This window comes from Oncorhynchus masou, chromosome 17 (assembly GCF_036934945.1).
Source record: "Oncorhynchus masou masou isolate Uvic2021 chromosome 17, UVic_Omas_1.1, whole genome shotgun sequence".
Classification (NCBI taxonomy): Eukaryota; Metazoa; Chordata; class Actinopteri; order Salmoniformes; family Salmonidae; genus Oncorhynchus; species Oncorhynchus masou.
Window position 1 is genome coordinate 37,173,421 of NC_088228.1, and position 143,823 is coordinate 37,317,243.

The 143,823-nt window shown below is 44.3% G+C and overlaps 7 protein-coding genes, 2 non-coding genes and 1 pseudogene across 18 annotated transcripts in view; 4 read left to right on the forward strand and 6 right to left on the reverse strand.

The window, feature by feature from the left end:
- The window catches only part of LOC135558967 (uncharacterized protein CXorf38 homolog), a 2,491-nt gene extending 1,974 nt beyond the window's left edge, over positions 1-517 (forward strand). For all 5 annotated transcript variants that reach the window (XM_064993227.1, XM_064993229.1, XM_064993228.1 and 2 more), the window contains one exon: positions 1-517. This exon is cut by the window's left edge and continues 136 nt beyond it. The gene's annotated coding sequence lies outside the window, so the exon portion shown is untranslated.
- A 5,033-nt stretch (positions 518-5,550) lies between these two features.
- LOC135558968 (uncharacterized) lies at positions 5,551-18,179 on the forward strand. The gene is made up of 11 exons (XM_064993232.1): positions 5,551-5,910; positions 14,441-14,575; positions 14,684-14,812; positions 14,882-15,034; positions 15,105-15,290; positions 15,675-15,831; positions 16,576-16,683; positions 17,031-17,240; positions 17,409-17,543; positions 17,647-17,790; positions 17,944-18,179. The coding sequence occupies exons 1-11, from the start codon at positions 5,698-5,700 to the stop codon at positions 18,177-18,179; spliced, it is 1,806 nt and encodes a 601-aa protein (XP_064849304.1). The 5' UTR covers positions 5,551-5,697.
- An 83-nt stretch (positions 18,180-18,262) lies between these two features.
- Positions 18,263-24,809, forward strand: LOC135558969 (uncharacterized). 2 transcript variants are annotated; one of them, XM_064993234.1, is made up of 11 exons: positions 18,263-18,452; positions 18,661-18,804; positions 18,905-19,042; positions 19,202-19,414; positions 19,617-19,754; positions 21,080-21,292; positions 21,539-21,685; positions 23,397-23,613; positions 23,819-23,913; positions 24,002-24,139; positions 24,303-24,809. In XM_064993234.1, the coding sequence occupies exons 1-11, from the start codon at positions 18,263-18,265 to the stop codon at positions 24,392-24,394; spliced, it is 1,725 nt and encodes a 574-aa protein (XP_064849306.1). In that variant the 3' UTR covers positions 24,395-24,809. The 2 variants fall into 2 exon arrangements, with proteins under 2 accessions (XP_064849306.1, XP_064849307.1); XM_064993235.1 differs by having other exon boundaries at positions 21,080-21,259.
- A 1,834-nt stretch (positions 24,810-26,643) lies between these two features.
- LOC135558970 (uncharacterized) lies at positions 26,644-50,102 on the reverse strand. Its single transcript, XM_064993236.1, has 10 exons — positions 50,039-50,102; positions 39,850-39,926; positions 38,419-38,603; positions 38,179-38,323; positions 38,000-38,099; positions 37,430-37,766; positions 37,068-37,206; positions 32,187-32,295; positions 30,484-30,559; positions 26,644-30,362 (listed from the first exon to the last, which is right to left on the reverse strand). Exons 2-10 carry the CDS (start codon positions 39,917-39,919, stop codon positions 30,285-30,287), a joined length of 1,239 nt encoding a protein of 412 aa, XP_064849308.1. The 5' UTR covers positions 39,920-39,926; positions 50,039-50,102; the 3' UTR covers positions 26,644-30,284.
- A 3,607-nt stretch (positions 50,103-53,709) lies between these two features.
- Positions 53,710-53,781, reverse strand: trnae-cuc (transfer RNA glutamic acid (anticodon CUC)). The gene has a single exon. It is a non-coding gene; the product is annotated as a tRNA-Glu (tRNA).
- Positions 53,782-54,409: 628 nt separating this feature from the next.
- trnae-cuc (transfer RNA glutamic acid (anticodon CUC)) lies at positions 54,410-54,481 on the reverse strand. The gene has a single exon. It is a non-coding gene; the product is annotated as a tRNA-Glu (tRNA).
- Positions 54,482-61,983: 7,502 nt separating this feature from the next.
- casp8 (caspase 8, apoptosis-related cysteine peptidase) lies at positions 61,984-80,102 on the reverse strand. 5 transcript variants are annotated; one of them, XM_064993239.1, is made up of 12 exons: positions 79,851-80,102; positions 72,644-72,720; positions 72,400-72,522; positions 71,782-71,972; positions 71,527-71,632; positions 65,013-65,142; positions 64,757-64,873; positions 64,554-64,666; positions 64,343-64,457; positions 64,103-64,230; positions 63,607-63,977; positions 61,984-62,632 (listed from the first exon to the last, which is right to left on the reverse strand). In XM_064993239.1, the coding sequence occupies exons 3-12, from the start codon at positions 72,505-72,507 to the stop codon at positions 62,485-62,487; spliced, it is 1,527 nt and encodes a 508-aa protein (XP_064849311.1). In that variant the 5' UTR covers positions 72,508-72,522; positions 72,644-72,720; positions 79,851-80,102; the 3' UTR covers positions 61,984-62,484. The 5 variants fall into 5 exon arrangements, with proteins under 5 accessions (XP_064849311.1, XP_064849309.1, XP_064849313.1 ...); XM_064993237.1 differs by lacking the exon at positions 72,644-72,720 and adding an exon at positions 78,186-78,271; XM_064993241.1 differs by lacking the exon at positions 79,851-80,102 and adding an exon at positions 78,186-78,204.
- Positions 80,103-90,415: 10,313 nt separating this feature from the next.
- Positions 90,416-96,193, reverse strand: si:ch73-71c20.5 (DUF4748 domain-containing protein). The gene is made up of 3 exons (XM_064993242.1): positions 96,138-96,193; positions 91,252-91,546; positions 90,416-91,121 (listed from the first exon to the last, which is right to left on the reverse strand). Exons 1-3 carry the CDS (start codon positions 96,181-96,183, stop codon positions 90,965-90,967), a joined length of 498 nt encoding a protein of 165 aa, XP_064849314.1. The 5' UTR covers positions 96,184-96,193; the 3' UTR covers positions 90,416-90,964.
- Positions 96,194-96,730: 537 nt separating this feature from the next.
- Positions 96,731-109,243, reverse strand: LOC135558974 (zygotic DNA replication licensing factor mcm6-B-like; annotated as a pseudogene).
- Positions 109,244-116,901: 7,658 nt separating this feature from the next.
- Positions 116,902-118,551, forward strand: LOC135558973 (C-X-C chemokine receptor type 4-like). The gene is made up of 2 exons (XM_064993244.1): positions 116,902-117,015; positions 117,199-118,551. The coding sequence occupies exons 1-2, from the start codon at positions 117,001-117,003 to the stop codon at positions 118,303-118,305; spliced, it is 1,122 nt and encodes a 373-aa protein (XP_064849316.1). The 5' UTR covers positions 116,902-117,000; the 3' UTR covers positions 118,306-118,551.
- Positions 118,552-143,823: the final 25,272 nt, after the last annotated feature.

Below are 143,823 nucleotides of genomic sequence, written 5' to 3' on the forward strand. Positions count from 1 at the left end.
ACACCTGCGTAACCAGTTAACCTACTAACTCATCAGGGGGCAAGGGAAGAGAGCAGGAGGAGAGCAGAGGTGAGGACTAAACCAGAAGAGATGGATGACTCTAGTGCCCAAATGCCAGTTTTAGCATGGGCAGCACCATTGAGGACTTTTACAATTTTTAAGTAATCAACAGGGTGGGACTTCCTATGGGTTAAGGAAGGATCACATGATTCCATTTGGGTCATCAGGAGGGATCAGCCAATGAATTATACCAGTGAGCAAACATTCCATAACTGCAGGTGGCATTAAATCGGCAACCTTGGCATTGTACCTGTTCAAAAAATTCACTGCAGTAGGGCTGGGCTATATGGCAAAAATATCATGTCACGGTATTTAATGGTTTGAGTAATAAATGTTCTGAATTTGATTTGAGTAGTGTGTGACCCTCAGGTGACAACACATACATTCTAATTGATTTCAATGGGTTCTCTGTTCTGATTGTTTTATACTGTTATATTAAACTTTCACCCAAAATAGTTTTCATAAATGTTCTGCACTCAAATGTAGGCTTTTTTTTTTTTTACCAAATGTTGCAATTGTGATTTGACTTGCGATTTAGATCAGAACACTTGGGTGGACTGATGGAATCATGGAAATATAATTATCATAATTCTATAGTTAGAATATAAGAGCGGACACTTTGAATACAGTGTTTGACATGAAAATGTCAGGGAGGAGTTATTGTGACAGGGTGTTGTTTCCTACGGGACTCTATAATCTTTGGCTACATTAAATGTTTTCTTCATGTAGCGAACATATTCATGCTTTGCCTATTCCTCTTTGATTTAGAAGATACTGTTGCACAAACAACATGCTGATTTAGGCATCCACCATCACTGGTATCAGGCTGTATTGCCAGCTACATTTGCTCTGACTCAGTACATTTATTGGCTAGCCAGCTGACTAGCGATTATAGCATTAGCGGCTAACACGACTTAGCCACAACTTGCTAAGAAAAGAAACTAGCTGTTTACAGATGTAAGAAACACACACTAATAGTGTAATTATAGAATGCTTGTGTTTTTATATTAAGTAAAGTGGAATATGAACTTCCTAAACCAGACGGGGGCAGCTGCTGCACGCGACGCTGGGATAACTTTATAGGAAATTAACACAGTGATAGCACAATTTACAAACGGCAAGGTCCCTGGGCCCGATGGATATGTCATAGACTTCTATAAGAAGTACTGCGCCAGTCTAGCTCCACCTATGTTGCGAATGTTTAAACGATCCAAAGAAAATGCCAAACTCCCGCAAACACTGTATGAGGCTACAATAGCACTGATCTTGAAAAAATATGATAGAGATGTCGTCTTACCGCCCCGTGTCGTTACTCCCTATAGGAAATAAGGTGTTGACAAAGATATTGGCAAACCGATTAAAAACATATATTACCGACATCATACACCCTGACCAGACAGGTTTTATCCCGGGCCGACATATATGCCACAATTTGAGACTCCTTTTCAACGTAATGTATCACGATCATAAGGTTGAGGCAGTGGTAATAGCTCTTGATGCAGAGAAGGCGTTTGCTCAGATTGAGTGGAAGTATATGATGTCGGTTCTGGAGCACTTCGGGTTTGGAAAGGAATTTATTAATTGGATAAGAATTATTTATGCACACGCAATGGCGTCCGTGGTAACCAATCAGGCAATGTCGCAGTCATTCCACCTGTTCAAGGGGTGCCGACAGGGTTGCCCTATTTCACCTGCTCTCTTCGCTATAGCCATGGAATCCCTTGATTCGGGCATATAGCTTCTGTTAAAATAAGACACTCACCACAAAATTTCCCTATATGCAGATGACGTTATTTTGTTTTTATCCAAGCCTAAAACTTCTATTCTGCCCTTAACTTGATAAATACATTCTGCTCCTTTTCTGGCTACAAGATAAACTGCCAAAAATGTGAATTGATGCCGCTATCACGGCCTGTGGATATGCAATTTCTGCAATCTACCCCATTTAGAACAGTGATTGACAAGTTCACAAGTCTTGGCATTGTAGTGACACGAGACCTTGATCAGCTACTGAAAGCAAATTGGGACAGTTTCAAAGAAGCATTTATGCAAGTACAAGAGAGAGGGGGCTTTGGCCTTCCTCACTTTAAACTGTATTATTGGGCCGCTAATCTGAACATTGTGCTTTCTGGAGGGAAAGTTTACCTGGGATGTGACAGAATGATATGGCTTTTAATTGAGCAGGCCTCCTGTCAACGTTCCTCACTCCCTGCACTTGTTAATAGTCCATCATATGTGAAAAAAGCCACTTGTGACTCTAAAAGCCACTTTGTCTTAGCATCTGGAAACAGATGAGGTATTTTCTTAACATACCCACTGTATACATTGACAGCCCGATTTGCCTGAATCATGCTTTCCACCCTGCATTGGATGATGTGGTGTTTTCACAGTGGAGGGAGAAGGGGCTCACAACAATTGGTCATTTATACATGGATGGTTAGTAAGCTTCATTTCAACAATTACAGGGAAAGTTCAACATGCCAACAACACATTTTTTTTCAGATGCCTCCAAATCAGGAATTTCTTAAGGACACATATGCCACAGTATGGCATTAAGCCAAATAATCCTACATTACATAGCCTGATCCTTGTAAAACCCCATTCAAAAGGGTAGGTCTCTAGACGGTGTGATGTGCTACAGGCCCACATAGAGGTATCCACAGACACTATTAAAATGGCTTGGGAACAAGAACTGTGGTTTATATTCCTGGGAGCTTCTACCCAGTCCTCATCTGAGATTTATGAACCAAGTTCTTGTTCCCAAGCCCTTTTTAATAGTGTCTGTGGATACCTCTATGTGGGCCTGTAGCACATCATACCGTCTAGAGACCGACCCTTTTGAATGGGGTTTCACACACCGTGTACAGTTTAAGGTGATACACAGGTTACATTACTCAGTAGTGAAACTGCATAAAATATTCCCGGACACCTCACCACTGTGTGAGAGGTGCAAACAGGATGAGGGGACGTTGACCCACTTATTCTGGACATGTCCTATGTTACATGCTTACTGGGCTCTCATTTTTGATTACTTATCTAAAGCCTTTGATAGAGTTCTAGCCCCAGACCCATTGATTGCTCTGTTTGGTACAGGTGATGGGAATAACCAGGAGGGGAAGGCTGTCTCTCTTTGTACTCTATTAGCCAAAAGGCTCGTATTGCAATTTTGGAGACTGGAGACTGTTACGGGATTTAGGGAATGTAATACATATGGGAAAGATACGATACAATACCTCCAATAGAAGTTCAATGTCTTCAATCCAGCCGATACTGGATAAATGGTCTAGTCCCGCTTCATAACTGGGTTAACGATCTGCTGCTACTCTGTGCTGTACTCCACTCAATTTATTTTTGGCTTAACTCCACTGCTTGTAATGACTATGCTGTCTTCTTATACATGTACCACCTAATAGGATTTTGTTTTATTTTGTGTATGTGTGAGTTAAGTTTTGTTTTTTCCTCTAAATTGGCCATCCCATTCAACAGTACAATGAATGCCAATGTTTGTATTGCTGTCTTTTTTTTTTTGGAATGTTTTCTATTTTTTTATTGGAAAATAATAAGCATATTATTATTTTTTTAAATTAGGAAGGAAAGTGGAAACAGCCTCAGTCTTTCTCATTGTTGCATGTGCTGCATTGACCAAGTGTGTCTCATGGTCGAGATACAAATGCGCTCCTTGAGTGAAGGGGTGGGACTAGGTCTGTGTGGAAAGCGGCATAGAGTGAGGGGAGAAAGATGTTTCAATTATCGGAGTAAACTATACAAATTAACATCACACAATGCCTATCACATTCAACAAGCAAAACCTTCAAAATACCGTTATAGAAGGTAAAGTAAACACCCATACTGGTCCGTGCATCAATACTGGTATAGAAGGTAAAGTAAAAACCCATACCGGTCGGTGCATCAATACTGGTATAGAAGGTAAAGTAAACACCCATACTGGTCCGTGCATCAATACTGGTATAGAAGGTAAAGTAAAAACCCATACCGGTCGGTGCATCAATACTGGTATAGAAGGTAAAGTAAAAACCCATACCGGTCCGTGCATCAATACTGGTATAGAAGGTAAAGTAAAAACCCATACCGGTCGGTGCATCAATACCGGTATAGAAGGTAAAGTAAAAACCCATACCGGTCTGTGCATCAATACCGGTATAGAAGGTAAAGTAAAAACCCATACCGGTCCGTGCATCAATACCGGTATATAGTAAAATACGGTATACCGGCCAGACTACAGGTGACCGTATGCACTCAGTTTGTTTGCCTACTCGTAGAAGAAGACAATGGAGATGGCCTCAATGGCATTGCCCATGCGCTCATAGGTCTATAATGGGACAGATACAATGATGCAATGATGATGCAATGTCTAAGTAAGGGATCATCAACTAGATTCAGACGCGGCCCATTTTTTTCTATTTTTTTATTGAGTGGATGGTTCGGGAGCCGGAACATGATTACAAATCATTTGTAGACAGCATATTGACCGCAAGAAGTCCACATGGATATAGTATTTGACTAAAACCTAATAATTTCAAACATTGCTTACATTTGTTTATGATCACGTGTCTCACTATTATGCGTGGAAATACGTGTGAACATATTTCCTAGTTTAAAATCGCTTGGAGCTGATTTCCCAATGTTAATTTTTTTATAAAAAAAAATTATGTCCAACAATGAAAATGCAACAACAAAAAAATACAATGGGGATAAAACCACCTGTGGGAAGCCAGTTGGGGAACAGACTTTTTAAAATTGAACCTTTATTTAATTTAAGTCTATGGACTGTACTGACGAATCATGCCTTTATGCCAGAAGAGGGGTTAGTAGGGGTCAAGGGTAATGGGCTGATCAGTGATCTACCAGAGGACGGGACAGTAGAACCCCGGGAACTATTCAAAGTCTTGAAAAGGTTTCAGATTTTGCTTGCGAGCATGTTTTTATCTATATGAACTTGGTGTTGTTGACCGACTAAATGAAAATGTGCATGTACAAAAAGTTTAGTTTACTCTGTAAATCCAGCCACACTTTGATTGAACAGACCCTAACTGTTCCGTTTTAAAATCATGGAGGACCAGAGGGGGAAATTGATTGTCCCCCAAAAACAACTCTCCAACATGACCATACTTTGTTTTATTTGTTAAATTCGTTATATTGAGATGTAGGTATGTCTATGCTGTAGATCACATTGAGACACTTTGATTGAATAGTGACCAGAACTGTAAGAGCAAGAACACGTACTGAAAAAAACATACATAAATGCACAATCACTAAAATGTCCTGCGTTTCTATCATTATTGGTTTGAATGTCTTGCCGTACATTGGAAGGTTTGTTTTGCTGTGGTAATACATGGAAGCAAAGTATATGGTATAAACGGGTTAAATATGTATCTTGGAGGTGAGAGAACTTTCCCCAAAAGACGTGTACAGGAATCGATCTACGTACACGCTATGACGGTGGCGAGAACGCTGCTAATTGGTTGAACCGGGACCCTGTGCGCCTGACAGTTCGGCAGCAGACAGCCTGTCAAACCCAGCGCATAGGTAATGTAGGCTCAACGGTTACGGGACTGATAGAATCGGGCGGTACCGAGGAATTATTATCCAGCACAACGATACAGCATTTGTTTCACCATGGACTCATTCAGACGGTTTCAGGATGACGACTATAAAAACTGGATTAAAACGACCATGGGTCTGAATTGTCTTAAAACGCGACTAGGAGGATTCCTGGAACACGAAACCGAAACTTACCACGATCACCTCCGAAACAAACTGAACGCAAACAAAGGCGATCTATGTACAACACAATGTAACCTGAAGAAATGGGTGCCCAGGCCAAAGCAGGTGATTAAAATATGTGAGTTAAAATGTAACTCGCATGATATCTGAGTTTCCGTCCCTAATATGTTCTGCCCATGCACGGATGTCATATGCTACAACTGTTGTTTTATGGAATTACTTTTGTGATTGTAATATAAAACAAACCGTTTGAATTCGAGAACCAAATTATTATTATTATTGCAAACTAAAATAATCATATTGAGGGCAAAACATTAACCCAAAAGTATTGAGAGGAAAAATAAATAATATTGCAAGAAAATATTTTTTTAAAGGCAAGAACAAGTGACTTGTAAATTAATGGATTTGTTTCTTCTTCAGTAAGCACATTTCCATCCACAGTTTGTATGGAGTGAAGTCATACCGTATAAAATAAATTGCACAGTTGTGATAGAAACAGGAAGTTTCGGTACAATTTTATAAATGACGACCGAAAACGTGTTTGTTCGACATGTTGGGATCTCTGTTGGTAAAATGAATTATGCGAGAAATGGCGGTGGAAACGCCTTTATGCGTAAATGTTGAAATAATAGCCATCCTACTGAAGTAAACGTGAAGTCACGTGATGATATGTCGTGTGGTCCTTCCACTACGACTCGGGGAAACTACAGTTTATTAGGCTACAGATGAAAATGTAACGATCTTCACAGGGTGGTGAAAGTGCTCGGTGATCGTGATGCGTATTTCAAATATATATCGAGGGTTCGATTCTGGTGACTTGACGATCGATTCTTGACTGCCTTTTGACAAAAACACATTCTCGGGTTTATCCATAATAATCTCATTGATCAACCCATGACCCCTGATCCCTAACCCCCTGTAGATTAATCTACCCGGGGTTGCCATGTCTGCGGCTTTCTGTAAATTGTTGTAACCTGTTGCTGCAGATTATCAAGCAGTGAGCAGACTGTTACTGAGTGAGTGGGTGTGGAAGGGTGTGTGTGTGTGTGTGTGTGTGTGTGTGTGTGTGTGTGTGTTATTTAGAGCACTGGTTGAGAGCGCTGCTGCTGAGTCATTGAGACGGCAGCACGCACACGTCGTGACAACTTTTTACCAGTTGTAGGTAGGCTATTTAGATTGTCATTATGGAGATACCCTTTTCCATAAAACCTATTAATGCGCTATAACTGATATAACCCCGACAACGACTGGAATACGACTTTAGGCTCACTAGTATGCTGTAGATAAATTCGCTCAGAGGTGGTTTAAAGTAAACTGCATTTGAAAGTCAACTTTTCTTATGGAAAACTTGATCAAGCAAAGGGTTTTGCGCATGCTTAGTTCTTGGGTCTCGAGCACTTGAAATGGAATTTATAGATGCTTCTGTTACGGGAATAAGTCCACAATAAACCTGACATTAAATTTGGACAATGATACATTTGCATTTGTTGGCCGTCATGTAGTCTATTAATTTCTATGCAATTGTAGGCTACTGTTGCTTACCGTTTGATACACTATACACAAAAGTATTTATAGTATGTGGACACCCGTTGCTGACAGGTGTATAAAATCGAGCACACAGCCATGCAATCTCCATAGACAAACATTGGCAGTATAATGGCCTTACTGAAGAGCTCAGTGACTTCCAATGTGGCACTGTCATAGGATGCCACCTTTCCAACAAGTCTGTTTGTCACATTTCAGCCCAGCTCGAGCTGCCCCGGGCAACTGTAAGTGCTGTTATTGTGAAGTGGAAACATCTAGCAGCAACAACAGTGCTGGGAGCGCGTAGCACATAAAAATTGTCAGTCCTCAGTTGCAACACTTACTACAGAGTTCCAAACTGCCTCTGGGACCAACATCAGCACAATAACTGTTAGTCGGGAGCTTCATGAAGTGGGTTTCCATGGCTGAGCAGCCTCACACAAGCCTACGATCACCATGCGCAAGCTAAGCTTTGGCTGGAGTGGTGTAAAGCTCGCTGCCGTTGGACTCTGGGGCAGTGGAAACGTGTTCTCTGGAGGGATGAATCATGCTTCACCATCTGGCAGTCCCACAAATGAATCAGGGTTTGGCGTAAGCCAGGAGAACCATACCTGTCTGACTGCATAGTTCCAACTGTAAAGTTTTGTGGAGGAGGAATAATGTTGTGGGCCTGTTTTTCATGGTTCGGGCTGGGCCTCTTAGTTCCAGTGAAGGGAAATCTTAACGCTAAAGCATAAATTGACATTATAGACGATTCTGTACTTCCAACTTTGTGGCAACAGTTTGGGGAAGGTCCTTTCCTGTTTCAGCATGACAATGCCCCCATGCACAAAGTGAGGTCCATATAGAAATGGTTCGTCGATCTGTGTGGAAGAACTTGACTGGCCTTCAGAGCTCTAACCTCAACCCCATCGAACAACTTTGTGATAAATTGGAACGCCGAATGCCAGCCAGGCCTAATCGCCCAACATCAGTGCCCGACCTCACACATGTTCTTGTGGCTGAATGGAAGCAAGTCCCTGCAGCAATGTTCCAACATCTAATGGAATGTATTTCCGGAAGAGTGGAGGCTGTTATAGCAGCAATGGGGGCACAAACTCCATATTGATGCCCATGATTTTGGAATGAGATGTTCAACGTGATATCACTGAAGTCATTGCAAATCAATTTGTGCCACTTGTGTAGTCTACCTGGAGCTGACAAACAGATTTTAATAAATGGCCTATAACTTCAATTTTTTATTGTAGCCTTGTGTTATTAGGCAATTATTAATGGCCGTGTTAGGATAATTTCTAATTGAATTATCCTATCAATTGTTATCATGGTGACAGCTCTATCGCAAATGTATCATTCTCCTCATTTAATGTCAGTTTCATTGTGGATGTTGGCCTATGAGGGACTATAGGCCACCTGCATCTAGCTCAGCAAACCATGGCAAAGTTGAATTGCAATTATAAACACAGATTTTAGTCAGTAGCCTATGCCTATTGAAATAACGAGTCAATCTCACAAACAGGCCATTTTATACATCTAACACAATGGCACAATTGCCAGAAAATAGCCTAGCATTCATTTTTGAAGTTCGTTCAAGTGTTTCTTTTTTCAGAAATTTCGAGATCCTCTGTCCAACTTTCATCCCTCTAATCCTCCTGTCGGATTTATCAAGTTAAAGTTATGTGCAAAAGGGATTAAAAAAAAAAAAAGACAATTATAAACTGAATGCTGATTGGTTGAAAGCTGTGGTATATCAGACCGTGTACCATGGTATGACAAAAAAACAATTATGCTGTTCTAAATATGTTTAACCAGTTTATAATAGCAATAAGGCACTTCAAGAGTATGTGGTAAATGGCCATTATACTACGGCTAAGGGCTGTGTCCTAAGAACAGCCCTTAGTCGTGAAATATTGGCAATGTACCTCACCTCCTCGGGCCTTATTGCTTAATCATAGCAGTCAAAACAAGTTAAATCGACATCCATTGATGGAAAATGATCTGGCAAATTTAATAAGGGCGAATTAGCCTTTTCTCTTACGACATATTCTTAAACTCACAATAGTTATTATTTTGATGGAAAACTGAAGTTTGCTTCTTAGCTCACATCGTTACAAATTCCGCAGATATTCCTTCTTAATTCGCTCTAACATTATAGAAAAAGGGTTTATTGGATAAATGTGGCAACTGTTCTTCTGCTGCGAAAAAAAATACATTTTTGGGCTAGTTTTCAGGCCTGGTAAGTGGGTTGAGGTGTCATTGGGCTAGAAATTTGAACTTGACCTGGCAACCCTGAGCCTATCCTACTCATAGCCTACTCACCCTGTATCTGCCAGCTGTTGGCTAGAGCACATGTGCTAAAACCAGACTAGGCACATTTGCTATTTAATTTTTGTGAAGAACTATGGGTAGAGTAGAAAATACAATGGAAACACACTGAACTTTATATTTTTATTCAGTACATGAAAACTTGAGGGAAAAGGTCAGCCTCACCCAGTGATCCAGTTTGTTTACATCCAAGGGTATGTTATATATAGCTACCATGCAACCCAGATAATTTGCTAGATACTTGTTTGTTACTCTATAAAGTAGCTTGATTGCTAATTCCAGAATTCAGGGGATACAATACACATCTAAATTATCTTCAGTCCCTAACTATGTTAGGTAGCTAACAGGTTAAGAAGCTAGCTAGCAAGTTGATTCACACATGACTGTGGTCATTTGTAGGTAGCTGCAGTGCAACAAGACCAAAGTCAAAATCAACTTTTTCTAAACACCTCAATCTACACGTATATGGCCAGTGACAATAGCTCCTTTATGTACTTATCAAATTTGAAGAGCCATAGTAATAAACATAATTGTCACGTATACTCCCTCTCCGGCCTCTAGGTCATCAGGCTGCTGATTATTCCGCACACCTGTCACCGTCGTCAAGCGCACCCGCGCCTCATGACACTCACCTGGACTCCATCACCTCCTTGATTAGCTTCCCTATATCTTTCTCTCCCCTTGGTTCTCTCCTCGGGTGTTATCGCCTCTCTGTTTTCACGTCGGCGTGTTTTGTGTTTCGCGGTTATTGTTTTGTTTACTTATTGAAACACACACTCCCTGTACTTGCTTCCCGACTCAGCGCACTCGTTACAATAATCTTTGAGTTAGTCCTTGGCGAGACAGTTGACAAAGCTGTTACTTGACTCAATACTGTTAAAGCTGCAAGACATAGGCATTACCACAGAGTTTTTCTTGACTAATGTCGACTGGAAAATCAGAGGCATAAAGCAGCTAAGTGTTTAATTACAGTAGTTGGTTGCGGCAGCGTGGACATGACAAATCAATCAGTCTGCACAATTAACCATCACAAATGATTTTATTAAGGTCATACCCCTTACTGTACATTTAGACCTGTGATAGACACATTGTCCTTTGAAGAATGTTCAAGCAATGTACAATTTCCACAAAGTGTTCAACTCGTTTTCCTTGATAATGGTTTCCAACATATGATTGTCAGAATTTAACTAAAGAGCAAGAACATCTCTGCATTGTAATTGTATTTGCAGGATACCTTATTGAACATGTGGCTGGTAACAAATTGGTACTGTAAACTGGACTGAACACAATTCAGCGATAAGTCTGCCCTACTCATTCTCGTCTGTACAGTTAGAAGTGTTTGTAGTATTGTTGGGAACGAAGTGATGTTCCTCTTCGGCTTCTCTCAGCTACGGAGGCAGATCATCAGCCAAACTACCTGTGGAAAAGGAACAATTTAAACACTGCTGCCCTTCAGGGCCAGGAATGAGGAACATTGAACTCGTGCACACTTTTGTAGAAAGGGTGAAGAATCAGGACACAAGCCAACCCTCTCCCCTTAAGCCGAAGTACGCATTCATACAATCTCCCTCTTGGCCGAAGCCCTTTACACTCGTACCCGTATGCGGGTTGAAAATGGCAGATATGGACATTGATAAGCACGCAAATTGGAACGCAGTGGCTGTACAGTAATATGCTACACAAGACGTCAGAGCTCAAGGGCCTCCACTTCATAGCGCTGAATTGGATGTTGTGTGTCTGAGTGAGGGAAATGCCTTAAGTTACGAGGACTCTATATATTTTGAAAGATGTGACGTTGAGGATTTATAATAAATACCACTTTGATGTCATACGAGCAAGTCAAACACCGGTGAATCCAAATGTACACTTCACATTTCCACATCATAAACCTCATGTCATATACAGTGTCAGTGTTTATCATCACTATGCTTGATGTACAGTTACAAGATGACATGACGTCATACCCTGGGGCTGTCCTGAACACAATGAGCCTATGCTTGCTGTGTTGTGAAGATAATTTACAGTGGACCACACATCTGAATGCACTCATGACTTCATTCCATGCGCACCAAAATTACCATCTGCTTCTCTGAATTGCCTAGTGAAAGTCTAACACTGTAAGGCCTTTTTTTTTTTTAAATAATTTTTTCTTTTAGCAAGTCATGTTGGCAATAGAACCCCACATTTTCCAACAATATTCTTGTCATGTCACTGAATGTATTTAGAGTATTTTCAGATTTTGATACCCCAAAAAAAGTACAGTAAGTGTAAAATGCGCGTAAAGTCTTGGATTCAGTCTTGTCAGGTGAAGCGTCATGTCCTCACCTTTAGTCTTTAGTCACATTTCCCCATGATCTCCAAACGGTTCCCTTAGAATTGCTACCATGGTAATGCTTTGCTTACCTAATTTCTCATGTAATAAACATTTAAATTTAGCCCTATCTATGTAGGCCAATTCCCACGAGTGTAAGGGGTTAAAGGAATGAACTGGCGGTGTAAGGAATATGATGGAACTCCACTCAACCATGGTTGTAGCAATCCATTGCCTTAAATCCATGAAAGGGAGTTAACAAGTAAATAGCATTTGAAGATGTGGGTTTAGGGCACCAAGTAATTTTTCAGCCACGTTGGTGCCACTACAGCCCTTGCTCCCCATGGGAGAGCATCCTGACCTTGCAGCTTAGAAGGGCAGCTTGGTCAGCAGCATCTGGAAGACAGGAGGGGGCCGTCGGCTGGAGGAACTGCTGGGTTTGCCTGCACACAGCAATGACTTTAGCCAGCTGAACCTCTCCTTTCTCATACTTTCCTAAGGGTTGGAACACAAAATTGATTAGTTTGAAAGCACTAGGGGCAACAGTGGAGCGCATCTTTACTGAGTAGTGGGCACATGTTGTGGACAGGGATAGTGGATGGGTATAATTCCATGACTCTGGATCAGAAGATTGCGTGTTTGATCCCAGTGGTGGACACTGATTTAAAAAAAATATATATATATTTTTTTACCCTATCCCATACCTTAACCATTCCGAGTCAGTACCTAAACTTAACCCTTAACTTCGACACTTGACGTTTAGATAAATGGAATGCAGCTCAGTGTTCAACACCATAGTGCCCACAAAGCTCATCACTAAGCAAAGAACCCTGGGATTAAACACCGCCCCCAGGTGGTAAGGGTGGACAACACCTCTACCACGCTGATCCTGAACACGGGGCCCCTCAGGGGTGAATGCTTAGTCCCCTTTCTGAACTCCCTGTTCACTCACGACTGCATGACCAAGCACGACTCCAACACCATCATTTAGTTTGCTGACGGTGGTAGGATTGAACCCCCTCAGGAGACTGAACAGATTTGGGGAAGGCCCAAAAAATTGTCAGACTCCAGTCACCCAAGTCATAGACTGCTGCTACTCACTGTTTATTATCTATACATAGTTACTTTACCCCTTCCCTACATGTACAAATTACCTCGACTAACCTGCACCCCCGCACATTGACTCGGTACCAGTACCCCCTGTATATAGCCCCGTTATTGTTGTTTTGTGTTACTTATTTATACAATTGTTTTACTTTAGTTTATTTAGTAAATTTTCTTAACCAACAATGCAGTTTGAGAAATAGAGTTAAGGGCTTGTAAGTAAGCATTTCAAGGTAAGGTTGTATTCGCCGCATGTTGCAAGTAAAATGTGATTTGATTTGAATGATACGGAGCAGCAGGAGCAACTCGTGGTGTAAAAACAAATGTAAATAAAATAAATATACACTTTCAAATGGGACTTTTTGAGCAACTTGGATAAATGTCTAATTCTGCACTGAGACATCGCTTATTGGGCAGACAGATAGACACACACACACACACAGCCAGTGAGCCAGGCCACACAAAAAAAGAAACAAATGCTAAACAAAATTGTCTATAGTACAATCACACTGTAGTGAAAAGCTGCCCTTGCTCTCGGGAACCCAGGGCCATACAGCACTGGGGTTCATGAGAAGGGCTTGTAGTGCCTTTGTTCTTGACTAGCCACCTACCACTAGAGTAACTTCAGAGTTACTTCAGTGCACCATATCTTGCTTGTAGGCTGTGATCGAAATGATATAACCATGCTAGCTAATTGTTTCAATACATCTTCTAAATGTGAAATTACAAGACCCAAAATACACTTACCAAAGGGTGTTTCCCTATGTCTTCCTTGTTGTAAAGCTGACGTTATCTAGTTATACTAGTCAGGCCCATTGGGCTAACTAGCTAGCTACTGGCCACTGAGCCTTTTTAAAATATTTTTTTTTTATGGAAAAGTTAAATAAATAATCAATCAACCTTTTTTCATACACTAGCTGGCTAGTTATCAGAAGACACTGTTGCCTCTCAGCATTGCCAGCATTAACATACCTCAGTGAGCTGTACAGGCCATAATTTTCTTTTAAATGAGGATGAACTGTCTCTCCAAAACCAGTTGACCAGTAGAGACGCATCTTATACCTCCTGCCTCCCAAACCCCGCCTACCCGGAATGAACATGCCAAAACTTTGCAAACCCAAAACAAGGCAGTGAAGCAGTCAGAGGTGTTTCATCGCAATTGCGTAATCATTGAAAATGTTTCCCAGATTATATATATATTTTTTATTAATTTACAATTTGTTTTTACCTTTCAAAATGATTTTCTTGCAATACTATTTATATTGCTCTCAATACTTTTGGGTTAATGTTTGCGTTCAATATTATTGATTTGTGTTTGCAATAAAAAATTGGTTTTCGAATTCAAAAGTAATTCTATGGTTGTTCCTGTGTAAGGTTCCTCAAGTGTGTGAAGTGTGCGAGCCATGGAGAGATGAGATCTGGGCCAACCATTCATGTAAAGGCGGACAGGTCTACTGGGGTAACTCCAAGCCGTACCTGTGGCCTACGAAAAAATGGGAGGTAGCCAAGGTAAAGTACCGACATCTGGAGTAATGCTCTTCCTGTATTTATCATAAGTGTGTTACATCCTGCCTTGGTAGTTGGTATTTCATTGTGTGTGTGTGTGTGTGTGTTTAGGTCTACATGCCCCGTGGAAATATGGACCACACCGCTGTGGACCAATTTGACATCTCGGCCTTCCTCAATCTCATGACCCAATGCAACTACTTTGCCAAGTTTGTGAAGTCCAAAACTCTTATCACACAGGTAAACTTTCTCACACTCACAAATACGCACATTTCCTGTGTATAAGTATGACAGTGTGTATGTGTGCAGGTGACCAACGTGAGGAACCAGGTGATGCACTCGGCTGACTTCCGGGTGGAGAAGATGGAGTTAGAAACTTACCTAGGGCGAATCAAAGACCTGGGCCAGGCTCTGAAAACACACTACCCCAAATTCAGTGAGCTGACAGAGGAGATCGAACAGGTGTGTGTGTGTGCTATTAAGTCCATACCTCACTTTTACATTGGGAACCTGACCGGTATCTTTGTCCCAGCTCCAGAATACAGACTTCAGTTTTATCATGAGCTGTGTTGGGAAGAAGATTGCACTTGCGGCAGATAAGGATGCTGAGAGCATGCTGAAACTCCAGAAGTTTCTGAGTCTGGAACAACAGATACTGAAGGAAAAGTTGGAGTGTCTGTCCCAACGCTATGAAGAGGACAGAGAGACAGCCCTTACTGTAAGACACACACACGTCATGTTATTCTATCCTCGTGGGGACCTACAATGTATTTCCATTCAAAATCCCCCCCCCCCTAACTTTAACCCGTAACCCTAAACCTAACTTATAACTCTAAACCTAACCCTAACTCTAATTGTAACCCTAATCTTAAAATAGCCTTTGTCCTCATGGGGACCTGGGAAATGTCCCCACGAGGGAGAATTGTTTTACTATCCTTGTGAGGACTTTTTGGAATTTTAGGTCCTCACAAGGATAGAAGAACCAACACACACACACACACACACACACACACACACACACACACACACACACACGCACACACACACACACATCCTCACTGTAAGGCACCTCAAATGTTTGTGTGTGTGTGTGTACCCCCAGCTGGAGGAGTTGCAGTGTGTGAGGGTGTTTCTGGAGGGGAACAATGACCTGCAGGAGAGCCTGGCGCCACAGTGGGAGAGACTGACAGAGGTGCAGGAAAGAGTGGACACACTCACCGTCAGAGTGGACACACTGGAGAGGAACACACGCACACACGGTGAGTGAGGAAGAGGAACATAGAGAGAGAGATGGATTCAACCCCACTCAGAACATTTGTTTTCCAGAGAGAGAGCAGGGCTGTATTCATTAGTCAAATTCCATTGCAAAACATTTTGTCTGTTGCAAAAAGATTTAACGTAAACCGTTTACACTTAGAAACAAACAAGCAAACAGAGTAAACGGAACCAAACGGGAAGGGACCTACCTTAATTTGTCCAATAGAAACGCTCATTTTTCATTTGGAGTAAACGGTTTCCATTGCAAAAAGTTTTGTAACAGACTAAACGTCTTGCAACAGAATACAACTAATGAATACACCCCAGGTAGAGCGAGAGACCGAGAGAGAGAGATAGTAGAGAGACAGATGATGGAGTTACTGAGGAATCCAGCCCTACTCGGAGAGAGAGACTTGAGGGTTAAAATTACTTAAAAGATTCACATTTTTATTTAACCTTTATTTAACTAGGCAGTTAACAACAAATTTTTATTTACAATGACGGCCTTCCCCGGCCAAACCCTAACCCGACGACGCTGGGCAATTGTGTGCCGCCGGTTGTGATACAGCCTGGAATTGAACCAGGGTCTGTAGTGGCGCCTCTAGCACTGAGATGCAGTGCCTTAGACGACAAATTAATCTAGTGTACAACTTTAAGTGTTCACCACATTTACATAATTTCACACAGACAGACTTTACCTTGAACAGAGGAAAAATATTGACCTATGGCAGCTGTTTGTTTTTCAGATCCTGAGTTCAGTACTGACATCCTCAAATATAAGAACCATCTGTATGAGGAGGCCAGGAGGCAAGGGTGGCCTGAGCCTGTCTTCTCAGAGATAAAGGAAGCCCTCGGTAGGTCAGAACCTTATCCCTAGCTTTGGGCCTGGAGTTCTTCCTTAACATGCCCAAAATGTCACCCATAACGGTCATCCAGACTATCCTGGCTACGTTACATGGTCAGGAAAAACTCCTGGCCCTTATCCAATTCTGTGGTGTAAAGAAGATGTCTTATGGTGGCTTATGCTGGGTTGTTTTATGATATTATATGTAATAGCTTTATAATATCAGGAAAGAGCTCTATAATAATGTGTTGATTGTAAATAAATGATTTATTATTATGTGAAAACGTTGGAGATGCATGCAGCTGTGTCTCTGTGAAGACTTGACCCTCTGGCTTCTCTCAAAATGGTTTTGTCCAGGTTACAGGGGTCGTGTGCAGGTGAGAGGTCAGACATTTGAAGGTGTTCAGGTGTGCCCAAGGTCGAAGACAGCGCACCAGGAAGTGGCTAAACTGGCCCTGAGCCAGCTAGCCAAGGACAGTGCTAGCCTAAGTGAGCTAGCCAATGACACAGAGGAGGGAGAGGCATCCAGTAGCCAGACAGACCAACCACAAAGCCTCTCATGCACAGGTGCTGTATTCCTCAGCCAATCAAATGTATGGTATGAGTAAAAAATATTGTGTCAATAGTATCTGTTAAAACATAATATCACCATGTTTTGTTTCTCAAATGACCAATAGTCCTAAATTGGTATCAGTGTCTGATTGATTAACCTCTACCATGTAACTCTGTCTTTAGGCCCCGTGTTCTTTGGTAGTGTCACTGTGGTCCTTAAAACTGACATCACCTCTGGAGAGGGACATTCTGGAATGACAGAGGCTGTTCAGTCTGCCTACAAGAAACTAGCTCTCCTGTTGGATCTACCAGAATCAGGTTAAAGACCCCTACAGTACAGTAATGTACATCTACCTTTACTGTTTTCACTTATGTCCATCAAAATGCTTGTGGTCATGGAAACTCTTCTCTTGTACCTCAGCTTCCTCCTATAAGGATGTGGTCCTGGAGCACTGTCATACGCGGGATGTCCCAACCCCAGACGAGGCTGTCCAATCTGATGCAGAGGAGAAGACCTACCAATGCACTCTTCGATTCACTGGACCAATCACCTTCTATGTCCCAGGTAACACCACATTCAGTAGGCGGTATGGATACTTTACAATGTTATGTTTCATGGTGTATTGAATGTAAATATATTGTGTGTATGTCAAATGTATATAGATATATACTGTAAGTATTATATAATGTTTAAAATATGTTTTCTGGTTCACTCCAGAGGGTTCCAGCAAAAAGAAACAGGCATGTCAGCAGGCAGCTAAAGTGGCCCTCCAGCGGCTGTCCGGTGTCCTCGGCAGTAAGGAAGTGGTGGGAGGGAACTACGTGAGCACCCTGAAAGAGCTGCTGGAGGCTCAGACCCCACAACTGGACAAGCCTGCGTATGATGTCACAGACAGAGGAAGGGGAGTGGGGGAGGTCACTGAGAGGGGGGAGTGGAGGAACGTGGAGGGGTGACAAGTGGGGGGGTGGTAGGCAAGAAGGAGAAAGGAGTGGGGTCAACTGAAGGTGAGGGCTGCCCTCACCTTCCACCAGCTCCCATGATACATAGCGTGCAGCCCCCCGAGAGTCAGGTGGACCCCATGGCTACCACAGTCACCATGGTTTCCATGCATACCACAGCCCCCATAAATACCACAATTACCATGGAGACCCAGGGGGGAGGGGCCTCAGAGTCAGACCCCCACCAAGCCACGCCCACCCTCCCAGAGGAGAACAGCGTCTCTTCAGGTACACAGAATCGCATTAAAACTCACAGCTTTATTGTCCAGTTCATATTAACAGACAACATTGTACCTAGAAGAAACAAGAACAAAAAATAAGACAACAGTCAACACTGTTAAAAGAACACACTTTAAAAGAAGTGTGAAATTGAAGTCAATGAAAACGAGAACGTATGAAAAAGGTGAGGTCCTTTTTTCTGTCCTCCATTTTTCAGATGGCCAGGGGTTCGTTATGTGTGTGGCGGTACGTGTGCAGAAGGACCTCGACCCACACGAGGCCTCCTCTCGAGAGGAGGCGCTACAGGCAGCCTACTGCAGTCTGCTCCAGGGCCTGTCCCTGGGTCCGGCGCCTACAGCAGGTACACTACACACTTTAGATATGGGGGGACAACTTCATCCTACTTAATTGGTTAGTGGGTGTTGTTGTGACTCAGCCTGAACTCAGTGCTGCCCTTGCAGGTGGTGAGAAGCAGAGTGTGTTGGAGTTCTTCAGACGGGCAAAGTGTGTTCCCCCAGTGGAGGACTGTGTAACAACAATGGAGGGAAAGCACAGATGCACTCTAAGAATCGTAGGCGAGCTCACCTTCCACAGCACAGGTAACTTTTTTTTTATACACAAATCTCATCACAATGGCACATTTGATGAGAGGTAAACATTGGTTATAAAGGGTAATTGCAGTTTTTCTAGGACATGAAATGATCGATGTCTCACAATCACCTGTAACCCCCTCACCTCTCTCTCTCTCTCTCTCTAAGAGGCGGCCCCCAGAAAGCAGCAGGCAGAGCATTGTGCAGCTAAGGAGGCCCTGAGGCGTCTGAATGGGGTCCTGAGTGGAGTTTTGGGCGGAGACATCGGCAGAGCGGGTCCAAACTACAAGGGTAAACTCCAGGAGTTGCTGGTCAAGCATGGAGGAGGAGCCAAGCCAGAGTACAAAAATACTGAGGCTAACGAGATCAGCACAGGAGCCGGTTAGTCTGGACCTCTTTTTATCTCCCCATAGCTGCAGGTCAAGTGATGGGAAACTGCTGCTGCTGGCTCTGCTCTGGTCAGAGGCTAAAAACTAACACAGCACTTATTCCATTATTAATACATTATCTTCTCTCTGTATCTTTCTCTATGTCTGTCGCTCTCTCCTGACTTCTATCTATCTCATGCTCTCTCTCCCCACAGCTGCAAGTCAGATGACCGGGGAAACTGCTGCTGTTGGCACTACTCTACAGGTTGACAAGTTGTCAATTACCACGGAGACAACACCTGACGATTCCGGCCCGCCTCCGTCTAAGAGATCTGCAGGGGGAGAGATGGAAGGTGACTGTCCTCTCTTTGTTACTCTGCTCAAAGAACCGGAAAATGTCATTTTTCAAGGAAAAGAATCAGAACCGGGAACGAAACTGGTCTATTCCGGAACAGAACCGTTATTTTAAAAGCAACCATTTAATAGCGTTCTTTTATATTCCAGACCAAAAAATGTTCAGTCCCACAAAGAAAGCAACAAAGCACCTATGCAAAGCACTCCCTCTGTCATTCAGAAACTTCTTCCAGTGTCTGCCTGCCAGCTGAACATCTGTGTGTGTGTGTAGGCTACCTGCCCTTCCCCCTCCGAAGCATGATACAGAAGATGGAGAGAGAGATTTTGAATTAGAGAAGAATGGATTAACTTCTTGGGGATACTATAGTTATCACATTTCACATTGTATTTATTAACTACAAAAATACCTTCTTTTTTAAAATTCTGGTGACGGTCTGCACACACAAGCATATCAGCTAGCTATCTCCGGTCCAACGTTAAGCCAACTCTGAAGTTAAAGGACATTCAAAGTTCCTCCATAGAAGCCACTTCTCCGTAGGTGTAATACCGCGGGCCTACAGTGACTTACAGCTGTAATCGCAGCAAAAGTTGGCGCTACAAAGTATTAACTTAAGGGGGCTGAATAATTTTGCACGCCCAATTTTTCAGTTTTTGATTTGTTAAAAAAGTTTGAAATATCCAATAAATGTCGTTCCACTTCATGATTGTGTCCCACTTGTTGTTGATTCTTCACAAATTAATACAGTTTTATATCTTTATGTTTGAAGCCTGAAATGAGGCAAAAGGTCGCAAAGTTCAAGGGGGCCGAATACTTTCGCAAGGCACTGTAATTCAGATAAGGCATGTTATATCAAGATGCCCAGCGCTTCAAGGCAAGCTTCCTCCTCCACCCTCACCCGCTCTCTCCCCACTCGGAAAATGTCAATTGCATCTCACGCCCCTAGACTTGTCTTTCCATCACACACGTAAACAACTCACTGTACTATAGCTTGCCTGCCCCATAGCAAGCTGCTTTATCCGCACTGCATGATTGGTGAAGTCATTTAATGTCGAGCTAAATGTAATAAAAAAAAATAGAGATTTAAAAAGGAACCGAAAGGAACGATATTAGCCAGTACTTTTTTGGGGTCCGAACTAGTTCAGAACTGTATTTATCTGGTCGGAAAGGTGGGACGGAACAAAAAATATGGTGGTTCAAAATTGAACGATTGGAAAATAATTTAGGTTCCTACCCTCTTTCTGAACGATTCTAAGCCTCAATATCAGTCAATTAGCAGTAACCTTTTACTCAGTACCTTTTACTTAGCGCGCGTGTGTGTTTCAGAAATCCGGCGGTGTCTGGCACTGTGGAGTTTGCAGCCCCCGTGTGTGGTGTGTGAGGATGTGTCTGTGGAGCAGTTGTGTAAGTGGATGGTGGAGGTCCGACTAGACGGCCACGCCTTCCGGAACCAGACCCTGTTCAGCTCTAAGAAAGAGGCTATCCGCTGGTCCTGCCACAGCCTGGGTACAGCAGGGGATATCTGCCAGCCTGGCACCGGTGAGCAATCAACCAGTCATTCAATCAATTAATCAGCCAGAGCTGAGCCACAGATCGTTATTTAAAAAAAAATGTTTCAAACACCACTCCTCAGTAAATGGTTACACTACATAATTACCCATCTCACCATCCTCCTTATCTTCCTCCTCTCCTGTCTTCACACCCCTTCTCTCTCGCTCTTCCTCTCCTCCCGTCTCTCGCTCTCTCTCTCCTCCCGTCTCTCGCTCTCTCTCTCCTTCTCTGTAGACGAGACTAAGTCCACAGCGGTGGTGAAGTCTTTTTTCCTGCAGCGGTCGTTCCCGTTGCCTGTGGAGGAAGTAGCAGAACCAGAGAAGGGCAGGTTCTGCTGCAATCTCAAAGACATCAACTGTGTCTTCACTTACCGTGGAGAGGGTATATAAAGACCATGATTAGTTGGAATGGATTTATTTGTCATATACGTGCATTCGGAAAGTATTCAGACCCCTTCCCCTTTTCCAACATTTTGTTACGTTACAGCCTTATTCTAAAAAATATTCAATAAAATAAAATCCTCAATCTCCACACAATACCCCATAATGACGAAGCTGAAACAGGCTTTTAGAAATGTTTGCTAATTGAATTTAAAAGTAAAAACGGAAATACCTTATTTACATAAGTATTCGGAACCTTTGCTATGAGACTCGAAATTGAGCTCAGGTGCATCCTGTTTCAATTGATCATCCTTGAGATGTTTCTACAAGTTGATTGTAGTCCACCTGTTGTAAATTCAATTGATGGGACATAATTTGGAACACCTGTCTATATAAGGTCCCACAGTTTTGCATGTCAGAGCAAAAACCAGGTCACGAGGTCGAAGGAATTGTCCCTAGAGCTCCGAGACTGTATTGTGTCGAGGCACAGATCTGGGGAAGGGTACCAAAAAATTACTGCAGCATTGAAGGTCCCCAAGACCACAGTGGCCTCCATCATTCTTAAATGGCAGAAGTTTGGAACCAACAAGACTCTTCCTAGAGCTGGCCGCCCAGCCAAACTGAGCAATCGGGGGAGAAGGGCCTTGGTCAGTGAAGTGACCAAGAACCCAATGGTCACTCTGAAAGAGTTCCAGAGTTCCTCTGTGGAGATGGGAGAACCTTCCAGAAGGACAACCATCTCTGCAGCACCACCAATCAGACCTTTATGGTAGAGTTGCCAGATGGAAGCCACTCCTCTGTAAAAGGCACATGGCAGCCCGCTTGGAGTTTGCCAAAAGGCACCTAAAAGGACACTCAGACCATGAGAAACAAGATTCTCTGGTCTGATGAAACCAAGATTGAAGACTTTGTCCTGAATGCCAAGTATCATATCTGGAGGAAACCTGGCACCATCCCTTTGGTGAAGTATGGTGGTGGCAGCACCATGCTATGGGGATGTTTTTCAGCAGCAGGGACTAGGAGACTAGTCAGGATCGAGGGAAAGATAAACGGAGTAAAGTACAGAGAGATCCTTGAAAACCTTCTCCAGAGCGCTCAGGACATCAGACTGAGGCGAAGGTTCCCCTTCCAACAGGACAATGACCCTAAGCAGACAGCCAAGACAGCACAGGAGTGGCTTCTCTACAAGTCTCTGTATGTCCTTAAGTGGCCCAGCCAGAGCCTGGACTTGAACCTGATCAAACATCTCTGGAGAAACGTGAAAATAGCAGTGACGCTCCCCATCCAATCTGACAGCACTTGAGAGGATCTGCGGAGAAGAATGGGAGAAACTCTCCAAATACAGGTGGGCCAAGCTTGTAGCGTCATACCCAAGAAGGCTCAAGGCTGTAATCTCTATAAAAGGTGCTTTAAAGTACTGAGTAAAGGTTCTGAATACTTATGTAAATGTCATATTTCCATTTTATTTTATACATATTTAAACATTTCTGTATACCAGTTTTTGCTTTGTCATTATGGGGTATTGTGGGTAGATTGATGAGGGAAAAAAACTATTCAATCCATTTTAGGATATGTGGGGAACGTGGGGAATAAATCAAGGGGTCTGAATACTTTCCGAATGCACTGTATGAGAGCGTAGTGCAGGATGATGCTAGTAAATAAATGTACTGAGTGAACTGTATCACATTGCTAAAGGCAGATTTGATTGACAGGTTCCAGTGAGGCTGCAGCATGTCAGTCGGCCTACCAGAGGGCGCTGTCTCGTCTTGCTCCTTTCATTGGCTACTGTGGTCCTGTGGCCCCACCCAGCAGCACTGAGGATGCGAAGCGAAGGCTGAGCACTCTGTTGGAGGGGACAGCCCTTACAACTGTGAACTCCGCCCTTTCAGAAACTCAGTACAGAATCTCCGCCCAGCTTAGGTTCTTGGGGTAAAGACTGATAACAATCTATATAACTTTCATTTCTAAATATCAATACATTTGAATAGTCCCTCAGTGTTATGTTTTTTTATATGTTGAAAATGTGTATTTTGAGTGAACTCTCTCTTTACCACACAATTATATAATGGACTTGTTTGTAGTGAGTAGGAGTAACTGCCTGATGGTGGTGCATGATTGTGATCGCGATTGGCAGGTACAGCATGGAGACTGAAGGACAGGACAGTAGGAAAGCTACCAGAGCCCAACTCAGCCAGCGCTTACTGGGCCTACTTGGGGAGGATGAGATGGGTCAGTACCACACACACACACACACACACACACACACACACACACACACACACACACACACACGTTGATATTGTGAACCCCTCCACAGACTCCACAGCCTCGGTGAGGAACGTTCTAGATGAGTGGTTTACGAAGAAAGGTCTGGAGAAACCTGGATTTGAGTACACTAATGACAAGTTTGGGACAAAAGTCACCTTCTCTGCCCCTCTCATCTGCTCCTACAAAGGTAGGCTTCTGACACACTCACACATTTACGTTTCAGTGATTTAGCAGATTATCCAGAGGGACTTACAGAAGTAAATGCATATATTTTCATACTGGTCCCCTGTAGGGGACACACACACTCTCAGGCTATTTTCTAATTGGCTGTTCTCTCTGTCCTTCTGAAGAGTGGCAAGCCAGCCGGGAGAAAGCTAAGAAGAAATTAATCGATGAACTGCAGAGGCGGGTCAAATACTTTTGTGACGGAAGCACCAACTGAGGGCCCACTGACCAATCATAAAAGATAGTTTTACTTACCCTTGGATCCTGCATGAAACGACAAAATGTCCTCTATTTCCCAGTCTGGATCTCTCTTCCAAGTTTTCCCTCTTTCTTTTCCTCTGTGTTTCATCAGGCAAGTGGTGTTGGTGACAGATGTCTGTCTGTAATAGTATGGCTTTAATAGTATATATAATTCACTCTTTGCATGCACTGTTTTTACCACCAGGTCCTGATATGAAATGATCCTACATTTAGCAGCTCTTTTATTTTTTACTCTGTCTAGTAACATAAAGAATGTACTTCTGTGCACCCCAGATGTATTACATTTTAATCTGTAACAATTACCGAAGTATTTTAACACTAAATGAAAAGGCTCCTCTCTGGTAATAAAAAATACCATCCACTACTTTGAATGATGTACTTGTCTCTCACCTGTCTCTGAAATGACTGGTCTTACTGGTGTGAACTGGGGTTAATGGGGAACACTGATGTAAACGCTCCCCTGTCACTGGCCAAAGTATTTTGTATGGTTGGCTGAGTGTGAGTAATGTCGGGCGAATTGTGTGGAATCCTGGAGTGGGTTGGTTGAAACATTATACACCACTATGCTGAGGTTTCAGCCCCAACAACTCTAATGTCGTTGGTCTTAACTTCTTATGAAGAGAGTCTGACGACTAGTCAATAAACATATTTTAAAAAATGGCGTCACTTCATCTTCATTACCTTTCCGTCTTAACTTTACATTGCCTAAAACATTAGTCAAAAAATGATACGTCATGATGGTCGATGCTTTCAGCAGAAACGGACACCAGAGCTCCTCTTAACCACACTACCACAAGAAACATTGGTGTGCGTGTTGAATGAGGGTATAGAGCCAGAAACCACTTCCAAACACATTGCATGGCCAAGACAGTATCTCTGTACCACATCCTGAAATAAATAACTCAACTCTTTGCAGCAAGAGTTGTTTCGGTCGCTCTCTACCTGTAGCTCTGGTACCTGTATGTTGGTGCTTGATTAGCCTCATCCCAATTTAGACACTTAGACAGGAGGCCAGTGGAGTCAGGTGTCAGGAATACCGTTCTGCTACTTATTGTTATTTCTGCACCAGCACCTAATAATGTGACTGTCTATGAGCATATTATTACACATACCATCAGATGCCAGGCCGGCGGTGTTACTGCACTCTGACCTGGGTGTGTTGACATCCTGCTCAGGCTGACAGTCCGTTTCCCATGAGATGCAGGCAGTTAAGGCACACAGAGAGTGAAACGGAGAGAGGGAAGGGTGTGTGTGTGGGGAGGAAGTGAAGTGGATATATATGTCTGGTGGTAGATGGGGAGGGAGACCATAGTACCGTGGCTATATTCTCATACCAAGGTTGAGAGAGAATTAAGTCAAATAAGAACATGGATCTTAAATATTCCTAAAAGGAAACTCCTCTCCCTTTTTTTATAAATAGATACCTGGCTGTGATGTGTGTAGTGGTCCAAGGTGTGTGTACTACTAGATAGCCACTTTAGGCTCTTGAGACCTCTGAATTTGACACATCCCCAACCCCCACCACCCCTAAACAGATGCGTGAGCTGTGGTTGGCCCATCTCTCGCATAGCATCTGAATGCGTTGGATCTGTCTCTCTTTCCAAAACCACTTGTGTGTCTCTCTTTGGTCAGCCGCTGCCATGTCCCAAGCCTATAGCGCACTGAGCACCTCGCTCCGCTGTCTGACCCGCCGCGAAGTCTGTCTTTATATACAGGGAATAATTATGCTGTTATGACAGGGGGAAAACTCAAGTGGTTTAATACAATAATTTGAAATAACCTATGTGGGGTAAGTAAATAAAGAAAACTAAGCCATATTTTTGGTCATTGTTCAGTGGCGACCCGTCATTCAGGGCAATTAATAAAGCTGCATACAAACATGGTCTCTTTTTGTTTTCTTGAGTGAGGCAGCTCCAAGATGCAGGCGTTTCAGCCTAGCTCCGTGCTTTCTGCGATGGTTGGGCAAGGCAAGCCAGCAGAAAATACGTAGCTTTGCGCCGTGATTGGCTCAGTGTTCTGTCACTCATGGGGACACTAGGTCACCGCCAAGTCTAAGGGTAGAGCTCTAAAATTCTAGCCCCTTGGGTGCTGCCATAGAATTACATTAGAAGTGCCCATCCAAGAAGGCTCAAGGTCATTGGCCACAGATAAAATGACGTCAAATCACGTTATCTCCACAGTCTCTAAAAAGCTTAGACACACCTATTCATTCAAGGGTTTTAATTTATTTGTACTCTTTTCTATATTGTAGAATAATAGTGAAGACATCAAAACTATACATAACACATATGGAATCATGTAGTAACCAAAAAAAGTGTTAAACAAATCAAAATATTTTATATCTGAGATTCTTCAAAGTAGCCACCCTTTGCCTTGATGGCAGCTTTGCACACTCTTGGCCTGGTCTATACTCATCTCACTACAATACTCTAAGAAGTATTGCAGTGAGATGAGTAGTAATACCTCATTAGAACTAAAAAGCACTTTCAGAATGAGTGGATAGTGTTTTCAACATTTGAGTGTGTTTTAATGTCCCCCAGTTTGTCTCACCTTTTGATTTACATGAACCTACTGAAACCGAGTGTAAACTCTTCCCCTCTCTGGTTCAGGAGGACACCGTACGTCCACCGCTTCAGAATGAATCTGAAGGATGGAGGCTTCAGGTGAGTCACTCTTTATTATTCTGAGAACATGAATCAATAGGATTTCAAAAGTATTAATTTAAAAACATGGAAAATAAACTCTTACTCCTCCCTACACACATGCGCCATTACCTCCCATGTTATAGCAGTCCGTGTATCCTCCCTACACACATGCGCCATTACCTCCCATGTTATAGCAGTCCGTGTATCCTCCCTACACACATGCGCCATTACCTCCCATGTTATAGCAGTCCGTGTATCCTCCCTACACACATGCGCCATTACCTCCCATGTTATAGCAGTCCGTGTATCCTCCCTACACACATGCGCCATTACCTCCCATGTTATAGCAGTCCGTGTATCCTCCCTACACACATGCGCCATTACCTCCCATGTTATAGCAGTCCGTGTATCCTCCCTACACACATGCGCCATTACCTCCCATGTTATAGCAGTCCGTGTATCCTCCCTACACACATGCGCCATTACCTCCCATGTTATAGCAGTCCGTGTATCCTCCCTACACACATGCGCCATTACCTCCCATGTTATAGCAGTCCGTGTATCCTCCCTACACACATGCGCCATTACCTCCCATGTTATAGCAGTCCGTGTATCCTCCCTACACACATGCGCCATTACCTCCCATGTTATAGCAGTCCGTGTATCCTCCCTACACACATGCGCCATTACCTCCCATGTTATAGCAGTCCGTGTATCCTCCCTACACACATGCGCCATTACCTCCCATGTTATAGCAGTCCGTGTATCCTCCCTACACACATGCGCCATTACCTCCCATGTTATAGCAGTCCGTGTATCCTCCCTACACACATGCGCCATTACCTCCCATGTTATAGCAGTCCGTGTATCCTCCCTACACACATGCGTAACTGCACTTCATTAACAAGTACACAAAGTAGCAGCCCATAATGCAACACAATACAGCAAACATAACAGCCTCCAAATCACCAAGTCCACATCTGCAGATAGTCCCTGCTGACAGCATCCCCCGACCATACACCCCCTGAACAAAACACAGCTGAGAGACGAGAGTCTGTGGAGTGGTAGGTTGTCCCACACACACAGTGCTTGTAATATAGTTAACAATTTTATGTTTTCAACAGAGATGGGACAATTTGTTTGTGTGTGTGTGTAATATATATTTGCATGCATTTAATTGAGCCTTTGAGATGCTTTTGTTGTTTACAAAAGTGCACGTTTGTGGTTCCAGGTGGAGGAACGCTTTGAAGTGTGTGTAGTAATTGGAGGGTACTAATATTTGTCCTCTTTCACATGATATTTAGAAATGTGTTTTTTTTTCATATCCCCCTCTCTGAAAGGATTGGATAGGTGTTAACTAAAGGGCAACGACTGCATCTTGCCATGTGATAGGTTAAGGGGATCCTCATTACAGATCAGCCCACAAGCTTAGGGGTTAGTGATGGTGGGGTTTAAGCAGGTAGCCTAGCGGTTTGAACGTTGGGCCAGTAACAGAGGTTGCTAGTTTGAATCCCCGAGCCGACAAGGTGAAAGATCTATGGGTGTGCAAAGCACTTTACCCTTATGGTTCCAGGGTTACCGTTCATAATGGCTGGCTGTGACCCCACTCTTCATTATGATCAGGGCACATTCATAGATTTTTCACCTTGCCACTTAGTTAAACCTAGCATGGTGGAGGCATCATGCTGTGGAGATGTTTTTCAGCGGCAGGGACTGGGAGACTAGTCAGGATTGAGGCAAAGATGAACGAAGCAAAGTACAGAGATCCTTGATGAAATCCTGCTCCAGTGCACTCAGAACCTCAGACTGGGGCAAAGGTTTACCTTCCAACAGGACAATGACCATTAGCACACAGCCAAAACAAAGCAGGATTGGCTTTGGGACAAGTCTCTGAATGTCCTTGTGTCCCAGCCAGAGCCCAGACTTGAACCCGATTGAACATCTCTGGAGAGACCTGAAAATAGCTGTGCAGCAACGCTCCCCATCCAACCTGACAGAGCTTGAGAGGATATGCAGAGAGGAATGCAAGAAACTCCCCAAATACAAGTGCGCCAAGCTTGTAGCGTCATACCCCAAAAGACTTGAGGCTGTAACCGCTGGAAAAGGTGCTTCAACAAAGTACTGAGTAAAGGTTCTAAATACTTATGTAAATGTGATCGTTTTTCTTTATACAAATGCAAAAATGTCTTATTCCTTCTCACTTCAGGACAAATTTCTCACTCCTCCCTAATCCACAGCTGTCCTACTTTACCAGTGACTGAAACCAGACTGTTGCCCTTTGCCTCCCTCCATAGGACCCACTGATTAACTTTCCATTCACCTGGTTCTTATCCGCCATTTACCCAAACACATACATTCATTATACATGTAAAGTCATCAATAATTTATAGTAGGTAATATGAATAAGTATATTTCAAGCTAGAATCCAACGTTTGACCAGGGAAACTGCTTGTGTAACAGAGTGATTCAATTGTAAAATTCTTGCATAAAAATTGGTATTATGCCACTTCCTGGTGGATTAGTGGGTTTACATTCTCTAATACACTAGGTGATAAAAGTATGGGATTCTGGGTAATCCACAGCAAATTTATGGAGAATTGCTGTGGGTGAGTTGAAAATTGAATGGTCCCGGGATAGAAATGTATAAAGTTGACATTACATTAAAAAAAAAAATCCACATTTTACATTAGCAATTTATGTTATTAGTAACTAATACTGTTGGTTTGGCGTCAGATATGTTATTTGCCAATGTGGGTTTTATGCTAGCTAATGTTCCCTCTTTGAAGTTGGTAGCTAACTGGAGAATGCATCTTCTTTCGGAGTGCTGTTATATCCCGTCTACTACTCATCATTCATCCATACTAAGTGTGTCCCATGATCGCAGCTTTGGAAATAAAATAGCTATCCATCCATTACTCCTTCCTGTGTTGACTCACAGACTTGAGGGATGGGACCAGGAATGTCACACTTGCCCTGCACACTCTCCTTGTCCTACTTGTAGATCGGAAAGGACTGTATAGGTATTAACAAATAATAACTACATATTGACCTCTGATAGGCTAAGGGGATCCTTCTTACAGATCGGCCAGAGAGCCTAGGGGCTAATGTTGACGGGGCTTTAAAACAGCCAAGCAAAGCCGTCTGATCCCGCAAGCTTCACGCTGGTATTTACGAGGCTACTTCAAAAACAGGCCATCTTGTTTAACTGGCCATATTGACAGGGGTTTCCTCAGCTTCCTCCACCACTGTGATCTCCTCAACACATTTGGACGGCAGGGCCTGAGGGACAAACGGTGGAAACCAGAAGGAGGAGAAGTTTTGTTAGCTCCACAAGAGAGAGGATATGTTAGTTTACAAAAGTAAACATGAATGTTTCTGCTCTGTGCGTGTGTTTATTCACCTGAAGTAGGTAGTCTCTCTCCAAGAGGTGTTTAATCTTCAGTGGGGGACCAGGGATGGGGGGAAACAGACGGTCCCTGAACACACACACACCACAGTCAATCAGGGAATCAGACCACTAATACCATAGCGTTATATCATTACATTTAAACCGTATACTGTTTTCATATTATTCTTGCCAGTTACTGTTCAATCACACAGGCAATTTTCTTCCCCCTTCTGTTGTTTTCTATGAATAAACGGGTGTTTTCCACCTCTTGTTGGAAGGAAGTTCTGTTTCACAGTGAAAATGTGTGCGGTCTGTAGACAGATGCTTAAATCTAACACCTCTGCCCTTATTCTATTAATACGTTGTTGTCTTCTCTCTATCTATCTCTGGGTGTCGATTTTTTGTAACTGTTTCGTTTCTCTCTGGTCCCTCCCATTCTCTCTGTTTCCCTCTCTCTTTCTCTGCTGCTCCGCTTCTCTCTGCTGCTCCGCTTCTCTCAGCTGCTCCGCTTCTCTCAGCTGCTCCGCTTCTCTCTGCTGCTCCGCTTCTCTCTGCTGCTCCGCTTCTCTCTGCTGCTCCGCTTCTCTTTCTCAGTGTCAGTTTCTCTTGGCTCTCTCTCTGCCTCCGCGGCTCTTGGCTCTCTCTCTGCCTCTGCGGCTCTTGGCTCTCTTTGCGCTCGCTGCGTCTCTTTGCGCTCGCTGCGTCTCTTTGCGCTCGCTGCGTCTCTTTGAGCTCGCTGCGTCTCTTTGCGCTCACGGCCTCTGAGCAAAGAGACTGTGCGCTCTCTGCTCTCAGTGGCTCTGCATCCCTTTTCTCTCAGGGTCCCTTTGCTCTCAATGTCCCTTTGCTCTCAATGTCCCAGGGTCCCTTTGCTCTCAGGGTCCCTTTGCTCTCAATGTCCCAGGGTCCCTTTGCTCGCTCTGCGTCTCTGCGTGCTCGCTCTGCGTCTCTGCGTGCTCGCTCTGCGTCTCTGCGTGCTCGCTCTGCGTCTCTGCGTGCCCGCTCTGCGTCTCTGCGTGCCCGCTCTGCGTCTCTGCGTGCCCGCTCTGCGTCTCTGCGTGCCCGCTCTGCGTCTCTGCGTGCCCGCTCTGCGTCTCTGCGTGCCCGCTCTGCGTCTCTGCGTGCCCGCTCTGCGTCTCTGCGTGCCCGCTCTGCGTCTCTGCGTGCCCGCTCTGCGTCTCTGCGTGCCCGCTCTGCGTCTCTGCGTGCCCGCTCTGCGTCTCTGCGTGCTCGCTCTGCGTCTCTGCGTGCCCGCTCTGCGTCTCTGCGTGCCCGCTCTGCGTCTCTGCGTGCCCGCTCTGCGTCTCTGCGTGCCCGCTCTGCGTCTCTGCGTGCCCGCTCTGCGTCTCTGCGTGCCCGCTCTGCGTCTCTGCGTGCCCGCTCTGCGTCTCTGCGTGCCCGCTCTGCGTCTCTGCGTGCCCGCTCTGCGTCTCTGCGTGCTCGCTCTGCATCTCTGCGTGCTCGCGGCCTCTTCGCAAAGAGACTGTGCTCTCAGTGGCTCTGTGTCTCTTTGCTCCCTCTCTGTGTCTCTTTGCTCCCTCTCTGTGTCTCTTTGCTCCCTCTCTGTGTCTCTTTGCTCCCTCTCTGTGTCTCTTTGCTCCCTCTCTGTGTCTCTTTGCTCCCTCTCTGTGTCTCTTTGCTCCCTCTCTGTGTGTCTGTGTCTCTTTGCTCTCTCCGTGTCTCCTCCCTCCCCATGAACCCAACAGAATAAATACCTCTGGAGTCTGATCAGCAGCAGCAGAGCCAGGAGGATCATGAATATCCCCAGAGTGATGGCAACCGCCTGCGTGTTCAGCCGATTGTGTGATTCAGACGGGGCCACCGCTACACACACACACACACACACACACACACACACACACACAGCAGTGTAAACATAAACTGACAGAAAAGACTGCTAAATCAAATGTAAAAATACATTCAAAAAAATTAATTAATTAATTAATTAGGGCCAATTTCAAGTTTTCATAATAAATCGGTAATCGGCATTTTTGGACGCCGATTATGGCAAATGACATTGCAAATCCACGAGGAGACTGCGTGGCAGGTGGTGACCACCTGTTACTCCACGAGGAGACTGTGTGGCAGGCTGTGACCACCTGTTACTCCACGAGGAGACTGCGTGGCAGGCTGTGACCACCCGTTACTCCACGAGGAGACTGTGTTTGGCAGGCTGTGACCACCCGTTACTCCACGAGGAGACTGTGTTTGGCAGGCTGTGACCACCCGTTACTCCACGAGGAGACTGCGTTTGGCAGGCTGTGACCACCCGTTACTCCACGAGGAGACTGCGTGGCAGGCTGTGACTACCCGTTACTCCACGAGGAGACTGCGTGGCAGGCTGTGACTACCTGTTACTCCACGAGGAGACTGCGTGGCAGGCTGTGACCACCTGTTACTCCACGAGGAGACTGCGTGGCAGGCTGTGACTACCCGTTACTCCACGAGGAGACTGCGTGGCAGGCTGTGACTACCCGTTACTCCACGAGGAGACTGCGTGGCAGGCTGTGACCACCCGTTACTCCACGAGGAGACTGCGTGGCAGGCTGTGACTACCCGTTACTCCACGAGGAGACTGCGTGGCAGGCTGTGACTACCCGTTACTCCACGAGGAGACTGCGTGGCAGGCTGTGACTACCCGTTACTCCACGAGGAGACTGCGTGGCAGGCTGTGACCACCCGTTACTCCACGAGGAGACTGCGTGGCAGGCTGTGACCACCCGTTACTCCACGAGGAGACTGCGTGGCAGGCTGTGACCACCCGTTACTCCACGAGGAGACTGCGTGGCAGGCTGTGACTACCCGTTACTCCACGAGGAGACTGCGTGGCAGGCTGTGACTACCCGTTACTCCACGAGGAGACTGCGTGGCAGGCTGTGACTACCCGTTACTCCACGAGGAGACTGCGTGGCAGGCTGTGATTACCCGTTACTCCACGAGGAGACTGCGTGGCAGGCTGTGACTACCCGTTACTCCACGAGGAGACTGCGTGGCAGGCTGTGACTACCCGTTACTCCACGAGGAGACTGCGTGGCAGGCTGTGACTACCCGTTACTCCACGAGGAGACTGCGTGGCAGGCTGTGACTACCCGTTACTCCACGAGGAGACTGCGTGGCAGGCTGTGACTACCCGTTACTCCACGAGGAGACTGCGTGGCAGGCTGTGACTACCCGTTACTCCACGAGGAGACTGCGTGGCAGGCTGTGACTACCCGTTACTCCACGAGGAGACTGCGTGGCAGGCTGTGACTACCCGTTACTCCACGAGGAGACTGCGTGGCAGGCTGTGACTACCCGTTACTCCACGAGGAGACTGCGTGGCAGGCTGTGACCACCCGTTACTCCACGAGGAGACTGCGTGGCAGGCTGTGACCACCCGTTACTCCACGAGGAGACTGCGTGGCAGGCTGTGACTACCCGTTACTCCACGAGGAGACTGCGTGGCAGGCTGTGACTACCCGTTACTCCACGAGGAGACTGCGTGGCAGGCTGTGACTACCCGTTACTCCACGAGGAGACTGCGTGGCAGGCTGTGACTACCCGTTACTCCACGAGGAGACTGCGTGGCAGGCTGTGACTACCCGTTACTCCACGAGGAGACTGCGTGGCAGGCTGTGACTACCCGTTACTCCACGAGGAGACTGCGTGGCAGGCTGTGACTACCCGTTACTCCACGAGGAGACTGCGTGGCAGGCTGTGACTACCCGTTACTCCACGAGGAGACTGCGTGGCAGGCTGTGACTACCCGTTACTCCACGAGGAGACTGCGTGGCAGGCTGTGACTACCCGTTACTCCACGAGGAGACTGCGTGGCAGGCTGTGACTACCCGTTACTCCACGAGGAGACTGCGTGGCAGGCTGTGACTACCCGTTACTCCACGAGGAGACTGCGTGGCAGGCTGTGACTACCCGTTACTCCACGAGGAGACTGCGTGGCAGGCTGTGACTACCCGTTACTCCACGAGGAGACTGCGTGGCAGGCTGTGACTACCCGTTACTCCACGAGGAGACTGCGTGGCAGGCTGTGACTACCCGTTACTCCACGAGGAGACTGCGTGGCAGGCTGTGACTACCCGTTACTCCACGAGGAGACTGCGTGGCAGGCTGTGACTACCCGTTACTCCACGAGGAGACTGCGTGGCAGGCTGTGACTACCCGTTACTCCACGAGGAGACTGCGTGGCAGGCTGTGACTACCCGTTACTCCACGAGGAGACTGCGTGGCAGGCTGTGACTACCCGTTACTCCACGAGGAGACTGCGTGGCAGGCTGTGACTACCCGTTACTCCACGAGGAGACTGCGTGGCAGGCTGTGACTACCCGTTACTCCACGAGGAGACTGCGTGGCAGGCTGTGACTACCCGTTACTCCACGAGGAGACTGTGTGGCAGGCTGTGACCACCTGTTACTCCACGAGGAGACTGTGTGGCAGGCTGTGACCACCTGTTACTCCACGAGGAGACTGCGTGGCAGGCTGTGACCACCTGTTACTCCACGAGGAGACTGCGTGACAGGCTGTGACTACCCGTTACTCCACGAGGAGACTGTGTGGCAGGCTGTGACCACCTGTTACTCCACGAGGAGACTGTGTGGCAGGCTGTGACCACCTGTTACTCCACGAGGAGACTGCGTGGCAGGCTGTGACCACCTGTTACTCCACGAGGAGACTGCGTGGCAGGCTGTGACCACCTGTTACTCCACGAGGAGACTGCGTGGCAGGCTGTGACCACCTGTTACTCCACGAGGAGACTGCGTGGCAGGCTGTGACCACCTGTTACTCCACGAGGAGACTGTGTGGCAGGCTGTGACCACCTGTTACTCCACGAGGAGACTGTGTGGCAGGCTGTGACCACCTGTTACTCCACGAGGAGACTGCGTGGCAGGCTGTGACTACCTGTTACTCCACGAGGAGACTGTGTGGCAGGCTGTGACCACCTGTTACTCCACGAGGAGACTGTGTGGCAGGCTGTGACCACCCGTTACTCCACGAGGAGACTGCGTGGCAGGCTGTGACCACCTGTTACTCCACGAGGAGACTGTGTGGCAGGCTGTGACCACCTGTTACTCCACGAGGAGACTGCGTGGCAGGCTGTGACCACCTGTTACTCCACGAGGAGACTGCGTGGCAGGCTGTGACCACCTGTTACTCCACGAGGAGACTGCGTGGCAGGCTGTGACCACCTGTTACTCCACGAGGAGACTGCGTGGCAGGCTGTGACCACCCGTTACGCGAGTGCAGCAAGGAGCCAGGGTAAGTTGCTGGCTAGCATTAAACTTATCTTATAAAAAAACAATCAATCTTAACATAATCACTAGTTAAATAGTTGATGATATTATTTGTTTAACGAGCTTGTCCAGCGTTGCATATAATCAATACGGTGCCTGTTTATCATCGAATCACAGCCAACTTCGCCAAAAGGGTGATGATTTAAAAGAGCCTTCGTGAAAAAAGCACACTCTTTGCACCAATGTACCTAACCATAAGAAAGGACGTTTAAAATCAATATACAAGTATTTATTTTTAAACCTGCATATTTAGTTGAAATAAATTCATGTTCGCAGGCAATATTAACGAGGGAAACTGTCACTTTTCTTGCGTTCCAGGGCAAGCAGAGTCAGGGTACATGTAACAGTTTTGGCCGCCTGGCTCATTGCGAAATGTGTGAAGACCATTTCTTCCGAACAGAGACCGTGATTAATTTGCCAGAATTTTACATAATTATGACATAACATTGAAGGTTGTGCAATGTAACAGCAATATTTAGACTTAGGGTTGCCACCCATTCAATAAAATACGGAACGGTTCCATATTTCACTGAAAGAATAAACATTTTGTTTTTCGAAATTATAGTTTCTGGATTTTAACATATTAATGACCTAAGGCTCGTATTTCTGTGTGTTATTATATTATAATTAGGTCTATGATTTGATATTTGATACTGCAGTCTGACTGAGCGGTGGTAGGCAGCAGCAGGCTCGTAAGCATTCATTCAAACAGCACTTCCTGCGTTTGCCAGCAGCTCTTTGCAATGCTTGAAGCACAGCACTGTTTATGACTTCAAGCCTATCAACTCCCGAGAATAGGCTGGCAATACTATAGTTCCTTTAAGAACATCCAATAGTCAAAGGTATATGAAATAAATGGTATAGAGAGAAATAGTCCTATAATTCCTATAATAACTACAACCTAAAACTTCTTACCAGGGAATATTGAAGATTCATGTTAAAAGGAACCACCAGCTTTCATATGTTCTCATGTTCTGAGCAAGGAACTTAAACGTTAACTTTTTTACATGGCACATATTGCACTTATACTTTCTTCCCCAAAACTGTTTTTGCATTATTTAAACCAAATTGAACATTTCATTATTTATTTGACACTAAATTGATTTTATTCATGTATTATATTAAGTTCAAATAAAAGTTAATTCAGTATTGTTGGAATTGTCATTATTACAAATATATATAAAAATGGTCCGATTTAATCGGTCTGGGCTTTTTTTTTGGTCCTCCAATAATCAGTATCGGCGTTGAAAAATCTTACTCGGTCGACCTCTAATCCAGATGTCATTATAATATTGATGACTGCGGACTCACGGACGGTGTTGCTCCAGCTGCTCCAGTGGTCAGATCCTCTGCAGTTACTATTCTTCCTCACCCTCATCTTCACGTCGTACCGTTGTGTGTGGTCCAGGTTGGTCTCAGTGAATGTCAGTCCCTCTGTGAAGCTCCTCACCTTTCAAGACACACATACAAATAGCCTCTTAATAAAAACAGGGCCACCACTGAACACAAGTTAAGACAACTCTCTGGTATACTCATCTATTTTTTATTACTTAACACTTTTCTTAAAACTCCATTGTTGGTTAAAGGGCTTGTAAAGTAAGCTTTTCACTGTAAGGTCTAAACCTTTCGCATTCGGCCCATGTGACAAATACAATTTGATTTGATAGTATTACCAGGTCATTGATCTGGAGCTGGTAGTGGAAGCATCTGGGTGTGGTGTTGGACGGAAGACCCCACTGCACCAGCAGACCCTCCTCTCTGACCCAGGCAGTGATGTTGGGGGGCGGGCGCAGTACTTCAATATCTATGGTGTCCATTTTATTAGTGTAGATGCAGCACACGCCAGGGCGTGACACTTTGAAAGTCAGACTCAAAGAGGTGACGCCGTCACCCACACTCCCTTGGCAGCCAGCAGACACGCCTCGAACCACACCGCCAGGCCATCCCTGGCCTCCCATGACCTCAGAGACACAGTCCACACTGGAGATACTCTCATTGTTCCTACACACACTGATATTCACACACACACACACACACACACACACACACACACCCCAGCACTTATAACAGACACCTTAATTAAAGGTGGGTATCATGTACTAAAATTAGATTACATTATTATACTGTAAAATGGTAATTGCACAGTAATAACCAATAAATTGGCCAGTTCCACGATCATATAAAATAATTGTTGCTAAGCCTTTCATTTTCTGTGTATCTTGGATATTGTGGGAGGGGCTTACGAGACAGAGGCAGAGGATTGGCTGTCATTAAGGAGACCATGGAATTTCCAGGAGCAGTTGAGTTGATTGGTTGGGTAGATAAGACAGCGGGCCAGTCCACCTAGAGTTACAGACAGGGTTTCAGCGAGTGTGCATGCGTGTGTGAGTGTGTGTTTGATTCTTTGTGCATTTTGTGTTACTGGGTGATAGGTTGCAGGGGTCAATGCTGGTGTCAATGCTGGTGTCAATGTCAGTGTCTTCATAGTCTTCATAGTCCTCGTGGTCTTCATCGTTGTCCCTCTGAACCAGCTGCATAACACCATGAGAATCCCTCTGGTACACTCTCTGGCGCACCGGGGACAGAAAAAGAAAGATATTGTAAATCTAAAATGGTTTGAGACAGGGCCATTAGAGACCACAGACTATCATCGTGATCTCACTTCACTGTACTCCGTCTCGTCATCCTGACAGGGGTATAAGGGAGGCAGTTCTTGCTTCTGGTCAGGTTCTAGGCTCTGGTGTGTGTGTCTAGCAGGGCTTTGGGTCACATCCAGCCTTGTAGTAACTGTCCCAGCAGTCAACCCTTCTGTGCTCTCAGAGAAACTTGTTTCAGTCATTGGAGTTACTGTCAGACAGAGACAGAAATAGAGCTCTTTAAGGTCGCACACTACAGGATAACAGTTTTGGTGAAGCTACTCTGAAATCATAGTTACTCATAGTTAATCATAGTTACAATTACTTCACACTAGAAGTTAAGCTACATTAAAGATACCTTTAGGAACTGACTGTACAAAACATAAACATGACAGACTGACCAGGTGAGTCTGGGTGAATCTGAGATCACCAGGTGAATCTGGGTGAATCTGAGATCACCAGGTGAATCTGGGTGAAAGCTATGATCCCTTTTTGATGTCACTTGTTAAATCCACCTCAAATCAGTGTAGATGAAGGAGATGAGACAGGTTAAAGAAGGATTTTAAGAAGGTGTTCTTAATGTTTTGTAGTTTAAGTAAAACTACATTGAAAAAGCAGTTCACTACATCCAAGCTACTTTGGGAGAAAAAAAATGATCATATATAAATCTGAAATGTCATAGACTACAAATTACAAAAACACATCACTCTGGGGTCAGGTGTTAAATGTTCAATGCTGCCATTTATCTTAGCTCAATACCAAATCATTTCTGGGTAACAATTAAGTACTTCAACTTAATTGAAAGCAATCACTATAGTCAAAAATAAACAAAAATAGCTTCTTAGCGAAGAGCAATTTCTCAAGCAATAATTTTACTAAGAGTGTCTGGGAGTTGTCTGAGTGGGGAGGAGAAAACTGAAAACTAGGAGAGAGGTTTGGAACTCTTTCTTATTGGTCTATCAAACTAATTTAATGCATGTTGATGTCACCAGACAGGCCAAAACTCCGTCCCACCAAAACAGGGACAAATTTTTAATTAAAAGGATATCATAATTTTCACAATTTCACAGTCTTTTTTCATCCTCATAAGTGTGGAAATATATGTCAAACACAGGAAAATCACATTTGACTGCACTCGATCTTTAACTAAATGTGTAATTTGACCGATTATTAATAAAGACAAAAGCTGTTTCAAGTGAGGAATAGGCCGTTCTGAACCTGAAAAAGAAATTAAATTCTTGCCTATATCAGACACATCTTCTCTTTTTGCAAAAAATAAATCAAAATGTGAAGTTCCAATAGTTAGCTACTTCACTACATGGATTTGAATTGATTGGAATTTAATTTCCACCATGCTACTGCAAAATGTAGTTTAATTACTAGTTGACCTAAGTGTAGTTCGCTACTCCCCAACACTGCAGGGTAAACGCATGTAAGGATGATACATTCACACTCACCTTCCTCTGCTCTCCCAAGGGAATGCAGCACCACAGCACAGACCCAGAGGACCACCAGATATAGCCCCATTGCAAACCTGGGGGGCAAACACACAGATCACACCATGATAAAAACCTGACTACTTCAGCAGGGATGAAAATAGCCCATATTAATATATGTAGCCTTAGAGATTATGTTAATGTAAATCAATCATTTGCTAACATCAGATAACATTTATATTAGACTTATGAGAGTTAATTTGATAATTCATTTGATGATACAGCAGTAGCAATACAAGGATGTAACATCTACAGAAGAGACAGAAATGCTTGAGGGAGGTGTTGCTGTATATATATATATATATATATATATATATTTCAGAGCCATATCCCTGTAATGCTTTACTAAGATCGTATGTCAAGTGTTACTGAAGTGTTCTGGTTGCTGGTTCATTTGGCACATCTCAAGCCTTTTCTTTCAGGGTGTTGCTATAGTCCACCAAGTGCTAACAGTCACTATCTAAATAATGTGTGATATGCTTTATAAGTGTATGTGATGTGAACAGAGAGGGCTACTTTCTTGGGGCCCTGAATATTGACTGGTTTTCATCAAGCTGTCCGAGGAAGCTTCTTACTGTAACCAGTGTCTGTAATCTGGTTCAGGTTATTAATCAACCTACCAGGGTGTTTAGAAACACTACAGGAACAAGATCATCCACATGTATTGATCACATTTTTACTAATGCTGTAGAGCTTTGTTCTAAAGCTGTATCCGTACCCATTGGATGCAGTGATCACAATATAGTGGCTATATTCAGGAAAGCCAAAGTTCAAACAGCTGGGCCTAAAATGGTGTATAAGAGATCATACAAAAGATTCTGCTGTGATTTATGTGGATGACGTTAATATTTTTTGGTCTGATCCACTTGATGAATTTATGAAATTGCTTCTTCCAGTTATTGATAAACATGTGCCTGTTAAACTGACTGTTAGAACAGTTATGGCTCCATGGATTGATGAGGAATTGAAAAACTGTATGGTTGAAAGAGATGGGGCAACAGGAGTGGCTAATAAGTCTGGCTGCACATCTGACTGGCACACTTACTGCAAATTGTGACTAAACTCAAAAAGAAGAAACTGTATTATGAAGCCAAGATCAATGATACAAAGAATAATGGAAAAACTTGAGTACTTTAAATGAAATTATGGGCAAAAAGACAAATTCAACCCCATCTTTCATCAAATCAGATGGCTTATTCGTCACAAAACCATGAGGTTGCCAATTATTTGAATGATTGTTTAATTGGCAAACTTAGGCAGGAAATGCCAACAACGAACAGTGAGCAATTGTATTCATGCATAAAAAAAATACAAAGAAAAGCATTGCAAGTTTGAATTTTGTCAAGGTAAATGTGGGAGAGGTGGAAAAATTATTGTTATCGATGACAAACCTCCTGGCATTGACAACTTAGATGGAAAGCTACTGAGGATGGTAGCTGACGACAGCCACTCCTATCATATTTTTAATCTGAGTTTAGAGGAAAGGCTTTGTCCTCAGGCCTGGAGGGAAGCCAAAGTAATTCCGCTACCCAATAGCGGTAAAGCGGCCCTTACTGGTTCTAACAGCAGACCTATAAGCTTGCTGCCAGCTCTTAGCAAACTGTTGACCAAATACAATGCTATTTCTCTGTAAACAAACAGACTTTCAGCATGCTAATAGAGAAGGGCCCTCAACATGCACTGCACGTTACGCCCCTGAAAAAGGGGAGAAATAATCACGAGAGTGACACGGTGTTCTCACTTAAACTTTTAGTGTAATCATTTTACAAAAGTAACACATTACAAAACAGAAAAACCATTATACAAATAACACAGCAAAATATCAGAGCAATCGATCTCAGGCTCATAGAGTAAGAGAGGACTGTGTGTAAACACATGCTCTGGACTAGAGCAGGGTCATACTTAAGCCCTGATTCGGACTCCTGGGATGCAAACAGTACTTTCTGCCTCAAATCTAAGACGCGCATCAGGAAGCTTTGAGGGGTCTCCTTGCTCCCCTGAAGATTGGCATGGGGTCGGGGCTGACGCAGAGAATCACTGGCTTTGGCTGCAGTAATCTGCTCAGTTCCCACCCCTTGTTGTGGGGTTACAGTTCTCAGTTCCTCTATTCTGTGATGTGTTCCGGCTAGTTCAATATCATGGTCAATTTGCCCTGTTTTGTTATCTATGCCACTGATCATCTCTGTCATTTCATCTTTAAGTAGCAACAATTCCAACATACCGCCATCTTCTAACTCTGCAACTTCCTCTCTTTCAAGGAACATCATAATGTGAGTCATCAATGATATGCAGGATTTGTTTTGAACATCTCTTCTCTGTTTGCCTGATATGTCAAGGAAATTACATATCTCTACATTTACATTTACATTTAAGTCATTTAGCAGACGCTCTTATCCAGAGCGACTTACAAATTGGTGAATTCACCTTCTGACATCCAGTGGAACAGCCACTTTACAATAGTGCATCTAAATCATTAAGGGGGGGGGTGGTGAGAAGGATTACTTATCCTATCCTAGGTATTCCTTGAAGAGGTGGGGTTTCAGGTGTCTCCGGAAGGTGGTAATTAGTAATTTGTCTAGTAATTTGTCTTTAGTCAGGGTGTGCAATTCTCCTGCTACCTCTTCCTGTAGTTCTTCCAAGGCGCTTGTCATGTTGACAGAACAGGAGGAACTTTTACTGTGCAGGTGTTGACTCTGAATTAGATGGTCCTTACTGTCTCTGATGGTCGATCAATGGCCTCAGTTGACACGTACTTAACTACTAACTTCCAGCTCCCCTCGAACAGCAACACTTTCCTCACTGCAGCCTGCCTGAGTTGTTATGTGGGGATTTAGCTGGCTCGGAATTCAGCGACCAGGATGTGGAAACTGGATATCTGAGCAGCAATCTCAGCGGAGCCTCCAAAAAATGTTACGCCCCTAAAAAGGGGGAGAAATAACCACGAGTGATACGGTGTTGTTTTCTCACTTAAACTTTTAGTGTAATCATTTTACAAAAGTCACACATTACAAAACAACAGAAAAACCATTATACAAATAACACAGCAAAATATCTTATTAACAACGCACATGTTCATTCACAATCGACCTAAAACGGCAGCTACTCTCAGTACGATGCTATTCTTCGCTACAACCGAGTAGGGCTCATATTACTCTCTGCAAACTTAACTCTAACTTCCTCAAGATGTTACTAAAACACACCTTATACACTCTTGACATGCTAGCGAATTATTACATTTAAATTACTATTTTTTATCATCAATAACGTACCTGAAAAAGGGGAGAAATAATCACGAGAGTGATACGGTGTCGTTTTTTCAATTAAACTTTTATTGTAATGAGAAAAGACTGCGATTCCCCCCGGAATATGGGTGGAGACCAGAGCAATCGATCTCAGGCTCATAGATTAAGAGCATTTAGTAGATCACAGATTAACACTTTTAGGCACCACAAAATAAAGTAATCACTATAACGTTTGCACATTACTCTCACAATTCGTACCCTTTGTACGCTTAACGGATTTGAACTTTAACACAATTAGATGAATGTTATCAATCTCTATCAACTAATATTGAATGTATCTTTTTAACCTTAGATGTTTTAAGATCCTCACATCCTATGAATTTACTTTTTAATGTATAACAGGCTATGAATATTTCCTTTAACTTGTCACACTCTCCCCGACAAAATAAATGTTGTCCCAACATTACCAACATTGTCTTCTTCAACAGTCCGTATGCACTGGACCTAGAAAATCCTCTTCTGTAAGGTAGTACTTGAGCAGAGGTCAAGGGTCACAGTTCAAATATAACTAACAAGTTATATTCACAGTCCATATCTGTTGACCAGCTATATAACATAAGCAGTCTTTTGTCATACAGTCCATCAATTTTAATGATCTATATGCATAGTCTGCAAATGGTCTCTTTTGACAGTCTGTGAAATCAGACAGTAGTCCATGGTCAAACATGTCAACTCTATAGCCTCATGTTTGCTGAAGCCCATACATGTAAGGTGGCTGAAAGTAACATTGCTGTAGTGATGGCAGACATGGAACCAGTCCTGGTGCAGAGTAGACAGGGAACAACTGTGGCTGTGGCTGGATACTGTAGCAGGAAGGGATACCAAGCTGATCATAGGTAATATATCTTGGAGGGTGTCTCTCTCTTTGTGGCAGCTGGTAGGCTGGTTCCTCAGGTTCAGCAGCATCAGTTAATGAAGGAAAGGCACTTGGTGGACGATCATCAGGCAAATTTTCAGCAGGCAAGTTCATCTCCTCAGCAGGCAGGTCTTTAACTGTTGTTGTCTCCTCCAGCCGCTTTTCAACAAGAGGCTGTGCTGGTAGCGTATCAGGGACTGGCACTGCAACTGTCTGTTTCACTGTTGGGGGTCTGTGTTCCCACTCTCTCGCTGGTTCAGCATTCCTCTCCTCAGGTACTGTAGGAGATGTGGGAACCTGTAGCGGCTCATGATGAAGGTCATATTCATCCCCGCTGTCTTCATCAGAATCTAGAGGCTGTGATGCAGGCTGGTGTCTCCTCGTTTTCTAACTTTTTTCCACTTTGGTCCTTTCTGGTTGTGTCTCAAAAGGTAAGTGGTCACAGGACATGAGCAGGTTTCTGTGCAGGACCCTGGAGCGCCCCCTACTCTTTTCTGGTCTCAATTCATAAATCGGCAGGTCTGAACCCATTTGTCTCACCACTGTGTGAATTGTATCTTCCCAATAGTTACAGAGTTTTCCTGGTCCTCCTCTTGGTGTCAGGTTGTTAATAATCAGAACTCGCTCGCCAGGCTGTAACACTGAACTCCTAACTTTAGTATCATAGTACTTCTTACTTCTTTCAGCGGCTTTCTGAGCATTTTCATTTGCAATGGCGTATGCTTCTTCCATCCCTCGTTTCCAGTTCTCCTCGTATTCTCGCTGGTTACTGGAACCTGCCTCTGTGCACAATCCAAAGAGCATATCAACTGGAAGCCTGGGTGATCTCCCAAACAGAAGATAAAATGGTGAATAGCCAGTCACTTCGCAACGGGTGCAGTTATAGGCATAAACCAGTTTGTTCAGAGACTCCTTAAAATTGGACTTTTGTGTCTCAGTTAGTGTCTTTAACATTTGCAACAATGTTCTGTTCATGCGTTCCGCTTGACCGTTTCCCATCGGGTGATAGGGTGTTGTCCTGGACCCAGCCATGCCACTGAGTTTCTTTAACTGATGGAACAACTGATTTTCAAATTCTCCCCCTTGGTCATGGTGGATGCGGGACGGGAACCCAAACTTCAGGGCAAAGTCATTGAAGATGAGATTTGCAGCAGTTTTACCTGACTTTGATGTGGTGGCGTAGGCTTGAGTGAAACGTGTAAAATGATCAACAATCACAAGGATGTACTCATATCCCCCTTTGCATCTGTCGAGATGAAGGAAGTCTATACATACCCGTTCAAATGGCTGTGTTGTCACAATGTTTGTCAGAGGAGCTTTTGTTTCATGGTCTGGCTTGACACAGCTACACAGCTACGCAGCTACAAGTTTTAGTCACATAGTGCTCGATGTCAGATTGCATATATGGCCAGAAGAAGCGGTCACGTACTAGTGATACAGTGCAGTCAGTACCTTGATGTCCCATGTTATTGTGCAACTCTTCCATCACTTTACCTTTGTACTGCTCTGGGAGAACTAACTGCTTGCGGGCTGTAGTGATTCTGTACAGAATGCCATCACTGTCTATTGTCAATTTGTCCCATTCTCTGAATAGGCATTTTGTCTTTGGACTGAATTTCTTTTGCCCTTTAACTGGCGGTTTGGAACCAGACAGTTTGAAATTGAGCACAGGACGGATGACCGGCTCAGATTCTTGTGCTTCTCTTATCCCATCTTTTGGGATCGAGCTGGTTGTTGCAGTGGTTGTCTCACCTTCAGCTGATACTGACATTGATGCAGCTGAAAGTGACCAAGGTACAACAGCCTCTTTCTGTACCTCAACTGCTTGTATCGTGGCGGCAATGGTGCCTGGTGGAAGCTCCTCAGAACATTCTCTCATCAGTGACTCTACATCCAGTGGCATCCTTGACAAAGCATCTGCATCACCGTTCTCTCTGCCTGGCCTGTACTTTATTGTAAAGTGGAAATCAGCCAAGTCTGCAACCCACCTGGAAGTGGTTGCGTTCAGTTTTGCAGTAGACAGAATGCAGCAGAGCGGGTTGTTATCACTGTATACAGTAAAGGTCGGAGCATAGTACAAATAATCATGGAACTTTTCAGTGATTGCCCATTTTAGAGTTGGAAATTCTAGCTTGCTCGAGTGGTAGTGATAGTTCTTCTCAGCTGCTGTTAAGGTTCAAGAGCCATAAACAATGACCCTAAGCTTCCCATCTTGCTTTTTATAAAGAACTGCTCCCAAGCCTTGGTGTGACACATTAGTGTGTACAACAAATGGCTGAGTGAAATCAGGGAAACCTAAAACTGTTGGGTGAAGCAAACACTCAATCAGATGTTCAAGTGCCTGTTGATGCTGGTCAGTCAACAGGATTGGCTTGTTTGAGGGCACCACATGACTTACTTTCTTTGTTTTTGTTTTCCGTGGGTGGTCAGGTAATTTCTCTGAATCTGCTTTCAGGATGTCATACAGGCAGCTGGCACTCCTAGAAAAGTCTTTGATGTACTGTCTGTAGTAAGTGAGTAAACCAAGCATTTTTCTGAGCTGGCCCTGATTTTTTTCAATGCTCTTACTGCTCCAAAATCGCCTGGTCAACTCGGCTGCCCTCTGCAGACACTATTCTGCCCAAATAACGGACCTGGGGTTTAAAGAGATCACACTTACTTGGTTTGAGTTTAATGCTGCAAAACGTTTCGCACATCATTCACATGGTTGTAAAAAACTGGAAAAACACCTTTCCTGACTCTGACTAGTGTGTCAAAGAACTCAAGGTCGTCTGGCCACTGCGGGTTCAGGTCTGGCTGGAAAAGCATTGTCATGTCATCTTTGAAAGGCTGGGAAGCTACACGGCACTCAATCTGAATGCTACTGTGTTTTGGTACAGCAACCTTCTCTTTCTTGGTTTTCACTGCGTATTCATCTGTCTGTTCTGCGCTAACAGCCTATATAAAAGCCCTCACCTTGTTTCTTTTGAGGCTTGGGAAAGCTGTTTTTACTGTACTGTATCGTTTAGTCTTTTCGTCATTGTCAGGATGTGCTCGATAACATTGAAACCTATGATGGGATGGGATAGGTGACAGCCTTTCATTACCAGCACCAGGATGATCATTTCCTTTGTTTGGTCAGTTTCAGAGGCTAGCCGAGAAGTTGTTTCAATCCATCCCAGCTACGGCATTTCAGTTCCATTTGCTGCAGTCAACCTTAGATCATCAGGTGAGTCCAGGATTTCTGAAACATCTCTCAGCCTTGCGTTCGGGAGAGATTCCTCTTTCCATTGTTCATCAATGACCGATACCTGAGAGCCTGTGTCCCATAGAGCTTGGAGGTGGTGGCGATTCAGGTGACACTCAATAAGTCACTGTCTGCCGACTAGCGAGGTGACCTTACGGGGGTGGCAACCTTGAGCTAGGGATGGTAAGGAGTGGGCATTTTCCTCTGTGCAGGAAAACCTTTCACTGGTAGAGTCAAATTTCAGGTGAGTGCATTTTTCCTTATGTTTAGTCCAATGTTGGTTTTGACATACTTTGGAACAGTACAGTGTCTCTTTACATGATGAACGTTGCCTCCAACTGCTTTTAAATGCAAGTAAAACTAAGTGGTTGCTCTTCAACCGATTGCTGCCCGCACCCTCCCACCTGACTAGCATCGCTACTCTGGACGGTTCTGACCTAGAATATGTGGACAACTACAAATACCCAAGTGTCTGGTTAGACTGTAAACTCTCCTTCCAGACTCACATTAAGCTTCTCCAATCCAAAATTAAATCTAGAATCGGCCTCCTATTTCGCAACAAAGCCTCCTTCACTCATGCCGCCAAACATACCCTCGTAAAACTGACTATCCTACCGATCCTTGACTTCGGCGATGTCATTTACAAAATAGCCCCCAACACTCTACTCAGCAAACTGGATGTAGTCTATCACAGTGCCATCTGTTTTATCACCAAAGCCCCATATACTACCCACCACTGCGACCTGTATGCTCTCGTTGGCTGGCCCTCACTACATATCTGTCGCCAAACCCACTCAAACAAACTAACTCAGCTCACTGGTCACCATAGCATCACCCACCTGTTGCACGCGCTCCAGCAGGTATAATGCACTGGTCATCCCCAAAGCCAACACTTCCCTTGGCCGCCTTTCCTTCCAGTTCTCTGCTGCCAATGACTGGAACGAATTGCAAAAATTTCTGAAGCTGTCTTCTTATATCTCCCTCTCTAACTTTAAGCATCAGCTGTCTGAGAAGCTTACCGATCAATGTACCTGTACACAGCCAATCTGTAAATAGCACACCCAACTACCTCATCCCCATATTATTATTGCACATCATCAATTGCACATTCTATCACTCCAGTATTAATGCTAAATTGTTATTATTTCCGCCTCTAGGGCCTATGTATTGCCTACCTCCCTACTCTTTTTTGTCGCACTGCTTTGCTTTATCTTGACCAGGTCCCAGTTGTAAATGAGAACTTCTTCTCAACTGGCCTACCTGGTTAAATAATGGTGAAATAAAAAACACATTTAAAAAATTGTATTTGGTACAAATGATTCGTTAAATTCAAGACCTCAGCTAAATCTGGTAATGAATGGTGTGGCTGTTGAACAAGTTGAGACTAAATTACTTGCCGCTACCTTAGATTGTAAACTGTCATGGTCAAAACATATAGATTCAATGGTTGTAAAGATGGCGAGAGGTCTGTCTGTAATAAAGAGACGCTCTGCTTTTTTGACACCACACTCCAAAAAGCAAGATCTGCAGGCTTTAGTTTTGTGTAATCTTGATTATTGTCCAGTCGTGTGGTCCTTTGCTGCAAGGAAAGACCTAGTTAAGCTGCAACTGGCCCAGAACAGAGCGGCACGTTTTGCTCTTAATTGTAATCACAGGGCTGATATAAATACTACGCATGCCAGTCTCTTGGCTCAGAGACTGACTGTCTCACTTATTTTTTATAAGAAACAATGTGTTGAAAATCCCAAATTGTTTGCATAAGTCAACTTACACACAGCTCTGACACACTTATCCCACCAGGGGTCTTTTCACAGTTCCCAAATCCAGAACAAATTCAAGAAAGCATACAGTATTATATAGAGCCCTTATTGCATGAAACTTCCTTCCATCCATCCATCCATCTCATATTGCTCAAATAAACAGCAAACCTGGTTTCAAAAAACAGATAAAGCAACAGCTCGCGGCACAACGACTCTCAACGACTCTCCCCCATTTTACCAAGATAGTTTGTGTATATGCACAAAAAGGCTACGTGTGCCTTTTTAAAAATGTATGTAGTTACAGTCCTTGAGCAGTTCTTGTCTGTTGATGTTCTGTATCATGTAATTCTGTATTTTGTTTCATGTGGACCCCAGGAAGAGTAGCTGCTGCTTTTGCAACAGCTAATGGGGATCCTAATAAAATAAAATAAAAACTCAAGGCACATCAGAACTTCAACATTCAGAGGTCCACACATGTTATACTTATTTCTACCAGGTTTAAGAGTGTCGCCTGGAGTCATTCTTTAATCATGTCATTCCATGGGCTTTATAGCTTCTGGTAGAGGCTTCTCTAAGGTATAGATCTAAGACGCCGGTGCCCCCTGTATATAGCCCCGCTGTTGTTATTTACTGCTGCTCTTTAATTATTTTCTTTCTTAAAACTGCATTGTTTGTTAAGGGCTTGTAAGTAAGCATTTCATTGTAAGGATTGACTGTTGTATTCAGCAAATGTAACAAATAAAATTAGATTTTGAAGACCAGCTTAACTACATGAAATCCTTCCCCTTTCCAGTACAAACCAGACTTACCTTGGAACAGCATCTAAGGGAAACTTGATGATATACACTCATGGGTTTTAGACAGTTGAGAAACACAAAACACTAAATTGCCCCCTTAACATTGGACATATCAAAAGCTCAAAACAGCACAAGACATGTTAGGCTTAAGGGTTAATAACATAGAGAGGTTAGAATGATGGTCTCATATCAAGATAAAAGTAAAATACCGTTGTGTTTCACTGAGTATCTTCCTTGGTCTGGTCTTGATGCCGTCTAGTGTCAGCAGAAAGAGTGTTGGCACACACACTGACTGCCTCTGGAGGGAAATGTGACATTACTCATTACTGGAAAGGTGATAGACAGGAAACTACATCCAGTGGTGTATTAAGTAGAAATACTTTGAAGTACAACTTCAGTAGTATTTGTGGCATCTTTACTTACCTATTTATATTTTTGACAACTTTCACTTCACTACATTCCTAAAGAAAATAATGTGTTTTCTACTACATAAAAAAAGTACTCGTTACATTTTGAATGCTTAGCAGGACAGGAAAATGGTCTAAGTCACACATTTAAGTAAAGAGAAAATCCCTGGTCATCCCTACTGCATCTGATCTGGTGGACTCATTAAACACAAATGCTTTGTTTGTAAATGATGTCTGAGTGTTAGAGTGTGCCCCTGGAAATCTGTACATTGTGAGTCTGGTTTGCTTAATAAAAGGAATTAGAAATTATTTATACTTTTGTTACTTAAGTATATTAAAAACAAAAGTAACAATCAGTATCTGGTGTGGCCACCAGCTGCATTAAGTACTGCAGTGCATCTCCTCCTCATGGACTGCACCAGATTTGCCAGTTCTTGCTGTGAGATGTTACCCCACTCTTCCACCAAGGTACCTGCAAGTTTCCGGATATTTCTAAGGGGGAGGGGGGGGGGGCTAGCCCTCCGATCCAACAGGTCCCAGACGTGCTCAATGGGATTGAGATTTGGGCTCTTCGCTGGTCATGACCAGAACACTGACATTCTTGTCTTGCAGAAAATCATACACAGAATGAGCAGTATGGCTGGTGGTATTGTCATGCTGGAGGGTCATGTCAGGATGAGCCTGCAGGAAGGGTACCACATGAGGGAGGAGGATGTCTTCCCTGTAACGCACAGCTTTGAAATTGCCTGCAATGACAACAAGCTCAATCCGATGATGCTATGACACACCGCCCCCGACTATGATGGACCCTCCACCTCCAAAATGGATCCCGCTCCAGAGTACAGGCCTCAGTGTAACGCTCATTCCTTCAACGATAAATGCAAATTCGACCATCACCCCTGGTGAGACAAAACCGCGACTCGTCAGTGAAGTGCACTTTTTGCCAGTCCTGTCTGGTCCAGCGACGGTGGGTTTGTGCCCATAGGCGATGTTGTTGCCGGTGATGTCTGGTGAGGACCTGCATTACAACAGGCCTACAAGCCCTCAGTCCAGCCTCTCTCAGCCAATTGCGGACAGTCTGAGCACTGATGGAGGGATTGTGCGTTCCTGTTGTAACTCAGTCAGTTGCTGATGCCATCCTGTACCTGTCCTGCAGGTGTGATGTTTGGATGTACCAATCCTGTGCAGGGGTTGTTACACGTGGTCTGCCACTGCGAGGACGATCAGCTGTTTGTTCTATCTCCCTGTAGCTCTGTCTTAGGCGTCTCACAGTACGGACATTGCAATTTATTGCCCTGGCCACATCTGCAGTCCTCATGCCTCCTTGCAGCATGCCTAAGGCACCTTCACGCAGATGAGCAAGGACCATGCGCATCTTTCTTTTGGTGTTTATCAGAGTCAGTATTAAGGCCTCTTTAGTGTCTTAAGTTTTCATAACTGTGACCTTAATTGCCTACCGTTTGTAAGCTGTTAATGTCTTAATGACCGTTCCACAGGTGCATGATCATAAATTGTTTATGGTTAATCAAACAAGCATGGGAAACAGTGTTTAAACCCTTTGCAATGAAGATCTGTGAAGTTATTTGGATATTTACGAATTATCTTTGAAAAACAGGGTCCTGAAAGAGGGACGTTTCTTTTTTTCCCTGAGTTTCTATATATATATGTATGTGTGTGTGTGTGTGTGTGTGTGTGTGTGTGTGTGTGTGTGTGTGTGTGTGTGTGTGTGTGTGTGTGTGTGTGTGTGTGTGTGTGTATGTGTATGTATGTATGTATGTATGTATGTATGTATGTATGTATGTATGTATGTATGTATGTATGTATGTATGTATGTATGTATGCATGCATGCATGCATGCATGCATGCATGCATGCATGTGTATATATATAAATATAGATATTTACCCCAAAAATATATGGGGGATTGGAAATTATGAAGACAGTGGCAAATTCAATGCAACATATGTCTGGTGAAGTCCACTAAGCATTTTGCATGTAATCATCAAATTTGTTGAGCAGATGTTATTGCGGGTGAACTGCTTGTGCTTCTAGCTCCAAAAGTGTAGTAGTATCTAACAAGTAATATCTAACAATTTAACAACAATACACACAAATCTAAAGTCAAGGAATGGAATTAAGAATATATAAATATTTGGACGAGCAATGTCAGAGCGGCATAAACTAAGATACAGTAGAATAAATTAGAATACAGTATATACACATATGAGATGAGTAATGCAAAATATGTCAACATTATTAAAGTGACTAGTGTTCCATTAATAAAGTGGCCAGTAATTTCAAGTCTATGTATATAGGGCAGCAGCTTCTAATGTGCTAGTGATGAGTATTTAACAGTATGGTGGCCTTGAGATTGAAGCTATTTTTCAGTCTCTCGGTCCCAGCTTTGATGCACCTGTACTGGCCTTGCCTTCTGGATTATACTGGGGTGAACAGGCAGTGGCTCTGGTGGTTGTTGTCCTTGATGATCTTTTTGGCCTTCCTGTGACATCGGTTCCTGGAGGGCAGGTAGTTTGCCCTCGGTGATGTGTTGGGCAGACCGCACCACCCTCTGGAGAGCCCTGTGGTTGCAGGTGGTGCAGTTGTCGTACCAGGCGGTGATACAGCCCAACAGGATGCTCTCAATTGTGCATCTGTAAAAGTTTGTGAGGGTTTTAAGGTGCCAAGCTAATTTGTTCAGCCTTCTGAGGTTTAATAGGCGCTGTTGTGCCTTCTTCACCACACTGTTTGTGTGGGTGGACAATTTCAGTTTGTCAGTGATGTGTACGCAGAGGAACTTGAAGCTTTCCACCTTCTCCACTGCGGTCCCATCGATGTGGATGGGGGGGTGCTCCCTCTGCTGTTTCCTGAAGTCCACGATCAGCTCCTTTGTTTTGTTGACGTTGAGTGAGAGGTTATTTTCCTGTCACCACACTCCCTGGGCCCTCACCTACTCCCTGTAGGCTGTCTCGTCATTGTTGGTAATCAGGCCTACTACTTGACTACTTGACTAAACTTGACAAACAGTTACATGACCTACAGCATAGTCAAGCAAGTTATGCTTCCGATATTTTCAACAGGGTACTAGAAAGCTTACGGCACATCGGTAATAGTCTCAAGCAGCCCTGTACTACTCCGGAGCATCTGCCTCTGTCTTAATGATGCACTATTGTAAAGTGGCTGTTCCACTGGATGTCAGAAGGTGAATTCACCAATTTGTAAGTCGCTCTGGATAAGAGCGTCTGCTAAATGACTTAAATGTAATGTAAATGTCATCTCAGTGAACCTGATGAAAATCAGTTAACATGGTGACCATCAAAGTTTTTCATTGTTTTTCACCATGTTAACTGTATATTTTTTTTTTTAACTATGCAAAATCCTTGGAAACAGTAGTTGAAGGTGGGGAAGCCTATGGGCTTTTGAATACTTCCAAGCAGTCAAAAAACGGTACTTTCGATTGAATGCTCAAAAGGTTAATTCCCTGACCGGGAATCGAACCCGGGCCGCGGCGGTGAGAGCGCCGAATCCTAACCACTAGACCACCAGGGAAACTATACTCGCAGCGCCAACAAGTGACATAATATATATTACACGACGTACACATAATGTCCGAGAGCTGGCTACCTTAAAGTACTCACACTTGGCTTTTACGAGGGAAGAGGGGAGCACACGGTGAGCAAATCACTCTGCAGTAGCGGTGTGAGGGTAAAATCACTGGGGAAGCCAATCCATTAAAAAAAGCGTGTTGTGATTATTGCGTTGTTTGCTCTATAACCTGTTAGCGCATAGGCCAAGCCACCGTGATATATAGGCCTAAGGCCGAGGCAATAAGAAGACACAGTGTCAGAATACATTCAACGCAACATCTGTCTGGTGAAGTCCACAAAGCATTTTTCATGTAACAAACAGTTACATGACCGACAGCATGGTCAAGCAAATTAATATATCTGACATTTTCAACAGGGCACCGGAAAGCTCACAGCACTTCGGCAATAGTCCAAAGTAGCTCTGTAGTACTTCTGAACGTCTGCACCTTTGCTCTACCGACTTTGTTAACATGAAGAAAAACAGTTAACATGTCTAGAAAAGTTTTTCATTGTCATTCACAGTTAACAAGGTGAAACACAATGAAAAAGACTTGCAACCAGAAATTGTTCAGTGAGTAAAAAACGAGTTGTTCCCTGACCGGGAATCGAACCCGGGCCGCGGCGGTGAGAGCGCCGAATCCTAACCACTAGACCACCAGGGAAGCTATAATGTTATAGGAGAAATTTATGCTTATTAAATACAAACTTTCCCCTTGATTTTCACAGCAGACAGGGAATCCAGCTTCAGAAAACTGCCAAATGGAATCCTTGTCTTAAAGGAGAGTAAGGATTCCAGGAGTTACAGGACAAAACACTACTAAAAGAGCATGGAGCAGACAAAGTGGTGGACTCAGCCAGGAGGGCTGTACTGCTCAGAGGTGGCAACCCAGCAAGCAGAGCACTTTTGCCGGGTCAGCATAAGATGCAGTTTGGCCTTGATAAGGAGCAGACCTTCAAGTGGGTGGTTGAAAGTGTGCTGGGCTGGGTATTTGGTGGCATCGAGGCAGAAAGAATCTGCCTCTCAGCCAGCAAGTAGTGATTTAAAAACCATGCTGCTAATAAAATGGCTTTCAAAAACACATGGAGCTCTTCCCTGAGGGCTGGGAGGCTATGAGGATTAAGTCCAACATCCAGCCACTGTTATGGGTGTAAGATGGCACAGTGATGCCATCTGTTGGTAAATGTTCATTACTGCAACTCTTGTGTTTTACCGGGGTGCTTGAGATACCCGGATGTGTTGTGATGTACTGAACAAGACTGGTTACTCGCATCAATGCCTCTGTCTCATCATTTAACGTTCAAACAGCCACCTCCCACCACCGAACCATGCAAAGACCAGATGACCACTGGTCCCATTTCCCAGAGGTCCTCAACATCCTCACTCAGGTCATTGCTGGTTGGAAAACTACACCCCTCCCAGAATCTCGATAGGACAAAAAGGAAGGTGATTGAAAAAAAGACGGATAACATTACTAAAGAGATCGATGTTAAGATAGGAACGGTCTTGGAAGCAATAGCAGGCCATTCAGCTGAACTACAGAGGGTTGTCAAGCGTGTGGATGAGGCAGGAGGAAGAATTGCTACTGTGGAAACTTCAACTACATCAATAAATGAAGGTACGTGAGAAACAGGTGCGCGAAATTGCGGAGCACATTGATGACTTGGATAATCGAGGACGCAGATGCAATATTCGTGTTGTGGAACTCCCAGAAAGGGACACGTTCAGTATACATTTTCGTGGAATGGATCCCTGGCTACCTACAAATTGATACGAAGGCTGGTCGTGTGAAGCTGGACAGAGCCCATCGCTCTCAAGAACCGATACCCGGTATCGCACTGATGTACTGATGTACCCGGCCACGTTGAAGATTATGGTCAACGGAGGGTCCCAACCAGCGCCCACGGCCAGTGGTTATAAAGTTCCACAACTTCACCCACAAGCAGCTCGTCCTGGATGCGGCCAGACGCATATCGGTTCTGACTGTAGTCAAGGTCCAAGGGTCTCATTCTTCAATGATTATTCCACAGCGGTTGTACGAAGACGCATGTCGTTTGATGAGGCGAAGGCTCGACTCAAGATAATGAATATGGACTACGCACTGATGTACCCGGCCACATTGAAGATTATGGTCAACGGATCACCAAAAAACTTTACACACCCAAAGAGGCTGCTGCGTTTATTGACTCTCTCGGGTAAATAACTTTCAGCTGCACCTCTGCAGAATTGGATAGCTTCTTTATTTGAATCTGATCATGAAGCAGTGATGTGCGTTCTCAAGTGACCCTGTTCAGCAATATTCATATGTTTTATAATTTTTCTTGCTAAAGTAAGAGCAGTTGGAGGCCATGGAATGAGAGTTGTACGGCGTTGAAGCTCGTCTGGAGGTTAGTTAACACAGTGTCAAAAGAAGGGCCAGGGGTATACAGAATGGTATCGTCTGCATAGAGGTGGATCAGAGAATCACCAGCAGTAAGAGCGACATACAGAGAAAAGAGTTGGCCCGAGAATTGAACCCTATGGCACCCCCATAGACTGCCAGAGGTCCGGACAACAGGCCCTCCGATTTGGCACACTGAACTCTGTCTTATAAGTAGTTGATGATCCAGGCTAGGCAGTCATTTGAGACACCAAGGCTGTTGAGTCTACCGATAAGAATGTGGTGATTGACAGAGTCGAAAGCTTTGGCCAGGTCTATGTATACAGCTGCACAGTATTTTCTCTTATCGATGGAGGTTATGATATCGTTTTGGAACTTGAGCGTGGCTGAGGTGCACCCATGACCAGCTCGGAAACCAGATTGCATAGTGCAGACGGTACGGTGGGATTCGAAATGGTCTGTGATCTGTTTGTTAACTTGGCTTTCGAAGACCTTAGAAAGGCTGTGTAGGATAGATATAGGTCTGTAGCAGTTTGAGTCTAGAGTGTCTCCCCTTTGAAGAGGGGGATGACCGCGGCAGCTTTCCAATCTTTGGAAAGAGAGGTTTAACAGGCTAGTAATAGAGGTTGCAACAATTGTGGCAGATAATTTTAGAAAGAGATGGTCCAGATTTTCTAGCCCAGCTGATTTGTAAGGGTCCAGATTTTGCAGCTCTTTCAGAACATAAGCTATCTGGATTTGGGTGAATGAGAAATGGGAGAGGCTTGGGCAAGTTGCTGTGCAGGGCTGTTGGCCGAGGTTGGGGTAGCCAGGTGGAAAGCATGGCTAGCCATAGAAAAATGTTTCTTGAAATTCTCAATTGTTGTGGATTTATTGGTAGTGACAGTGTTTCCTAGCCTCAGTGCAGTGGGCAGCTGGGAGGAGGTGCTCTTATTCTCAATGGACTTTAGTGTCCCAGAACCTTTTGGAGTTTGTGCTGCAGGATATAAGTTTCTGTTTGAAAAAGCTAGCCTTTGCTTTCCTAAATGCCTGTGTATTGATTCCTAACTTCCATGAAAGTTGCAAATCGCAGTGGCTATTCGATGCTAATGCAGAACGCCACAGAATGTTTTTGTGCTGGTCAAGGGCAGTCAGATCTGGAGTGAGCCACAGCTATATCTGTTCCTGGTTCTAAATGTTTTTAATGGGGCATGCTTACGTAAGATTGTGAGGAAAGCACTTTTAAAGAATAACCAGACCTCATTGCGTCAGTAGAAGATGCCAATATCCTTCCAGGATACCCGGGCCAGAGTGTTTGACAGTGATAAGGGGTGGTCGTTTGACCGCAGACCCATTACGGACGCAAGCAATGGAAGCAGTGATCGCTGAGATCCTGGTTGAAGACAGCAGAGGTGTATTTGGGCGGCAGGTTGGTCAGGATGATTGGCCAGGATGATGTCTATGAGGGTGCCAGTGTTTTTACGGATTTGGGGTTGTATCTGGTAGGATCATTGATAATTTGTGTGAGATTGAGAGCATCGAGCTTAGATTGTAGGATGGCCGGAGTGTTAAGCATGTCCCAGTTTAGGTCACCTAACAGCACGAGCTCTGAAGATAGATGGGGGGCAGTCAATTCACATATGGTGTCCAGGGCACAGCTGGGGGCAGAAGGTGGTCAATAGCAAGTGGCAACGGAGAGAGTAATCTTTCTGGAAAGGTGGATTTTTAATTGTAGAACTCAAATTGTTTGGGCACAGACCTGGATAGTATGACGGATCTCTGCAGGCTTTCTCTGCAGTAGATTGCAACTTTCAGGGTTTTTGGTGGCCTTCCTAAGCCAGGATTCAGACACGACTAGGACGTCTGGGTTGGCAGAGTGTGCTAAAGCAATGAATAAAACAAACTTAGGGAGGAGGCTTCTAATGTTAGCATGCATGAAACCGAGGCTTTTACGGTTACAGAAGTCAACAAATGAGAGCGCCTGGGGAATGGGAGTGGAGCTAGGCATTGCAGGGCCTGGATTAACCTCTACATCACCAGAGGAGGAGTAGGATAAGGGTACGGATAAAGGCTATAAGAACTGATGGTCTAGTACGTTCGGAACAGAGAGTAAAAGGAGCAGGTTTCTGGGCGCGGTATAATAGATTCAATGCATAATGTACAGACAAAGGTATGGTAGGATGTGAGTACATTGGAGGTAAACCTAGGCATTGAGTGATGATGAGAGAGGTATTGTCTCTAGAGTCATCAATTAAACCAGGTGAGGTCACCGCATGTGTGGGAGGTGGGACAAGAGGGCTAACTAAGGCATATTGAGCAGGGCTGGAGGCTCTACAGTGAAAAAAGACAATAATCACTAACCAAAACAGCAATGGACAAGGCATATTGATATTAGGGAGAGGCATGCGTAGCCGAGTGATCATAGGATCCAGGGAGTAGCTGGGCGGGCAGGAGACACGGCGATGCAGACAGCTAGCGGGCCGGGGATAGCAGAAGGGCCTTAGGGGGACGTCGCGACGGAAGAAGTCCGTTGTAGTCCCCGCATGCAGTTACATCGGCAGACCAGTCGTGATGGATCAGCAGGGGTCCGTGTAGTAAAAGGGTCCAAGCCAATTGGCAAAATAGGTATAGTAGCCCAAAAAATTGGCTGATGGACCTCTTCAGCTAACAGTCTGGTATGCTCTTGACAGATAGCGGGCCGCGGCTAGCAGGTTAGCAGATGGTCATTCAGGGGACGTCGCGACGGAGGAGCCTTTTGGAAACCCACCTCGGGCGGATTATGTCTGTCGTCCAGTCATGATGGATCGGCGGGGCTCCGTATTGGCAATAAAAGGGGTCCAGCCAATTGGCAAAATAGGTATTGTAGCACAATGAGCGGCTGATGGACCTCTTCAGCTAGCTGGGAGATGGGCGTAGCATAGGCTAGCTCCAGGCTAATTGGTGCTTTCTTCAGGACAGAGACGTTAGCCAGAAGAAGCCAATCGGATAGCAGCTAGCTAGCTGGGATGATTCAGGTAAAGAGGTTCACAGCTTGCGGTAGGAATCCATGGATATGGAGAAAAATAAGTCCGATAAGCTCTGGGTTGAATCTGCGCTGTGCAGACTGGCAGGAGTTGTCCGGACTAAAGGTTAGCTGATGACCGCTAGCAGTGGCTAGCTGACTACTAGCTAGTAGTTAGTTAGCTGGCTAGCTTCTGTTGGGGGTTCCGGCTCTAAAGTAAATAAAATAGCAGATCTATACCACATTGGGTGAGGTGGGTTGCAGGAGAGTATTAGAAAACGTAGAACAATATTTTTAAATTGTATGCGAAGAAAAAAGATATATGAAGATATATACACGGGACACGACAAGACGAAGACAAAAGACTCGTGATTGCTACGCCATCTTGGATTGAAACAAGGAAGATGGAAGAAGGTACTGTCTTTTTTGAATAAAGAAAATATTGATATTGCTCTGTTGCAAGAAACTAATTTGGGTGGTGTTGAAGGAATTTTAATGCCTCTGTTTTAATTCCCAATTAAAATTAAACACTCTGTCAATTCATACGAATTTGTAAGACCCTTATTTTATAGGAATGGACAAAGCCCTGGTCTTAAAGTCAAGAATCAGCCTTTATTCAAGAGAGTACTGAGTACACACACATTTTACCACAGATTATAAACTGAAAATGACGTCAGCGTTTTCTAAATGTTCCGTCTCTTCTTGACAATGGTAGAAAGGCTCTATAGCTCTCAAGCCTTCCCTCCTCGCCTAGAGCCAAGGTCAGTCAGTGTAGATAAGCATTCTAGTCAGTCTGGAGATATAGTTTGTTTATTTGTACAAAGGAACAGAACCCATTCTACTTGAAAGCAAGTATAAAGCAGTAGATCTGTTCTATGTGCGCTATTTCTATGCTTCCCGGTCTTCATTTTTTTTTGTTAGGTCTTTTACTTTCGGTTCTGTACACAATCTTCAAAGACGTGAAACAACAATAATATAGATATAAAATATATTTCAGTGGTTTAGATGGTGCAATGATTCTCTACTATCTTGTTTTGTCAAACTGAAATGAGGCTAACTATGAGGTTTAACAACCAGGAAATGGTGGAGCGATTTCTGCATAGTGTATTTGTAATCTCTGAAAATGTTTTCTTCACAGTATTTTCAATATGAAGCTATTAGCAGCACTATTTTGGTTGATTTTTGTGGTCTCAAACTAGTGAGTTTATTAACATTCTTAAAGAATATGGGCAAAATGTTATTGACAATGAAAGAGGTGGGAATGTTTTTCCCTATAATTGTAACATTTACTATCAATATAGCATTAAAATACTTTTCCAGGTTGTATTTTAGAGATGTATTTTTCGCAATTTCTGTCCTGAGGCCAAACCATTTGAAAAACAATGCTCTGGAAGAGGCATAAATATTCTTACATGGTAATGACCTAACAAAGCAGATGTTTAGTTGGAAAGAGCTGACAATGCAAAACTGACCATATTCTACAGAATAACAGTGTTACTCGGAACTCCAGTCTACACAGTCAGGTGTAAACCAGGGACTTGTCTAGATAAAGGCTAGAACAATATTACCATAAAATCTATTAGCTCGCAGTGAGCAAGTCCCCTGACTAATCATAAACTAATGCATTGCTGGAGACGAGAACTGTGTATTTTATGGACGCTGCGTGTTGTCTTTACTGGGTGTTAATGTCTTCGTTGTCTGGTATGCGTGTGTCTCCTGCTCTCGAGAGGTAATGACATCCTGACCATCTTAACACAGGTCAGAGACGTGAGCCAGATGGATAACCCAGTATCTATCCCAGGATAAGAAGTCCGGGGAATACAAGCGGGCCAAGCAGATGCCCGAGCCCAAGTACATGCTGACGAAGAGGCTGCTGTTCACAGTGCCGCCCCAATGAGACAACGCCAGAGACAGAAGAGAAAGTGAGACATCTCACAGGCCATTTTTTTATGGTAGGGTAAGGCGAGCAGAGACAGTTCTTATTGGGCAGTTTCCCATTGAAGAAAATCCTGTCTGTTTCAGTGGGCGTTCTTTCTCACGTGAGCATGCCAGAGATTACCGAGGAACTGTTGGCTCACGCGGGAAAGCATGCGCACACGAGTGACAGGAACCTTGACCATTTTTTTCAATGGTAAACAGCATTTATTAGACATCTTCATTATCCACCATCTTTGACGATGCGCTATGACCCAACAACCTCAAGACCCAGAGGTCACTTCCTGTTGTCGTGGTCACTGTGGTGTTTTATGTTCTGAGCTGATCTGCTGCTTGGTGTTGAAATGAAATGTTATGTCTTGTTTTAATATTTTTTCCTTTTATAGTGGGGGGGTTCGTGCTCGTGGGAATGTTTCGTTCACGTGCTAGTCGGAAATGGGAAAATCTGAAATTTCCAATTTGCAAACTGGTGGTGAGCTAGCTAACATTGCTAATAATAAAGTTAGCTAGCTTGCTTAACATATGGTCAGACTAGCTACATTCTCCATCTTGGTAAGGTTGTAATTGTCCAACACAGATTTGTCGTCATCTTTTGGTTTAAAAAGGTAAAAAGTCAGTGGTGATACATCACAATTTGGCAACAAGATTTGAGTTTGCCACTTGGAGTGTTGGTTAAATGAAATTTCCCACTGGGAACTAGGAGCTTCCGATAGCACGTGAACGCAAATCCAGCAGATATACCAAAGGTCCAGGGGCATTGCTGCATCTCAATCAAGTAAACTGGCTAGATTTAACCAAACTAATAATGTATTTGATATGTGAAGAGTGGAAGTGGATTCTCATAGCAAGAACAAAGTAATCGATATCAACACATTGCTTAAGCTTGACTTTATTGCATGTTGTGATTTGATATTCTTTCCTAATTTTCTACAATCATGTTCTTACCTGCCTTTCATTTTAACATATTTTATACCTGGAAATAAATATTTTAATCAAAGGTTGGTTGCTGAAGTCTTATTAAATCATATTCTCCTCAGAATTAGAGACATCTTGTTGAACTTTAAAAATGTGAAACATGGCTAATAGAAAAATAGACACCCATTTTACTGATCATCTCCAGAACACATTACAGATACAGAAAACGTTCCACAATTTCCAGCATTTAATGGATGTATTAAAATCTCATGAGTTTGAAACATCTTTCAGGAAATCAGACATGCCAACCAATGTTCAACACACTGTCTTATGGGAGATGGGCCACAGTAGAGGCTGCTGTGGTAGGGTTCCTGAGAGTGACAGCTTACTGTTTAGACATGACAGCCTTTCTGAAGTGTCTCGATCCATAAGGAGGGACAAGATTTGACACTTTAAGTCAGCCAACCAGAGGTGTTTCAGAATAGGGGAGGAAGAGTTTCTTGGTGAGGGTATACTTGGGCTCGGGCATCTGTTTGGAGTCTCTATACACTCCACTGCTGACCTCACGATTCACACGCGTCAGCACCGACAGAATATCCTCCCCTCTACACAGGAAACAGGAAACACACATCACAATACATCTCACCTGTTATAGAAATGCATGTTTTTAACCTTTATTTAACTAGGCAAGTCAGTTAAGAACAAATTCTTATTTACAATGATGGTCAAACCCAGAAGACGCTAGGCCAATTGTGCGCCACCGTATGGGACTCCCAATCATGGCCGGTTGTGATACAACCTGGATTCGAACCAGCGCGTCTGTGGTGATGCCTCAAGCCCCGAGATGCAGTGACTTAGACCACCATGCAACTCGGGAGCCCAGAGATAACAACCTTGTATCTGCCATCATGGTGTCTGACTGCATGGGCAGCGTCATTGAGGCTATCTCCATTTTAAAATAGTCACATTTCTTCTTTTGATGTTTGAAAAAAAGTGGCAAGCTTATATGGCCACCTGCAGTGCTGGAGTCTTGAACCAAATCCTATGTGAAATGAATTTGTGACCACTAGATGGCGGTCATATAGCTTAAAGCCATTTAAACTAATTTGAAGAAGACAATAAGGGTCTGATCATTGGCCGATCGCTCCCAACCCGTACGAATTCCCACCCAGTTGACTATTTAAAGTGTAGTCAAAATTAAGTTTGGGCTTGCCTGGTGACATCACAAGGCAGTAAATTGGTTTATAGATCAATAACGAAGAGTTCCAAATCTGTCAATAAGAGCTAGTTTCAAGTTTCCCCCTCCCTACTCAGACCATTCCCAGACAATCTGAGCAAAATTCTGTCTTGAGAAAGTTTTCTAAAAAGCACAACAAAAAATATGAAAAACTATTACAGTAAGGTACTTAATTGTTACCCAGAAATGATTTGATATTGATATAAAAACAGCTGCATTGGGCCTTTAAAAATGGTGGAATCCCTCAATGGCAACATCCCAAAAATGGGTTATTTCTATGTAATGATCTTAATAAATCTCTATGGTTAATGCCAAACCTAACCCGCTTCCCTTCCAATTCACCTGTCCGCTCCCCACTCCAGCTGTTTGCAGAGCTCCTGGATGTAGATGGAACCTTCCTTAGTGTTTCGGAATGACTTGCACTCCTCTACTGTTGCCATACCGATCAGGAAGTCTGCATCACAGGGGATGGACTCGATGGCGCCGGCGTCTGCCTCATACCGCCCCTCTCTCTGCCTTATGGAGGGGGTGAATAGGGCCCCTTGCTGGAAGCCCTTCCCCTGGCAGGCCTGGATGAAGAACAGTTTGGGTTTGCCCATCAGAGAAGGGCACTGCTTGCTGGTGAAGGGTTGTGTGAGGGAGCGAATGGGCACCTCCCCCCCATCTGTCCCAAGCACACAACCCTTCTCCCCATGGGACAGCACACACACCACCTAGGACCAGGCACAGGGATTAGAGTAGTTCAACCTACTTTAATTAATTGGAGTCCAATTGGGCTTCAAGAGTAGAGCTACTGTACCTCCTGAAGAGACTGGAGAATTATGACCTCACTACTCACCAGAGCGTCTGCCTGTATGTGACTCCGCCCTCCAAGCTCCTCTACCGCACCCAACATGGTCTTCTCTGTCAGGTCGCCACACACTTCCACTTTAAACCCCAACTTGGAGAAGACATTATGCAGAGCCTCTACACACAGAGACAGAGAGACAGATGGGAGAATTTAACATCCAGGTTGGCCAATGGGCTTCACTGAATGAGATCAGGCTCATAATATCAACCAATGAGCAAGCATGCCTACTCTCGTCCTGCTCAGTTCCTGGTCTGTCTGTCAGACCTGAAAATCCCATGAAGTGGTAGTTATTGATGATTAAGCACGTCCCCCGAGGATTACAGGTCATGGAATAGTGCTCCATCTGTTGGGCAAACACACAGGAGTTACCACCATGGACAAAAATCAACCAAATGTTAGATTCTATGTTAGGTGTCTAAAGTGTAACCCACTGTCTAACCTCAGAGGTCTTCCAGGATGGTGTCGGTGAAGTGGTCACCTGGTCAGGCCCAGACCCAGGCTGAGCTTTCGTCATTGCATCAGAGTACAACCTTATGCGTTGCCCACGTTCACCTGTGGACAAGAACACACTTCAACTACCTGTGTGTGTGTGTGTGTGTGTGTGTGTGTGTGTGTGTGTGTGTGTGTGTGCGCGAGACATACAGTTGGGCCGTGTCTCTGATATAGACAGGCTCTGTAGTGACTGAGGGGAGCTGAGTTGCTGTTCCTGGTTGCTGATTGGCTGAACAGAGTACTCCTGCCGTGACACACTGCCCCTTGCTGAAAAACAGCAACCACATGAAACAAATAACTATATTTTAATATACTGAACTATCAAATCAGCGCAAGAGAGTGGTGTGAGAGAGAAGAGAGAACAGTGAGAGTGACTTGTACCGGCTAGCCAGGTGTCAATATGTACCTTCTCTATACTGCTGTACTGTGTGGGCCAGCTGTGTGTCACACTCCTCCAGTATCCTCTGTAGCTCATCCAGTCTGTCCTCTGTCAGCAGCTCCTGCCTCTCCATCTCACACAGCACCTCCAGAGCCGTCTATGGGGAAGAAAGAGAGAGCGAGAGAGAATGTAATTGTGTGTGTGTGCGCGCGCGTTAGGCTGCATTTACAAAAAAGCAGCCCAATTCTGATATTTTGCCCACTTATGGGCAAAAGCTGATCTGATTGGACAAAAGACCAATTAGTGGTAAAAATAAATCAGAATTGGGCTGCCTGTGTAAATGCAGCCATAGAAGGTATGGTGAGATTCCCATTTTCAGCCCGAACCCGACAGGCCTTTAACAGGCTGGGTCTGAATTTCTGAGAATTGAGTCGGTCCGGGCGGGGTTCGGGCTTGCTGCACAGCTTTTACTACTACTGCTCTCGTCGTAGCAGTAGCCACTATCGGCACCAGGATTAAAAATATTGTCTGGGTATGAGACATGTGGCCATGATTAAACATATTTTTCTGATGACTGAAACGTTTTCAAATTGTGATGCGAAAAGGCTGGAGCGCACTCAGGAGAATGATGATCTACGAGACCTAGACAAGCAGCGCATCTTAGAATCAGGAGAAGCCGACACCCTAACATATATACACCCTATGACTGCACCGCTAATGGGCCTTCCTTGTAAAACTATTGAAAGGAGACCCATAACTGATCTAAATGTTTTCCTAATCAGGCCTAGGCTTGATGCAGTTATTTCAGAATAACATGCATCCACAACATGGGGCTTTTGAGCAATTATTCAAATGATGGATGTTCAGTAGAAAATATCTTTACAGTAAAACTTCAGTTAATAGCCCAGTTTTATTTGCTTAAATCACTGAACACAACATGCACTTAGAGACAAACTTCTATTTGAGCCAGGCGTCCATTTCCTTAATGCATACAGCTTTTGCTCATTTGCTTAGATAACTGTATAATTCCAGATTTCACTTCCAGCATTTTAAACAATTCTTCAATTCCTACACTGTGTAATCATGTACACACTAGGTCACGTTTCTTTTGTCTTAGTATGCCATTTTTTTTTATATTAATATCAATAACTTTCCTTGACAGAATAATTCTCTTCTTTGACTGTGCATTTGTCAGTTCTTACTTTCGCCACTAGGTGCGGATTGGACGATTTATGGGGGTCACTGTACACCTGAAGTTGTTGACTATGTGCTTGCCAGTTAGCTAGAAGTTCTCAGCTGTTAGGAGCCAACGGCTAGCAGTTTCTTACTGGCAATAAAAACGGAGTATTAAATAATTCAGTAATGACTCAAATTATGGAAATTTAACAAATCAAACAATTCTCGTAAAACAATTAATGGTAACCTCGTAAAAAATTCATTTAGACCAGCGTTTATTTGAAACGGGTGCCGTTGCCCGGCTATTAAAAAGGGACAGGGGGCTATTTGAGACTGTGCTTAATTGAAATTATGGTGTTTGTTTAATTATTCTAGGCTCTTGTTTCATTTTCAAAATAAAATGCCTTATCGTAAAAAAAAGGCATGAATCATGCTGTGTGATGACATGAATTAATGATTGATTGAGGCCTAAGTGACAGCTATAACACAACAAGCTCGATGGTGGACAGATTAAGCAAGGCTACTTGCCTACTAGGCCTAATATTGATAAAAGTAACAGTTATTATTATAAATTCTAATAAGAGAAATAGATCAAGAAGAAAAATACAAGACCAAGAAGGAGGAGGAAGAGACGTGCTTATTCTGTGCTCAATAAAAACGGGCAACAGCAGCAAGATCTAATTTCTTAAGCTATGGATATTTTAGAAAGTCAAGATGCATTCAACGGAGAGTTCTGAGAAAATATGCTTCCTCGTCTTCCCATGCTGCTGCCGCCTCAACCACATTGTTCTCAACAGTCAATATAGCCTACTGGTGAAATGGCAACGTTATCTTTTCTAGAAATCGAGTTCAAAAACATAAATGTATTTATTTCACCTTTATTTAACCAGGTAGGCTAGTTGAGAACAAGTTCTCATTTGCAACTGCAACCTGGCCAAGATAAAGCAAAGCAGTTTGACACATACAGAGTTACACATGGAATAAACAAACATACAATCAATAATACAGTAGAAAAATCTATTGACAACATGTGCAAATGAGGTACGATAAGAGAGGTAAGGCAATACATAGGATATGGTGGCGAAGTAATTACAATATAGCAATTAAACACTAAAATGGTAGGTTGTGCAGAAGACGAACGTGCAAGTAGAGATACTGGGGTGCAAAGGAGAAAAATAAATAAATACAGTATGGGGATGAGGTAGATTGGATGGGCTATTTACAGATGAGCTATGTACAGGTGTAGTGATCTGTGAGCTGCTCTGACAGCTGGTGAGGGAGGTAAGAGTCTCCAGCTTCAGAGATTTTTGCAGTTCGTTCCAGTCATTGGCAGCAGGAAGGAGAAGCGGCCAAAGGAAGAACTGGCTTCGGGGGTGACAAGTGAGATATTCCTGCAGGAGCGTGTGCTACGGGTGGGTGCTGCTATGGTGACCAGTGAGCTGAGATAAGGCGGGGCTTTACCTAGCAGAGACTTACAGATGACCTGGAGCCAGTGGGTTTGGCGACGAGAATGAAGTGAGGGCCAGCCAATGGGAGCATACAGGTCGCAGTGGTGGGTAGTATATGGGGTTTTGGTGACAAAACGAATGGCACTGTGCTCGACTGCATCCAATTTGTTGAGTAGATTGTTGGAGGCTATTTTGTAAATGACATTGCCGAAGTCGAGGATCAGTAGGATGGTCAGATTTACAACGGTATGTTTGGCAGCATGAGTGAAGGATGCTTTGTTGCGAAATAGGAAGCCGATTCTAGATTTAATTTTGGATTGGAGATGTTTAATATGAGTCTGGAAGGAGAGTTTAGTCTAACCGGACACCTAGGTATTTGTAGTTGTCAGAACTGTCCAGAGTAGTAATGTTTCTTATCGATGGCGGTTATGATAACGTTTAGGACCTTGAGCGTGGTTGAGGTGCACCCATGACCAGCTCTGAAACCAGATTGCATAGCAGAGAAGGTACAGTCAGATTCTAAATGGTCTGTAATCTGTTTGTTAACTTGGCTTTCAAACACCTTAGAAAGGCAGGGTAGAATAGATACAGTGAGTGAAAACCTCCTTCCATCAGCAAGGGCATTGAAGATGAAGTGGCTGGGTCTTTCAGCATGACAATGATCCCAAACACACCGCCCGGGCAACGAAGGAGTGGCTTCGTAAGAAGCATTTCAAGGTCCTGGAGTGGCCTAGCCAGTCTCCAGATCTCAACCCCATAGAAAATCTTTGGAGGGAGTTGAAAGTCCGTGTTGCCCAGCAACAGCCCCAAAACATCACTGCTCTAGAGGAGATGTGCATGGAGGAATGGGCCAAAATACCAGCAACAGTGTGTGAAAACCTTGAAGACTTACAGAAAACGTTTGACCTCTCATTGCCAACAAAGGGTATATAAACTTTTGTTATTGACCAAATACTTATTTTCCACCATAATTTGCAAATAAATTCATTAAAAATCCCACAATGTGATCTTCTGGATTTATTTTCTCATTTTGTCTGTCATAGTTGAAGTGTACCTATGATGAAAATTACAGGCGTCCCTCATCTTTTTTAAGTGGGAGAACTTGCATAATTGGTGGCTGACTAAATACTTTTTTGCCCCACTGTAGGTCTGTAGCAGTTTGGGTCTAGAGTGTCTCCCCCTTTGAAGAGGGGGATGACCGCGGCAGCTTTCCAATCTATGGCAATCTCAGACGACACAAAAGAGGTTGAACAGGCTAGTATAGGAGTTGCAACAATTTCGGCAGATAATTTTAGAAAGAGGGTCCAGATTGTCTAGCCCGGCTGATTTGTAGGGGTCCAGATTTTGCAGCTCTTTCAGAACATCAGCTATCTGGATTTGGGTGAAGGAGAAGTGGGGTAGGTTAGGGCGAATTGCTGTGGGAAGCGCAGGGCTGTTGACCGGGGTAGAGGTAGCCAGCATGGCGAGCCGTAGAAAAATGCTTCTTGAAATTCTCAATTAATGTGGATTTATCAGTAGTGACAGTGTTTCCTAGCCTCAGTGCAGTGGGCAGCTGGGAGGAGGTGCTCTTATTCTCCATGGACTTTAGTGTCCCAGAAATAACTTTTTTTGAGTTTGTACTACAGGATGCAAATTTCTGTTTGAAAAAGCTAGCCTTAGCTTTCCTAACTGCCTGTGTATATTGGTTCCTAACTTCCCTGAAAAATTGCATATCACGGGGGCTATTCGATGCTAATGAAGAACGCCACAGGATGTTTTTGTGCTGGTCAAGGGCAGACAGGTCTGGAGTGAACCAAGGGCTATATCCATTCCTGGTTCTAAATTGAAAGGTGTATTTGGAGGGCGAGTTAAAGTTAGAATGATCTATGAGGGTGCCCATGTTCACAGATTTGGGGTTGTACCTGGTAGGTTCATTGATAATTTGTGTGAGATTGAGGGCAACAAGCTTAGATTGTAGGACGGCTGGGGTGTTGAGCATGTCCCAGTTTAGGTAACCTAGCAGCACGAGCTCAGAAGATAGATGGGGGGTAATCAATTCACATATGGTGTCCATGGCACAGCTGGTGCAGAGGGTGATCTATAGCAAGCGGCAACGGTGAGAGACTTGTTTCTGGAAAGGTGCATTTTTAGAAGTAGAAGCTCGAATTGTTTTGGTACAGACCTGGATAGTAAGACCGATCTCTGCAGTAGAGTGAAACGCCGCCCCCTTTGGCAGTTCTATCTTGGTGGAAAATGTTATAGTTAGGGATGGAAATTTCCGGGTTTTTGGTGGTTTTCCTAAGCCAGGATTCAGACACGGCTTAGACATTGGCAGAATGTGCTAAAGCAAACTTAGGGAGTAGGCTTCTAATGTTAACATGCATGAAACCAAGGCTTTTACGGTTACAGAAGTCAACAAAAGAGAGCACCTGGGGAGAAGGAGTGGAGCTAGGCACTGCAGGTCCTGGATTAACCTCTACATCACCAGAGGAACAGAGGAGAAGTAGGATAAGGGTACGGCTAAAGGCTATAAGAACTGGCCGCCTACACGTTCGGAACAGAGCGTAAAAGGAGCAGGTTTCTGGGCACGATAGCATAGATTCAAGGCATAATGTACAGACAAAGGTATGGTAGGAAGAGAGTACATTGGAGGTAAACCTAGGCATTGAGTAATGATGAGAGAGATAGTCTCTAGAGACGTTTAAACCAGGTGATGTCATCGCATATGTGGGAGGTGGAACAACATGGTTAGTTAAGGCATATTGAGCAGGGCTAGAGGCTCTACAGTGAAATAAGACAGTAATCACTAACCAGGACAGAAATGGATAAGGCATATTGATATTAGGGAGAGGCATGCGCAGCCAAGTGAATCGGATGGGTCCAGTGAGTGGTTGGGCTGGCTGGGGACACGGCGATTCCGACAGTTAGCAGGCCGGGGCTAGCGAGTTAGCAGAAGGGCCTTAGAGGGATGCCGTGATGGGGGAAAAGTCTGTTTTTACTTCATCGTGCGGTGACGTCGATAGACCAGTCATGGAATTAGTCGGGTTCCAAGTAGCAGAGGGGTCCAAGTCCAATTGGCAAAATGGGTATAGTGGTATAGCTAACAGTCCAATATGCTCTAGATAGCTAGCAGGCCACGGTTAGCAGAATGGGCCTTCAGGGGAAGTCGTGCCTGAGGGGCTTGTTGGAATCCTCGTGCAGATTATGTCAGTATTCCAGTCGTGAAGGATCGGCAGGGTTTCGTGCCCCGTACCACGGTAGTAGAAGGGGTCCAGATATTGCAGCCGAGGAGTGGGCTTCAGGAGTAGCCCAGGAGCCCTCGCCGGGAGATGGGCATAGCATGGGCTAGCTCCAGGCTAATTGGTGCTTGCTCCTGGACGGAAACCTTAGCCAGGAGTAGTCAACCCGGGTTGCGGTTAGCTAGCTGCGATGGTCCAGATGAAAAGGTTCAGAGTTTGCGGTAGGAATTCGGGGATATGGAGAGAAAAATAGGTCCGGTATGCTCTGGTTTGAAATGCGTTGTACGAACTGGCAAGAGCTTTCCGAGCTAAAGGTTAGCTGATGACTGCTAGCAGTGGTTAGCTGATGACCGCTAGCAGTGGTTAGCTGACTGATAGCTGGTAGCTAGTCAGTTAAGGAATTCCAGTTCCAGAAAAAAAAAAAAAGAAAAAAAAAAGACCCACACCACATTGGGTGAGGCGGGTCGCAGGAGAGTATTTTGAAGTAGAGGTTTAGGAATAATATTAAAAAGAATGCGAAGAAAAATATTTTTTTAAAGATATGTACATGGGACAAGACAAAGACGTCTGACTGCTACGCCATCTTGGATTCATTCCATGTATGTGATGTTGGACTCGGGTAGGGCTCGGGCTAGGTCGGACCGAGCTCAAATTTTCTAGTGTGCATTTGCAAATGAGTGTGCATGCAGGTGTTCTCACAGTGCAGGGATCCAGTCGTCCTCTGGGCAGTTTGTCACTCAGCAAAAACTTCATCTTAGTGAGATTCTCCTTAGTTACATCTTCTGAGACCTTATACAACATCCTCCTGAGAGAGAGAGAGAGAGAGAGAGAGAGAGACGTAATGCAACCAGTGAATTACCAGAATGTCCAGCTGTTCAGTGTTGCTGTGCTATGTGGTGGGAATGCAGACAGACACACACACACAACCACCCCCCCCCCCCCCTCTGTGCTCACCTGTACTGTGAGAGGGCAGGGCATGAGTCTGTCTGGGTGTGGGCCGTTTGCTCCGGCTGTCTGCTGTCGGTCTCCAGGAGGCGGTGAAGGTCCAGTCGACCAATGACAGAGAGAAGTTGGGACAGGAAGTAGTAGTCCTTCAGCAGGCTTTTCTCCTGCAGCCTCAGGAACAGGTCACGCCCATCCGCCACCTGGAGCCAGCCCACAAAGGATTAGACGGTGTTGCGTTCCAATTCTCTACACTTGCTTTCACTGATATAAAAGGAATGGACTGATGGGAAATATAATGATAGGAAACTACAGCCATGGACCACTTTTAAAACAAGCGTTTAAATTAAAGCTTTAATTAAAACATGCTCTGGGGATACAATGTACATTGTGTTTTTTACATTTTTTATACCCAAATTCAATTCAAATGTATGGTATTGGTTACACCTTTCACCAGTTTCCATTTGGCACTTGTAACATCTGAAAGGATTGCATAGCAATATGGCATAAACGCCATAGTGCGCTATCCTAACCACAATCCTAATATACATCATCCAATCACTTCAAAGGAGGTTAGTATTGGCCATTCATCTCGATCTTAGCCCTCTGTATGTGGTCCCTATACCTCACCGTCTCCAGGCGTTTCCTATTGAGCACATCTCTGCACAGGAAGCACAGGGCAGCCACCTCAGAGGAGTCCAGCTCCTCATCGATATGAGACAGCAGGCACAGGTCCATCACACACTGGATCCCCTGGGTGACAGGATGAGAAACCCACAGGCCACAGTCAACAGTGTAGGATGTATGAATGAAGGAGAGGTGAGCTCATTTGGTTTTATAAATAGGATGTCAACATGTGTTTTTCCATCATTACCTGATTAGGTTTTTCCTAGTCATAGATATTTTACCAGGCAAGTTGACCGATAACAGATTGTAATTTACAGCAACCACCTGGGGAATAGTTACAGGGGGAAGAAACAGAAGAATGAGCCAATAGGAAGCTGGGGATGATTAGGTGGCCACTATGGTATGAGGGCCAGATTAGAAATTTGGCCAGGACACCGGTGTTAACACCTTTACTCTTACGATAAGTGCCACCGAATCGTTAGTTACCACAGATAGTCAGGACACCCATTTACATCCCATCCGAAAGATGGCATCCTACACTGGGCAATGTCCCCAATCACTGTACTGGGGCATTATGCTCTCCTTACATGCCGACCAGACTGCACGCGTGTCTGCGTGCGTCATTGCACGCATGTTGATTTTGTCTCCCCACACCAGATGCGATCAGGACATGCAGGTTGAAATAAAGTCTGAACTAATTATATTCATTTGAGGGCAGTCCGAAAAGTATGAAACATTTATGACAATTTAGCTAGTGAGCTTGCTGTTGCTAGCTAATTTGTCCTGGGATATAAACATTGGAATTGTTATTTTACCTGAAATGCACAAGATCCTCTACTCAGTTCCATCTTTCAATCACCCACGTGGCTATATGCGCCTAAAAACCAATGAGGAGATTTGAGAGGCAGGACTTGCAGCGCGTTGAGCATCACAAATAGAACCAAGATCTATTTTAGCGCCCAGCTACACAGACACTCACGAGCAGTGTGGGTACAATGATTGAATAACATGTGTAGTCAAGGACTACACACTTTCTGGTAAGTTTTGATTACAATACTGGGTGGGGTGAATATATTTTATATGACATACATTCGTTTTCGTTAACTAGTAAATAGTGGGTTTAAATTATTTCTAACTTGTTAACAATTTCTGCTAGTTAGTTTTTGCTTCCATGTGGGTTTTAGCTTGCTTGAGCCTGCTAACTGAGGAGTATTAATTCACCTGTTTCCATACATGTTTCATGATAAACATTTAACTTACAAAGGAGTTGTTTAATCTAACTGCTTAACTATTTTTTTTACCCATTTTTTTTCTTATCTACAGGAAAATGCCACGGGCACTACCTGATGTGTGGAGACATTTCACTGCAGCTAACGTACAAGGAAAAGCAGCATACATTTGCAAATACTGTGCCAAATCATATGTGAAGAATGCAACAAAGATGCAGAATCATCTGGCCAAGTGCATAAAGTTCCATCAACGCTCAACCTCTGAAAAAAGTCCCTCTACTTCTATTCGAGGTGAAAATGATGAATCAGACACCTTATCGATAGCAACAGCTCATGGTCCTCCTGGAATCAGAAGTTTTTTTGACTCAATTGCAGAACATAGTCCGAGAAATGCTGCTGAATTTCTTGCTCGAGCTGTGTATGCAACTGGTTCACCTCTGATGCTCACAGGCAACGTGTATTGGAAGAGATTTCTGAATGTTCTTCGCCCAGCATACACCCCTCCAACCAGACATGCTTTATCTACTCATTTGCTGGATGCAGAGTTCAAGTGAAGGCCAAGCACATCATAGAGAAAGCAGACTGTGTTGCAATCATCTCTGATGGGAGGTTGAATGTTCACAGAAAAGGAATAATTGACTACATCAACCCCACCCCTCAACCAGTATTCTACAAGAGCACAGACACAAGGGACAACAGACACACTGGTGTCTACATTGCAGATGAGCTGAAGGCAGCCATCAATGACCTTGGACCACAGGAGGTATTTGCACTGGTGACAGACAATGCTGCGAACATGAACGCTGTCTAAAGTGGAGGAGTTCTACCCTCACATCACACCCATTACATGTGCTGCTCATGCATGGAATCTGCTCCTCAAGGACATCATGCCCCATCAAGAGGATCCTCCTGTGTGATGTATTTTGGGAGAGCGTGGTAAGCAGCCTGAAACTCCTGAAAGCTATAGTAGTATTAGCCATTGCATGGATTGAGACAATTCTCTCCAGTCTGATGTTCAGACTCCCGTCTGGATTACTGCAACTCGCTGTTGGCTGGGCTCCCTGCCTGTGACATTAAACCCCTACAACTCATCCAGAACGCCGCAGCCCGTCTGGTGTTCAACCTTCCCAAGTTCTCTCACGTCACCCCGCTCCTCCGCTCTCTCCACTGGCTTCCAGTTGAAGCTCGCATCCGCTACAAGACCATGGTGCTTGCCTACGGAGCTGTGAGGGGAACGGCACCGCAGTACCTCCAGGCTCTGATCAGGCCCTACACCCAAACAAGGGCACTGCGTTCATCCACCTCTGGCCTACTCGCCTCCCTACCACTGAGGAAGTACAGTTCCCGCTCAGCCCAGTCAAAACTGTTCGCTGCTCTGGCCCCCCAATGGTGGAACAAACTCCCTCACGACGCCAGGACAGCGGAGTCAATCACCACCTTCCGGAGACACCTGAAACCCCACCTCTTCAAGGAATACCTGGGATAGGATAAAGTAATCCTTCTCACCCCCCTTAAATGATTTAGATGCACTATTGTAAAGTGGCTGTTCCACTGGATGTCATAAGGTGAATTCACCAATTTGTAAGTCGCTCTGGATAAGAGCGTCTGCCAAATGACCTAAATGTTGCAGATGTAAGCGAAGAATTCTGCCTGAAGCCCATCCACGCCACAGCGTACATGTTGAACCCCAAGTCTGCTGGCAAGAGCATCCTGTCTGGTACAGAGATCAACAATGGTGTCATCACTACCGTGTCTCGCGACCTTGGCCTGGATGAGGGCAAGGCTCTTGGCAGTCTTGTGAAGTACACTTCCAAGCAAGGGCATTGGGAGGGAGCTGTAATATGGCAGGCGTGCCATATCTCATCAGTCACCTGTGGAAGGTACTTTCTGTATGAGGCTCTTTCCCGTTGTCGGTCATCCTCCAAATCCCACCAACATCAGCCGCCTCAGAGCACAACTGGTCCTTGTTTGGGAACACACACACCAAAGCACGCAATAGGCTGACCAATACAAGGGTTGAAAAATGGTGGCCACCCGGGCAAATTTGCGGCTTTTTGAGCCTGACAACGAGCCATCCACAACCAGGCTGGAAAGTGACAGTGAAGATGAGGCCTCAGAGTCTGATGTTCAAGAGGTGGACATTTAGGAGGTCCATAGAGAAGACATGGAAGCCTGAGAGGAAGACAACCAAAGCTTTAGTTTCTAGACTATCATTTTGTTGAAAACGTTTTTTTTTTATTAAACTGAAATTGCAACCAACTTTCTATGGCCTCTATTTTGGAGATTATTTCGTTTTCAAATAACCAAAAGTGAGTGGTTGTAATCTGTACAAAGGGAAAAAGGCCATTCTTGAACACGAGGTGAGACATTCTTACTACTATTTGTACATGTGTCTTTCAGCCTCAACAGGAGTGGCAACAAAGTGGCAAGGTTCCAGCTAGCAGCAGGATATTATGCTAGCAGTAAAGATGCAGATTTTTTCCCCTTCAAAATAAGAGTCCCTATGCAAAGAAATGCTCAACTTCGGGAATATTTATTTTTAGCACTCTAGTGCAGTACAACTGTTTTTCACAGCATTGCCATCACCTTTGAAAAAGAATAATGGATTATTTGACATAAAATATTACAAATAAAACTATTATTTCTACCAGCATTTCTTTTGAAAGTTTACACAAATGCTGGTATGTTGAAAACTAGTGTCCAAAGTGAACAAATGAACTCAAGCTGACGGACAATGTCAAATGTGATATAGAGAAACATCGGAGTGAGTTGGGTGCGTAATTACGCAGGTACTTTCAGATGACAAACAACTGGATTCGTTATCTCTTTCATGCCCTTCCGCCAGTCCACTTACAGATTTCTGGATTGGGCTGCGCTCAGAGTATCCTGCCTTGGCACATGGCGCTGTTAAAAGACACTGATGCCCTTTGCAACCATGTACCTATGTGAGAGTGGATTCTCGGCCCTCACTAGCATGAAAACTAAATACAGGCACAGACTGTGGAAAATGATTTAAGACTGAGACTCTCTAATACAACCCAACATTGCAGAGTTATGTGCATCCTTTCAAGCACACCCTTCTCATTAACCTGTGGTGAGTTATTCACAATTTTTGATGAACAAATAAAAAGTTTTATATGTAAGATGGCTAAATAAACAGCAAAATTACTGATTATTAATATATTATTATTTGTGCCCTGGTCCTATAAGAGCTCTTTGTCACCTCCCACAAGGCAGGTTGTGACAAAAACTCACACGCATTCTGATGTTTAATAAATCTATCGTATAGTGTGTGTGTCAGGCTTACAATGATGGCAAAAAACAACATTTGAGAGTGCGCTGACCCTGATGCTAGAGGGGATACGCAGCTTGACGTTGAATGTTTGAAGGAGTAGCAGACTATAAAAAGTTTGAGAACCATTGGTGAACACTATATTTACAGAAATACACTTAATAAAATACATGGTATTATTACTCAATCGTCCTAAAATCGGTCTCTTGTGTTGGGCAACGGGTTGAATACAGAGTGCTGGTGACAACTTACTCCACCCACTGCAATGCAATACACTGTATATGGGATACTTATTGGTTTGTGGGGGGAAAATATCAAATAATCTTCACCTCCCTTAGTAGGGTCTCTAATAACTAGATATGTAAAGTTGGTACTGTGTTGTACATATCCTGCAGCAGTTCATTCTCCACCCCTCCAATACAATACACTGTACATGAGATAAATATTGGGTTGTAGAGAGAAAATTATTCTACCTTTCTCAGCTAAAGTGGGGTGGGAAATACTCTGTTGGGTCTCTAATAAACAAATGTGTAGTTTTGGAGGGGGATTGTGTTATGCATATTAGTGAGTGATGGGGGGGGGGGGGGGGCATTACAGTTACATATCTGGATATTATATTTGACAATATGTATTGTTTCAACAATATTATTTTTGCGCTGGTTGGCTGACCCTGTTCTTTTGGGTGTCAGGGAGAGTAAAGTACTGATACCCCTTCCACTGCCGTACATGGGCTACATGAACCATTAAAGTCCAAAAGTCAAACCTTTTCATTGTGACCAAGCTGGGTTTAAGAAAATATTTGGAAGGCTATGCATAGCTGGGGTGAACCTACAGCAACATGATTTTACTGGGATTTTATTTGTTAGGCCAAAGTGATTGACCTGTCAAGGCTGCCCTCAGGCTGATTTAAATATGTAAAGGTGCAGCCAGCACATCCCCATTAGATTCATCTAGGACAGATTCATGTCAGTCCATCATTGTCTTTGAAGCAGTTCTCAACCAATCACCAATCCATTAGGGCAAGGTAAGAGTACATGAACGTCTAGTATGGAATGGCATTTTGTTTCACACTGGAAGCAAACAGGTTAAGCACATTTATTTGACGATGTTTTGTTTTTCTGTCTGATATTCAATACAGCAATAGTAAATGATTGTATTGTTTTGAAATTAAAGTAACATGCAGAACTAAATGACAGACTGCGTAATAACCAGACGTTTGACAAAGCCCCCCTGAAAAACAGAATATTTGATTAGTATAAAGACCTTACATCAGGGATCATCAACTAGATTCAGCAGCGGGATGATTTTCTTCTTGAGGGGATGTTCGGGAACAGAATTACAAATCATTCGTGGACTGCAAGAAGCCCAAAACAGATATAATATTTAACTAAAACAATTTCAAACCTTGTTCACAAATGTATACGATCACGTGTCTCTCGATTATGCATGGAAATACTTCAGAACAGATTTCGCCAATTAAGTCGCTCTGGATAAGAGCGTCTGCTAAATGACTTAAATGTAATGTAAATGTAATTAAAATCATTTGGTAGCTAATTTCCTTGTGTTTTTATAGTTATGTACAATGATAAAATTCAACAACAAAAAAAGCTCAGAAAACTTGGGGGCTAAATAAAGCCACCCGGGGGCCAAATTCAGCAGCCAGTTTGGGAACCCTGCCGTACGTAAAGTTATGCTGTGGTTTTTTTACAGGCCCTACTTTATTTGACCTTTATTTAACCAGGCAAGTGAGTTAAGAACAAATTCTTATTTTCAATGACAGCCTAGGAATAGTGGGTGAACTGCCTTGTTCAGTGGCAGAACAGATATGTACCTTGTCAGCTAGGGGATTCAATCTTGCAACCTTTCGGTTACTAGTCCAATGCTCTAAACTCAAGGATACGCTGCCGCCCCACAACTTAGTTGTGGCCAATGGAATGGGTGGAGTATAAAGTGCTCCTGGCCCTGACTTACAGGACGGAAATCGAGTCGGAGCAGGCGAGTTTGATAAGGACCGTACAAAGGACCGAAGTCAGCTTTAACAAAGTTATGTTTTCATGTCTTAAAAAATGTTTTACTTTTGTTGAATCATTTATACACATTTTAAAAATGGCTTTTACAGATTTTGATGTTTTACATGAAAAAGTAATTTTATTTATGGTTGTTTTTACTGGTTTTAACAACATGTACTTTTTAACAATTTAAATGTAATATTCAAATGCTGTTTTTTTTTTATGTGTATAAAGGCTGTAAATATATAAATGAACAGGAAATGTGACAAAACTTTTTCAAAAACAAATAAAGTGCTCCTGGGTAATTATGACACATTCACTTGATGTCAGAAACGTGAGTTTCCCACTTGGGAAGTATCAGAATCAAACAATAGGAAGATTTACGCAAATAACTTACATTAATTTGACATGAAGTGAACGTGGCATTAGACCACAGTCCCCCATGAAATAACACCATCTGTAGATTCTACAGACCCAACTGAGTATTTCCCACCCCACTTAGGCAGAGACAGGTAGAACATTAGCCATTGGTTAAAATTCTACATCTTTTTTTATTTTTATTTTTTTTATTTTTAAAAATCAGCTAATGTCCCTACAGGAGGCCTTTTGCCTTTTGGTAGGCAGTCATTGTAAATATGAATTTGTTCTTAAGTGACTTGCCTAGCTAAATAAAAGGTTAAATAAAAACAAATAAAGTGTTGGAATGTGAGCTTTTATTTAGAAAGTTCCCCGATTAGCATAAAAAGCGAGGTCATCATTTGTGCTGCTGGCAGAATAGTTTCTGTACTTTTGAAATTGTAAATACTATGCAAAAAATGTCTACACCATGTTAAATAAAATCAACTAATTAAACAGTAATACAGCACTTGACTGTTGTCATGGATAGGAACTTAAAATAAACTTTAAAAGGCAGACACAACTCACCTTGGGTCGGCTGGGCGAGTATTTCCCGCCGGCTTCTTCTACTAACGAAACTACGTAGTCAGTTAATGAGACGCCAATGAGATAAAACACGACTAAATAAAGAGAACAGCCAATTCACTGAACTGTACGCAAAATGTATACCTTTTTTTAAATTTATTTTTTTAATACCACTGCCACCGCACTCTTCGAGCTGTCCTGTTTTCTTTCGGTTTGACTTCTTCTCCAGGGTTTTATCATTTGAGTCAGGAAGTAGGTCATGACAATGGGCGTGGTTGTACAGTAACATGACGCATGGAATAAAATGCTCAAAAATCTCGTCATCCCTTTTCTGGTTACAGAGACAGATAATTATAGGGCCTTTGGTGTAGTATGTACAGTTGAAGTCGGAAGTTTACATACACTCAGGCTGGAGTCATTAAAACTTGTTTTTCAACCAATCCATTTCTTGTTAACAAACTATAGTTTTGGCAAGTCGGTTAGGACATCTACTTTGTGCATGACACAAGTAATTTTTTCCAACAATTGTATACAGACAGATTATTTCACTTAAAATCCCCTGTATCACAATTCCAGTAGGTCGACATACACTAACTTGACTGTGCCTTGAAACAGATTGGAAAATTCCAGAAAATTATGTCATGACTTTAGAAGCTTCTGATAGGCTAATTGACATCATTTGAGTCAATTGGAGGTGTACCTGTGGATGTATTTCAAGGCCGACCTTCAAACTCAGTGCCTCTTTGCTTGACATCATGGGAAAAACAAAAGAAATCAGCCAAGACCTCAGAAAAAATTGTAGACCTCCACAAGTCTGGTTCATCCTTGGAAGCAATTTCCAAACGCCTGAAGGTACCACGTTCATCTGTTTAAACAATAGTATGCAAGTATAAACACAATGGGACCTCACAGCCATCTTACCGCTTAGGAACGATATGCGTTCTGTCTCCTAGAGATGAAGATACTTTCGTGCGAAAAGTGCAAATCAATCCCAAAACAACAGCAAAGGGCCTTGTGAAGATGCTGGAGGAAACAGGTACAAAAGTATCTATATCCACAGTAAAAAGTGTCCTATATTGACATAACGTGAAAGGCCGCTCAGCAAGGAAGAAGCCACTGCTCCAAAACTGCTATAAAAAAGCCAGACTATGGTTTGCAACTGCACATGAGGACAAAGATCATACTTTTTTGGAAAAATGTCCTCTGGTCTGATGAAACAAAAAATAGAACTGTTTGGCCATAATAACCATCATTATGTTTGGAGGAAAAAGGGGGAGGCTTGCAAGCCGACCAACACCATCCCAACCGTGAAGCATGGGGATGGCAGCATCATGTTGTGGGGGTGCTTTGCTACAGGAGGGACTGGTGCACTTCACAAAATAGATGTCAGCATGGGGGAGGAAAATTGTGGATATTTTGACGCAACATCTCAAGACCTCAATCAGGAAGTTAAAGCTTGGCCACCAATCGGTCTTCCAAATGGACAATGACACCAAGGATACTTCCAAAGTTGTGGCAAAATGGCTTAAGGACAACAAAGTCAAGGTATTGGAGTGGCCATCACAAAGCCCTGACCTCATTCCTATAGAAAATCTGTGGGCAGAACTGAAACGTGCGAGCAAGGAGGCCTACAAACCTGACTCAGTTACACCAGCTCTGTCAGGAGGAATGGGCCAAAATTCACCCAACTTATTGTGGGAAGCTTGTGGAAGACTACCCAAAACGTTTGACCCAAGTTAAACAAAAGGCAATGCTACCAATTACTAATTGATTGTATGTAAACCTCTGACCGACTGGGAATGTGATGAAAGAAAGGCTAAGGTGTATGGTTTTTTTTAAACAAAGCTGGTGTAGCAGTGTAGACGTTGTTCTCCCGTGTAAATGTGTTTTTTTTCCGTCTTTTATTTGAAATCGCTCTAGTTGGAGACTTATCTCCCTCACCAACTTTAAGCATCAGCTATCTGAGCAGCTTACCAATCGCTGCAGCTGTACACAGCCCATCTGTAAATAGCCCATCCAACTACCTACCTCATCCCCATATTGTTTTATTTACTTTTTTGCTCTTTTGCACACCAGTATTTCTACTTGCACATCATCTGCACATCTATCACTCCAGTGTTAACTTGCTAAATTGTAATTACTTGGCCTACTACTATGGCCTACTTATTGCCTTACCTTCACGTCATTTGCACACACTGTATATAGACATTTCTATTGTGTTATTGACTGTATGTTTGTTTATTCCATGTATAACTGTGGTGTTGTTTGTGTCACACTGCTTTGCTTTATCTTGGCCAGATCGCAGTTGTGAGAACTTGTTCTCAACTGGCCTACCTGGTTAAATAAAGGTGAAATTAAATAGATATGTAAACTTCCGACTTCAACTGTATTAAGTGTAATGAAGACAACCACAAAAGCACATTTTGCTTCAATAAAAAATAATGCTTTATTAAAATTTCAATAGAGACCACACACAGCTGAAAATGAACTCAAATTCCTCATTTGTCTCAATCTAGTAATGTCCCCCCATCTCATTTCCTTCATAACAGCTGATCCGCCTTACTGCCCAAACCACTAATAGTTCAGTTGACACACAGGAGATGAAAGAACTAATGCATTAAAGAGTCAAAGGACGCGCACCCGATGACACATATAGAAGTAGGACAAGTCTACCTGGCCTGCGCACAAATGTAGGCCTATAAATGTGCCCATTTGGGGATGTCTGATAGTATTTCTGATTGTCTTAACTCACCACCACAAATGAGCTGTGGAGCTTCTCAAAGTGCGGAGATCTTCCAAATCTATTATTTTCTAATGTAGATTACTTCTCCTTGCCATGATCATTTACCAGATGATAAGACAAGACGTGAAAAATAAAGTTCTTCTAACATATGATGGGGATCCCTGGGTAGCCTGTTTTCCTGGGAGGGGGGTCCCTGGGTCACCGGTTTTTCTGGGAATGGATTCCTGGGTTGCCGGTTTTCCTAGGAGGGGGTTCCTGGGTCAGACAGTATACAGCGGTCTGACTTCCCCCCGGGTTTTTGATGACTCTAGTACCCACCTCTATGGCCCCCGAGGTGGTTACTACCCCCCTCCTCCTGCATACGGCTTCCCGGCCTATGAAAGTCCCCCACCAGGCCAGCCTTCTGCCCCCTACCCCTCTGTTCCCCATGGTCCTCCATACCCCGGTCAGCCTGCAGGGTACCCCATTGGGACCTACCCAGGCCAGCCTCACCTTGGTGGTCCAACACCAGGGTATCACGCCCAGCCCACAATACCACCCACACCACCCATGCCCCGCCTCACTACTCCTACAATGCCAACCAGTGCACTGTGCGGTAAGCCTGAACCCTCCTCTCTCACCTGGCTGGGGCTTATTCTGAGCTTTCTCTTACTCTCGAATAAACTCTTTTGCACAGATTAATATGAATCCTTGATATTTAAGTTTATACTTGAGTAGTTGACTACCATTCTTGTGTTCCGATGATGTTACTGACAATGTCATTAACGAGGTTTCTGCTGATGTCACAGGCGATGGGGAGGGGTTTGCGGCAGGCCTTTTCAACAGTCTGAAAGTGCGACATGCCTTCATACGACAGGTGAGACGGCACAACAAGCAAGCACACACAAACACAAGGTGCTATAATTAAACAATAAGGCACGAGGGGTATGGTACTGTATATGGCCAATATACCACAGCTAAAGGCTGTTCTTACTGTATGCACGACGCAACGGGGAGTGCCTGGATACAGCCCTCAGCCGTGCTATATTGACCATATACCACAAGCCCCCGAGGTGGCTTATTGCTATTATAAACTGGTTACAAATGTAATTAGAGCAGTAAAAAATAAATGTTTTGTCATACCTGTGGTATACGGTCTGATATACCACGGCTGTCAGCCAATCAGCATTCAGGGCTCGAACCACCCAGTTTATAATATAGTATAATATTGTCTCTTTCTCTTAGGCGTATATGATTCTGGCATCTCAGCTACTCATCACTGTAGCACTCGTTGCAGTGCTTGTGTTTCTATGACTGTGGTATGTCTGTGTATTAGTGGTTTTGTGTTACTGCACACGTGTGTTGAACTGAGTTACTCTTCTCTGCAGTGACTCTGTAAAGCGGTATGTGATCAGAAACCCAGCCGTCTACTTGTTGTCATTGTAAGTACTATCCCTTTGTACTGACCTATGTTTTTAGTGTTGTTGGATTGACAGCTGTGCTAGCCTATGTCTTGGCTGTGCTGTTTGATTGACAGCTGTGTTGACCTATGCCTTTGTAGCACTGTGTATATCGTCACTCACATTCTGCCGGTCTGCCGTAAAGGACCCAGGTGAGTATCTTTCTTAAAGAACATCACCTCTAGAAGATGACAATAAAGTTGACCATAAAATTAATAATAGTTGACAATAGAGTTTTATTGTATTAAAGTGCTGTCCTTAACGTAGCCACTAGCCTGTCTTTAGGAGGAAATTCCCACAGAAAGTCCTCCAGCTGCCCACCTTTGTAAGTAACTAGCACTATTCTGTACTGGTCCAGGCTAGTCTATAGTCTACAATGGTATTTACTGGTCGATGATGGACTTTAGTGGTTTGTGCTGGCCTGCTGTGGCTTTTATTGATCTGTGTTTTCTGTTGCACAGACACTGGCCATGTCCTACTGTACATGACAGGGACCATATCCAGGTGAGACAGACACACACGGTGTGGTAGTAATGTCCGTCTGTCGCCGTGTGTGCGTCTCTGCTCTGTGTGTAGTTTCTATGATACTAAAGCAGTGCTTCTGGCTCTGGGCATCGCGGTCATCGTATGCATCATCACCACAGTATTCTACTTCCAGATCAAGCTAAGAGGACGGCGCAAATGGAATGTCATCAAACACCTAGAAACCATGTGTTTGATACTATTCCACCAATTCCGGTGCAGTCATTACCATTAGTCCGTTCTCCCCCAATTAAGGTGCCACCAACCTCTTGTGGTGTGTGCGTATGTGTGTGGACCTCACCTCATGCACAAGCCTATTTTGTGTACTGGGGGTCGTTGTCATGGTGGCAGGCATCATCAGTCATTGTGCTCTCCTTCACATATGTGAGCTTGCACTTTAGACACTGCGTGTTTGATATCATTCCAATGACTCTATTCCAGCCATTATTATGGGCCGTCCTCCCCTCACCAGCCTCCACTGATGTCAAGTCATGTTTTTATTCTATTACCGTTACTATTGTACTGAGGATGAAACACAGGTAGATGTAGTACAAACAGAACCACTTAAACTGTATCAGCATGTGTTTCTTCCTATAACATATACAATATGTATAATATATGTCTGATGTGTTGAGGTTTGTACTGATGGTATTTCTGATACATTGTTGTTTGTATTGATGTTGTGTTGCTAGTGGGATATATTTAAGCAATAAGGCACGAAGCGGGGGGGTATATGGACAATATACCACAGCTAAGGGCTGTTCTTAACCATGACACAAAGCGGAGTGCCTGGACACAGCTCTTAGCCGTGGTATATTGGCCATATACCACAAACCCCCGAGGTGCCTTATTGCCATTATAAACTGGTTACCAACGTAATTAGAGCAGTAAAAATACATGTTGTCATACCCGTGGTATACGGTCTCATACCACAGCTGTCAGACAATCAGCATTCAGGGCTCGAACCACCCCGTTTATAATAGCAGTTTTACTGTCGTTATTTATATATTACTGCTATTGTAATGGCGATTCCCATTGAAAAGTCACTGTCATAAGAGAAAGCCGTCCGTAACGCGTCGTCAAGAATCAGCTTTCCAAACGTTACTCTTTTCGGGTAAAGTTCCTATATACTGCACATATACAATAGAAATAGCTCCTAAACACATATTCCTATTCAAAAGGTACAGAGAGAAGCATACAATAAGCTGTATCTGTGATATGGTAAGAACCTCTCACCTGTACTAACCCTTCCTGGTTACCTATATACATGTGACCCCTGACCCCAAAATAAGGTGCCCTCTATAGTGAATATAATGACCACAGGAAAAGGAGGGCCAAGCATGCCCCCATTCTCAACCACAAGCTACCGGTGGCCGAAAACACAATCGTAGTGGGACGAACGAGTGACGAAGTTCCGGGAAAGGGCGGTCCATTTAAAAATGAATTCCTTCCTCCCTCGCCTTGCAAGTGTAAACGTGTCTGACACGTCATCAGAAGTGTCCACTTAATTTGAGGGCTTATGATGTGTCTGTTAAGTGTTTGGAATGCAGCCCAGACATTCCTGTGGCTGCTGAAGCTCATCGGTGCAGCCCACAGATGACTCCCCTGGAAACAATGAGCTGGGAATAGTGAGGTACTTTCCCAAAAAAGTGTGTCTGCTCGGGGCAACCCTGCAGTGAAAAAAAAGCCTCTATTTACATTTTGCTTATGAGTACATTTCAAACTACTTTTGGATTACAATGGGATTTTAAGGCTCATATACATGTCCTGCTTAATATGATGTTTATGTCATCATCGCAAATCAACTGCACTATACTTAAACACTTCCACTAGTAAAATGGCTCTTTGGCTAGCTTTTGCTACAGCCTATATCAATGAGCTTTAGCATTCTAGCTAACAACTGCTGCATTCAGTTAATTGGCAAAGATCACAACCAAATAGAATCTCAGCGACTGTTCAAGCAAGAATCAAAACATTATTGTAAGCGTATGAAAACCCCAAAAAGTTATTTTGTTTCGAAGTAATAACGTAAATCTAGGCTATGTTGAAATGGGCGCAAATGGCAACTGCTTTCTTACCGCTGCCAAGAGTCACGCACATCTGTGTCTTGTACTGGGAAAAGGGTCTATACACCCCTGATATCAATCATGCTCTGAGACACGGATGAAGAGGAAACATCAAAGTAGAGACAGGTTTTTATTTTTACTTCTTCTTCTGTGGATTTCATATGGCGGCCGGCACCGACTGGAGTGTGGACCAGAGACGATGAAGGCTCTTATTCCCCTCTGTTACTCCTCAAATCTAATGGCAATCGCTCCCTTTCACATATTTCTGGCACGGAAATAGAACGTGTTCCACTGTCTCCGTCTCCTTCCTGACAATGATCACACCTCCCAGTCGGATGGTTCACCACCGCTTTCAATGCACTATTTATCCTTGAATGTCCCAGTCTCAGCCTTGTGACTACACTTTCCTCCCTTCTCTCTTGGCCTGAGGACCTCCCTGCCCCCACCTGGATCTTATACAGGTGTCTTCCCTTACTCTCCCTGCCCCCACCTGGATCTTATACAGGTGTCTTCCCTTACTCTCCCTTTTGCACAACTCTTATACAGGTGTCTTCCCTTACTCTCCCTGTTCCACAGCTCTTATACAGGTGTCTTCCCTTACTCTCCCTGTTCCACAACTCTTATACAGGTGTCTTCCCTTACTCTCCCTGTTCCACAACTCTTATACAGGTGTCTTCCCTTACTCTCCCTGTTCCACAACTCTTATACAGGTGTCTTCCCTTACTCTCCCTGTTCCACAACTCTTATACAGGTGTCTTCCCTTACTCTCCCTGCCCCCACCTGGATCTTATACAGGTGTCTTCCCTTACTCTCCCTTTTGCACAACTCTTATACAGGTGTCTTCCCTTACTCTCCCTGTTCCACAGCTCTTATACAGGTGTCTTCCCTTACTCTCCCTGTTCCACAACTCTTATACAGGTGTCTTCCCTTACTCTCCCTGTTCCACAACTCTTATACAGGTGTCTTCCCTTACTCTCCCTGTTCCACAACTCTTATACAGGTGTCTTCCCTTACTCTCCCTGCCCCCACCTGGATCTTATACAGGTGTCTTCCCTTACTCTCCCTTTTGCACAACTCTTATACAGGTGTCTTCCCTTACTCTCCCTGTTCCACAGCTCTTATACAGGTGTCTTCCCTTACTCTCCCTGTTCCACAACTCTTATACAGGTGTCTTCCCTTACTCTCCCTGTTCCACAACTCTTATACAGGTGTCTTCCCTTACTCTCCCTGTTCCACAACTCTTATACAGGTGTCTTCCCTAAATCTCTCTGTTCCACAACTCTTATACAGGTGTCTTCCCTTACTCTCCATGTTCCACAACTCTTATACAGGTGTCTTCCCTTACTCTCCCTGTTCCACAACTCTTATACAGGTGTCTTCCCTTACTCTCCCTGTTCCACAACTCTTATACAGGTGTCTTCCCTTACTCTCCCTGTTCCACAACTCTTATACAGGTGTCTTCCCTTACTCTCCCTGTTCCACAACTCTTATACAGGTGTCTTCCCTTACTCTCCCTGTTCCACAACTCTTATACAGGTGTCTTCCCTTACTCTCCCTGTTCCACAACTCTTATACAGGTGTCTTCCCTTACTCTCCCTGTTCCACAACTCTTATACAGGTGTCTTCCCTTACTCTCCCTGTTCCACAACTCTTATACAGGTGTCTTCCCTTACTCTCCCTGTTCCACAACTCTTATACAGGTGTCTTCCCTTACTCTCCCTGTTCCACAACTCTTATACAGGTGTCTTCCCTTACTCTCCCTGTTCCACAACTCTTATACAGGTGTCTTCCCTTACTCTCTCTGTTCCACAACTCTTGCCACTTACTTTTAACCACTGTTCTTATTAATCCATTTAGCTTCCGCTTTACCAATTGACAATTCCATCTCAACATCGGGATGTCTAAGAGGCTGATTTGCAATAATATCCACTTCCTCATTCCCCTCAGTGCTGCACAGGAGTAAGAGCAGATGGCTACCCTGTCTGGCCTCACCTCCTCCACCCACTCTGGATAAATTATCCGCTGCTATTTTTGTATTTCTTTTGACTCTGCATGTCTGATGCTTTTCTATGATTTAAACATAGGTAACGACAAGGTAAACATGAGTGAAAGCTTTGGGCTGATTGGCGTGATTTTGATACGCCGTTTGGTAGTGGTCTCGTCTTAGTGGTGCCATCTTACAGATGTAAATCAATGTCTGTTTCTGATGTACATGATACCACATACAGGGTACCTATTATAGCATTGTCTGTTTCTGATGTACATGATACCACATACAGGGTACCTATTATAGCATTGTCTGTTTCTGATGTACATGATACCACATACAGGGTACCTATTATAGCATTGTCTGTTTCTGATGTACATGATACCACATACAGGGTACCTATTATAGCATTGTCTGTTTCTGATGTACATGATACCACATACAGGGTACCTATTATAGCATTGTCTGTTTCTGATGTACATGATACCACATACAGGGTACCTATTATAGCATTGTCTGTTTCTGATGTACTATTGATACCTCATACAGGGTACCTATTATAGCATTGTCTGTTTCTGATGTACATGATACCACATACAGGGTACCTATTATAGCATTGTCTGTTTCTGATGTACATGATACCACATACAGGGTACCTATTATAGCATTGTCTGTTTCTGATGTACATGATACCACATACAGGGTACCTATTATAGCATTGTCTGTTTCTGATGTACATGATACCACATACAGGGTACCTATTATAGCATTGTCTGTTTCTGATGTACATGATACCACATACAGGGTACCTATTATAGCATTGTCTGTTTCTGATGTACATGATACCACATACAGGGTACCTATTATAGCATTGTCTGTTTCTGATGTACATGATACCACATACAGGGTACCTATTATAGCATTGTCTGTTTCTGATGTACATGATACCACATACAGGGTACCTATTATAGCATTGTCTGTTTCTGATGTACATGATACCACATACAGGGTACCTATTATAGCATTGTCTGTTTCTGATGTACATGATACCACATACAGGGTACCTATTATAGCATTGTCTGTTTCTGATGTACATGATACCACATACAGGGTACCTATTATAGCATTGTCTGTTTCTGATGTACATGATACCACATACAGGGTACCTATTATAGCATTGTCTGTTTCTGATGTACATGATACCACATACAGGGTACCTATTATAGCATTGTCTGTTTCTGATGTACATGATACCACATACAGGGTACCTATTATAGCATTGTCTGTTTCTGATGTACATGATACCACATACAGGGTACCTATTATAGCATTGTCTGTTTCTGATGTACATGATACCACATACAGGGTACCTATTATAGCATTGTCTGTTTCTGATGTACATGATACCACATACAGGGTACCTATTATAGCATTGTCTGTTTCTGATGTACATGATACCACATACAGGGTACCTATTATAGCATTGTCTGTTTCTGATGTACATGATACCACATACAGGGTACCTATTATAGCATTGTCTGTTTCTGATGTACATGATACCACATACAGGGTACCTATTATAGCATTGTCTGTTTCTGATGTACATGATACCACATACAGGGTACCTATTATAGCATTGTCTGTTTCTGATGTACATGATACCACATACAGGGTACCTATTATAGCATTGTGAAATGTTTAGCCTAATTGTCATGTACTGGCTTGAACATACAGTTCTAGGCTCAAATGTGTTTAGAACCCTCAGAACAGAACAATCGATGACATAGCAGAACACTGAGAAAAGGCCCAAATTCACACCTCAAAGCATTTAAAAGACAAGCTTCTATTCTACCACATTACATTTACATTTACATTTAAGTCATTTAGCAGACGCTCTTATCCAGAGCGACTTACAAATTGAACCACATGAGAAGAATGGACGTTTTAGACTATTGATGTTAAACGATTGACTGTTGAGAGAAATCATATGGGAACACAGTTTGCAGGGTGTACTTACTGATGCATGTTTTGAAAAATCTGGAAAGAAAAGGCCCGTTGAACGTAGCAGAGTGACATGGCCAGCGTTTCTCCCGACAAAGGTCATGACATAGGAAGAACTCTGGATCCTATACTGATCCACGCAGACAGTCTGTGTGATCATCATGGACTTGTTTACAGTCGATTCGTACTACAAAGTAGTACGGGTGTCTCTCAACAACTGTTTCCAATCCATATACATCAGTCTCTTTTTAAGGCTTCGTCAGTCCAACGGTAGCAGAGGCAGTGAACATACACACACACACACACACACACACACACACTCAAGCACGCACACACACATCTTCTCAATGCAGTTGGAATCAGTCCAGTCTGTTGTTGCGGTAGCGACTGCCCTCGTATTCTCCTTCATTGGACCGGTTCATCCGCTGGCGAATCCTCAGCTGCTTCAGGCGGTTCTTGTCCACCTCTCTCTTGGTCAGAATGAACCCTATTACTCCTGCAGGGAGACCTATCATCCTGTAGAGAGGGGGAGGGAATGGGAACTTACCAAGGGGTTATTCACCTGAATACAATATTACATTGTCAGCTGTTTCTCTACAACAGAAATCTCATGATAAACCACGTTAGAGAACAGAGGGTCTCTCACCAGGCATATCCGATCTTCATCATGGGGTTCTTGGCCTTTCTCGTGGGGATGTACGCTGGTCCCTGCTCCTCCTCTTCCTCCTCAGTCTCTTTCTTTTGCTCTTTCTGCGTGTCAGTCGTTTCCTGCTGATCGGTGCTTCTCGGCTGTTCTGTTTTGGTGCTGATCGGTGTCGACCTGGTGGTGGTCAGTGGCTGGTAGAGTCGGGTGAGACACCGGGGAGGAATGCACCTCAGAGCCTGTAACTTGACCGGGCACCTCTGTGTCCATAATGACCGGCCTGGAATCTGACACAAACCTAAAACAGTGAGAGTATTGGTCAGGTCAAATAATTATAGCCTTCTGAGTCAGCTGCTTCAGGATCTGTGGGTTATAGAGATGTTGACGATGAGTATGACACTTTTTTTTTTTAAACGAGACGATGTCTTTTCATCCATATTGGGTGAACCGTTTAGAAATTACAGCACTTTTTGTACATAGCCAGCCCCTCCCATTTAGGGGACCAAAAGTATTGGAACAAATTAATTTATGTGTATTAAAGTAGTAAAATGTTTAATATTTGGTCCCATATTCATAGCACGCAATGACTATTCAAAGTGCTGAAACAGAGACAAAACAACATTTGTCACTGTCCCAATAGTTTTGAAGCTCACTGACAGTCTTGTGAGCATGCATAGAGTCAGTGCAAGATAGTCTGGGTAACCAATAATTATCTACTTAGCATTCATGAATTTTTAGCAGTCTTATAGCTTTTTCCCCCAAGCCGTCTCGGAACCTGTTGGTTCGAGAGACGATGCTTCTATACTGTTTAACGAAAGGTGGCAGAGTGAACAGTCTATGTTTACGGTGGCTGGAGTCGTTGGCAATTCTTCGGGCCTTCCTCTGACACTTCCTGATATAGTGGTCCTGCATGGCAGGGAGCTCGACCCAGTGATGTACAGGGCTGTCCACACTACCTTCTGTAGCAATTTGCGGTGCATTTGCCATACTAAGAGGTGATGGAGCCAGTCAAGATGCTCTCAATGGTGCAGCTGTAGGACCTTTTCAGGATTCGAGGGCCCATGGCAAATCTTTTCAGCCTCTTGCTGGGGGAAGAGACACTGTTGTGCACTGTTAAGTCCTTGGTGATGTGGACGCCAAGGAACTTGAAGCTCTCGACCCGCTCCACTACAGCCCTGTCAATGTGGATAGGGGGCATGCTCGCCCCTCTTTCCTGTAGTCCACAATCAGCTTCCTGGTCTTACTGACATTGAGGGAGAGGTTCTTGTCCTGGCACCACAATGCTAAGTCTCTGACCACCTCCCTATAGGCTGCCTCATCTCCGTTGGTGATCTGGCCTACCACTGTCGTTTTGTCAGCAAACTTGATGATGGTGTTGGAATTGTGCGTGGCCACGCAGTCATGGGTGAACAGAGAGTACAGGAGGGGACTAAGCACAAACCCCAGAGGAGCCCCCATGTAGGGGGTCAGCGTGGTGGAGGTGTTGTTACCTACCCTCACCACTTGGGGCCAGCCCGTCAGGAAGTCCAGGATCTAGGTGCAGAAGGAGGTGTTCAGTCCCATGGTCCCCAACTTGCTGATGAGCTTTGAGGGGAGTATGGCGGTGAACGCTGAGCCGTAGTCTATGAACAGCATTCTCACATAATTATTTCCCCTCTTACCCAGTTGGGAGAGGGCAGTGTGAAGTGCAATTGTTCATTAATTACAGTGCTACAGGGCGATAGTCATTTAGGCAGGTTACCTTGGAGTTCTTGGGAACAGGGACAATGGTGGTCCGCTTGAAACATTATGGGATTACAGACTGGAACAAGGAGAGATTGAAAATGTCAGTGAAGACACTTGCCAGCTGGTCTGCACTTGCTTTGAGAACGCGCCCTGGTATTTCGTCAGGTCCGGCAGCCTTGCGAGTGTTAAAATGTTAAATAGTTTCTCACATCAGTCACGAAGAGCGAGATCATGCAGTCATCCGGAACAACAGGGGCTTTCACACAAGACTCAGTGTTGTATTCCTCGAAGCGAGCATAACAAGTATTTAGCTAATTTGGGAGTTCTGCATCACTGGGCATCTGATGGTTAGGTTTCCATTTGTAATCCGTTGTCGTCTGCAAGCCCTGCCACATACGACGAGTGTCGGAGCCGGTGTAATAGGATTCCAACTTCCTCCTATATTGTCCTTTTGCATGTTTGATGTCTCGTCAGAGGTCGTAACGGGCTTTCTTGTATGCGTCCGTGTCCTGCTCCTTGTAAGCGGTAGCTCTAGCCTTTAGCCAAGCGGGGATATTGCCTGTAATCCATGGTTTTCGGTTTGGATACGTTCGTATAGTCACTGTGGGGATGACGTCATCTATGCACTTATTGATGTAGCCTGTGAATTATGTGGTAAACTCCTCAATGCTATCGGATGAACCCGGGTGTTAAGAAGCGTGCTTTTGGCAGGTCATGTATCGGAGGACGCATGACTCGACCTTCGGCTCTCCCGAGCCTGTTGGAGAGTTGCAGCAATGAGACAAGATCGCAATTGGATATATCACGAAACTGGGGAGAAGAATTGGGATCAAATAAATAAAAGCAGGTTAATAGAGTCGTGATCAAATTTGCCGAAGGGAGGACCTTGTATGCATTTCTGTGGGTAGAATAAAAGTGTTCTAGAGTTTTAGCGCCCCTCGTGGCGCAGGAGCCGTGTTGCTAAAAGTGACGTTGAAAGGTTTTAAGTCCTTCCTGCGTTAATGTCTCCACCTGCAAGAAATGCTGCCTCTGGGTGAGCGGTTTCTTGTTTGTTTATCACCCCAAGCAGTTCGTTAAGTACCAAAAGTGGTGTTGTCTTGCGGAGGGATGTACCGGTAGACAGCCGTGATGATTACAGGTGAGAACTCTCTTGGCAGATAAAAGCCTGCTGCTTACCATGCGGTATACAATATCAGGTGAGCGAAAGCTCGACATTTCTTTCACAATGGAAACAGCGCACAAGTTGTTGTTTATGAAGAGGCACACCCCTCCCCCCTTGGACTTGCCCGAGGCCACCTTCGTCCAATTGTGCCACTGCACGGAGAAACCACTGAGTTCAACATACATACTACTGCACTGTTGGAGCTAGGAACACAAGCATTTCGCTACACCCGCAATAACATCTGGTAAATATGTGTATGTGACCAATAAAGTCCAGCCACATCTCTGCAAGGCATATAATATTGCAGCTTTTAAAGTCTCTGAGGGATGAGCTTCGTTCGAGAGTTTCCTATCTTATTCTCGAGTGACTAGACATTTGCAGCTCAGTTTCCAACAAATGTTGTGGGCAGTGGGCACATATGCCTGTCTTCTCTCTCGGTCTGCCTACGGTGAACTCTCTCACTGAGTCCGTACATAGTCAAAGTCTTCCTTCATTTTGGGTCCGTCACAGTGGTCAGGTATTCTGGCACTGTGTACTCTCTGTTTAGGGCCAAATAGCATTCCAGTTGGCTTTGTTTTTTTAGTTAGCTCTTTCCAATGTGTCAAGTAATTATCTTTTTGTTTTCTCATGATTTGGTTGGGTCTAATGGTGTTGCTGTCCTGGGGCTCTGTAGGGTCTGATTGTGTTTGTGAACAGAGCCCCAGCTTGCTGAGGGGACTCTTATTTAGGTTAATCTCTCTGTGGGGTCTGTTTGTGAACAGAGCCCCAGGACCAGCTTGCCGAGGGGACTCTTATTTAGGTTAATCTCTCTGTGGGGTCCGCTTGTGTTTGTGAACAGAGCCCCAGGACCAGCTTGCTGAGGGGACTCTTATTTAGGTTCATCTCTCTGTATGTGGTGGCTTTGTTATGGAAGGTTTGGGAATCACTTCAATTTAGGTGGTTGTAGATTTTAACAACTCTTTTCTGGATTTTGATAATTAGCGGGTTTTGTTCTAATTCTGCTACGTGTGCATTATTTGGTGTTTTACATTGCACACAGAGGATGTTTTTGCAGGATTCTGCATGCAGAGTCTCCATTTGGTGTTTGTCCCATTTTGTGAATTCTTGGTTGGTGAGAGGACCCCAGACCCATATAATTAGGAATTTGAATGCTAGAAAGGACATGAACCTTCTTATGATGGTCAAAAGGTCAGCCATGTTGGTCAACCATGATTTGTCAGTGCTGTGATAAGATATTATCTTCACTGTATGTGTATTAACTAGCTAGCCAGACAGTTTGAGGAATGATTCCATTATATATTTTTTTCTAATTAACTGCCAATATTCCATTCAAACAATGCAGTCAATCCACTGGCTGAAATCAGTTGATGATAGGACTTAGACAAGTTGTACATGCACCAAGTACTGATATTGTATCATATAATAGCACTCACAGCTTTCCAAGAAAATCACAACCCAAGACATTTATGGTCTGTTCACATATACAGCATTTTAAAAGCTATACAGACAATTGGTATAGAACCCATGTAAACGGTATTTATAATTATATAACAATATTTAAGACTGGTTTGGATTTTCTCACTGACCAAGATAGCTACCATTTTGGCCCCATTACGGAAATGTTAAGGTTTATGATATCTCCTCTAGTAATTGTATAGGCTCTCTATGCCCAGACCTCAGGTGGAGGGCAATCGGTATATATCCCCTCAAGTAATTGTATAATATCTCTATGCCCTGACCTCAGGTAGAGGGCAATCTGTTCTATAACCGACTGAAGTATTTTTTGCCACATCCTAATTGGGATGTCGAATTTAATGTTCCTTTTTGACGGCGTAGAAGGCCCTTCTTTCCTTGTCTCTCAAATCGTTCATAGCTTCGTGGTGTTGTTTTCAAACCACCAGACAAGGAGATGAACAGCTTTGCCCCTAAAAACAGCTGACTCCCTCTGTTTATGAGTTATGTCGAAATAAAGGTGGTTTTAAGCTGTTCAGAGTAAACATACCTTTAAACATCACCGACCTCGCAAGCTTCCTACAGGGCGCCGCCATCTTGTTATGTAAAAGTGGTCGGCTTGGGCATGCGCAAAGCGTCATTCATGCGTTCTACGGCACTCTGCTGCCACCTAGCGGACGATTCACCGATAGATATGCCAACCAGTGTCATTTGGATTAGTATATTTATCAGAAGATGCGTTAAATCATTATCTTTGGCTATACTCATTCATTACAATCATATCAACTCCAACAAGGTATAAATGTGATCCCACTCCACCCAGGTTAATAACGTTTGCTAAATGTTTACTGTAGAGGGGTGTCAAATTCATTTGGAACTTGGGGCCGCATTCTGTCTTCAAAGAGCTCCAGAGGGCCATACTGAAAATGTGTCATATTTCCTCGCTGTAAAAATTTGCTAAATAGTCCTCTATTCATCCTTTTGGGATTTTTCATTTCGGTGATTATTAGTGAGCTGGACAGTCAAGAAACTGCATGAATGTAGGCCCATTATAATTTCTACAGTTTCGTTTTGGTTTTAGTAATTTTGAAGTATATTGCGTTAGTGTTCCCCGAAACATCACATGGCGACAAGGAGGCCATAAACAACATCAAACATTTGATTATTCTTCTTAGTTTTTTTGGGAAGTATATTTCCACAGTTATTTCATTTTTTGTTTCGTTTTATACAAAACATATGCATCAAAAGTGTGGACTTTAATTTGTGTGTTTTCTTTTACACATACATTTTACATGGGAGGTAAAACCATGCCAGTCAGGATTAACATCATGTTAACTGAGGAGACCCACAAACAGCCATACGCCAGTCAACGCTCTGGAGAAATCAGAGCAACATATTTACATTATTCACCTGGCTACAACAATACAAATAAAAGGTTTAAAACAGGGTAGAGTCGTTTAAAAACTCTATAAAGCAGCAATAAAATTAAAACATGACAAATGTTGAGAATGTAATTACGCTGACCAACATTCAACAAAAACAACTTCACGGAGTCTTGAATTGGAGTCCAACGTAAAAGTTCTAGAAAGAGGCGATTGAGAAGGAGGGGGAAAGGGCTAGGGAGGGAGTTGGAGGGGATGAGTCTAGTCCTCCAGAGTGTAGTTGGGGTTGACGACCAGAACCTCATCCTGTGCCTCCGCCTCTTACCCTTTCAGCCCTCCCCGAGAAAGCTCTATCAGGATATGATCCTAGAGATGGAGAGAAGAGAAGAAAAACAGTAATAGTAAAGATGTCTGTTGGACATTAAGGTCTGTAAAGGTGTTATTACTCCGACGCAACGCTGCAATGGGTGTGTTCGTGTGTTCTCACGTAGTGCACTAGTCTGTGCAGGACTTTCTCTATCAGGCTCTTCTTGTGGATCAGTGGATCTCTTCTGAGTCAATCTCTGACTCCATCTCCTTCAGATACCAGTTGATTACGGCACTCTTCTTCAACTCCTCTTCCTCCTCGGCTGCGCACACAGGCAAACAGTTAACCACTGCGTAACACACGGTCCACATGTAGAATGTGTGTGTTTCGGGTGCCTTACCCTCCTCGGCCCTGCGGAGATGCAGCACCAGCAGGTTGGAGATGTGGCGGTGCTCTGGGAAGGTCAGACGCAGCGGCGGCTTGGGGCCGCTGTCAGAGTGGCCGCTCACAACGTCGGTGTGTCCGTCGACTCCGTTGGTGCCGCGGTTCGTTCCGTCGGAGTGGCCGTTCATTCTATCAGCGTGCTCGTTAACCAGGCCGTTTACGCCATTCACTCCGTTGGGAACGTCACGACCTGCAGAGAGACGGAGACGTTTCAGGACATGTAAATATCTGGAGTAAAGCGGCAGTAGTACTAGTGGTTGTGCGAGTGTTTGTGTACCGTTCTCTCCCTCCTCTTCCTCCTCCTGGTCCTGTTCCAGATTGACGTCAGGCGTCTCCACTCTGACGATGGACTTATTCAGCAGGCGGGAATGCCTCCTTCACGTGCTGAGGCTGGACCTGCCGGGAACAACATATAACACACACTTTAGGACAGAACACCCTACACACTTTATTAGCACGCAATCTATGAAAAACCGACAGAGCAAACTTGATCAATCCTTCAGGACCAAACAACGAAACGCAGGTTTTGAGAGCGTTGTGCGCCTAAGTTCTTGGTACGTTGGGTATAGGTTGTGTGACCTCTAACCTCGTCGCAGCAGTGCATGCGGGCCATGCCCTCAGAGAGGCGGATCATGCTCTCCAGCTGCCGCACCGTGATTCGCCAGGCCGACTTGGCCACGCCCCCAGATCCGTCGCGCTGACGCAGCCGTTTGTACTGCTCCACAATGAACTCCTCGGACTCACCCGAGATCTACGCACCAACAAATTTAGCCGCATCAGTCCCATTCCATTGGAATTGGGCATAAGCCCTATCACAGCACAGAAACACAGACATGGGAGATGTTTACATGCATTCAATAGTTCGATTTATTGTGAATACTCAGATTAATATAATACTTACATTAAAACAGTTACATGGACGCATCTGAAACCAGGCTACATTTTGCGAACTCACTTCATTGGCGCGAATGAGAAGCTCAGCACACGCCAGCACACGCCAGCACATGCTAGCACACGCTAGCACACGCTAGCACACGCCAGCACAGGCTAGCACATGCCAGCACACGCTAGCACACGCCAGCACATGCTAGCACACGCCAGCACACGCTAGCACACGCCAGCACACGCTAGCACACACGCAGGTCCAACACACCGCTGGATCTCCTATTAAGGTGTTTACATGTCCTAACATTTCGAAAGATTGCTTAAAAATCGTGGTGTTTTTAAATCGCCGTATGCCTTCTTCAATTATGACCGGTCACCGGCCACATCATGGTGATGATGATGATGCAAAATGGATCATATGATAATCAGAGTAAGGTGTTCACATGACTAATGCCATAAATCAGCTTAATACCTAATTATTAGAGTGCATGTAAAAATACTCAGTGTGAAAATCCTTAACACACACACACACACACACACACACACACACACACACACACACACACACACACACACACACACACACAGCACTTACCTTGGGTTTGAACTGTCGGGCGAAGAGCAGGTATCTTCTGATCTCATCCAGAGAGTAGAGTCTGTCTACTGAGTTCTCAATGCGAGAGTGCAGATCCACGATACGCCTGGCTATGGCATAGTCTGTCACCTACACACACACACACACACACACATTTCCATTAGTAATTATACACACACACCATTCTCCACACATACACACACAAATGTTCTCCCTTACACACACAGAACACACCTCATTGCAGTCGTCCACCAGGATGAAGAAGAGGTCAAAGCGGCTCATGATGGGAGCGGACAGGTTGACGTTCTGTTTCAGACTCTTGCTGCGGTCGTAGCGACCACCGACCGGGTTAGCAGCCGCCAGGATGGACGTACGGGCATTCAGAGTGGCCTGGAGGAGAGGGAGGTCAGAGGGAGAGAGTGTGTGTGTACCTTGACTCCAGCTTTAGTGATGGTGTGTGTGTGTACCTTGACTCCAGCTTTAGTGATGGTGTGTGTGTGTGTGTGTGTGTGTGTACCTTGACTCCAGCTTTAGTGATGGAGATGGTCTGTTGCTCCATGGCCTCATGGATGGCCACTTGGTCTCTGGTCTCCATCTTGTCAAACATCGATACAACACACACCCTGTGGACAAAGAGAAGCCCATCCCAGTTTAAGCACAAAACACAGACAGAAACGCAAACACAAACAACATCCTCAGCTCACACACACACTCACGTTGTCAGCGAGCATGAGAGCTCCGGCCTCGATGACGAACTCGTGTGACTCCTCGTCTCGAACCACGGCTGCTGTTAGACCTGCTGCACTGCTGGCCTTCCCACTGGTATACACAGCCCTGGGACTGAACTCCTCCACATGCCTGAGAGAGGGGGGACAGCGGGTATCAGTGGCGACCCGCCATTCAGGGTAGGTGGCGCAGAGCCCCACCGGGTTTTGGGACCCACATTTTTAGCAAAAAAAATAAATCAAACGATATATAAATACATAAATGTACAGTAGCTTTGATTGGACTGATCATGGCAACATCTTATTTCCACTTATTTCTTCGCTAGCAGTCATCATCGTGAATCAAGTCTACTGGCAAGTCCTTTTTAATCCTCGTCATATGAAGAGAAGTAATGAAGAGAAAATATAACCGGTGCTCATCGGCCGTTGGACATAAACATTAGGACATAAACATTACACAACAAGTTGGAAATTGCAAATTCAACAATGAGTGGTTTGGAAGGAATCGGTGACAGTGGCTAAACACAAGCATTGCGACTGGGAAGTCAAGACAGGGAAAATCAACTCATCCCTGACCGCTGGCTACGTCCCTTCCGTCTTCAAGAGAGCGAGAGTTGCACCCCTTCTGAAAAAACCTACACTCGATCCCTCCGATGTCAACAACTACAGACCAGTATCCCTTCTTTCTTTTCTCTCCAAAACTCTTGAACGTGCCGTCCTTGGCCAGCTCTCCCGCTATCTCTCTCAGAATGACCTTCTTGATCCAAATCAGTCAGGTTTCAAGACTAGTCATTCAACTGAGACTGCTCTTCTCTGTATCACGGAGGCGCTCCGCACTGCTAAAGCTAACTCTCTCTCCTCTGCTCTCATCCTTCTAGACCTATCGGCTGCCTTCGACACTGTGAACCATCAGATCCTCCTCTCCACCCTCTCCGAGCTGGGCATCTCCGGTGCGGCCCACGCTTGGATTGCGTCCTACCTGACAGGTCGCTCCTACCAGGTGGCGTGGCGAGAATCTGTCTCCTCGTCCTCTGTCTCCTCGCCACGCGCTCTCACCACTGGGCTCTGTTCTAGGCCCTCTCCTATTCTCGCTATACACCAAGTCACTTGGCTCTGTCATAACCTCACATGGTCTCTCCTATCATTGCTATGCAGACGACACACAATTAATCTTCTCCTTTCCCCCTTCTGATGACCAGGTGGCGAATCGCATCTCTGCATGTCTGGCAGACATATCAGTGTGGATGACGGATCACCACCTCAAGCTGAACCTCGGCAAGACGGAGCTGCTCTTCCTCCCGGGGAAGGACTGCCCGTTCCATGATCTCGCCATCACGGTTGACAACTCCATTGTTTCCTCCTCCCAGAGCGCTAAGAACCTTGGCGTGATCCTGGACAACACCCTGTCGTTCTCAACTAACATCAAAGGCGGTGGCCCGTTCCTGTAGGTTCATGCTCTACAACATCCGCAGAGTACGCCCCTGCCTCACACAGGAAAGGTCCTAATCCAGGCACTTGTCATCTCCCGTCTGGATTACTGCAACTCGCTGTTGGCTGGGCTCCCTGCCTGTGCCATTAAACCCCTACAACTCATCCAGAACGCCGCAGCCCGTCTGGTGTTCAACCTTCCCAAGTTCTCTCACGTCACCCCGCTCCTCCGCTCTCTCCACTGGCTTCCAGTTGAAGCTCGCATCCGCTACAAGACCATGGTGCTTGCCTACGGAGCTGTGAGGGGAACGGCACCGCAGTACCTCCAGGCTCTGATCAGGCCCTACACCCAAACAAGGGCACTGCGTTCATCCACCTCTGGCCTGCTCGCCTCCCTACCACTGAGGAAGTACAGTTCCCGCTCAGCCCAGTCAAAACTGTTCGCTGCTCTGGCCCCCCAATGGTGGAACAAACTCCCTCACGACGCCAGGACAGCGGAGTCAATCACCACCTTCCGGAGACACCTGAAACCCCACCTCTTCAAGGAATACCTAGGATAGGATAAAGCAATCCTTCTCACCCCCCCCCTTAAATGATTTAGATGCACTATTGTAAAGTGGCTGTTCCACTGATGTCAGAAGGTGAATTCACCAATTTGTAAGTCGCTCTGGATAAGAGCGTCTGCTAAATGACTTAAATGTAAATGAAAATACGTTTTGAACAGCCATCCAACTTGGGAATTGTAAATCTTTTTGATGACAAAATTTGCCAACGAAGGACCGCCGCCGCGCACAACAAGGTGAGTCTTAAAACATCTTCCATGCTGCTGCATGAACGATGTCATTGGCCAGGGACATAGTCAGCCATGTTGTTTTAAAAGGCAGTAAACGAGGCTGAATGAACCGTTGCCCTGCCAGACAAGGTCTGTGCTGAAAAGAAAGCTCTGCTGTTGGGACAGACTTTATGTCGGCCCTAACACATTTGTGGGCACCGCTTGTCGCCGTTATAGTGCAATTAAGGTATTGTTTGGTGTTGTGTTGTGCAGTGGCTTTGTTTTGAGATTTACATGGCAAAATCGCCACTGGTGGGTATAGGGAGATGTTTAGGTGGTTTGGGGTGAGGGTTAGACATGCTTTGTGTAAATTAATAGGGGTGTAGTGTGCAAGTATGTGGTTGTGTGAGCTATAGGGTGGAGGGATTTTTGACATAGGAGAGTGTATAGTGTGTAGGGTGTAAGGGTCTTACTTGAGGAACTGGCTCTTGGCAGTCGAGGGGTCTCCTACGATGCAGACGTTCACATCTGCTCTGAGAGATGTTCCCTCCATGGTGGTTTTGGGAACACCCCCGAACAACATCAGCAGGATGCCACGCTTCACCTCGTCATTACCTACACACACACACACACACACACACGTTATACATGTATTACGCACACATTATACAGATACACACGTTACACATTTATTACACACACATTATACAGATACACACGTTACACATTTATTACACACACACACAGAATATCAAATGTATTTATATAGCCCTTCTTACATCAGCTGATATCTCAAAGTGCTGTACAGAAACCCAGCCTCAAACAGCAAGCAATGCAGGTGTAGAAGCACGGTGGCTAGGAAATACCCCATGCAGAGGCTGTTTGCGGTGATAGTGTAGTGCTGACCGTGTATGGTGGGGAAGAGGCTGGTGCCGAGGTTGTGGTAGAGGTTCTTGTCTTGGCTCATCTCAAACACCTTCTCCCACTCCTGAACTGACATCTGGCTCTTGATGCTCTCTGCCGTCTGATCCTCATCACGCAGCTCCTTCCCTCCGAACTACACACACACACACACACACACACACACACACATGATTACAACTCCCTTCAAACAAATGTCGTACATGCACACGTGATATGTCCACTAGTTTGCAGCCTGAGGTAGTGTAGGTGTGTGTGTGTCTCGAAGGTTTGAGTGAGGGTGTCGTACCCTGGGGTTGGTAGGAGCCACATGGCAGGCGAGGAAGGCCAATCTGTAGGACAGCTCTCTGACTCCCAGGGATTTAAGACCACGAAGGCCCTCGTTCTCATAACCCTGTCTCCCTCCTACACGGGAACTGGTCTCTGCTCGCACACCTAGAGAGAGATAGGGAAATGGGTCATGTCAGCGTGAACCGTGTGCGTGTCATGCCGGTGTGATTGTGTCTGACTATTGTGTGTGTGTACATACCTGCGGTGCTGAGCTGGGAGACGTCGGGCACCACTATGAGAGAGCCAGTGATGTCACAGCGGTCTCCGGCCTGGGCCGTCTCTACGGCCTCAGCCCTCAGAATCACCTCTAGGGAGCGGGGGATGGACCCTCTGGGCAGCTCTGCCTGGGTCTCCTGGATACGTACCTACACACAGAGGTTAAGACACACAGAAGTGTCAGACACACAGAAGTGTCAGACACACACACACACTCAAGCCTCAGCACAGACAACAAACACAATCTACCTTCTGGAAGTCAATGAATTTGGAGAGGTGTGTGTCGAGGTGGAAGCGAGCCCGGTTGCTGCAGACAGGGTTCCTGCAGACGGTGGGCGAGGCGTACTTGAACTGCTGGGGCACGTCCGGACACACCCCCTGGCAGTCCAGACACAGGAACGTCCCGCTCACCTGAAGGAGACCGAACGGAGAGGATCAGACACAGATGTCACACAGCTAAAGTTTTGTTCAGGAACGATATCTGCACCGTGGCCGTCATTAACTATCCTCACTACTCCCTAGCTCCAGGGTATACTAGGATATACGGTGTGCGCAACTCACCATTTCTGGGTGTACAGGGTGTGTCCTCACCACCTGTGCACTGATGCGTACCAGAGAACCAATACGCAAGGAGGACAGCTCACGGATCCTGTCACGCAAAAAAAAAAAAAGGACTGTTAGATCACGCGCAAAACATCTTACCGAGCAGAACCTGTCGGAACACTATTTGTGTGACTTGGTACTTCTGTCGGGTATGCGTCTTACTTGTGTCTGGTGGGCAGGTCCTGGACGGCCAAATAGAACTCCTTATTGACAGGGACATTCCCGTGATCCCTGGCAAAGCTCCTCACCGCACGACACAGGAAGGGATATACTCTGGAGAGAAGGAGCGGTAGAAGGAGAAACAAAAGGAGAGTTTGTTGTTAGCTGGACACGTTTGGATCATCAATAACACTCAACGTTCTCGTGGCTGTTCTAAGTGCTCTGTTTAAGCCCGATTCAGATACACAATAGCCGACAAAAGGAAAGGCGAGACGAGATAAAACGAGCCAGTTTTAGAATTGTGTGTTGTAGAACAGCTGACTGGAGAGGGGGCATTAAGATGAAGAAAAAAGGGACGGGTGGTTGGGACCGTTTACGGTGTTTCTTTACAATGACGCGATACAAATTTGAAACTAAATTGGCATTTGCTGTAGCAAGGTGTTGTATGATTCAATGCAGGCGCCAGAAACAGGGCCTACTTAGTGACTCGTCAGATAATATAGCCAGCTGCTCAGCTACCAACAGAACGTCAGCGCACTGTACATTTTCGATTGGCTAAATGGGTCCATCTCGTCGCAAGTCTCGAGATGAGATTGTACATGTTGAAACTTCCGCAGCGGACACGAAACATTCTAAAAACTAGACCGTTCAGATCAAGCAAACTTTGTTCTAAAACGGCATAAAACAGTCTCGCCTCCTCTCGGCTGTTGCATCTGAACTGGGCTTCAGTTTGGGGAAGGTCTTATGAAGGAAGGACTGTGACATAAATGTCACACCGTTTTTAAATGGATTTGTAATGAATGCCAATTTTTTAATTGTTTATTTGAAATAGTGTCTCGCCTCTTCTTCTGGTCCTAGATCTGTAACTACCTGTAGAACTCCTCCTGGATGGTGGTCGACAGTTCCTGGTTAAATCCTGCCAGATCAGTGAAGGAGACCAACAGAGTGTTTCTCTCAGGCCTGATCAGCTCTTCAGCATCACGGACATACTTCACCTCACCGTCTGATGTCTGGTACCCCCCCCCCCCACACACACACACAGTTGTATTACTCGTATGCATCCCATTTTCATGTATACCTGATGTATAAAGCTATTAGAGGACTCGTATTTTTTTAAATTTCACCTTTATTTAACCAGGTAGGCAAGTTGAGAACAAGTTCTCATTTACAATTGCGACCTGGCCAAGATAAGGCAAAGCAGTTCGACACATACAACAACACAGAGTTACACATGGAGTAAAACAAACATACAGTAGAAAAATAAGTCTATATACAATGTGAGCAAATGAGGTGAGATAAGGGAGGTAAAGGCAAAAAAAGGCCATGGTGGCAAAGTAAATACAATATAGCAAGTAAAACACTGGAATGGTAGATTTGCAATGGAAGAATGTGCAAAGTAGAGATAGAAATAATGGGGTGCAAAGGAGCAAAATAAATAAATACAGTAGGGGAAGAGGTAGTTGTTTGGGCTAAATTATAGATGGGCAATGTACAAGTGCAGTAATCTGTGAGCTGCTCTGACAGCTGGTGCTTAAAGCTAGTGAGGGAGATAAGTGTTTCCAGTTTCATAGATTTTTGTAGTTCACTCCAGTCATTGGCAGCAGAGAACTGTATGAGGCTATACCGACTGTGTACACATTTAACCAACTTCAACGTGCTTGTTAGCTAGCTTGCTAGGTTTTAACAGTTTCAAAAATGTTTTAAGATGCGAGGGGGGGGAGGCACTTCCTGCACTGGGGAACATCCCGCGCACCCCACCCAAGTCCCACATCTATTTCTCCCACCCAAGCCCACATCTATTTCTATGGGAATAAGCACTGTTCACGGCACAAGCTGTTCACACCCCTCTTGTTGGTGGAGAGAATTTTGCCCGTTTTAAAGCTAATCTTGCAATTCTATACATTTTGCCATGTCTAATGTGATATGAGTGACAAAATAAATTACAATATCTATGGGCTAAAAACCTAAATGAAAAAAACGTTAACTGACATGGGCTAGTTCATTTGGGCATTTCTGACAAGTTATAAATAGCTGTCTTAGGTATAAAATGACTAACATGACAAGAGGAACTGACGATGCACTACCCAATTCAAATCAAATTACAGTGAAATGCTTACTGACAAGCCCTTAACCAACAATGCAGTTAAGAAAAAAATGAACACAAAATGTAATTAAAAAAAAGAAAAAAAAGTACCGGTACAGAGTCAATGTGCGGTGGTACCTGTTAGTCGAGGTAATTGAGGTAATACGTAGGTTGAGTTATTAAAGTGACTATGCATAGATAATAAACAGAGAGTAGCAGCAGTGTAAAAGAGAGGGGCAATGCAAATAGTCTGGGTAGTCATTTGATTAGATGTTCAGGAGTCTTATGGCTTGGGGGTAGAAGCTGTTAAGAAGCCTCTTAGACCTAGACTTGGCGCTCTGGTACAGCTTGCCGTGCGGTAGCAGAGAGAACATTCTATGACTAGGATGGCTCGATGTTGCAGCTGTAGAACCTTTTAAGGATCTGGGGACCCATGCCAAATATTTTCAGTCCCCTGAGGGGGAATAGGCTATGTCATGCCCTCTTCAGGACTGTTTTGGTGTGCTTGGACCATGTTAGTTTGCTGGTGATGTGGACACCAAGGAACTTGAAGCTCTCAACCTGCTCCACTACAGCCCCGTCGATGAGAATGGAGGCCTGTTTGGTCATCCTTTTCCTGTCGTCCACAATCATCACCTTTGTCTTGATCACATTGAGGGAGAGGTTGTTGTCCTGGCAGCACACGGCCAGGTTTCTGACCTCCTCCCTATAGGCTGTCTCGTCGTTGTCGGTGATCAGGCCTACCACTGTTGTGTCATTGGCAACTTAATGATGGTGTGAATTTTTAAATTGAATCCATGTACTTTCTACTGCTATAACTTTTAAGAATAAGTTTAAAGCCGGACTAAGTTACTTTAAAAAAAACACCCACACACACACAGTTTTGGTGTTTTTGTTTATTTGTACTATTTTCTGCATTCTATAATAATAGTGAAGACATCAAAACTATGAAATAACAAATATGGAATCAAGTAGTAACCAAAAAAGTGTTAAACAAATCAAAATATTTATATTTGAGATTCATTCAAAGTAGCCACCCTTTTTGCCTTGATGACAGCTTTACACACTCTTGGCATTTTCTCACGAGGTAGTCACCTGAAATGCTTTTCAATTAACAGGTGTGCCTTGTTAAAAGTACATTTGTGGAATTTCTTTCCTTTGAGACAATCAGTTGTATTGTGACAAGGTAGGGGTGGTATACAGATAGCCCTACTTGGTAAAAGATCAAATCCAAATTATGGCAAGAACAACTCAGATAAGAAAAGAGAAAATACAGTACATCAATACTTTAAGACATGAAGGTCAGTCAATACAGAACATTTCAAGAACATTGAAAGTTTCTTCAAGTGCAGTCGCAAAAACCATCAAGCGCTATGATGAAACTGGCTCTCATGGGGACCGCCACAGAAAGATCCAGAGTTAACCTCTGCCGCAGAGGATAAGTTCATTAGAGTTACCAGCTTCAGAAATCAGCAATTACCTGCACCTCAGATTGCAGGCCAAATAAATGTTTCACAGAGTTCAAGTAACAGACATATCTGAACATCAACTGTTCAGAGGAGACTGTATGAATCAGGCCTTTATGTTTGAATTGCAGCAAAGAAACCACTATTAAAGGACAGCAGTAAGAAGAAGAGACTTTCTTGGGCCAAGAAACACGAGCAATGGACATTAGACCAGTGGAAATCTGTCCTTTGGTCTGATGAGTCTAAATTTTAGATTTTTGGTCCCAACAGCAGTCTTTATAAGACGCAGAGTAGGTGAATGGATGATCTCCGCATGTGTGGTTCCCACCGTGAAGCATGGAGGAGGAGGTGTAATGGTGTGGGAGTGCTTTGCTGGTGACACTGTCTGTGATTTATTTAGAATTCAAGGCACACTTAACCAGCTTGGCTATTTCACCAAGGAGAGTGATGGAGTGCTGCATCAGATGACCTGGCCTCCACAATCACCCAACCTCAACCCAATTGAGATGGATTGGGTTCCGTTGGACCCCAGAGTGAAGGAAAAACAGCCAACAAGTGCTCAGAGTATGTGGGAACTCCATTAAGACTGTTGGGAAAGCATTCCAAGTGTCTACCTCATGAAGCTGGTTTAGAGAATATATTTTGATTTGTTTAACATTCTTTTGGTTACTACATGAGTCCATATGTGTTATTTAAAAGTTGTGATGTCATCACTATTATTCTACAATGTGTAACATAAAGAAAAACCCTTAAATGAGTAGGTCCAAACTTTTGACTGGTACTAATAAATATATATGTTTAATCTAGGCATACCATTGTTGTCTCTGTATGTTAATATTTTGCTAGATATCCAATAGCTATTATCTAGCAAGCTATAAATCTACCAGTCAGCTAACGTTAGGTTCCAAGAAGAACAATAACATTATGTCACTCACTCTTCCAAGAAAGCCTGGAAAAGCTTCTGGCATTTCTCTGCCAACTCGTCTTTCGCCATCTGTCCCGCATTCTCCCGAGTCGTCTGTGCAAGATCCATCTTTTCAACTGGATTAACAATGAAATATAAAATTGTTTCTAAAATCTCTTCCGTCTTCCCTTGACGAACCGTACCATCCACGCTAGAGAAGAGAAAGTGCACCTTTCGCGCGAAAACAAGGACCATGTAACGTTTGTGGCGACACATTCGACCAATTCCATCGTTGTATCTTGACACCGTGTAAAAGCCTGAAATATTCTAGCCAATCAAATGTGTTATGGAAATATGAACAACCCCCTTTCTCCTTGTAGGAGTAACATTGTGTAAAACCATAGCGCTTTTATACAGGTAGTAGCTACTTCCAGAGTGATGGTGGGGTACAGTTTTGCGGTTTCGCCACTAGAGAGAGCTGTTTAACTGATAGAGCAGGTTCTCAAATGCATCGTTATTATATATGCGTGTTGGTTTTGTAAAAACTTGTCATGGGTGTAAGATGGCACGGTGACGCCATCTGTTGGTAAATGTTAATTACTGCAACCAGTGTGCTTGGGATACCCGGATGTATAGCAATGTACTGAAAAAGACTGGTTTCTTCAATCAATGCCTCTGTCTCTCATTTAACATCCAAACAAAACTGTCTGTTTTCATGGTCTTCCACAGCGGAAGCACAAGGACCATAGCTTGTCAGTCCTCCCTGGCAAAGTGCCTTTCTCTCTCATCTCTCCTCCAGAGAGTACACAGTAGTCGACTCTTATCTGACAGGTGAGAGCAACATGGAGATCAACATGCCATCAGGGTTGGGTAGGTTACTTTTTAAATGTAATCCGTTAAAGTTACTAGTTACCTGTCCAAAATTGTAATCAGTAACAATTTTTGGATTACCCAAACTCAGTAATGTAATCTGATTACATTCAGTTACTTTTAGATTACTTTCCCCTTAAGAGGCATTAGAAGACGACCAAAACGTATGTTACCAATCGAACCAAAGTTTACATATCTGGTAATATATAGATGTTACATTTTACTTTAAGGGTTGGTTATGTAGGCTTCATCTAACCCATCTCTTTCTACTACATATAATAATACAATTCAATTATATTTTTTACATTAAAAACCAAAGTCTATATATGTATATGTTATACCTATTTATCTTCAAGAATAAGACTTGGAAATATGGAAGTATAGAATAGACAAATTGTTTTACCTGAGCATGACCCCAAAACTAAGAATTTAACAGCCAGCCCTACTCTGCTGTTTATGATTTTGTTGTCATGGAAGACTGACTGGGCTCATTGATTCGAGTTGAAAAATAAATGCTGCACTCATGGAATGGCATGTTTTGAGCACTACTGAAAAGTGCTATTTACATGTGAAGAATGAATGACATATGCTGCCTTTGCTATAGGCCTATTGTTTACCTTTTTGTTGGTCAGTCTTTGACATCTTGATAATATACAGCTGTTTAAAGGGCAAATCCAAAGATGAAACAATAACAAAATGGTTGCCCCACCCCTGTTTTGGTAAAAAGCTGAGGGTTCGGCCTGGAGAAATGTAATCACTCAGATTAATAGACAGAGCTATTGATGCAAGGACTGACCATCCATGATATCAACATGTATTGTTTTAACCATGTTATGAGGCTATACAGCGTTTGTTTACATTTACAATGTTTACAAACATTGGGGGATAACAAGCTTATATTTTGGGTTCTCGTGGAGTGTGACAGTTGAACTAAGCTCATGAGGCATTTACAAGTTATATTCATCAAGAATCAATGCATATATATATGTTTTTTAATATAAGTTCAAAAATGGATGTAGCAACTACAGATTGCCCCTGTAAGGCTATCAAAATTGTATGAGTTTGAACATGTGTCCATTAGGCCTATGGAATTAGATTGAGCAATAAAAGCCCCGCTTTTAGTCCGTAGGCTGGGATCCGCACTGTACAGCTGTTGCAAGAGCGCATTTTTCACTGGCTGTCCACTAGTTTCAAAAACAATGATAGTTGGCAGCTTAAACTTCTTCAATTCAACCATTATTTGGTTCAAATACACATTTTAGATGTGTGAATAGCCATCTACAACAAACACAATTCGTAGTGCCGAAATAGTGAAATGAGAGAGCAGAAGTGTGATACACATCAATGCATTATGTACTGTAGATAACAATAATAAGTGATATCCGTATCGTCGTAGACAACACCACTTGTGTTTTCCTTACCTCCAAGCGTTTATTCAACTTAGATAATCATTGGATGACGACAGCAATCGTACCATTGTAAGACATAGCTTGGACTGTATCCTACAAAAGCCTATTCCTGCTCTTTTCCCACGACCCATCAAACCCATTTGGTGTGTCGTCATAGTGGACTTTGATCTTGTGGTAAAACTCGCTCAGGATGGAACAAACTTAAATTTGCGCCTTTTTTTCAATGCTGATTTGAATATCATTGAGAAAACAGAGACATGTCGGAAAAAAATCTGCAAACCTCCTTTCTGAATTTAAAAGTAATCATATAGTTTTTCAAAAGTATCTGTAATCTGATGAAAATATTTTTACTGGTAGTAAAGTAACAGACTACAGTTACTGTTTTAAATTTTTTTATCCGTTACTCCCATACTCTGCCTGCCATTCACCTGTCCAGCTTTTTCACATTGGTGCACTGAGCGCTGGTAAAGGAGAGTAGACAATGAGCCACTTTGGACTGTTGGGATGTACCTCTTGTTTTGTCTCCCTTACATAGACTCATCTGAAACACTGGACTGGTGATAAGCAATAAGGTGGATGCCTACCAGGTGTTTGCTTGTATGTGAAGCACATGGGGATGTGTGAAACTTACTCTTCAGACTGAAGTGTCCCCACTTGCACCAGCAAATAGCTAGTGTATTGTGTGGTGTCTGGAATGATCCTCCAGGTCACGTGCAAGCAAGGCAGAGGTCATGGGTTCAGGCCTGGTGTGAGCTGAATCAGGATGTAGTAGCCCTACTTGATTAAAGACCAAGTCCATATTATGGCAAGAACAGCTCAAATAAGCAAAGAAGAATTACAGTGCTATGATGAAACTGGCTCTCATGAGGACCGCCACAGGAAAGGAAGACCCAGAGTTACCTCTGCTGCAGAGGATAAGTTCATTAGAGTTACCAGCTTCAGAAATCAGCAATTAACTGCACCTCAGATTGCAGGCCAAATAAATGTTTGACAGAGTTCAAGTAAAAGACACATCTCAACATGAACTGTTCAGAGGAGACTGCTTGAATCAGGCCTTTACGTTTGAATTGCTGCAAAGAAACCACTATTAAAGGACACCAATAAGAAGAAGAGACTTTCTTGGGCCAAGAAACATGAGCATCAGTACTTGCTGAGCAAGCAGCGTGATGTCCTTTATATCTGTATTCACATGGCCAGTGTTTTCACACCAGAGCAGATGAAGAAGCCCGTTTCTACCGCTAAAGAGATGGTATGGGATTTTGGCAATGAGGCCCTTAATCTATACAGAACAAAAATATATCAAATGAAATAAAAATGTTATTTGTCACATGCGTCGACGACAACAGGTGTAGACCTTACAGTGAAATGGTAATGTACACGCCTTTAACCAACAATGCACCTTTACGAAAAATAAGTGTTGAAGTATTTACTAAAATGAACTGAAGTAAAAAATAAATAAATAAATAGCAACAATAAAATAACAGTAGCAAGGAGGTACCGGTACAGAATCAATGTGCGGGGCACAGACATATGTACATGTAGGTAAAGTGACTATGCATAAATAATAAACTGAGAGTAGCAGCAGCGCAAATAGTCCAGATAGCCATTTGATTAGCTGTTCATTAGTCTTATGGTTTGGGTGTAGAAGCTGTTAAGAAGCCACATGTAAAGTGTTTTATGAGCTGAATTTAAAGATCCCAGAAATTTCCCATACTCACAAAAAGCTTATTTCTCTCAAATTTGGGGTACACATTTGTTTACACCCCTCTTAGTGAGCCTTTCTCCTTTGATAAGGTAATCTATCCAGCTGACATGTATGGCATATCAAGAAGCTGATTAAACAGCATGATTATTACACAGCTGCACCTTGTGCTGGGGACAATAAAAGGCAACTAAACTGTGCAGTTTTGTCACACAACACAATCTCTCAAGTTTTGAAAGAGTGTGCAATTTGCATGCTGACTGCAGGAATGTCCATCAGAGAGGTTGACAGAGAATGAAAGGTTCATTTTGTCTACCATAAGCTGCCACCAACGTCGTTTTAGAGAATTTGGCAGTACGTCCAACCGGCCTCACAACCGCAGACCACGTGTAACCACGCCATCCCAGGACCTCCACAGTCGGCTTCTTCTTCTGCGGGATCGTCTGTGACCAGCGAGCCAGGCAGCTGATGAAAAGGTGGGTTTGCACAACCAAAAACAATTCTGCACAAACTGTCAGAAACCATCTCATGGAAGCTCATCTGTGTGCTCGTCATTCTCACCAGGGTCTTGACCTGACTGCAGTTCGGCGTCGTAACTGACTTCAGTGGGCAAATTCTCACCTTCGATGGCCACTGGCACGCTGGAGAAGTGTGGTCTTCACAGATGAATCCCAGTTTCAACTGTACCGGGCAGATGGCAGACAGTGTGGATGGCTTCATTTGGGCGAGCGGTTTCCTGATGTCTATGTTGCGAACAGAGTGCCCCATGGTGGTGGTGGAGTTATGGTATGGACAGGCATAAGCTACGGACAACGATCACAATTGCATTTAATCAATTTTATCTATTTGAATGCACAGAGATACCGTGACAAGATCCTGAGGCCCATTGTCGTGCCATTCATCCGCCGCCATCACCTCCATGTTTCAGCATGATAATGCACGGCCCCATGTCGCAAGGATCTGGACACAATTCCTGCAATCTGAAAATGTCCCAGTTCCTCCATGGCCTGAGTACTCACCAGACATGTCACCCATTGAGCAAGTTTGGGATGCTCTGGATAAACATGTACAATGGTGTGTTCCAGTTCCCGCCAATAGCCAGCAACGTCTTACAGACATTGAAGAGGAGTGGGACAACATTCCACAGGGCAAAATCAACAGGCTGATCAACTGTATGCGAAGGAGATGTGTGAAGCTGTATGAAGCAAACGGTCACAGCCAGATGCTGACTGGTTTTCTGATCTGTACCCCTACCTTGTTCTTAAAGCGATCTGTGACCTACAGATGCATACCTGTAATCTCAGTCATGTGAAATCCCTAGATTAGGGCCTAATGCATTCATTTCAGTTGACTAATTTCCTTATATGAAATGCAATTTAGTTGCATGTTGCATTTTTATATTTTTTTATTCAATGTACTTCCCCATAGTCAGATGAACGTGTGGATACTATTCTGTATGTCTCTGCGTTCAATATGGGCTTCATTGCCAAAATGGTGTATTATCCCCTTTAAGATGTAGCCCATCTCCGTCCGAATTTCCCAGGATTGTTCAGTCTCACCAACAGGAAAGTCTGTCTTGCATTGACGGAGGAGTTAACATTCTGTAGGCAGTAGACCATTACAACCCCCCCCCCCTTAGCGTTTAGAGATGCGTGATGAGAAGAATGAGGAATTAAAATTGATTGTGGGCATTTGTGTCTGTTTCAAAGCTGGATATACATATCTTTAAAGGTGTGTATGCGTGTACGTGTCTGCATGTGTACAGGAGTGTCCGTGTGAGAAAGCTTTCCAGCTGTTTGCTTTTCCCAAATAGAGAGGGAGGAAGTCCTTCCTGTTATGAATACTCCATGACTAGAGGAGAATAATGTGTGTGTGTGTGTGTGTGTCACCAAACCCCTGACACATTAGCAGCTGCATGGGGTTTGGGAAGTGGTACGTTTTGGATGTGGGGTATGCCTTGAGCATCCGTGTGTGTGTGTGACCGTGCGTGCATCTGTGTATGTGGCTGAGGGGTGACTGATTCGGGAATGGTTACTTGTTAGGGAGTGTTGACTTGTCTTCTCCTCTCTTCTTTCTGTTTTCTTCACTCTTCCTCCTCTTCCTCCCTCTCTCCTCCAGGAAGCTCTGTTCTAATGCTGGGAGAGGCAATCAACTTCCAGCTTCTGTTTCTACTGCTTCCATGTGTGTGTGGGAAGTGCTTGAGAGGCCCTGGGAAAACTGACTCTGCTCGTCACTCACCGAGCCACCCTCCCATGTAACCTACTTGGCTCTAAGTTGAAACGGCTCAGCTGGCCAGCAGCTGCTTCAATACTGTGAGTTCCCAACCTATTGTTCCCTACTGTTTCTTTCTACTACCTTTTATTTTACACCAACATCCGACTTACTGTATGTGCAGAAATCCCATTTTCTTGCTCCACTGTTCTGGTGCGTGTGTGTGTGTCCCTCGGGTGGTCTTTTAAACAGCTGAAGGTATGGAGCTAAACCAGCTGGTCACCAGCGCTGTCGTTGGAACAGGCTCCATGGCAACCCTGTTAGACCAGAAACACCTGCTCGCCTGTGTGTGTGTTCTGATTCAGTCCATGCCGATATACTGTAAGCGTTGTAGGCCTACAAGAGTCTCTGCTGCAGTAGTGTTCATATTTGTGTCTTAAGGCCTGATAACAATCCCCAAAAAAGGTATTTTCACTTCAGTCTTTTGGAGTCTACATGAGTGTGAGAGTTCTAAGTAAAGTGGAGTTCCAAGTACAGGTCTTTAATTAGGCCTATGAGGAGAGGGAGATACAGTGTTGGTGATGGGAGGGAGGGAGGGAGAGAGAGAGGGGGAGGGAGAGAGGGAGGGAGGGAGGGAGGGAGGGGGGAGAGAGAGGGGAGGGAGGGAGGGGAGAGAGAGAGAGGGGAGAGAGAGGGAGGGAGGGAGGGTACAGATTTAGCATCTTAATTCGACCACTGTGTCGATGGCAATTTTCTTGCAAAGGAGGAAATTCAAACGTGTCGTCTATTCAAGGTTTAAAAATGCTTCTGAAGTTTGTAATTTCCACTTTGAAATGTCAGACTATTTGCCCTGACGCAAAATGTATCAACCCATACAAAACATAAATGATCATCCACATAACAATTCACATTTCCTGTTGCTGCAGGAGTATTTTCCTGCTGTAGCAAACTGGCTCAAATTAAGATCCTACTGTATAAGGGTGTGAGAGTGGTAAGGGCGGGGTGACACCTTCGTCTGTGTTGTCTGGGTCTGAGTCTATGTCTGCACAGGATATGCCTCACCTATAACGAACATCACACCCACTGTGTATACCACAACCCTAAACACACATCTACCTGAACCCTTCACAGGCTGTGGGTAGGCTGAGCGTCCAAAATGCGCAATGGCACCGTGCGCCTGGAGTATGAATGGACACGGTTATAACACACACACACACACGGTTCATTTATTGTCAAAGAACCTGTGGGAGAACATGGTATTTAACAGAACGGAGAACGGGAGGAGACACTATCTGATCTGAGAATAATAGCACACACACATACCCACACACACACACACACACACACACACACACACACAATAATAATCATATCAGATGACGCAAGTCAGAGAATTCTCTCACACACCTGTGCACTTCTTCATGGTGCCACTCATGCAGGACTGTTCTGATTCAGCTCTGTGTCAAAGGGACAAAGTGGTGCAAACACAAACTCGTTCTCCCTCAGTCTCAATTTATCTCACACACAGCAGCTGTACCCTCGTCCATACAGACGCGCTACAGCTGGGCGGTGAGGATGTGTTTATAACGTTTCCCCTCTCCTTTATGGTTTGACTGTCAATAGACAGCAACAGCATTATATCATCATGCCATTGTCAACAATATTATTCTCACAGATTTGACGTTAGGGGCCTAAACTGTAAACAAAGGTGCGCGCACACACACACACACACACACACACACACACACTCAAATATCCTGCGATAGAGACACTTTCAGCACCTGACACCTCGAAAACAGGAAAAGCATTTCAGTGGGACTCAGATGTGTGTGTGTGTGTGTGTGTGTGTGTGTGTGTGTTGGGGGCGGAGCAAGGGTGGAAGAAGGGTAGGCTCAGCTATTTAACCTCACCGGGTACAGAACTTTACTCCATTTGGAGAAGAGAAAGACAAACGTGGCAGGAGAGAACAGAGGGAAAGACAAAAATATAGCTGTCTCCATCATGTCCTACTACGAGGTATGGCTTGTTTCAGCATTTAGGCCTATTTAACAAAACCTTTCTGGGACTTTGTATGGCTGTCGGCATTTGTCTTGGTTATCATGTTAATCACTAATCAGATTGTAGAATTGGTTCTTAAAATTGTGCACATCGTATTTTTTAAGTGTACTCAATTATCCTTCTCTCTCCCTCTCTCTGTAGCACTTTGTGATACCAGAATTGGATTATGACTACAATGACACGATTTCCGGTTTTGGTTCTGGCTTGGGCGATTTCGGCGCTGGATTTGAGGAGCCATGTGACCGTGAACTGCTGAGCCCCAGCGTGCAGCGTGTCTTCATCCCGGTGGTGTACGGGTTCATCTTCACCCTGGGGATCACCGGGAATGGCCTGGTGGTGTTTGTACTGGGCTGCCAGCGGAAGGCCCGCCTCAGCCTAACGGACCGCTACCGGCTGCACCTCTGTGCCGCCGACCTGCTCTTCGTGCTGGCGCTGCCCTTCTGGGCTGTGGACGCAGCACTAGGAGACTGGCGCTTTGGAGCAGTCACATGTGTCGGCGTGCACGTCATCTACACGGTGAACCTGTATGGCAGCGTGCTGATCCTGGCCTTCATCAGTCTGGACCGCTACCTGGCCGTGGTCAAAGCCACGGACACCAGCACCACACACATCCGGCAGCGGCTAGCTCACAGGTATGTGTACGCGGGTGCCTGGCTGCCGGCTGGTCTCCTCGCTTTCCCAGACATGGTGTTCGCTCGGACCCAGGAGGCAGGGGAAGGGGAGATGGTGTGTGCAAGGCTCTATCCGCCAGAGAACGCCCCACTGTGGGTGTCCCTGTTTCACCTTCAGACGGTGCTGGTGGGGCTGGTGGTGCCGGGCCTGGTTCTACTGGTGTGTTACTGTGTGATCGTGTCCAGGCTGACCCGCGGCCCTCTGGGAGGCCAGAGGCAGAAGAGGAGGGCGGTGCGGACCACTGTGGCTTTGGTTCTCTGTTTCTTCCTCTGCTGGCTGCCGTACTGCATTGGCATCACAGTGGATGCTCTCCTCCGCTTGGAGCTGATCCCGCGGGGCTGTACGTTGGAGTCAGGCCTGGGGTTGTGGTTAGCGGTGTCTGAGCCAATGGCGTACGCCCATTGCTGCTTGAACCCGCTGCTCTATGCCTTCCTGGGAGTGGGTTTCAAGAGTTCTGCTCGCCGCGCCCTCACACTTACACGCATGTCCAGCCTGAAGATTCTCCCGCGTAGACGAACAGGCGCCACGACGTCCACAACGACAGAGTCAGAGTCATCTAGTCTGCACTCCAGCTAAGAAAGATATTAGTCTATAGCGTGTGTGTGTGTGTGTGTGTGTGTGTGTGTGTGTGTGAGAGAGTAAGGAGAGTAAGACTGCTGGTCAGTTCTTTCTAATGTCTTGAGATTTTTTTTGTAAATATTTTTTGCTTTGCCAGCATTCACTGTTGTTATGGTATGTAAGTATGTATGTAAGTATGTATGTATGTATGCTTTAAAAAACACTTCTAACATGTTTGTAATAAAATGTAAAACAAAACCATGATTAATCTTTACTTGGTTCTCTCATTGAGTGGTGTTACGGTGTGTGTGTGTGTGTGTGTGTGTGTGGCAGGGAGAGAAAGAGAAAGAGAGATGAGGTGTGTCTTTACGCTCTTGAAAGTGAAACAGATAAATCCCTGTGGTGCGGTTGGCCAGTCAAGTGCACTTAAAACATCCTGCTGTGTGTCTGGGCAGGGGAGGGGGTGGACATTTATTGTTTCTCCAGATGTTGTTATGGGAACTGTATACCCCCCACCCACACAGGTAAGGGGCTATTTGTGTGTGTCACATCCTGTTATTATCATCATGGCATTGCTGCCCCCCTACCCACACACATAAATTCACATTGAAAATGAAATTGGCTGATGTTTCAGACCATAGCCACGGGAAGTAGGGGTGCTGCTACAGCACTCCCTGATAAATCACCCCAAAAAATAATACAGACAAAAGAAAAGTAGGAAAACAAGTATTTTTCACAAAAATGTATGCACTAGGCCTTTATTACTTCGTCAGCCCAAAACATCTCTGGTGGCCATGTTCAGACGTGTGACACTGGGCCAGGTGTGAGTGATTCATAACAGCAGATGATTGTTTTGCATCTTAACAACAGAAAAATATTCCTGTGCGTGTGCGTATAGGGCAGCTGTTTTCAAACGAGGGGTCCCTGATATGAAAATGTGGTTGCCGGAGAATTTCCAAAATCCTAGTAAAAAAAATCATTAATAATATAGTGTATATATATATATACAGTGGGGCAAAAAAGTATTTAGTCAGCCACCAATTGTGCAAGTTCTCCAACTTAAAAAGATGAGAGAGGCCTGTAATTTTCATCATAGGTACACTTCAACTATGACAGACAAAATGAGGAAAAAAAATCACATTGTAGGATTTTTAATGATTTTATTTGCAAATTATGGTGGAAAATAAGTATTTGGTCACCTACAAACAAGCAAGATTTCTGGCTCTCACAGACCTGTAACTTCTTCTTTCAGAGGCTCCTCTGTCCTCCATTCGTTACCTGTATTAATGGCACCTGTTTGAACTTGTTATCAGTATAAAAGACACCTGTCCACAACCTCAAACAGTCACACTCCAAACTCCACTATGGCCAAGACCAAAGAGCTGTCAAAGGACACCAGAAACAAAATTGTAGACCTGCACCAGGCTGGGAAGACTGAATCTGCAATAGGTAAGCAGCTTGTTTTGAAGAAATCAACTGTGGGAGCAATTATTAGGAAATGGAAGACATAAAAGACCACTGATATTCTCCCTCGATCTGGGGCTCCAAGCAAGATCTCACCCCGTGGGGTCAAAATTATCACAAGAACAGTGAGCAAAAATCCCAGAATCACACGGGGGGACCTAGTGAATGACCTGTCGAGAGCTGGGACCAAAGTAACAAAGCCTACCATCAGTAACACACTACGCCGCCAGGGACTCAAATCGTGCAGTGCCAGACGTGTCCCCCTGCTTAAGCCAGTACATGTCCAGGCCCGTATGAAGTTTGCTAGAGAGCATTTGGATGATCCCGAAGAAGATTGGGAGAATGTCATATGGTCAGATGAAACCAAAATAGAACTTTTTTGGTAAAAACTCAACTTGTCGTGTTTGGAGGACAAAGAATGCTGAGTTGCATCCAAATAACACCCAAATAACACCATACCTACTGTGAAGCATGGGGGTGGAAACATCATGCTTTGGGGCTGCTTTTCTGCAAAGGGACCAGGACGACTGGTCCGTGTAAAGGAAAGAATGAATCGGGCCATGTATCGTGAGATTTTGAGTGAAAACCTCCTTCCATCAGCAAGGGCATTGAAGATGAAGTGGCTGGGTCTTTCAGCATGACAATGATCCCAAACACACCGCCCGGGCAATGAAGGAGTGGCTTCGTAAGAAGCATTTCAAGGTCCTGGAGTGGCCTAGCCAGTCTCCAGATCTCAACCCCATAGAAAATCTTTGGAGGGAGTTGAAAGTCCGTGTTGCCCAGCAACAGCCCCAAAACTTCACTGCTCTAGAGGACATCTGCATGGAGGAATGGGCCAAAATACCAGCAACAGTGTGTGAAAAGTCTTCACAAGGTTACAGAAAATGTTTGACCTCTGTCATTGCCAACAAAGGGTATATAACAAAGTATTGAGATAAACTTTTGTTATTGACCAAATACTTATTTTCCACCATAATTTGCAAATACATTCATTACAAATCCTACAATGTGATTGTCTGGATTTTTTTTCTAATTTTGTCTGTCATAGTTGAAGTGTACATATGATGAAAATTACAGGCCTCTCTCATATTTTAAGTGGGAGAACTTGCACAATTGGTGGCTGACTAAATACTTTTTATATATATATTTATATATATATATATATATATATATATATATATGTATGTATATAAATTCCATATTATATCGTCTTTGTCTCTCAAAATCATTGTAATGTGGATAACCTTAAACTCAATGAAAATGATAAAAATCTTAAAGTTAAAATTCAACCAGAGAGAGAAAACCAGAGAAAAGGCCGCATTTGACTGTTGCACTTGAATCATTACCACGGTGAATGGCTAGGCACGCTACGCTATGAAACCACAGACTATTGCAGAGATTTCGATATGACCGCCCACCACTGATATGGTGAAAACAACGTATGGGGAGGCAGAGGCTCAGAAACTCACATCAATACCTTTGTCATATAACACTGTGAAACTAAGGATTGATGCTAATGCTAGCAATCAGGAGGAAACTGACTGAATGACTCAACATACCCCACCATATACTCTCCAAACGGATGTTCGCTGCGAGGGCCGAGATGCCCATGCATTGTCTTTTGCTCGCTACATGTCGGGGGATGTTATTCACAAGGCCATATATTTCTGTTTTAGGGATGTTCAGTGTGCTGCGAGGCAATATTGACGAAAAACAGATTCCATGGGATTGAATGGTGGCTTTTGCACAGATGGAGCTCCATCTATCACGCGACGGCAGACAGGCCTCTGCACTCTAGTTATGAATGTGTCTCCCTCTGCCATATGAATGCATTGTATGATACACCCACTGAGATATTATGAATACACCGAGAGCAACTGGCGGCAAAATAGTTGAGCGCAGAACTCGGAGATATGCAGCAGGTAACTTCGATTATGAACTACATAGCGCACACAAAACTATGTGGAGAAATGAGATCAGAGCATGACAATATTCTATTTCACGCCGAAGCTTGGTGGTTTTTGAGGGCAATGTTGGAAAGAATTTTCGAATTGAGAGAGGAACTGTTGTAATTCGCAATGGATGTAAAAAAAAAAAAAAACTTTGTTGAATTTCTGTGTAATGAAAAGAAAATGTGTATCCTTGCCTACTTAACAGAAATATTCGGGATACTGAATGAACTGAACGCAAGCATGCATGGGAAATGCAAAAATAAATCTACAGATGAGTGACCAAATCAGCTAAATCCATTTGACTGTGATCTTGGCTCAGTTGATATGCCAGTGATGGGTTTGGATATCTGATCTTTAAGTATTATTAATCATGAGTTCTAATAGAGACATGAGAGGTGCCTTAGCCCAGGGTTTACACCAGGAGTTGTCTGTAAGAGGAAGGGTTATGGTGGGGGCAATTAAGCTTGGGAGTAGTTCCTCCATCTTAATCTTTTCTTTTTATTGGCCAGTCTGAGACATGGATTTTTCCCCCAACTCTGCCTAAAAGGCCAGCCTCCCTGAGTCACCTCTTCACCGTTGACATTGAGACCGGTGTTTTCCGGGTACTATTTAATGAAGCTGACAGTTGAGGATTTGTGAGGCTTCTGTTTCTCAAACTAGACACTCTAATGTACTTGTCCTCTTGCTCAGTTGTGCACTGGGGCCTCCCACTCCTCTTTCTATTCTGGTTAGAGCCAGTTTGTGCTGTTCTGTGAAGGGAGTAGTACACAGCGTTGGTCGAGATCTTCATTTTCTTGGCAATTTATCGCTTGGAATAGCCTTTATTTCTCAGAACAAGAATAGACTGACGAGTGTCAGAAGAAAGTTATTTGTTTCTAGCCCTTTTGAGCCTGTAATCGAACCCACAAATGCTGATGCTCCAGATACTCAACGAGTCTAAAGAAGACCAGGTCTATTGCTTCTTTAATCAGAACAACAGTTTTCAGCTGTGCTAACATAATTGCAAAAGGGTTTTCAATTAGCCTTTTGAAATGATACACTTGGATTATCTAACACAATGTGCCATTGGAACACAGGGGTGATGGTTGCTGATTATGGGCCTCTGTATGCCTATGTAGATATTCCATAAAAAATCTGCCGTTTCCAGCTATAATAGTCATTTACAACATTAACAATGTCTACACTTTATTTCTGATCAATTTGATGTTATTTTAATGGACACAAAATGTGCTTTTCTTTCAAAAACAAGGACATTTCTATGTGACCCCAAACCTTTGAATGGTAGTGTATATTTCTTTTTACACATATTTAACCCCTTTTCTTTTTTTTTTGGGGGGGGGGGGTAGGCACAAAACTGCCTCCATACTTTCATTAATAAAAAAAAAAAACGGTACCAGTTACCTTCAGTCGAGTCCCGTGACACTTGTGGGAGTCTTAGAGCAAAATGAGTGGTCAGTTTATAGGCCAAACTGTTCAGACGCTACAGACGTTATCGTGAGATTCCAAAACCCTTCTATGGATTATGTCTATGGCCACAACACAACAAACTGTATATTTGGCATGCATGCTACCCAAATTGCGGCCTCAACATTTGTAGGCAACCGGTAACTTCCAAAATAAAGGAAAGACTTGAGTAAATGATGGATACAAAGTTTATGTTATGGTGTGGGGTGCATTTTCCTGGCATGGTTTATGTCCACTTGTAGAATCTATGCTTTGGCGCATTGAAGCTGTTCTGGCAGCTCGGGATGGCCCAACACCCCTTTAAGACACTTTGTTGGTTGGTGTTTGGTGTTTTCTTTATTTTGGCTGTTACCTGTATGCACTTGTGAATTTTTTTAATCCAGAATAATTTTAATTTTTTAAAACTATTGATCCTCTGTTAGCTCAATTATGCTCTCTGGTGTATTTTGAACATTGAGAGGTCTCTTGTGGTTGGAAAAAAACAAAAACAAATGTTTTGCCTCTTGGCCCGGGCCATGCACCTGTGAATTGTTTGGAAAATCTGTTAATTTAGTGGCATCAGTGTTCATTTGACTGACAATATTCAAAAGGTTTATGATTGTTTTGTCACTGCAATGGATTTTATTGTCAGGTTCGATTTTTCTGTCTTTGGTAGTGAATCAACTCTCTTATTTATTTATTCTGTTCATTTATATTTCAGTTAATATTTACTGTTATAATGGAGTGACTTTTAAGGTAAATAATGTAAAGGAGTGTAATTTGTCAAATGAATATTTAAGTGAAAATGCCTTGTCAACAGAACTGAGCGACGGCTCGGACTATAGATGGCAGTATTCTCTTTGGATGGCTACTACTAGCTAGAAAAATATTATCAACAGGTAAGTGATCCCAAACCTTTGAACAGTAGTGTATCAACAACCGTCGTTTTATGTGACACAAAGATATGTAGCTGCTGGGACATGCAAGTGTATCTGTAGCTGCAGTAGGCCTACACATCATTTGCACCTACCAACACACACAGATCAGCTCAACAATATGAGCACCACTAGACTATTAAAGATTCTCACAGGCTTCATAACTTGAACTAGATTGCTGTCGAATTTGTGACACTATGCAATGAGTGTAAGCAAGCCACAACGTCTCCAAATGGGAAATATTTTCTGTGTGGGAGAGTTTTACACACACGAGCACACAAGAACACGGAGTGGGTGAAAAATTAGGCTGTGGCGTTTTATAGTATTCACATCACTTTTACTGTAGCCTATTACTCAACAACTGTGTAATGCAAGTGAATGATTATAGAGTGAATGCTTGCCTACCTCTTTTAGTAGGCTACACACGGTATTGCGACATACAAAATGTAGGCCAATGTCAACTGGATTCCGGTGCTACATGCAACGTAATGAGCTACAAAGACAAAATCAATCTGGCACCTGACACACATCTATTGCCCAGCGATACTAGATTAAAGCTGTACTCAGGAGCGCTAATGAGCTCTATGGGCACCTTTTGAGACCGAATGTGTTATTCAGGGACGCAAACACAAGCTGGAGTTTGAGATTGTGAAAACCAGTCAACATCCTTTTCTCTCAGGCTCTACATGCGAACGCCTGGGACTGATGCAGTTCACTGTACCAAATGACCTGCACATTGTGGATCATGTCCAGCATGGACTCCTGTCCAAAGAACAACTACTCAGCAGATATGACGATGTATTCAACATGCCCGTTGAATCAGTGCCTGGGGAGGTACACTTTGAAGTGGATGAGAGCATCACTCCAGTCCAGTGTGCTCCTCGCAATGTGCCCATTGCAATGAAAGTGGCTGTGAAGGCCCAGCTGGACAAGTATGAGGCCGATGGCAACATGACATCTGTGACTGAACCAACTGACTGCTACAACAATATGGTCATAGTGAAAAAAACAGAGAAGCTGAGGGTCTGCAACCAAGCACCGAAACGATCCCACTACATCATGCCGACACTAGAGGATGTCCTCTACAAGCTTCCCAAGGCCAGGATTTTCACCTTGGTGGATGCCCGATATGCATTCCTTCAATGCAAGCTGGACGAAGAAAGCAGCTTCATGACTACCTTCTGGACACCCTGGGGTCGGAAACGCTGGCTCAAGCTCCCATTTGGTGTCTCAGTGGCGCCTGAGGTATACCAACGCAAGCAGCACGTGTTACTGGCTGGGCTCAAGGGCATTGAACCCATCGCCGATGATGTCCTGATCGTAGGCTGTGGTGACACAGACGAAGAAGCAGAACGCGACCACGATGTGAAGCTCCTGGCACTGATGGAGCGCTGACGATCAGTTAAGCTTCGCCTTGGCCTGAGGAAGCTGCAGTTCATGGTGAAAGACGTCCACTTCCATGGCCATATTCTCTCGGACAAAGCTCTGTAGCCGGACCCAGACAAGGTCCGAGCGATCCTCAACATGCCAAACACGTTTGATGCAAAAGGAGTACAGGGTCTCATCGGTTTTGCAAACTATCTTGCAAAGTTCATGTCACACCTATCAGCAGTCTGTGAGCCTCTGCGCCGGTTGCTTGGATGCTGCCTTATGCAGGAAGGCCAGCCTGTTGCGTTTGCCTTGAGAGCACTCACCCCCACCGAACAAAACTATACACAAATTGAGAAAGAGTGCCTCAGCATTGTCTTCTCCTGCCGCCGATTCCATCACTACTTATATGGTCGAGAGCTGGTCACAGCTGAAACTGACCACAAACCACTTATTGCCATATTCAGTGAACCTCTCCTCAACGTGCCCAAGAGGCTTCAAAGCATGCTCCTGACTCTGCAAAACTACAGCCTGAAGGTGATTTACAAGCCAGGACCAGAGATGTATATCAGCGACACACTGAGCAGGGCAACAGCACAATGTACAGGCAGAGGCACTGCATATCAGCAGCAGGCCATCTGTTCGCTACAGCAGGAACAACAAGATGTTCAATAGATCAATCAGGCAGACTACTTAAACGTCACAGATCACCGGCCTAGCACAGATCAGGCAACACACTGACAAGGACGAACACCTACAGTCACTGAAGTCCATGGCTCTCTCAGGTTGGTCATACCTGAATGAGGAGACACCTTTCACAGTGAGAGAATACTGGACCTTTCGAGATGAGATCATCGTGCAAAATGACGTCTTGTCCAGAGGTCAGAAGGTCTTTATTCCCAAATCACTACGTCCAGAGATGCTTACCCGCATACACTCCAGTCACGTTGGAGGTGACGCATGCTACCGCCAGGCTCATGAAACATTATACTGGCCAAACATGCAAGCAGAAATTAAAGACTTTGTCAGCAACTGTACCACATGCAACAGGTACGCTCATGAACAGCAAAAGGAAACCATGATGTCACACGAACTGCCCACAAGGGCCAGGCAAATCGTTAGAATGGACTTATTCAGCCACAGACAAAAGGACTATCTTCTCATCCTTGATCACTACTGCTCCCTGACTTGTCTGCAGAGACGGTCATAAAGTACTGCAAGGCGCAGTTTGCAAGGCAAGGTCAGCCTGACAAGGTAATTACGGACAAAGGCCCACTGCACAGTTCAAGTGTTTCGCCTCAGAATGGGAGTTTGACCACGTGACCTCCTCTCCAAGACACCAAAAGCAAATGGCAAGGCAGAATCAGCTGTCAAGATTGCAAAAAACCTGTTAAGCAGGGCCTTGCGCGACAGCAACGACCCATGGAAAGCGATCTTACAGTGGAGGAACACACCCACCGAAAACATGGACAGCAGCCCAGCACAACGTCTTCTGTCCAGACGTCTGAAGACTACCATCCCCGTAGCTAACAAGCTACTTGAGTCCTGCGTCATGTTTGGCGTAACGGACAACCTGCGTCACAGAAAGCAGCTCGCTAAGTGCTTCTACGACTGGACTGCTCGAGACCTACCAGAGCTGGAGGTGGGTGAAACAATAAGGATGAAACCGCTGCCGGGAGACCACACAGGACTTTGGAGGCTGGGCACATGCCTGCAGAGAGTTGCCCCACGTTCTTACCTGGTGGATGTTGGTGGCTCCCTCCATCGTCGCAATCGGGTGGATCTGCGAGTAGCAGGGCAGACAAACCAGAACACGCCATACACTCACCTAGATGAGCTGGATCACAGTCCAGGCCTAAGGGCAAGGGGCGCAAAATTGAGACATGAGCCAACTGAAGGTCTGAAGGTGAGGCTTCTACCCCACCAAGCTCTCCAGCTCGTGGCCCTAATCCTACCCCTGTCAGAGCCAATACTTACTCACGGGTGGGTCGGCTGTGCAAGCCACCGGACAGGCTTACTCTGTAAGCAAGAGACTGTGTTAACTTGTCCTCTGTTTATAAAAAAGGAAGATGACAACTGAAGTAAAAAGAAAATGTCATGCTTTTTCAATTGTTATGACCTGACTGTTAAGAACTTAATGTTATGCCGTTATGTTTGCACTTTCTATTGAAAAGGATGATGTTACGGAGTCTAGTTGATAGGTAATCGACTAGCCGGACTGTTCCCTGGACTCCGCGTGTAGGGATTTGTACAATGCTTGAACAAGGCTATTGAACTTGACATTGGTGTCTGTCTTTATTCCTTTATCCAACATATCATACTGAAACAATGTGCCTCACCCAAATTATTAGTCCTATTGGTGCCTTTCCCCCTCATCACTTAGCCTACTGTTCTGACTTGGTGGTGCACATGTTGCCTATAGCCTGTTTTAGAGAAATGTCATCATCTGACTTGGTGTACAGGGAGAATACTATAAGAACAGCCCATGTTCTGAATTCTGTTGCTGTACATTTCAAAAGTGCTGAACAAATAGTTATGTTAACTACGTCTGTCCTAGCTCGCTCATTAATGTCTTAATCGTAATTACAGATTGCATCTTATCTGCTCGTCGTCCCCTTATGCCATAGTTTGTACATCTCAATTGTTAGTAGAAACCACATTTATTTAAGCAAGTCGGACATATCAGCTATGGTTTTTTAAAAGGCAGTAATTGAGGCTGAATGAACTGCTGTTAGCCAGGTGTAGCAGTGGTAAGGATTCACTCCATGGTGCAGAAAAGAAAGCCTTAACAGTTTGTGAGCACTGTTTGTCACCATTATAATGCAATTAATGTACTGTTTAGTGTTTGTGTAGTGCCATCTACAATTGTTAGTTTTGTTGTTGAGTTTGCCCCACCTAGATTTACGTGCTAAAATCGCCACTGATGATTACAAACGTCAAGTCATTGCTTGCTATACAGTTTTCGAAAACATAAGTTACTTATCTTTCATATTTGGCGTGATGTTTTGATAACCATGTAAATCTCTCTCGGACAAGGTCACTTTTATTAATATTTTTGTCTGTATTCTATTCGAAAATAGAAATTAGCATAAAAGTTGACATCATGCAAAACTACAAATCCCTGTAATGCACGTAATCTCTAGCTGGCACCTTTGCTAACAAGCATTGTAAACATTTAAAGCTTGCACGAGACAGTTAACAGAATTGTTAATTCAAATAATTTTTTAGGCAATTTATTCCTTACTACGTTTAGCTAACATTAGATAGCTAATCCAGAGATTCTTACCTTTGCCCTCGATTTGGCAGTCTCTTCCAGGTCATCGTGGCATTTGGAGTCGTAGCTGTGGGAAATAGGGGTGCTGAGGGTGCTGCAGCACCCCTGAAAAAAACAAATAGCCCCAACATATTTTTTCACAAAAGTTGTGCACTGAGCCTTTATTATTATTATTATTATTATTATTATTATTATTAGCGGACCAATAGTGGGTACATACAGGCAAATATATTGATAAGTCACCTTGTCCGAAAACATCACATCAGGGTAAACCTTCATGAAAGACAGCCCTTATTTTATGCAAACAGTTGTATGCTGGTAACAATGCCTGCTTAGACCTTTACCCTACTCTGTCTCTGCTTTGTAGTAATCATTGTGTTTGTCATAATACAGTGTTAATGTGAACTTAATCTTCTGTCCCCCCCCAAGCCAAATTTGGGTTGGGGCTGCTGGCCCTCCATGTCCCTCCTGAAGAGCACAGAGGCCAAGATCCTCACCTGTAGGACCATGTTAATGCCTTTAGATCTTAAATTTGTCTCTTTTCAGTGGAACAAAATCATTGACTCCTATGTACAGTATACAGTAGTAGTTCCACTGACATATTGTTTCTCCTCGTGTGTCCCCCAGGTATTCAGAATGACCCGTGGTCCAGGTTTGTCACATCATTCAACCTGGACAGGATCTGGACTCAGGTTTATAGACATTTTTGCAAATATATATATATATTTTAAACAACATAAGTAAGTATTCAGACCCTTTGCTATGACACTCGAAATTGAGCTCAGGTGCATCCTGTTTCCATTGATCATCCTTGATGTTTCTACAACATGATTGGAGTCCACCTGCGGTAAATTCAATTAATTGGACATAATCTGGAAAGGCACACCTGTCTATTTAAGGTCCCACAGTTGACAGTCCATGTCAGTGCAAAAAACAAGCCATGAAGTAGAAGGAATTGTCCGTAAAGCTCCGGACCAGGATTGTGTTGAGGTACAGATCTGGGGAAGGGTACCAAAAAATGTCTGCAGTATTGAAGGTCCCCAAGAACACAGTGGCCTCCAAGTGGCCTCTTCCTATAGCTGACCGGCCGGCCAAACTGAGCAATCGGGGAGAAGGCCTTGGTCAGGGAGGTGATCAAAAACCCGATGTTCACTCTGACAGAACTCCAGAGTTTCTTTGTGGAGATGGGAGAAACTTCCAGAAGGACAACCATCTCTGCAGCACTCCACCGTTCAGGCCTTTATGGTAGAGTGGCCAGACAGAAGCCACTGCACAGTAAAAGGCCCATGACAGCCCGCTTGGAGTTTGTCAAAAGGCACCTAAAAGACTCTCAGACCTTGAGAAAAAGATACTCTGGTCTGATGAAACTAAGATTGAACTCTTTGGCCTGAATGCCAAGCGTCAACTCTGGAGGAAACCTGGCACAATCCCTATGGTGAAGCATGGTGGGGGTGGAAGCATGCTCTGGGAGGTTTTTCAGTGGCAGGGAGACTAGTCAGGACTGAGGGAAAGATGAACAGAGCAAAGTACAGAGCACTCAGGACCTCAGACTGGGGTGAAGGTTCACCTTCCAACAGGACAATGACCATAAGCACACAGCCAAGACAACGCAGGAGTGGCTTCCGGACAAGTCTCTGAATGTCCTTGAGCGTCCCAGCCAGAGCCCGAACCTGATCTAACATCTCTGGAGAGACCTGGAAATAGCTACGCTGCGACACGCCCCATCCAACCTGACAGAGCTTAAGAAGATCTGCAGAGAAGAATGAGAGAAACTTCCCAAGTACAGGTGTGCCGAGCTTGTAGCATCATACCCAAGAAGACTCAATGCTGTAATCGCTGCCTAAGGTTCTTCAACAAAGTACCGAGTAAATGATCTGAATACTTTTAAATTTTTTTATTAATGTGCAAACCTGTTTTTGCTTTGTAATTATAGGGTATTGTGTGTAGATGGAGGAGGAGGAGGAGGTCTGTGGATCTGTAACCTGGATGCTTTGAGTCGCTCTCGGAAAGTTTATGCGTTTGACCTCCTGGGGTTTGGCCGGAGCTCTCCACCCCTCCTTCCCCGCAGATGCTGCCCTGGCCGAGGAGCCGTAGAGGCAATCAGTAGGCCTTGAACAATGTCCTACTGGGACATAGTCTGGGTGGATACCTGGCAACGTCTTACATCATCCAGCACCCTTCTAGGTGAGAGGCCATGTTATTGTTCACTCATGTTGATGTCAGTATTTATTATGGTATTGCCTTGAAGCTAATGCTTGATGTACATTGACAGTGCAAACATGTGTACACTAGGGCCGTTGTGTTGACCATATTACTGCCACACTGGCAGTCATGACTGCAGTAAAATTCTACGTGACCGTTGAGTCCAGGTAATATTTTCTTATGCACTCTGGACATGCGTTAGTAGTACCCAACTCACTAACGACCATCGGGTCGCTAATTACATTTACATTTAAGTCATTTAGCAGACGCTCTTATCCAGAGCGACTTACAAATTGGTGAATTCACCTTCTGACATCCAGTGGAACAGCCACTTTACAATAGTGCATCTAAATCATTAAGGGGGGGTGAGAAGGATTACTTATCCTATCCTAGGTATTCCTTGAAGAGGTGGGGTTTCAGGTGTCTCCGGAAGGTGGTGATTGACTCCGCTGTCCTGGCGTCGTGAGGGAGTTTGTTCCACCATTGGGGGGCCAGAGCAGCGAACAGTTTTGACTGGGCTGAGCGGGAACTGTACTTCCTCAGTGGTAGGGAGGCGAGCAGGCCAGAGGTGGATGAACGCAGTGCCCTTGCTTGGGTGTAGGGCCTGATCAGAGCCTGGAGGTACTGCGGTGCCGTTCCCCTCACAGCTCCGTAGGCAAGCACCATGGTCTTGTAGCGGTAGCGAGCTTCAACTGGAAGCCAGTGGAGAGAGCGGAGGAGCGGGGTGACGTGAGAGAACTTGGGAAGGTTGAACACCAGACGGGCTGCGGCGTTCTGGATGAGTTGTAGGGGTTTAATGGCACAGGCAGGAGCCCAGCCAACAGCGAGTTGCAGTAATCCAGACGGGGAGATGACAAGTGCCTGGATTAGGACCTGCGCCGCTTCCTGTGTGAGGCAGGGTCGTACTCTGCGGATGTTGTAGAGCATGAACCTACAGGAACGGGCCACCGCCATGATGTTGGTTGAGAACGACAGGGTGTTGTCCAGGATCACGCCAAGGTTCTTAGCGCTCTGGGAGGAGGACACAATGGAGTTGTCAACCGTGATGGCGAGATCATGGAACGGGCAGTCCTTCCCCGGGAGGAAGAGCAGCTCCGTCTTGCCGAGGTTCAGCTTGAGGTGGTGATCCGTCATCCACACTGATATGTCTGCCAGACATGCAGAGATGCGATTTGCCACCTGGTCATCAGAAGGGGGAAAGGAGAAGATTAGTTGTGTGTCGTCTGCATAGCAATGATAGGAGAGACCATGTGAGGTTATGACAGAGCCAAGTGACTTGGTGTATAGCGAGAATAGGAGAGGGCCTAGAACAGAGCCCTAGGGGACACCAGTGGTGAGAGCGCGTGGCGAGGAGACAGATTCTCGCCACGCCACCTGGTAGGAGCGACCTGTCAGGTAGGACGCAATCCAAGCGTGGGCCGCGCCGGAGATGCCCAACTCGGAGAGGGTGGAGAGGAGGATCTGATGGTTCACAGTATCGAAGGCAGCCGATAGGTCTAGAAGGATGAGAGCAGAGGAGAGAGAGTTAGCTTTAGCAGTGCGGAGCGCCTCCGTGATACAGAGAAGAGCAGTCTCAGTTGAATGACTAGTCTTGAAACCTGACTGATTTGGATCAAGAAGGTCATTCTGAGAGAGATAGCGGGAGAGCTGGCCAAGGACGGCACGTTCAAGAGTTTTGGAGAGAAAAGAAAGTAGGGATACTGGTCTGTAGTTGTTGACATCGGAGGGATCGAGTGTAGGTTTTTTCAGAAGGGGTGCAACTCTCGCTCTCTTGAAGACGGAAGGGACGTAGCCAGCGGTCAGGGATGAGTTGATGAGCGAGGTGAGGTAAGGGAGAAGGTCTCCGGAGATGGTCTGGAGAAGAGAGGAGGATAGGGTCAAGCGGGCAGGTTGTTGGGCGGCCGGCCGTCACAAGAAGCGAGATTTCATCTGGAGAGAGAGGGGGAGAAAGAGGTCAGAGCACAGGGTAGGGCAGTGTGAGCAGAACCAGCGGTGTCGTTTGACTTAGCAAACGAGGATCGGATGTCGTCGACCTTCTTTTCAAAATGGTTGACGAAGTCATCTGCAGAGAGGGAGGAGGGGGAGGGGGAGGAGGATTCAGGAGGGAGGAGAAGGTGGCAAAGAGCTTCCTAGGGTTAGAGGCAGATGCTTGGAATTTAGAGTGGTAGAAAGTGGCTTTAGCAGCAGAGACAGAGGAGGAAAATGTAGAGAGGAGGGAGTGAAAGGATGCCAGGTCCGCAGGGAGGCGAGTTTTCCTCCATTTCCGCTCGGCTGCCCGGAGCTCTGTTCTGTGAGCTCGCAATGAGTCATCGAGCCACGGAGGCGGGAGGGGAGGACCGAGCCGGCCTGGAGGATAGGGGACATAGAGAGTCAAAGGATGCAGAAAGGGAAGAGGAGGGTTGAGGAGGCAGAATCAGGAGATAGGTTGGAGAAGGTATGAGCAGAGGGAAGAGATGATAGGATGGAAGAGGAGAGAGTAGCGGGGAGAGAGAGCGAAGGTTGGGACGGCGCGATACCATCCGAGTAGGGGCAGTGTGGGAAGTGTTGGATGAGGCGAGAGGGAAAAGGATACAAGGTAGTGGTCGGAGACTTGGAGGGGAGTTGCAATGAGGTTAGTGGAAGAACAGCATCTAGTAAAGATGAGGTCGAGCGTATTGCCTGCCTTGTGAGTAGGGGGAAGGTGAGAGGGTGAGGTCAAAGAGGAGAGGAGTGGAAAGAAGGAGGCAGAGAGGAATGAGTCAAAGGTAGACGTGGGGAGGTTAAAGTCGCCCAGGACTGTGAGAGGTGAGCCGTCCTCAGGAAAGGAGCTTATCAAGGCATCAAGCTCATTGATGAACTCTCCGAGGGAACCTGGAGGGCGATAAATGATAAGGATGTTAAGCTTGAAAGGGCTGGTAACTGTGACAGCATGGAATTCAAAGGAGGCGATAGACAGATGGTTAAGGGAGAGAGAGAGAATGACCACTTGGGAGAGATGAGGATCCCGGTGCCACCACCCCGCTGACCAGAAGCTCTCGGGGTGTGCGAGAACACGTGGGCGGACGAAGAGAGAGCAGTAGGAGTAGCAGTGTTATCTGTGGTGATCCATGTTTCCGTCAGTGCCAAGAAGTCGAGGGACTGGAGGGAGGCATAGGCTGAGATGAACTCTGCCTTGTTGGCCGCAGATCGGCAGTTCCAGAGGCTACCGGAGACCTGGAACTCCATGTGGGTCGTGCGCGCTGGGACCACCAGATTAGGGTGGCCGCGGGCCACGCGGTGTGGAGCGTTTGTATGGTCTGTGCAGAGAGGAGAGAACAGGGATAGATAGACACATACCACGCTAATGGCTGGTACTCAGGGTTCTATTGACCCTCTAACCAATCTGACATCAATGCAAAGGCAATTCAAAAACAGTATGTGCTTTTTAAACTCACCTCACTGTGATTGATCAATTTGAAGAAAGAAGTTCAACAACAGGTTGAAACTGAGTGCAGAACATGGTCGTTGTGCATGTAGTTTCAAAGCCTAACACAACTAAATCAAATCACTTTTTATTGGTCACATACACGTGTTTAGCAGATGTTATTGTGGGTGTAGCAAAATGCTTGTGCTTCTCGTTCCGACAGTGCAGCATTATCTAACAAGTAATATCTAATAATTTCCCAACATACACCTAATACTTACAAATCTAAGTAAAGGAATGTGGACGAGCAATGTCAGAGTGGCATAGACTAAGTATAGAATATATGAGATGAGTAATGCAATATATATAAACATTAAAGTGACTGGTGTTCCATTTATTAAAGTGGCCAATGATTTCAAGTCTGTGTATTTACAGTTGAAGTCGGAAGTTTACATACCCTTAGGTTGGAGTCATTAAAACTCGTTTTTCAACCACTCCACAAATTTCTTGTTAACAAACTATAGTTTTGGCAAGTCAGTTAGGAGATCTACTTTGTGTATGACACAAGTCATTGTGTCCAACAATTGTTTACAGACAGATTATTTCACTTATAATTCACTGTATCATAATTCTAGTGGGGCAGAAGTTGACATACACTAAGTGGACTGAGCCTTTAAACAGCTTGGAAAATTCCAGAAAATTATGTCATTGCTTTAGAAGCTTCTGATAGGCTAATTGACATCATTTGAGTCAATTGGAGGTGTACCTGTGGATGTATTTCAAGGCCTACCTTCAACCTCAGTGCCTCTTTGCTTGACATCATGTGAAAATCAAAAGAAATCAGCCAAGACCTCAGAAAAAAATTGTAGACCTCGACAAGTCTGGTTCAACCTTGCATTCAATTTCCAAATGCCTGAAGGTACCACTTTCATCTGCACAAATAATAGTACGCAAGTATAAACACCACGGGACCAGGCAGCTCTCATACCGCATCAGGAAGGAGACGCATTCTGTCTCCTAGAGATGAACTTACTTGGTGCGAAAAGTGCAAATCAATCCAAGAACAACAGCAAATGACCTTGTGAAGATGGTGGAGGAAACAGGTACAAAAGTATATATGTCCACAGTAAAATGAATCCTATATCAACATAACCTGAAAGGCCACTCAGCAAGGAAGAAGCCACTGCTCCAAGACCGCCATAGAAAAGCCAGACTACGGTTTGCAACTGCACATGTGGACAAAGATTGTACGTTTTGGAGAAATGTCTTCTGGTCTGATGAAAAATAATAGAACAGTTTGGCAATAATGACCATCGTTATGTTTGGAGGAAAAATGGGGAGGCTTGCAAGCCGAAGAACACCATCCCAACCGTGAAGCACGGGGGTGGCAGCATCATGCTGCAGGAGCGACTGGTGCACGTCACAAAATAGATGACATCATGAGGAGGACAATTATGTGGAGATATTGAAGCAACATCTCAAGACATCAGTCAGGAAGTTAAAGCTTGGTAGCAAATGGGTCTTCCAAATGGACAATGACCCCAAGGATACTTCCAAAGTTGTGGCAAAATGTCTTAAGGACAACAAAGTCAAGGATTTTGGAGTGGCCATCACAAAGCCCTGACCACAATCATATAAAACATTTGTGGTCAGAACTGAAAAAGCGGTGTGCGAGCAAGGAGGCCTACAAACCTGACTCAGTTACAGGAATGGGCCAAAATTCACTCAAACTTATTGTGGGAAGTTTGTGGAAGGCTACCCAAAATGTTTGACCCAAGAAACAATTTAAAGGCAATGCTACAATACTAATTGAGTGTATGCAAACTTCTGAACCACTGGGAATGTGATGAAAGAAATAAAAGTTGAAATAAATCATTATGTCTACTATTATTCTGACATTCTGACATAAAGTGGTGATCCTAACTTACCTAAGACAGAGAATCTAACATTCTGACATAAAGTGGTGATCCTAACTTACCTAAGACAGAGAATCTAACATTCTGACATAAAGTGGTGATCCTAACTTACCTAAGACAGAGAATCTAACATTCTGACATAAAGTGGTGATCCTAACCTTCCTAAGACAGAGAATCTGACATTCTGACATAAAGTGGTGATCCTAACTTACCTAAGACAGAGAATCTAACATTCTGACATAAAGTGGTGATCCTAACTTACCTAAGACAGAGAATCTAACATTCTGACATAAAGTGGTGATCCTAACTTACCTAAGACAGAGAATCTAACATTCTGACATAAAGTGGTGATCCTAACTTACCTAAGACAGAGAATCTAACATTCTGACATAAAGTGGTGATCCTAACTTACCTAAGACAGAGAATCTAACATTCTGACATAAAGTGGTGATCCTAACTTACCTAAGACAGAGAATCTAACATTCTGACATAAAGTGGTGATCCTAACCTTCCTAAGACAGAGAATCTGACATTCTGACATAAAGTGGTGATCCTAACCTTCCTAAGACAGAGAATCTGACATTCTGACATAAAGTGGTGATCCTAACCTTCCTAAGACAGAGAATCTGACATTCTGACATAAAGTGGTGATCCTAACCTTCCTAAGACAGAGAATCTAACATTCTGACATAAAGTGGTGATCCTAACCTTCCTAAGACAGAGAATCTAACATTCTGACATAAAGTGGTGATCCTAACTTACCTAAGACAGAGAATCTGACATTCTGACATAAAGTGGTGATCCTAACCTTCCTAAGACAGAGAATCTAACATTCTGACATAAAGTGGTGATCCTAACCTTCCTAAGACAGAGAATCTAACATTCTGACATAAAGTGGTGATCCTAACTTACCTAAGACAGAGAATCTGACATTCTGACATAAAGTGGTGATCCTAACCTTCCTAAGACAGAGACTTTTTACAAGGATTAAATGTCAGGAATTGTCTGTGCATCTCTGTGCTAGTGATGACTATTTAACAGTCTGATCGCCTTGAGATAGAAGCTGTTTTTCAGTCTCTCGGTCCCAGCTTTGATGCACCTGTACTGACCTCGCCTTCTGGATGAACAGGCAGTGGCTTGGGTGGTGGTTGTCATTGATGATCTTTTTGGCCTTCCTGTGACATAGGGTGCTGTAGGTGTACTGGAGGGCAGGTATTTTGCCCCCAGTGTTGTTGGGCAGACCACACCACCCTCTGGAGAGCCCTGCGGTTGTGGCTGGGGTTGTTGCCGTATCAGGCAGTGATACAGCCCGACAGGATGCTCTCAATGGTGCGTCTGTAAAATGTTGAGGATTTTAGGTGACAAGCCAAATTTCTTCATCCTCCTGAGGTTGAAGTGGTGCTATTGCGCTGCCTTCACCACACTGTGTAGGTGTGGGTCTGTGTGGGTCTGTGTGGGTGGACCATTTCAATTTGTCAGTGACGTGTATGCCGAGGATCTTAACATTTCACCTTCTCCACTGATGTCCCGTCGATGTGGATAGGGGGTGCTCCCTCTGCTGTTTCCTGAAATCCGCAATAGTCTCCTTTGTTGACGATGAGTGAGATGTTATTTTAGTAGGTTAGCCTACTACTGTTGTGTTGTCTGCAAACTTGATTATTGAGTTGGAGGGATGCTTGCCAAGCAGTCATGGGTTAACAGGGAGTACATGAGGGGGCTGAGAATTCACGTTTGTGGGGCCCCAGTGTTGAGGATCAGCAAAGTGGAGGTGTTTCTATCAGATTTGGTTCTATCAGGAAGTCCAGGACCAAATTGCACAAGGTGGGGTTCAGACACAGGGCCTCGAGCTTAATGATGCGCATGGAGGGTACTATGGTGTTGATTGCTGAGCTACAGTCAATGAACAGCATTCTTACATAGGTATTCCTCTTGTCCAGATGGGATAGTGCAGTGTGCAGTATGATGGTGATTGCATCGTCTGTGGAACAATTGGGGCGGTAATCAAATTGAAGTGGGTCTAGGGTGGCAGGTAAGGTGGAGGTAATATGATCCTTGACTAGTCTCTCAAAGCACTTCATGATGACACAAGTGAGTGCTACGGGCGATAGTCATTTAGTTCAGTTACCTTTGCATTCTTGGGTACAGGAAAAATGTTGGCCATCTTGAAGCATGTTGGGACAGCAGACTGGGATTGGTAGAGATTAAATACACCCACACACAACCCACCTGTTAATTAATATTTGTTAGTGGTTAATACTCTGTTTGATTTAGAAGTGTGGGGTCGTTTTAAATGTGCTTTTTTTTTGGTTTTCACGGGTTAGAAAAGATAGTGTACACAAATTAAAGTTTATATCGTCAGAGTTTAGGTTGCACACGTCAATTCGCTTGTTTGGAAGAAATGTACTGAAAAACCCATGTAAACCTGATACACAAAATGTTTGAAATATCTTTAAATAATATCTGAGGTGCAGGAAAACAAACTCACTTAATAGGGCTGACTGACCTCTGTTCTGACTTCCTGGTGAGGCCTGATCACCCTTACTAGGAAGACAGGAGATGTTTTTTATGGACTATGTAAAAACAAATAATTAACAAGTTTATAACTTATTTATTTCGGACCACGAGAAGGACAGAGCCGTCTCCATTTGTATTTTACCATTACCTTATGGGATACAATTATTTTGTTATGGAGTTATCAAGAGAATTCAATTTGATATATTCTAATTTGTTTATTTTGATTTAACAGGGAGTGTTTTTAAATGTTTTTTTTTTGGACGCATGAATCATGTTGTGAGTCATGTGTCATAGGGGAATTACCAGAGTCCCTTGTGGTCCTTTGGTAAATATGCAAATAGATTTTCTGCCTGTAAAAGAGATGTTGGTAATGGATGACAGTTACTCCAAATGAATTGAAGTTTTCCCCCACCTTGAGTGATAGTATTGCTGTTGTTTTCTCTTTGTTTTTGTGCAACACTGAAAATGTACTATGTAAACAGTACCAGTCAAAAGTGGACACACCTACTCATTGAAGGATTTTTCTTTCTTTTTTACTCTTTTCTACATTGTAGAGTAATAGTGAAGACATCAAAACTATGAAATAACACACACGTGTTAAACAAATCAAAATAAATATTTGATTTGAGATTCTTCAAAGTTGCACACTCTTGGCACACTCTTGGCACACTCTTGGCACCAGCTTCACCTGGAATGCTTTTCCAACAGTTTTGGAGGAGTTCCCATATATGAACACTTATTGGCTGCTTTTCTTTCACTCTGTGGTCCAACATCTGAGGTTTGAGGTCAGGTTATTGTGGAGGCCAGGTCATCTGATGCATCACTCCATCACTCTCCTTCTTGGTCAAACAGCTCTTACACAGCCTGGAGGTGTGTTGGGTCATTATCCTGTTGAAAAACAAATGATAGTCCGACTAGGCTCAAACCAGATAGGATGGTGTATCGCTGCAGAATGCTGTGGTAGCCATGCTGGTTAAGTGTAAATCACAGACAGTGTCACCAGCAAAGCACCATCACACCTCCTCCCATGCTTTCAGAATCTCAAATCTCAAGGACAGATTTCCACCAATGTCCATTGCTTGTGTTTCTTTGCCCAAGCAAGTCTCTTCTTCTTATTGGTGTCCTTTTAGTAGTGGTTTCTTTGCAGCAATTTGACCATGAAGGCCTGCTCCACTGTCTCCTCTGAACAGTTGCTGTTGAGATGTGCCTGTTACTTGAACTCTGTGAAGCATTTATTTGGGCTGCAATCTGAGGTGCAGTTAACTCTGAGCTTATCCTCTGCAGCAGAGGTAAATCTGGGTCTTACTTTCCTATGGTGGTCCTCATGAGAGCCAGTTTCATCATAGCGCTTGATAGTTTTTACGACTGCGCTTGAAAAAACTTTCAAAGTTCTTGACATTTTCTGGAATTGACTGACCTTCATGTCTTTAAGTCATGATGGACTGTCATTTCATCTTTGCTTATTTGAGCTGTTCATACCATAATATGGACTTCGTCTTTTACCAAATAGGGCTATCGTCTGTATACCACCCCTACCTTGTCACAACACAACTGATTGGCTCAAAAACATTAACAAGGAAAGAAATTCCACAAATTAACTTCTAACAAGGCACACCTGTTAATTGAAATGCATTCCAGGTGACTACCTCATGAAGCTGGTTGAGAGAATGCCAAGAGTGTGCTTAGCTGTCATCAAGGCAAAGGGTGGCTACTTTGAAGAATCTAAAATCTAAAATATATTTGGGTTTCTTTAACACTTTTTGGGTACTACATTATTCCATATGTGCTATTTCATAGTTTTGGTGTCTTCACTATTATTCAAACATTTTGAAAATAGTAAAAAATTAAGAAAACACACCTATTCACTCTAGGGTTTAACTTTTGAGTGGTACTGTATACATTTTTGTTGCATGTTATTTTGGCATTAATTAATTTGTCACATGAGTTTGCAAACAATAAAAAAAGGTTTTAACATTGAGTTAATAAAGCCAAATAAAAACTTGTGCTCTTTATTGCTTCTTGAGTAAGGCAACTCCAAAATGCAGGTGTTCCAGCCTAGCTTAGTTTTTTTCTGTGGTAGTGGGGCAGCCAAGCTGAAAATACTGAACTTAGGGTTGGTATGTGCGATGAATGGCTCAGTGTTTTGTCACTAATGGGAACACTTACGTCACTGCCAAATCTACGGAGGGAGCTCCAAAATTCGAGATCCTTGGGTGCTGCCATAGAGTTATATTAGAAGTGCCCATCCAAGAAGTCTCGAGGTCATTGGCCACAGATAAAATGATGTCAAATCATGTTAGATCTACCATAGCTTTGATTGGACTAGTCAAGCAGTCATCATCATCAAGTCCACAATCTACAGGCAAGTCCTTTTCAATCATTTGTCATATGAAGAGAAATTATTGGACATAAACATTGGAAGTTGGAAATCAGAAATTCAACAATGAGTGGTTTGGAAGGAATCAGTGGCTAACAAAAAGCGTTGCAAAGCAATCTCTAGCCTACTACCAGTGGAGTGCGGGTGTGGTCCAAGTCTGGGTTTAAGGGTCTTTTTTCTAAGCTTAAAAGGATAAACATTCACATGCATCACCATGGGCCTGAAAAGGTTGAATACAGCACAAGTGAATGAGTTGTTTACGTCTTTGTTAATTTAACGTAAAACTGTTTTTATTCAATGTGGACGGGGTCCCTGTTTGAAAGGGGAAAATCTTTTGACGCACCGCCGGTGAGCACCTGAAATATTATGTCAGCTCTGAAATATTATGTCAGCTCTGAAATATTATGTCAGCTCCGAAATATTATGTCAGCTCCGAAATATTATGTCAGCTCCGAAATATTATGTCAGCTCTGAAATATTATGTCAGCTCCGAAATATTATGTCAGCTCCGAAATATTATGTCAGCTCCGAAATATTATGTCAGCTCGAGGACAGGGAAAAAGACAGCTGGCCATTTCAACACCGGGCAAAACGCAGGACAGAGGAGGTCAGCGCTGCAGCAGGGGTTGATTTGGATCAAATTAGTTCGTTTAAAGAGATGTGTTTGGGTTTTGCATTGTAGTGAGTTTTCTAGTGTCAAATGCTCAACAATATAGGCTAAGATAATGTTGGCGCAAGCGTGTACAGACTATAACGGAGCTATAACGGTTTGTTTAGGCTATTATTAGCCTGAACGGTTGAATACTTTGGCCGGCATTTATTAACAAAGCACATTTCGTTACCGAAGTTTTGTCAACACATTCACTGTAGTACTCGCATTGCTAAAATACTCGACCACTGCTACTCCAACTTCCGAGATGCTTACAAAGCCCTCCCCTGCCCTCCCTTCGGGAAATCTGATTACGACTCGATTTTGCTCCTCCCTTCCTATTGGCCGAAACTCAAACTGGAAGTACCCATGCTAAGGACTATTCAACTCTGGTCTAACCAATCAGAATCCACGCTTCACGATTGTTTTGATCACACGGACTGGGATATGTTCCGTGTACCCTCCGAGAACAATATAGACGAATATACTGATACGGTGACTGAGTTTATCAGGAAGTGTATAGGATATATTGTACCCACTGTGACTATTAACCAGAAACCATGGATAGATGGCAGTGTTTGTGGAAAACTGAAAGCGCAAACCATCTCATTTAACCATGGCAAGGTGACTGGGAATAAGGTCGAATACAAACAGTGTGGTTATTCCCTCCATAAGGCAATCAAACATGCAAAACGTCAGTATAGAGACAAAGTGGACTCGCAATTCAATGGCTTAGACACGAGACGTAAGTGGCAGGGTCTACAGGCAATCAGACTACAAAAGGAAAACCAGCCATGTTGCTGACACCGATGTCTTGCTTCTGGACAAGCTAAACACCTTCAATGGCCGCTTTGAGGATAACACAGTGCCACCGACGCAGGCCACTACAAAGGACTGTAGGCTCTCCTACTCCGTGGCCGACGTGAGTAAGACATTTTAAGTGTGTTAACCCTTGCAGGGCTGCCGGACCAAATGGCCTCCCTAGCCGCATACGCAGACCAGCTGGCTTGAGTGTTTACGAACATATTCAATCTCTCCCTATCCCAGTCTGTTGTCCCCACATGCTTCAAGATGTCCACCATTGTTCCTGTACCCAAGAAAGCAAAGGTAATTGAACTAAATGACTATCGTCCCGTAGCACTCACTCCTGTCATCATGAAGTGCTTTGAGAGACGAGTCTAGGATCATATCATCTCTACCTTACCTGACACCTTAGACCCAATTCAATTTGCTTACCTACCACTCCAACAGATCCACAGACGATGCAATTGCCATCGCACTGCACACTGCCCTATCCCATCTGGACAACAGGAATACTTATGTAAGAATGCTGTTCATTGACTATAGCTCAGCATTCAACACCATAGTACCCTCCACGCTCATCATTAAGCTAGACGTCCTGTGCAACTGGGTCCTGGACTTCCTGACGGGCCGCCCCCAGGTGGTGAAGGTTGGAAACAACACCTCCACTTTGCTGATCTTCAACACTGGGGCCCCACAAGGATGCGTGCTCAGTCCCCTCATGTACTTCCTGTTCACCCATGACTGCGTGGCTACGCACACCTCCAAATCAATCATCAGCAGGCCTGATTACCAACAATGACGAGACAGACTGCAGGGAGGAAGTGAGGGTCCTAGGAGTGTGTTGCCAGCAAAATAGGGCTTCCAGAGGCACCCTTCAGTCCGGAGCTTCCAGAGGCGCCGTTCAGTCCGGAGCTCTCTACGAGGGTCCCCAGTCCGGGGTCCGCAACGAGGGTCCCCAGTCCAGTGTCGGCGGTGAAGGTCTACGTCCCTCACCAGAGCATCCACTGTGGAGAAATGCCCACCCAGACCCTCCCCTATAGGTTCAGGTTTTGCGGCCGGAGTATGCACCTTTGGGGGGGAGGGGGGGTACTGTCACGCCCTGACCTTAGAGCTTTTTATGTCCCTATTTTGGTTTGGTCAGGGTGTGATTTGGGTGGGCATTCTATGTACTTTTTTCTATGTTTTTGAATTTCTTTGTTCTGGCTGGGTATGGTTCTCAATCAGGGACAGCTGTCTATCGTTGTCTCTGATTGGGA

Bases quoted from the DNA above. Each gene is read 5' to 3' on its own strand.
- LOC135558968 (XM_064993232.1), top strand. From the start codon at position 5,698: ATGGACTCATTCAGACGGTTTCAGGATGACGACTATAAAAACTGGATT. The intron at 15,035-15,104 runs GTGTGTGTGTGT...TCTTTGTCCCAG, and splicing joins TGACAGAGGAGATCGAACAG to CTCCAGAATACAGACTTCAG. The intron at 17,791-17,943 runs GTAACACCACAT...GGTTCACTCCAG, and splicing joins AATCACCTTCTATGTCCCAG to AGGGTTCCAGCAAAAAGAAA.
- si:ch73-71c20.5 (XM_064993242.1), bottom strand. From the start codon at position 96,183: ATGGCGGCGCCCTGTAGGAAGCTTGCGAGGTCGGTGATGTTTAAAG. The intron at 91,547-96,137 runs GTATGTTTACTC...TCACTGTTTTAG, and splicing joins GAGGTCGGTGATGTTTAAAG to GTTTGTGTCAGATTCCAGGC. The intron at 91,122-91,251 runs GTGAGAGACCCT...CCCTCTCTACAG, and splicing joins ATGAAGATCGGATATGCCTG to GATGATAGGTCTCCCTGCAG.
- casp8 (XM_064993237.1), bottom strand. The intron at 71,633-71,781 runs GTGAGCACAGAG...TCTCTCTCTCAG, and splicing joins CCTGCCCTCTCACAGTACAG to GAGGATGTTGTATAAGGTCT. The intron at 63,978-64,102 runs GTGAGTAGTGAG...GCCTGGTCCTAG, and splicing joins ACATACAGGCAGACGCTCTG to GTGGTGTGTGTGCTGTCCCA.
- LOC135558970 (XM_064993236.1), bottom strand. From the start codon at position 39,919: ATGGGGCTATATCTGGTGGTCCTCTGGGTCTGTGCTGTGGTGCTGCAT. The intron at 37,767-37,999 runs GTAAGCCCCTCC...TGTGAATATCAG, and splicing joins CAATCCTCTGCCTCTGTCTC to TGTGTGTAGGAACAATGAGA. The intron at 37,207-37,429 runs GTAATACTATCA...GTGTCTTGAAAG, and splicing joins AGCTCCAGATCAATGACCTG to GTGAGGAGCTTCACAGAGGG.
- LOC135558969 (XM_064993234.1), top strand. From the start codon at position 18,263: ATGATACATAGCGTGCAGCCCCCCGAGAGTCAGGTGGACCCCATGGCT. The intron at 18,805-18,904 runs GTACACTACACA...CTGCCCTTGCAG, and splicing joins GGGTCCGGCGCCTACAGCAG to GTGGTGAGAAGCAGAGTGTG. The intron at 21,293-21,538 runs GTGAGCAATCAA...CCTTCTCTGTAG, and splicing joins TATCTGCCAGCCTGGCACCG to ACGAGACTAAGTCCACAGCG.